Source organism: Pimephales promelas, chromosome 5 (genome assembly GCF_988280905.1).
Source record: "Pimephales promelas chromosome 5, fPimPro1.hap1.1, whole genome shotgun sequence".
In the NCBI taxonomy this organism is placed as follows: domain Eukaryota; kingdom Metazoa; phylum Chordata; class Actinopteri; order Cypriniformes; family Leuciscidae; genus Pimephales; species Pimephales promelas.
Window position 1 is genome coordinate 18,754,596 of NC_142773.1, and position 144,179 is coordinate 18,898,774.

Below are 144,179 nucleotides of genomic sequence, written 5' to 3' on the forward strand. Positions count from 1 at the left end.
TACATGGTGGAATTTGATAGTGGAAAGACTGAACGCTTTTCCAGAGAGGAAACGGATCTGCTCGTGTGCAAGGTTAAAGTGCGCAAGCAGACCATCTACGGGACAAGCCGGATTCCACCATGTCTTTAGATACACAATAATAATCTTTAACATTTTAATACTTTAATTTTTTAATATTTGGCCAGTTTGTGTGCCGCTGCGCAGAGTGTGGTCACGTGTTGTACCCACCTATAGGCGCACATTATTGACGTGCTCTTTAAATAACAAAAACAAATATTGCGCCATTGACTTTAGACCAGGATTTTGTTGGTCAATGGGGCAGTCTATTTTATTTGCCTCAAAGTAGCAATGCGCCAACAATGCGCCCAAACACTCCTCATTTTCAGACCAGCACACAAGGGTGCACAAATGGGTGGAAATGCATTTGCTATTTAAACAATGTGGCGCAGGATGTGGAAAATGATAACTGCGTCAGGCTGAAAATACCAAAAAAAACTCTTGCGTAACGCCTGGGGCTCCATTGTGTCATATGTATGAGAGAGCGCTAGTCTGGACTGATGAAAATATAAATAAATAAATAAATAAATAAAATAGATAAATTCAATTAAAATAAATAAGACAAAAGAGAAATAAATAAAGGAGAAATATTATAAATAAGAGAAAAATAAAAAGTCAAACAACTCAAGAAATAAAAAAAACAAAGTAATATTATACATAAAAGAAATGAGAACTAATGAAAAAAATAGGGAGCTTTATGATTTAGAAAAATTCAGCTTTGTGGTATTTATAGCACTTTTTTGGAGCTTGAAAGTGGTTAAGTTTCACTATATGGATTGAAGGAGTGGGAACTTTCTACAAAACATCTCTATTTGTTTTAAAATAGGAAAGACACGTGGTTAAAATGACAGAATTAAACATTTTGGGTGAACAATCTATGCAAGGCTGCACAGGTAATTGAACCTACAGCAGAAGTGTGGGCTGGCTTGTATTTTTTGAAGTAGGTCAACATGAACAGGACTGTGCTTTCTCAGGTCACTGCTTCACACAAACTCTGCTCATTCTGAGAGTTGGTCTGAGTGGATTCTTAGCAGTTTTCAATGCGTTACATTGTGAATTAAGTGACTGAAGCCGTTTTGTAAAACACGGGAAACTTCTAGACACTGTCTCTGGGCTGATCCACCTCAAATACATGATTAAGCCAGAGCTTAATAACTGCAGTAAATAAAGTAAAAACAAACTTACAGAGGCAAAACAGAGAGCCCACAAGACTGGGGCTAAATGTAGAGGAGTTATTAATCTACTCGACACACAGACAGATGGGTGATGCTCTCTTCAAACACGCAGCGCACACACACACACACACACACACACACACACCAAAGTCTCCAAAGATCATGAGGCTGTGCTAAGACACGTATACTAATGTGTTTCTTTCAAGTCTGAATGGATCAGAGTCTCCACGGGGTACAAATATCTTCATAATTAGCAAAAGTTAGAGGTAAAATAATTAGGGAAACAAAGTGTGGTATAAGGGTCTTAATTTTATCAATAAAAAAGGCCAAGAATTTCGCAGGAAATTACGTATACTATGTCAGTCACCCGTGTGGGGTCTCGTCATAGTCAAGCGAAAATAGAGAAAAGTTGGTCCGGCTACTTGACACGTGTATAGTGGGGGTGGCATAGGTAGGTTACAGTCAAAACGAGTGAGAAAAGGTTGAGAGAGCATGCTAAATCTCCAACCTCCAGAAAATCACCTGTATTTCCGACCCATAGGTAATTAGCCGAACATCTGCTGTCAACGCAGCAGAGCTCGTAATAAAACAAGAATCAACATTGGCTTGGCTTTTCGAACTGAGGGATTTGAAATGGTGTTAAAGTAACAGAGGCGTGTTTTTTCATTACTCTACAGGAGAGTAGGTATTTTATGGAACAGATAAATTGCCTCTCTAACAGAGCTCATTGTAAAGACTAATTTCATAATGGTTGTTGTAGCACTGTTCTGGAAATGCCATGTTAGTGGGAACAGCTGCAATAGCCAGCTTGAGATCCTTTCCATCTAAACTGGTTAAGCATATTAGGGAATGTTTTATGAGCAGTAGGATAGTCTCTTTCTCTCTTTTAGTTATGAGAAAGAACCATATTCATGCGCAGTCACGCAGAGCCGAAACCAGTGGTACCTTCATTTTTACTTGCATACTGCCACTTCTCATACATTGCCAGTCTGATTGATTGGTAATGACATTGCACTGCGTGAATTACTTCTCATCTCGACAAATCACGTGAATGCAAGCCGGATCGTTCTACCCTATCGGAAGTTCCCTTTCAGTATCTCCCTTTCCACGTCACGTCGGAACATAGCGATGAATTGGGATCCCAATTGAGACACAACACGTAACTTTGAGGGAACGAGAGTTATAACCAAGACTTTCTCTTTTTGGTGCTAATTTGACATTGATGTAAAGGCTAGTTGTGCAAGGAATACCATGTTTCTATTACTTTGTTATTCTGGCAACAGGAGACCAAAAGGACGTACGAGTCAGACACACAGCGTCAATCAGAATAAATCAAATTCTCATTGGTTTCTTTTCATGTCAGTCAAACAACCTCTGGGTAGACCTTAGTCAACAAAAGCTGCTGATAGAGTTCAGTCTGAAGATCTGGCTACATGAGACTACCAGAAAAAGTAACACTTCTATGAGTAAATTATGTAACGTGCAGTGGTGGAATGTAACGAAGTACAAATACTTCGTTACTTTACTTAAGTACATTTTTCACGTATCTTTACTTTACTTAAGTACAATAAATAGTGCCTACTTTTTACTTTTACTTCGTTACATTTTGCAGCAATTATTATACTTTCTACTCCACTACATTTCTACAGCTTCTGTTACATTTTCGTTACATTTTCTGATCAGTTTTTCCCCTGCCAAAACGTAATCTGACCGTCCGTTCGTTGCACGTTTGTCTCACCAGTGACGTTTGGTTGCCATAGATACAGTATATCAACCCGGTCACACTAAATGCGTCTCACGCGCAGTGTGTTTATCATGCAACTCATACGCGAAAATTTGTTTTTACGTGCATAGGAAACACACCGTGTGTAATATATGTTTGGTTTGGTTAGGATTATGGCAAGCCAAGAGGTTCAGAATTACACCATAAATGAATCGCGTTTACTGCCATAACATTTAACATTTATAGTTATTAACATATAGTACTAAGGATAAGCATGATATTGCCTAATTGCAAGCTTGTTTCAGAAATGGTGACATTTTTTTTCCATCATTATTGAACATCATTATAGGAGTAGGCTATTAGGTTGAATGAGTTAGAATTAAATGTTTTATTAATCATTAGAAAATAGACATTAAGATAATAAATTGTTATGCAAGTACTTTTACTTTTAATACTTAAAGTACATTTAAAATAAAGTACTTTTTACTTTTTACTTAAGTATGGTTGTCATTGTGTTACTTCTACTTTTACTAAAGTAAATATTTCTCTGGGTATTTGTACTTTTACTTAAGTACTGAGATTCAATCCTTCTTCCACCACTGGTAACGTGTTAGTGCAAGTAACGTTCCCCAACACTGATCTGCATGTGATACACAAGCCTTGAAGCTTTCATAATTAAAACTTAGCCCCTGTTTGCCATCTTAGTCTCGCAGCAGCAGTCATGGTGATCTTTGTTTATTGGATTTGTTGGATTAATAAGCGTTAACTTCATTCTGTCACCATTTGAGACTCTGAGCTGACAGTCTAACAGAAGGTGTGCAGGTGGCAGGAGGCAGTCAACCTCTGACCTTCATTCATAGGCATAACATCCTCCAGGCAAAGAGTGGGTGATCAGCGAGATCTCTTACAGTTAATGTGACAGCACGTGCAGCTCAATCTCCGGATCCTGCTGGGAGGTTTATTTCATGATTAAAGAAAGTGGACACATTTTTGTCTTAGAGAGACACACAAACTACAGTCAAAACAACTCAAAAAAGTGTTTAAAATGTTGAAATAAAGCACACAAAAACACGTACACTTTCTTTTTTTTTATACCTAAAATACTTATTTAAATATAAATAAATAAATAAATATAATAAGCAAATGAAAACAAATAACTCAATATATTGACTTAAACACGTAAACAAGTGACACATGGAAATCAAATATACAGAAATTATGGGTCTATCTCTCTGTGTTGGCTAATCATACAATTAACTCAGAGCAAAAGCAGAGCCATTTATCAGAGCCACAATGAATAATGAATTTTCTAAAATTAAACACATAAAACATTCATAATTAAGGTCATTAACCATTTTCAGGGTTAATTGGTGTTTCGTTCACCTCAAATGTGTGTCAAATAACCTTTTTTTTTTTGGAGAAGGTTACCCATTTGGATGGTTTCTTTAATTAGCTAGTGACGCTCCTGACCGTCAGTATCATGACAACCACTCTTCTTTCTCATTAAAAATAAGAGTTGTACTATATAGACATGAATCTACCACAAAGCTCTAACTCATTTAAAGGGTTAGTTCACCCAAAACTGAAAGTTCTGTCAGTAATTACTCACCCTCCTGTTGTTCCAACCCTGCAAGACTTTCGAACACAAATTAAGATATTTTTGATTAAATCTGAGAGCTGGATCACTCCTCCATAGGCTTCTCTGTAAAGTAAACTTGCCGGCCCAGAAAGTAAAGACAATGTTTAAAATAGTCTACTGAGTGACTACAGAGGCTCAACCATGTTGTTAAAACTTAAATCAAGTTTATCAAGTGACAAGAATACTTTTTGTGCACAAAAAACAAAACAAAAAAAAAAACGAAACAAATATGACGACTATTCAACCATTCATTTTCTTCTCTGTGGGCCTCTGAGTGAGTTCACGTAGTGTAACTGGTTTGTACATCAGAATGTAAGCTCACTATTGTCCAGTACTTATGGCCCTTTTCCACTGCTGGTATGGCTCGGTACGGCTCAGTATGGTTCAGCTAGCTTCGCTTTTCCACTGCTGGTACGGCTCAGTACAGTTCGGCTCGCTTCGCTTTTCCACTGCTGGTACGGCTCAGTACGGTTCGGCTTGGCTCGCCATGATTCGGCTCGCTTGGCTTTTCCACTGCTTGTACGGCTCAGTACGGTTCAGCTCGGCGCGGCACGGTTCGGCTCGCTTCGCTTTTCCACTGCGTGTTACGACTCGGCTCGGTTTACTTTAGATCGGTTTGCTTTTCCAGTGCAGTTGGTACCGTTTCAAAGTGGGTGGGAATGGGATTATAGTCTCACCGTTATAGTTTATCCACTCCTCGGCAACCAAGAGAGGAACGCCTGCACTTTGTCCACTGACCACGATTCAGCCATTTATTTTTTGGAAGTATTCTTTCTTTCGTTTTTCTTCTTCAAGCAAGTCAAGCAAGTTGTTTTAAAACAGGTGCTGCAGCGGTGGCTGTTTAAATTTAGCGGGTTTGATGTCTCGCAAATACAGTGATGCTGGTAGTAACAATTCTGTCTGACCAATCAGTGATCTGCAGTGTGTTCATGTCACATTTTATTATTGGTACGGTACGCTTGGAACCTCGACAGATGTGGTACCATTTAAAGCGAGCCGTACTGCACCATGCAGTGGAAAAGCGCCATCAGTTACACTGTTATGCCTGGTTCAGATTACACGATTTTTTTTTGTCTGTTACGATAGTCACTGTGTCAGATTACACGATTCTGACTCCTAATATCTTGTCGTGTCGTGGACAAGACATGTCAGACTACATGTTTCTTCCTGACCAGTCATCGCATGCCGTTTTTAAGAGAAGGCGAAACTAGTAGCGAGTGACTTCTGGAAACGAACATAAACAAACAATGGATGAAGCGGTGAGTGTTGTATTGGCCGTCCTGTGTTTAGAAAAAGGTAAAAAAAAAAGGAAAGAAAACCCGACAATGGACACGTTCCTGGATTGCTCGAAGACGACAATATGGGCTGTCAATCCTCCAAAGAGAACTTGAGGTAAAATATTGTTTCCTTGTATATTTTTACTTTTAGTTTTAACATTAGCACCATCGTCTCTCTTTCATTTCGCCATTTTTGAAAGTTGTGTACAGAAAAGCTTCTGTGCTCCTATTGGTCAACCTCATACATGTGACGGAACCGTCATGGATGACCGTTAAAAAAATTAAACATGCTAGTCTTTTTGTCGGGATGTCGTAATGCATCGCAGATGCGACGTAGGTTGTTGCCCACTATGACACACTATACGAGATGATACGATCAAATCTTGCGTCCCGACGCACATTGGCGTTGACGAATCCTCACGACACCCAGTGGTGGAAAGAGTACTGAAAAAACATACTCAAGTAAAAGTACCATTACATTCCAAAAAATGTAGTGTGAGTAGAGTAAAAAGTACTTGTCCAAAAAACTACTTGAGTAAGAGTAAAAAAGTAGCTTATTTAAAAGTACTCATGAGTAGTGAGTAGTGAGTACTGAGGTGCGGTTTCTAACCCTTATAATAAACACTGTGCACTACAATTTATAAATTTAAAAAAATGCACATACTGGAATTCACATTATATTTTGTTCTTTGTAAGAAAGATTGAAGAATATCTATCATCCATCTTTTTAAAATGCATCAAATCAGTACACTCATCACCATTTAAATCATATTATTTGGGGGGAAAAGCATTTAAAATTAGGCGAAAAGCCACTGGGCCTGAGCATGTTATTGTTGCACATAAAATATCAATATTCATAACTGTGCAAAGAATTCAAAGACCTTTAGAAACTCATATGATAGTTCAGCATCACACACCAAGAGATATGGGTAAAATAAAATAAAAAAATACCCAATTTCTCTCCAAAATGGTACCAATGTTAGTGTTTTGATAAATGAGAATCACTAATATTATCATATTACCTCAACTAATGCACTGAAAAAGGCTAAGATAGTGAGCTAACACTAATTACACACTTTTATTCCATGCTATTAAATATGTTACAATTTAAACGTAAATGCATTGTTCTAGAAGGATGGCATCATCCCTTACATTTTACACAGCTACATTTACTCACATTGTAATGCTATTATCAGCATTAAATGCTGATAATATAATTTGTAAGGAAAATTGTGCATTAAATAGGGAAGTTATATCCAGGAAACTTTTACAAAAGAAACAAACACACTTTGTCTCTGAAGTCTCCGCTAAGCTGTTTTATCAGCAGCATCCACAAAAAAAAAAAAAGTTCAGCATGAAAAATGTTTTTGCGCAAGTGCACTTGCCAAATGAAGACGGATCATATAATGGATCAATCAAAAAACGCTGTTTATTAACGAGCTGTGCTAATTTCTTATTAAGAAATGCAGTTCAAGTTAACGACATGGTGCACTGATTCTGAATCTGGCGGCATGGCGAGCGCGAGACGCGGCAGTGCACAGATCGTGACGCGCGTCTCTCCTGTGATTGTGAAATGGGAGCGGGAATTCACCGCATTATGAACTCGTCTCGCAATTCCCCCAACCTCAGACCAAATGTTAGGCAATGTAGACAGGCCAGCCTATATAAATATCATATTAAGCAGAAATGTGAAATGTACCGTAGCATATTAGAGCAAGACGCTGATATCTGGAATTGATGCGTGATGAATGCACTTCACCGCAGTCACGAGTAACAGCATGATTAGGCGGTAAGTTTTCTATGCTTAATTTGAATTGATGACCGTCACGAGACCGATTACTCGATCCAATCACGTTGATGGATAAAAATAAAATTAAAACAAGCATTTAACGAGTAACGGCCACAAACAGAAGGAAAATAACGGAGAAAAAGTACCGATACATCACTTAAAATGTACTCAAGTAAAATTACACAATTTTAAACTTACTCAAAAAAGTACAATTTCTGAAAAAAACTACTTAATTACAGTAACGTGAGTATTTGTAATTCGTTACTTCACACCCCTGATGACACCCTACGTCAAACCGATCAAAATCATGCTCAAATCGTGTAATCTGAACCAGGCGTGTTACTTAAACTCACTATAAGGCCCACACAGAAGAAAACGAATACTTGAATACATGTTTGGGTGTTTTTGCGCACAAAAAGTATTCTCGTCACTTGATAAACTTATGTTTGAGCCACTGTAGTAATTTGGACTATTTTAAACATTGTCTTTACTAACTTTCTGGGCTGGCAAGTTTCAATTACAGATAATCCAAATGGAGGAGTGAGACAGCTCTTAGATTTAATCAAAAATATCTTAATTTGTGTTCTGAAGATGAACAGGGTTGGAACAACATGAAGGTGAGTAATTACTCACAGAATTTTCAATTTTGGGGGAACTAACCCTTTAACGACAACAAAAATAAATAAAAATCAGATTATGCTGATCAGGCACACTTATTATTATGATTACTAATGTTTAAATACAAGCCTGGTGGATTTACTTTAAAACACCATCAGGTACAGGTATGAAATTTCCAAACATGGATTTTGTCTAAATCATAAAGCCCGTTGGATTCGTAGGAAAGGCGGTCCCAGGGCGGCAAGGTGAAGCTGACTGCTCAACAGGCCAATGTAGAGTTACAGGCCTGGAGGGTCTGTGAAGAGCAGCCTGTTCTCATGGAAATGTGTCTCTATAACACGCATTGTGTAATTTATATGCGTTTTTACTTGCATTTTTCGCGTGCATTTGATGCGCAGTTCATTTGCGTGTAATACACACGCACCCCACACCACTAATTCTACCCAAACGTATAATACACACGCACCCCACACCACACCTAAACCTACCCTAACCAACCAATGCATATCATATGCACATAAAAACAAATTACAGACAATTAGACATGTGCCGGTATTCGGTAATGCGATAAATCGCGGTAATGAATATGCACGATATTGTTATAAATATCGTGATAATACCGTATACCGCAATAAAAGCTCAATCAATTAACCGCAGCATGAAAATTTGATACCGGCACATGCCTACAGACAATACACGTGCATGCTATAAGACGCATTTTGTGTGATCGGGTTGATATGTGGTCAACAATCCAAGGCTGGGCTTGCAAATGCAGATCGCAGGCGAATAACTGCTGACCAGGCAGTGCAGGCAAGAGTGAACACAGGCAGGCTTAACAGGCTTTTACACATAAAATTCATGAATGGCTCTCTTGACCAACGGCAGACTTGGAACAGGCAGGTATAGAAACACTTTTAAAACTTCACAAAACCATTTCTGACTACTTTCTAGTGAAACTTTCCAAAGTTTTTCCCTTTAAGAGTGACTGATGTTCTGGAGATAACCGTTGCATTGATACAACATTCTTTATTTTCTTCTAAAAGTTTTGAAGACACACAAAGCTCCTTAGATTAATACTTTTCCCAATGAAAATTCGGAGAAAAGCTTGATTCACTTATTTTTCAGATCCCCATTAAATCCCTATAGACTCACCCACTCCGCCATCACAGGAGTCTACCTACAGCCGCTGAAGAGCGAAGCAAGAACTCGCCCTGCCAGAAAGCTTTATCACATCTTCATGACACATAAAGACGCTTGCCCTAATCTCTTCCTGAAAAGCGTTTGAACTTTACCTCTCTGAGCTGGCGGTCTTCTGAGAGCAGCTGAGCTCTGACTGATAAAGCACAGCATATGTCTGAGGTGAAGGGTCAAGCCATTAAATCACACTCTTATCTGCCGACACAATGAAAACATACCTCCGTTTCTCTTATTTAAAAAAATCTGAGATCTGAACCATCCGAAACCCAACAAATACCTTTGACTGTGTCATCTATATTTCAATATCTTAAAGTCAGTTTTTTGTTTTACAATATAATTTTAAAGTCAACATGAAATGGTATTTGTTTTTAAATTAATTAACCAAAAAGGACAAGCGTAAACTTGACTTTATCCATTGAGAATTGAAGATCGGATTGGGAAAAGTGGCAGAGCATGATGATTGATTTTGATTTCCAGGGAACACACATGTGGGCAAAATGTATGGCTTGAATTTATAAATAAAGCTTTAATAACTATACAAACATGTGCAAAGCTTAGCTATTCATGTCTGACAAATACATAAATTATGAAGAGTTTATTTTCGTCTTTGGAATAATATGCACCAATTATTAATCACGGACAAGTCCGGGAAAGTACATTTAATTTCATGTTGATTTTAACTCAACTCAAAATGTCTCCCTTGGTCAGTTTACTGCGAGTATGTCTGGTATATGCATGGCATTATCCATATCAATGGTTAGGACTTATAATGAACCTCTGTGATACGGATCAGTCGGCTTCTAGGTGGTACAAAGACAAACCTTTTCTGTGACATTTCTGAAGTCTGACAGAGTAATCTAGACAAACTTCAAGTCCCTTGAAATATGAAGCAGATTTTTTGAAGAATGTCGACATTCTTAAAACATTAACATTAACATTAACATTCTTAAAATATCTTTTGTGTTCAGCAGAAGAAAAAAAATTCATACAGGTTTGGAACAACTTGAGGCGGAGTAAATGATGACAGAATTGCGTGAACTATCCCTATGAGGCAGGTATCTCTCTATCTCTCTCAATGACAGATCAGATTGAAAGCCCATCTTGGACCAGGATGGGAACATAAATGACCACCTAAATCAAGTTAAACCAGAATTTTCCAGTAGAGTTCTCAAAAAACATGTCTAAGATATAATCCATTATCTCTTTGCCTATGTAGTACAGTAGGTGTGTGATCTAGAGAGAAGAGGCCTAGCACTGACGTGCCACAAGAGCAGACAGTCTCATTCACACGGCCCAAGAAGAGAGATGAGCATTTAGACAAACAAATCATTTCAGCTCAAGATTGCTCCGGCAGCACAGAGCTGTTCCATTATCACGCCTCGGCTATCTGGGTAACGCTCAATTACAGTGTCATTAGGCTGAAGAGTGGAGCTGCCAGGACTGGGAAATGGGGGGCTGACGAGAGAGAGATTGAGGGATACACTGAACAAAGAAGATGCTAGAATAGATTTAAAGAATCAGGTTTTGATCAGTAAGGCCAGGCTTTGCTAAACCATTTCATTTTAAATCCAAGCAAGCAAATGTTCAAAAACCTGTATTCCCAGGCTATGTATATATACTGCACAGCTGAAACTAAACTTTCTGTACTGATGATTTTAAATCAAGAACTAGAGGTGAATTTTGAATGTATAAGATAAGCTAAAGCTATAGACCATTTCACAAGATGTAAACAACGCCCAGAAGCACTTCCTGTTTCAGTTTTTTAACACTACATAAAAGCTGGGATGAAATACAACCAACAGAAAATTTAAAACTAAATCAAAAAGTTAAACAAACATCTTTAAGATGTTTTCTTTACATGTGAAATAAAGAAAACAGTTACAAACTGAAACAGGAAGTGCTTCTGGACCAGTGTTGTGTGAAATGGTCTGTAGGCGAAATAAAAACTTAATGTTGATTAACCCAGGGTGGTTTGAACTAGTTTTTTGGAAACCAGTATTCACTGGCTATTTAAGCAGTAGTACAAGGTAGTGCACTATTCCACTTTTGTTTCCATATCCATGAACATAAAACCAACCCATAACAGCGCAAATACAATTTCAACACAAAAATCTGCCACTTAAAATCCATTTTTTTTAAATCCAAGCAATACAATGGCACTTATAAACACTCTGCGCATTAATCATGTCATATAAACATATGCAAACATATTAAACAGTATGAAAATCAAGCCTGAAATTAATCAAACAAACTAATTTGTACCATATGTAATCAAATCCTTTTAGCAACACATTCACCAAATGAAACTGCATTAAAAACAATATAAAATGACACCAACCCCAGGTTTTGTCGGGTAAATCCACATACATTCTCGAGGAGAGTAAACATCCAGAAAGTTTTTTCCAATCATGTCCAACTTCTCTGGCATCTATTTATAAACCACACCCACTTATCTGTTGCTGTTTAGCTTTGATTGCCTTATAAAGTAGTCAATATAATTTTCAAAATAGTAGCACACTTGTTGTCTGAAGTAATTACAGCATTCTGATGAAAATGAATCTTTCTACATAGACAGCAATTCAAATTCAACAGCGTATTCTTACAAAATGGCACCCTTTTCCACAATTCTGACTATTGCTTAGATAGAAAGTCAGAATTGCAAGATAATTATTCACAATTACCCTTATTTTTTATATAGCTTCCATAATATTCAGCTATCAGTCTTTGTCTCATCCATACTGATTGATTAATAATTATAATAATTTGTTACATTTATATAGAGCTTTTCTAGGTACACAAAGTGCTTTACATATACACACATACCCAACATACATCAGCTTATTGGTGGAAAGGAGACAGTGATTTAGTAAGCCAATTTAATATTAGAATTGATAGATTGATTGGTCAATCGTGCATGGCACAATGCCGAAATGTTCGCTCATCACACATTTTGCACTGGGACTAGACCTGGTTTCATAACACATGCATGTCATCTTGAGTCTAATTGTTATGAAAATTATTTTTTTTCAAACAACAATTTTTGTTAATGTTTTAGCCCCATTTTGTACGATATATTACAGCTGTATATTTAAATATTAAATGTTTATATTCAGAGGGAACTCTAAAGTCTTTCCAACAGATTGTGGAGCAATATAAACTATCAAAGTCAAATTTTTACAAATATCTTCAGTTGCGACATTTTCTTAATTTAAAGACAGACAAAGGAGAGTTAAGAATGGACATAACAGAGATTGAATACATTTTATTAAATCTCATCTGTCTAAAGGGTTCGATATCAAGGACATATGACATCTTGTCTAGTAATTGCACCTCTACCTTACTGGGACTGAAGGAAGTCTGGGAGAAGGACATTGGTCAAAACATTGAAGATAATGACTGGACTATTGTATGTGAGAATGTGTACCCTAAATGCACCTCCCTTGGAATCCATGAGCTCAATTTCAATTTCAATTCTTTAATAGAATATATCTTACGCCGATGCGTATTAAGAAGATGTTTACCAATGCTACAGGCTTGTGTTTCAAGTGCAATAAGGATAAAGGTACATTCATGCATTGTTTTTGGCACTGTGACATAATTTTGTCATACTGGAAGAAAGTACATAGTGTAATGGAAGACCTTCTTGGACTACATTTCGATATGACCCCAGCTTTGTATCTATTAAATCTCAATGTGAACATTCTGTTTAAAAAAGATGCAGTAACACTATTTGTGATACTGGTATAATTTGCTAAAAAATGCATTTTGTTACTTTGGTCTGCATCGCAGGCTCCATCCTTCAAAATGTGGATATTACAAATCGCTGCATGGTTACCACTTGAAAAACTCACTTACGATAAACATAAACAATCTGACAGATTTTGGTCCATATGGTCCTCCCTTTGGGATTATATAAAGGAACTCCCTTAAAGGGTTAGTTCACCCAAAAATGAAAATTAAGTCATTAATTACTCACCCCCATGCTGTACCAACCCCGTAAGACCTTCGTTCATCTTCGGAACACAAATAAAGATATTTTTGATTGAATCTGAGAGCTGGATCAGTCCTAGATAGACTGCCTAAGGGACTGGCTCTTGACGGCCCTTAAAGTCATTAAAGAAAATGTTTAAATATTCCATGTGCCTACAGCGGCTCAATTATAAGTTTATCAAGCGACGAGACTACTTTTTGTGCGAAAAAAACATAAATAACGACTTTATTCCACTATTCCATTACTTCCTTATGGGCGCATGCGCGAGAACTGAGACGAGGACGTTCACATTCGTCTACTTCTTGTTACCGGCTGCTCACCGCTTAGGAGTTTTACCGCCACCTACCGTATAAAATGATGATCCATATATAAGGCGCTCCGGATTATAAGGAACACTGTCGTTTTTTGAGAAGATTAAAGGCTTTTAAGTGCACCTTGTAGTGCGGAAAATACGCTAATTGAAAAGCGTATGTACAGCGCGCATCTTCCTCTGCTTGTAAACAGAAAGTTTTGCGCTTCCAGCTATATCAGCACATCATCTTATACGGTAGGGGGCGGTAAAACTCCTAAGCGGTGAGCAGCCGGTAACAAGAAGTAGTCGAATGTGAACGTCCTCGTCTCAGTTCTCGCGCATGTGCCCTTAAGGAAGTAATGGAATAGTGGAATAAAGTCGTTATTTATGTTTTTTTCGCACAAAAAGTAGTCTCGTCGCTTGATAAACTTATAATTGAGCCGCTGTAGGCACATGGAATATTTAAACCTTTTATTTAATGACTTTATGGGCCGTCAAGAGCCAGTCCCTTAGGCAGGCTATGTAGGACTGATCCAGCTCTCAGATTCAATCAAAAATATCTTTATTTGTGTTCCGAAGATGAATGAAGGTCTTACGGGGTTGGAACAGCATGGGGGTGAGTAATTAATGACTTAATTTTCATTTTTTGGGTGAACTAACCCTTTAACTTCCAATCTAAAGGATGCTAAGTCAATGTGACCTTGTTTATGTGTGGTAGTTATTTTAATTTTTTTTCAATTATTACTGTCTTTTATGTTGTGTACACCTTGTAATACAAATAGAACTTTGTTGTGATTCTGTAAATGTAAATTATTTTCTATTGTGGGCAAACAATAAAAAAAATAAATAAATAAAAAAAATTAAATGTTGTCAGTGTGTTCTGTGGAGAACACAAATGCGGACGGTACTACAGCCAGTGACACGTAAACAGAATAGACAGGCAGGATGATAGCCAACGCATTGACCTTCTGATTTGAGCTGAGACCTTTACCAGTGACTAGCTCCTCGAGTCCTCGCTCACACAGAAACACAGCACTAGCTTCACATCACTACGCTCACCACTCGGCCATCCCATAATCTTCCTGTTATCTCCATGACAGCATGCAAAAGGGCTCGAGGACAGGAGAACGCCACTAAATGTCAGAGCTTGACACCAGACGTCATTTTGCAAACAGCAGACTTGATACTGTTGTGGTGAAATGAAATATTAATCTATGAAGACACCAGAGACCGATTCTGACAGTGGTTTTAAAAAGTTTAGCTTTTTAAGAAATGCTTAAAAATGAAATACTCTGACTCCTAAAGAAATGTTGCTTTTATCTTTTGCTACTGTAAGCCTGAAACTATGCCTGCGGGGCACACCTCAGGCAGGTGTGATCATATACTGCGTTTAACGAACTCTGCACAGTTGTATACTGGGTAATTCACTGAATTGGAAAAAGCTGAACTACACACTTTTCTCTTGAACAAACTTAGTGGTGCTTACTGTAGAGCCAAATGACCAGGGTTGCCAGGTTTGCGTAAAAAAACAGGCCAATTGCTAATCTAAAACCCAGCCAAAACTTGACCTAGTTCAGCCCCACCTCTGGATCTAATGGGTGGAGTTTAATCTAATTAGGTTTAGGGTGTCTGGATGTCAAGCTCCACCCATTGGCTCTGCAGCGAACAGCCTTTCCAACAAACTAAATCACTCTAATATTACTTTGCTGATGGTGATGCCACATTAGGTTGTAAACCACATAGTGGATGATACATACACTGTAAAAATTATATGATCATAAGTTATAACAATTTTTTTTTTACATTGCTTTAACTCATCAAAATAAGTCATTTTTTAAAGTCAGTTCAACACAATTTAGGTCGAGATGACTTAAACAGTCAAGTTGATTGTACTTAAAACTTTTAATGTACAGTGCACACTCTAAAAATGATGTGTTGGATTTACTTAAAATATATATTGACAATTTTTGCATCATACTTTTCAAGTAATTCCATCTTGGAATAATTTTACTTAAAATTAACAAGGAAACCTTAGTTATATGTACTTAAATATTTGAGTTCACGCAACATTCTTTACATACACTAATGTGATGCATATATTTTTAAGTAAAGAATTTTGCGTTTCAACTGAAATGGTGCAAAAATGGTGCATATACATTTTAAGTAAATCCAACACAGTGCAGGCCATGCGAGATGGTTAACGAACGCTCGTTTTAAAGCGGGAATGCAATTCATTTGCTCATGGTGACACCGATTTAACCGCCTATAATAATAGCTATTCTTTTTTTCCCGACCATATGTAACCGATCCGGTTATGCCATTTGGAGTTTGCTACACTCACCGGGTATAAATTATTAACGGTCTGAAGTACACAAATAACGAAATATGCAATCATCGTCAATTATGCTGTGTTAAAAGGATAATATTCGTAAATTAAAATTTTGTCTCTTTGACCTAGACATTTCAAGCTTCACCATTGAAATACTTTTAGTTTCTTGGTTACATGTCATTTTGCAGACACCTTTTCCAAAGTGACTTTTTGACACCTGAAACTAATTGCATTGAAGGTCACTCTGGAGCAGCCTGATATTAAACGCTTTGCTCATAAAATTTTTTTCCTATTTCTCAGAGATACAGAATATGTCGCTCGCTGCACATGACCCTAAGGGTCCACCAATCAGAGGAGAACAAAGAACTGGGACACTGCCAGTTTCTGATTAGCAATTCAAAGAAAGTTCTGTCAAGTTAGAGTCGTGTCTCTTAAAGTCCCCCTGTAGTCAATATTGTATCCCTTAAAACTCATCTTTGATCACCAAAATGACATATTTAAAGTTTTTTCTCTCATGCCTTAAAATAAATTGAATGTAACCCTACACCCTTGCCTCATTTGATATAAGCAGTTCTATAAATATGCAAATCAGCCCCGCCTCCACTCACGCACACCAGCTCAGAGATCCACTCACTCACGCGATTGGTTACAAAGTAGTTTGTGGCCCCAGAAACACCAGCGATTGTCTTTGTCACTGCATTCTTAAAGAGAAAATATTCAGCAATGGTGTTGACATGAATTTACACATGGTTTGTCTGAAAGCATATTAAAAACTCCCCATAGACATATAAACAACATTAAAAGCTCGATTTTCCCCACAGGGGGACTTTAGGAGTTTGCACTGCTGGGTCTAGAGAGATAGAGTAATTGGCCATTCACAATACCATGCCAAAAGATTCTGACTTCATAAAATGTCCGTAATGAGTTTTCCAAATTCTTTTATTCTTGCACTCTAAAAAACGCTGGGTTGTTTTCACCCAATTTTGGGTAAAATACGGACAAACCCAAACGTTGGGTTAAAAAATGTAATTAAAAAATTTTACCCAATGGCTGGGTTTGTCAATATTTCACCCAAAATTGGGTGAAAACAACCCAGCGTTTTTTCAGAGTGTGGTCATTATTGCTCATACCTGGGGATAGAGATTTCAACAAACCTCTTCACTCTTTTTAATTGTCACTGGTCAGCATGTGACTATTGTGCGATTGAAAAGCAATCAGGCTCATGAATTTCACATGAAGACAATAAAAGGAGCTGGAAATGATCTAAATCCAAAATGTTAGGGGTATCCAGTATGCTATCACTTAGAACCTTCCAGAATAGAAAGTTTTGCACAAGAAAGTACCACATCTTTCCCCAAAAAATGTCAAATCTAGTTATATTATATATGCACTATTATTTTCCCAATAACAGGAACTATTTTCTTGTTTTGATGCTTTTCAAGCATACGACAAATGTTGAAGAAATGACATGCATTGATAAAAAGCGCCGTACTATTTGCATCTTTTAATGAACGCACCACAGAGCCAGCTCTTGATCAGTCATCGCTCTCTTTGTTTTTCTCTTCTAAACATTTCAAAGACAGCTGCTCATTTTCATACTTAATCTGATATTCAAAACAGGGCCACAGAGGGCAGACTCGATTAAACTCTCTCTCTCTCTTCCCCCCATATTTCCATTTTCCGTCCCATAGACTCTGACTCGCTATCAAATTGTGTTGAGATCCTGTTAAACTGCAGTGAGGTCCTGTTACTTGCCAATTTCTCAGTCAATGATTTTTCATTTTCCCCTAAGTCCCTGGATTCAGAGCTTGTTGGAGAGCTGATGGATGGGCCAATCAGAGTGTATGTATGTGTGTGGTGGGGACAGGCGGGGTCAGTCTAGGAGAGGGAGTGATCCGTGACCTGTCGGCTGACAATGGCGGGAGGGGGGTGGCTGGGCGCTCCAGGCATCTGGAAAGCAAACAACAGCATTAGGGAATGCAAATTGAAACTGCAGACAAGCTGGAAAGGCTCTATCACAGACGGAAATGTAGCACATCCTTGTCTCCTTATTGAAATATATCAGCGAACACTTTGCCCTAAGGGATGTTTAGCATTACGAATAACCTGCGTGGCATAATCCGTATCTGTGCCAGTGAATATTCAGCGAAAACATAATTCCCTCCCGTGAGTGACTGCTGATATATTACCTGTTGCCGAGCTCATAGCCTTCGGAGCGCAATTTGTTTATGTCAATCAAATGTAAATACAGCATTTGCCTCTCATTTTCACATCTTGCCTGCAGTTAGCCTCGAATATTTTCGGGAGCAATGAAGTCAGCAAATCTGATTCTGAAAGAAAAATCAGATTCGAAAAATTAGATCTCATTAACGTCTCAAATTTTTCTCCTAAAAATTAGGTTATACTTTTGCTTTTGCTTGACTTTTGCATGAGTCTCCTGCTTCTACACTTGTCTCCTGATTTAAAAACACACACACACACACACAAAAAACTCTAACACTCTCACAATCGATCTCCTTTAAAGTTTAGAAGAGATCTCAGTGACATGACACACTGTGCTCGGATTTTTCTTCTTACCTAAACTCTGGATCGCTCACATATGTCTCCTTTAAGGATTCAGAAGAGATTAGGAAAAGCAACTACTGAGCAATATTTTTTTCCCCCCTCTGGGCCAGACCATTTCTGACTCAAGAGATTCACCAAAAAGTTTTCTTTTTACTTGACAAAAGAGCAAGTCTGGATAGTTTTGAATTAGAATATGGAAAATTGACTTCATACTGTTGGGCTCCACCAGGTTGATTTAACAAATAATTTGGAGAGAAAAAGGAAACCATGAGCATGTGACATGAGCATCCGCACACCCCTCTAAATCCTTAATTTTACAAATAATACGAAAGCTGATGCACTCCTGAAATAAAGAATGCAATTTTTTTAATGTAATTTTTAAATTAAATATAAGCTTTGTAATGGAACCAAGCTCATTTCAGATTAGACCATTAAATGTTTGTGTGTGTGTGTGTGTTTGTGTGTGTGTAACAGTATGAAAGTGTGTTTGTACTTTAATATTCTTTAGAGAGTTTGTGTGCCAGCAAGTTTAATAGATTTTTAAGACTTTTCTGAGACTGATTAAATTTAGAATGACACACTACTATTCATACTACAGTATTTCTGTATAATAGCCTAATATCAGCCCATTCTCACCCCCAAGGCGTCACCTAACTGACGCCTTGGGAAGCATTTCACCATGCTTCAACATCTGACGCTTTAGGCGCCCTTTAGCATCAGTTATATGACACCCTAGGATCACGTGTAACCCTACCCCCACCCCAGACCTAAACCTACCCACATCATCTGACTGACGCTTTCCTTTAGCGTCAGTTAGATGACGCCATAGGATCGCGTCATGTAGCTGACGCTAAAGGGCGCCTAAAGCGAATATTGAAGCATGGTCAAAAGGTGACGCCTTGGGGTGAGAATGTGTTGCTAATATACATTTTTCTGTGTGAATAGATAACCAACTACATTAGAATACATATGGCTAGACCGAATAGCACATTCGTAATATGCTAAATCATAAATCAGATGTATAACTATGTAAAATAACATACCGATGTCCAGCTATCGTTTTAAATAGTACATTGTTTAATTTGTCGTTTAATGTGATCTAATGGCGAGAATTTTCACGTGAAGAAATACATAGATACAGTCAGGAAGAGTTTCAACTACCTGGACGTTTCTGAATGGTTAGTGGATACACGGATGGAGTTGTGGAGTTCGATTCGACTTTGCATGCACATGTCATGTTTAACTTTTACACAAGTTGACAGTTCTGAGGTCTTTATAAGATATCTGTGACATTTTTTGGTCAAATAGTGTTCTGTGTTCGTCTGTGCAGCCGACGACAGATCAGTTTGAATGGTTTGCTCCAACTTTGAGTTTGAACTGGACACTGTTGTAGCTTGCCAAAACCAAATGGTGGTGCCACAGGTGGAAATGCAAACGGGATGGTTATAGTATAATAATATCCCCTTCCTACGTCAGAAGAAGGGGAGCAAAATCAGATATTTTCACGTTTTCAGGGTTGGTAGATGCACAGGGGACCCAATTATAGCACTTAAACACAGAAAAAGTCATATTGATATGTCCTGGAATGTCCCCTTTAAAAGAAGCCGCTCCTTAAAAACAGATCATTAAAGATGGTCAGAATGAGGGTTGAAAGTAATCATTTTTACACACACACAGAGATATATTTATTTGAGAAACATCCTGTTTATATATATATATATATATATATATGTTGAAGTGTTTGTGTGTGCAAAAAAACAATCCCTTTAACATATCTTAATTAACTGATTTATCACACCCTCAAGACTTAAAAGATTAAACAAAAAATTTGACTAACAATTTCTGCCCAGTTTAGACTATTTTTTTTTCTTTCTAGCAGTTTATTCTCAACAAATCCCTGTGCTTTGTTTTTCAGTGAAGATTTAAGCGTCATCAAAAGTTAAGTAATGCTTAATTTCAAAACAATTTCTGCAGGTTTCTAATGAAATAAAACGTTATGAGCGTTTTTAACAATGTTCCTCTGAAATGACTTCATTAACATAAGGCACAGATTATCGTCCATAATGATTAGCAGTCATATTTTCAAACTGCAGTGGAAATAGGCTCTACACGGTAGATTGCTAAAGCTGTCTCCGCTGTTGATAACTTAAAGTCATATATTTTGGAGCCCTCTTCTATGCAAGAAAATGTTGTCCTTGATGCTTTTTAGTAGCTCTTCCTCGAGAACTTCGACTGGAGTCAAAGCATGAGAAAGTTTTTAGTTGAAATGTAGTTTTAGGGAGTCATAACCCCTTGAAAAAAAACAGATCCTGTATCAGCAGTATGCTAATGAATCTGTCAGTTTGTTTACACCTGGGCAGTATTTTGGGATGTTTAATATTAAATGTGGCTTAAGGGAAGCCACCAGGGCTTGTTTTTTATTTCTTTATTTATTTCAGATTAAGTTTCAACTTTGCTCAACTGGCCTCAGCACTGTTTATTACCTGCACACACACACACTTCAGCTTCAGCCTGGCTAAAACGGTTTGGAAGCTCAGGAAGTTCTCCTGATTGCTGAGAATTACATCAGGATTCTTATTCACTTCTATTCTTCTATGGAAATTGTAATTGTGTCCCCCTGGTACGTTGCCCTCAAACAGCCTCACATATAATTGGATTTGGAATTTTTATCTAATAATATGACATTTCCTCGTCTGAATTAGCTGAACTCTGGTTGAGCGAGCCTCTCAGGATTTATGCACTCTTTGGCCCTGTCCCAAATGGCGCACTTCATGCGGACTTTCGGTCTCATGGACTTATTGCGCGTGCTTGCCGAGTCTACGAGTCCGTATAGGCCTTCCCCCATTAGCATTTTAACACTCTGAAGTGTGCTCAGCAGTGCCCCCTTTGTACCCCTGAAGCGGTCTTCCGCGAAGCCCGCATAAATGCAGGCTCCATGCACTTTAACTACCCAGGAATCCTTGCGAAATGAAGAATCAGAAAACGGATAGGCTTTCGCTAACAAACTGTAAACATGGCTGAGAAGAGAATATTTAAGTGTATGATTATGGTTTTTATGACATAGGCTACATTTTACCAGTTGTTACTTACAGTTTATACAAACATTATCGACCAGTGGTTGATATCTCAAACATAATAATATTGCGTTAAATAATACGATCGCATTATGATTCCTTACATAAATAGAACCGAATGCCATTGCTTTACTGAGTCATATGACGCTTTTCCATTACCAGTACCAGCTTGACTCGACTCGACTCGACTCGGCTCGGCTCGACTCAGCTCGCTTTTCGTTCCGTTTTCCATTGCAGACAGTACCGCCACAAATAGTACCTGGTCGTCATAGCGACGCTTTCGTTCCTCGTTGCTCTATCAATCTCTCGCAGTATCCTCTCTTCGGCAACCAAACAAAGAAAAGACTGCACCTCCTCATTTGACCACGGCGTATTCTTCCAAGTTGCCATAATAATAGTAGTAAGTTTAGTAACTATCTCTGGCCAAACTATTTAAAAATAGCGGGATTATTCTGGATACTCCATCTGGCGCATTTGATGATGACGCAGTGAATTGTGGCGATTCTTTCTGACCAATCAGCAGTCGGCATTGTTTTCACATGACATTTTAGTATCGCCTTAGCTCGCACAGAATCTCGCCTGGAGGTGGTACAAATAAAAGTACCCAAAAGCAGGAACAGGTACAACTTTTACACAGTGGAAAAACAAACAAAGGCGACCCAAGCCAAAGCGAGCCTAGCCGAGCCGAGTCGAGCTGGTACTGTGTAGTGGAAAAGTGCCTATATAAACGTAGTATGAATATTGAAACCTATAAATTTTTATTAAACTCATTTTCAATTTGAAAATGAGTTTAAAATTGAATATAATATATTATTATACAACTGTATTTATCATTTACATAACCATGACATCTATTCTAATGCCCTGGTGGTGGCGGCATACAATTATTGGACTGTAAAAGCAGGCTGTGTAGTTCACATTGACATAAGATTTGGGAAAATAAAATAAATCCTGTTTTCGATGCTAAAGACTTTTAATGATATTTGTGATATTTTTCTAATAAAGGGACTGATGAGATGACCTTTAAGTTTATTCAGCTCCGTATGGAGAGTGAAAAGGCTTTCACAGGCATGAGGAACATGTCTGAGCACAAAAATATGATTTCTCCACATGAAAAGACATCTTGCAAAAACAATAGTTAAAACAACAACAACAACCGGCAGCAAATCGACCCGTAGCTCCTGTCCTACAACAACAACCAGACCTTCTTCCTGTTTCCAGCGTGACGATCGAGTCTGTCCCAAAAATACCTCTCATGCGCCCTCGTGGACTCGCGCTAAGAGCCTTATAGGTCTGTACTACAACTGTGGACATACCGCTAATACTTTGATATAAAACATAAATATAAAATAAAACGTAATTCAGCAATGATAAAAAGTGACAGTAAAGACATTTGTAATGTTACAAAGGTTTTCTACTTCAAACAAAATCCTGTTCTTTTGGAGTTTCTGTTCATCAAAATTCCAAATGTATCATGGTTTCTAAAAAAATAAATAAATAAAAAATAAAAAAAAATCAACATATTAGAATGATTTCTGATGGATCACACTGAAGACTGAAGTAATAATTCAGAAAATTCAGCTTTGTCATCACTGTAATGAATTACAATTTAAAATATATTAAAAATAGGAAAAATTTAATATTTTGATAATATTTAACAATACTTTTGTTTTGACTATTTTTAATCAAACAATTGTAGCCTTGGTGAGCATTATAGAATTAACATTTAAAACACCTTGGGGACCCCAAACTTTTGAACGGCAGTGTACCTTATTTACATATACCCAAAAACATGCCATGATATTCCTAAATAAAGTAGTAGAGTCCATGTCCATGTCCATGTTTTTTGCATGCGTCCTGCAAAACTTTGACAGTCATAACTTTGTCATAAGTCATGTGCTGTACTGCCTACCAATGGACAGGAGGTGAATTGCAGGCTCTGATAATGCACTTGCATTCTAGTTCTACCAGAAAGTCTCTGACGTATGACGTAACAAAGCATAACATTATTAATGGCCCAGCAAGCAAATATTCTGTTATAAAGTTATTTAGTGTAGGCCCCATCCGTAACTCTCAATCCGAGTGTAACAGATTCGGCATTCATTTCCTGTCTGAAGACGAAGGCAGGGGCGCAGCCGACCCCCTACCCAGCAAACACATAACGTTCCCCTAATGTTCCCGAATTGTCTCATGAGGTTATTTTTTTGGGAACCAAACAAGAACGTTACAGGAATGTTCCATGTTGGTTATTTTTAGGTTCCATTTTTATAACGTAAGGAGAATGTTCCGGAAACGTTCCCTTAACCTTAAGGGAAAGTTCTAGGAACGTTCTGGGAACCAAAAACTTATGTTCCCAGAACCTAAATTTGTTTGCTGGTCTGCTGGTGGAGCCATGGAGGGGAGGATGAAGGGGAAGGAACCATCTTGTGGTGGTGGTGGGTAGGATGGAGGTGAATATTGGCGTCAGCATCTACAAACTCAGACATGTGTAAAAACCGATCTTTTATACTACGAGTATTAGAACACGATTGGTTAGATGACGTAACAATTGAGTCTTCCTTGCTGAACTTATGCTATTAATTTCTTTAATGTTTGAATTCCAAAATTCACTTTCATTCTGCTTAAGAACACAAACGGATCAATCTTTCAAGCTTCAAAAAGCATACAAGCAACATAAAAGTAGTCCTTATAACTCGTGCACTATATTCAAATTCTTCTGAGATTTCTTTAAGAAACAGATTCAACATTACTGAAAATATTAACATCCGTGGCATGTCTCCATGGCTTGTTCACGGGAGTAAAGATGAGTACCCTACATTTTTCTGAGCTTGATCTTTTGAATGAATCAGTTAATTGATCTGGATTGAAATGATGTAAGGACATAATACAAAGACAAACCATACTCCGTATGATAGAGATTAATTTGCATGTGATGTTTAACTCAGTCTTTTTGAATCTATTAAAAAGTTGGTCACTGTAACATTGAGACCGTTTCTCTGTGTAGCCTATATGGGCCACAGGAAAAAAAAAAAAAAAACTACACAAAAAACAGGCTTCAGGCTTTTCTGTCTAGTGTTAAAATACATACTAGACTATAACCTGCCCCACTCCTTCAGACAGAGCCAGTGGAATTGATTATCTTTGTGTGAACTGACCCAGTACCAGACCAACCAAGCAAGTGAGCAGGTACAGTATATAGGCCAACCTGGCAATTACCTGAGAAGTTCAGACTCTCTCTCCTTGTCCGGCTTTCTCTCTATTATGTTGGGTACATTCTCCTCCAGATGTCTTTAAGAGTGGGATTTTAAAGCCAGGAGAGGCTCGGTTCTGAGAAAACTGTGGTAAAAATCTCAAAACAACAAAAGCCATTCTATCAACTTGTTTTATAGCAGGCACTTTATTAGGCTACTATTGATCGTTCTCAAGTTATATGTAAACCAGAATACTCCTTGAAAGGACTGCACTAAAGAACCACAGTAAATAATTTAGATTAGAGGTCTATCATTGTTATTGTTATTAATTTTGTGGCAATAAACAGAACGCCGTAAATACTGAACTGTCAGCAGTCCTTAGATCCAACTTCCTTATAAACAACCATGAGATGGCAGCAAAGTCTTGGCTTAAAATGAAAAATTTCCATCAGACTATCTGACGGGTTCAAATCTGCATTTGTTTCTAGAAAATCAACCACATATAGCCTAATTAGAAGCAGCATTTAGTTTATTAACACGAAAAACAGATCTTTGACCTTTTTATTCTCACAGTTAGTATGGCAAGTTAGATGCTTGAAATTCATCAGATGTTTCTGTGATCAAAACCAGTTGTACTACTTCTAGATAGAATTAGCCTAATAACTATTATTGCTCACTTTGGTTTCATCCCATTGGCGCAAGTTAAACTCTTCATCCAAAAGAATAATTTACATATTCGTTTAGTGAAGATTTCAAATTACATATTTCGCCAATAGGTGGCGGCAAATGATCGACTTGAATTTGCCTGTCTGCAAATCTGAAGTTTTTACATAATTCCATTGATTAACTTCTAAATTTATAAAGACAAATGACAAACAAATGAGAAAGACTCGAAAAACAACCCCCTCAAAAATCCCATCAATTTACATTGAAGAAGGCATATATTCACTAGAATAGAATAGATAACTGACTCTTTAGACTTGGGTGACTACTAGGCCACCCAAAACACCATAGCAACCAGAAACATGCTAAAAACACTTACCTTAGCAACAGCAAAGACCTGGCAAATATACAAAACACTAGCATTGTGGGAAACACAAGCACTCACTTTGTCTTTGTGATATATTAGTGGAAGGTGGAACAGTAAGCAAGAAACCTGTATTTCACAGTGAAGACACTCCACAAAATATTTTGAGGGATTTTCAATCGGTCTGCAGGGTCAAGGCACTCTTAATGTGGAACGCTATGAATCAGTGAAGACCTCGCTGATGCGGATAAATAACGGCAATGGTCAATTTAGTCTAGCGAGAAAGGAATGTTTAACGGAGACAGAAGAATGTCTGAAAGACATGAACCACAAATTCAATAAAATAACATTTGGACCCGCTCTTAAGAACCCAAATAAGAACTGTAGGATTTTTTTTTTTTCTGGCCGGTGGCTCAACAAACACGAGAGGAATCTCAGATGTGGAATATAGTGCTGTGTTGATTTTGGATGATCACATTGTCACACTATTAACCACCATCCATCTGGAGGTGGGAAGAGATACGCTTCAGATCTTCCTACAGCCATCATCGCTCTGAAAAATAAATACACAGGCTGACACATTGTCGCATTGAAGCTTTTTGTTTTATAGCGAATCTGCCTGGTATCAATCTGTTGGGGGAAGACAGCGGAAGCGGATGCGGTGTGTTCTGAGCACAGGACAAAGAGGATGCGCGTCGCATTGCCTGCTGACCAGATTTCATCAAAGTGAGAGACGTGCTGCAGGGCCTTTATGTCACATAAAAGAGATAAGCTTCAAACAGACCAATCTAAAGCTGGGCTGCAGGCCTCCACGTGGGGTGTGGAACGGCAGGTTTAAAGCATGAAGCAGGCATATAGTTCTCTGGAGAAAGTTTGAGCATCGCTGTGATAGAATCAGACAGGTAATATTTTATTTTGACATAAAGCTTAATACTGTGCGATTATCATTCATATGCTATGGTATTGATTGAAAGAATGTTATGGTAGTGTCCAAATCCATTGCAATGGTATGTGATGCAAGAGGACAATAAAAGTGGACAATGATAGTTGGTATAATAACAGTAATAACAGTGAAGTACACTCACCTAAAGAGAACGCCATACTAATACTGTGTTTGACCCCCTTTTGCCTTCAGAACTGCCTTAATTCTACGTGGCATTGATTCAACAAGGTGCTGAAAGCATTCTTTACAAATGTTGGCCCATATTGATAGGATAACATCTTGCAGTTAATGGAGATTTGTGGGATGCACATCCAGGGAACGAAGCTCTCGTTCCACCACATCCCAAAGATGCTCTATTGGGTTGAGATCTGGTGAGTGTGGGGGCCATTTTAGTACAGAGAACTCATTGTCATGTTCAAGAAACCAATTTGAAATGATTCGAGCTTTATAACATGGTTCATTATCCTGCTGGAAGTAGCCATCAGAGGATGGGTACATGGTGGCCATAAAGGGATGAACATGGTCAGAAACAATGCTCAGGTAGGCCGTGACATTTAAATGATGCCCAATTGGCACTGAGGGGCCTAGAAAGTGCCAAGAAAACATCCCCCACACCATTACACCATCACCACTACCAGCCAGCACAGTGGTAACAAGGCATGATGGATCCATGTTCTTATTCTGTTTACGCCAAATTCTGACTCTACCATCTGAATGTCTCAACAGAAATCAAGACTCATCAGACCAGGCAACATTTTTCCAGTCTTCAACTGTCCAATTTTCGTGAGCTCTTGCAAATTGTAGACTCTTTTTCCTATTTGTAATGGAGATGAGTGGTACCAGGTTGAGATGGTCATCACTGCAGTACACAAGATCCAGGGTGTACTGTATCCAACCTTACATATACCTAAACCTACCCATCTCCACCCCTGATCCCTAACGCCACCCCTAATCCTACCCATCCATCTCCACCCCTTAGATCTGGATCCAACTCCGCCCCCTGGATCTCGTGTATTGAAATGAGGTGCTACTGACCAGGTTGGGTCTTCTGCTGTTGTAGCCAGATTGTGAAATACTGAGCAGATTGTGAAATACTCAGACCGGCCCGTCTGGCACCAACAACCATGCCACCCTCAAAATCGCTTAATAATGGTGTTAATGTTGAGGTGAAAAGGACTTAATAAGCAATCAAACATATAAATTATAAGAGAAATAAAACTTAGAAAACGAAATTTATAAAAATAGGAAGTTATTAAAAGTTATATAGTTATATAATAATAATAAATGTAATTTTCTATATTCAGCCCCTGTTTGAGTATTTGCCAGTTTAATTTGGGCTCAGGCTGCATTTCATGGAAGCACAATGAATGAATATAAAACCCTGTTTCTTAATGTAGAAAATGTCCATCTGCTGTACCGAGCGTGGGGTGTGTGCATGTGTTTTTGGATGGGATAAGATGCTATTTTAGCTCCAGAATGAGAGATTTGATTTTCTCTCTCTCTCTCCGGAGAGACACACAGAAAAGCTCACAATATAAATGATGTCTGTTTCTGTAATCAACCTCCACAATTGGGTGAAATTAACACAGACCCACCTGATCAGCAGGGAAAGCGAGAAAAACGGCATGAGCCAAACATGGCGAGAGAAACAGAGAGAGAGAGAGAGAGAGAGAGAGAGAGCGAGAAAGAGATGTAGAACAAATGAGATTAGGCAGAATAATCAATGAGACGCTGATACTGATCCCAGAGCAGATTCACTGGCATAGACAGATTGGCACAATTAGACAGGAAAGGGCTGTTGATATCAGAAGTTGTGTAGAGGGCACAGATGGACTCTACCCAGGTGAGAGGAAAGAAAACATTGGAACAGACCCTCATGAAAGCATCTGAAAAAAGGTTGATGTATGTTAATTTATGGCTTTCAACATTAAAAAAGGGAAAACAGTGCCATAACAATGAAATATAAGTCTAATTGTTTCTCACATCTCTTAGTGTACAAATATTCAAATTCAATGTTCAGAATGGGGTAGTTTAGTCTCAAATTTCAGTCACGACTGTTCATAGTATATATTATTCATAATATGACATCCACTGGATGCATACAATACATTTATAGACAGCTTCATAACATCACAACATATTGGAAGCTTTTTTTTTTCTCACCAGAAAGAGGTGAGCGTGAAATTCCAGAGCAGATCCACAGCAGAGTGATTACTGCAAATTTACAATGCACTATCTGTTTTTAGTATATGTCTGCTGCTAGTGTCATGCTAATCTTTGGACTTTGGCTGTGTCCGAAAGTATGTAGTTCACTTGAGTGAGTGAATGAAACGTGAGTGAGTGATTTTTGGACTCTTACTATACTTACTATATAGTAGTAAGAGCCCGTTCTCATCCCAAAGCGCCATATAGGACGCTTTTGCAAAAGCGTAAATATCCAACGCACATGGCACCCTTTAACGTGAAATGAGACGCAGATATATTTGGGCAGATGGCGCCCCCTAGTGGTCTAACCCTTACCCCACACCTTACCTAAACTTAACCATTAACCGAAGCGTCTCATTAGGCGTTAAAGGGTGCCATGTGCGTTGGATATTTACGCTTTTGCAAAAGCGTCCTATATGGCGCTTTGGGATGAGAACGCGTTGGTAGTAATTAGCAAACTGTGCGTGTAACACGAGAATGAACCTCATTGGTTCTTCCTAAAGCTCAAACGTGCTGAAATAACATGAGAATTAATCTCATTGGTTATTGCTGAAGCTCAAACGTGCTGAATAACATGAGAATGAACCTCATTGGTTCTTGCTAAAGCTCAAACATGCTGAATAACATGAGAATGAACCTCATTGGTTCCTGCTGAAGCTCAAACGTTCTGAGTAAAATGAGAATGAACCTCATTGGTTCTTGCTAAAGCTCAAATGTGCTGCGTAACATGAGAATGAACCTCATTGGTTCTTGCAAAAGCTCAAACGTGCTGCGTAACACGAGAATGAACCTCATTGGTTCTTGCTAAAGCTCAAATGTGCTGCGTAACACGAGAATGAACCTCATTGGTTCTCGCACATTAAAGGGATAGTTCACTTTGAATGTAATTTTTGATATGTTTTAGCTTACCTCAATGGCATCCAAGATGTAGGTATCTTTGTTTCCACAGTATTTTCAATTTTGACATTTTTCGGTCAAATCGTTGTTGTCTATCAGTCATATAATGCAGGAATAGGGGGTCCACGCCAAAGAGCATGCACAGAGAAGTCCAAAATAAACATGATGACTGGTAAATGTAAGTACACATTGATGGCCAAAGAAACGAAACGAGCGGTTTGTGTGAGAAAACAAACAGTATTTATATCGTTTTTACTTCGTGTAACCACAGCTATGTCCAACTGATCTGAATCAGTTGTCCAATGTCCAACTGAATCATGTCCAACGTTCCGCCGGATGTGATCGCTTGTGTGTTTACGTCACTCATTGTTTACACAGAGATTTCGGAAGTTTTACCTTTCACTAAACATATTTAGATATATCGAAATCGTCTTCCATTGCGATTTCCTGTATATCTAAACATGTTTAGATCTTCACATTGAAAGGTAAAAGTTCCGAAATCTCTGTGTAAACAATGAATTTTTTTTTTGTTGAAAATTTCTACCTACCCCACCTTTAACTATCCCTTTAAATTCGATAATAATATAGCCTTCATAAACATTATAAAAATGTAAAACAGACACATCTTCACTTGTGGTCTCAAGATGTTTGGACCCAAATGTTTATGAATGTACCATGGTATTTATTTACTCAGTTGAACAGTAAACTGATCAAAGCTTTTTTGATTATATAATTCTTTGCACTTATATTTAATGGTTTGATTTATTTTCTAAAATCAGGCCAATTTAACAAAAATATTTTTAGAGAAAGATTCAAAGCACTTGTGTATCATCTCATGTCTGTCTAAGTGTGTGAGTGTGTGAACAAAATAAACACGACAGTTGTTTTCAAAATCTTTTGATCTATATAATTGACACAAGGGTTTTTCTCTTTCTTTTTAAAGAACATACAACAACAATGGACAAATCATTTCTTCAGTCTCTTCAAAATGTTCTACTTTCAACCTTAAACACAAACTCCCCATTATTGTTCATTTAAAAACAAACTAACAAAAAATAATACACTATATACCAGAATGCATTTTTTTTTTTCAATCTCAGCACAATATTAGCAACATTCATCAGTAAGGAGAAAGTGGCAGTGCCACCATTACGCCATTGCACCTACAGGTGGGACTGTTTTCCTGACCTGGAGTCAGATCACTAACTGTCAAAGATTTGACACATGTGCTAAAGACAGTTGAGCATATCACTCTACAGATAGTTAGTGAATTGTGCCATGGCACGGGTCCTTTTCTTCAACCACATCTGATCCAATCGATCAAGAAAACAATCCATAACACTGCCTGTGGGATATTTCTCTGTTATCGACCCCTGGTCATGATGTAGTCATGCGGACGTGGCCGTGTGCGTCATGCATTGTGCAGCATTTCTAACTGTAAGAGTAGGGGCGTTGTTCTCCATCTTAATGACCCGGTCAGATCTGTCCACCACTGTATATAGTGGCTGAAACTGCAGCATTTTTCTCTGCAGTGCTAATGGCAACCTCAATCATCATTCAGGACAGTTACATCACTTCCTGTATCCTCTAGAAACGCAAAGTTCATTAATAGAGCGGAACAAATATGCTCTTCTCAGGTTTGGTCAAAATGCGTCATTCTCTCTTAGGCCTGAAACTCTATGCAAGTACGAGAACGCAAATGTTTCTTTCAAGATTTAATGCGTAGTTCAGACACTGATTGGTTCTTCCAACGCCATTGGCCAATCAGAAGTACTTCCCAATCCACGTAACCATTTATATCATGCCGTAGCCTGTGAACGGCATTCTGCGCGATTATAAAAGCTTCTCCCCAGCACCACCTGTAGAGATCTACCATTTCTTGCAGCAGCCAGTCCTTTTGTTTGGTATTTTGACTAAGCTGAACAAATTATTGTATTAGCTCAGCAGCAGCGTAGCAGATCTACGTCAAAATTAGGCATGTGTATATTCCATGCCCCATGCCACTAAATGCTGGTTGAAATAATCCACTCCGAGAGTTGTCAGGACTAAAATGTAGTAAATAATAAAAGAGAAGCAAACCGTTGATTTACTGTCATGGCGGAGCAACAGTTTGAAGTGAATTCTAGCTGAGCAAGCTACTTAAGGCAAGTAAAACTCTCAACATGTTTAGCTATCGCTATCACTCAAATATCCAAAGGTAACTCTATCGCCCCCTTGAGAACTAAGGTGTGATATCACTACATCGCACGCAAAAACGCACATTAGTATGCATGATGGCATGTTATTCGCATTTACATACTTGCATAGAGTATGGTTCTTGCCTACAACTGACATACTTTCATTGGTAATAGTTAAGCAAACGTTTGCTCAATGTTGCGCAACACAGTTTTTTACATCAACATTGTGTGTGCCATAAACAAATCCAACTTGTCTGCTAAATAATGAAGGGCAGGGAAATATTTGAGACACATACAAAATGTGACTCACTGAACTAATCTGACCTGACATGGATGTACACGAGTAGTTTCGTATTGTGAGTTCTTGCAATGCTTTCTCTGAAGTACACTCACACATAACACACACATCTTTATGATGAGGTTTGAATCAATATCAAATTATCAAATGTCCAGAAACCCCTCCACGTCCCTCTGGTTTCGAGTCTTTCATTCTCCATCTTGTCTTTTTTCCCGCGTGTAAAATCCCTTTCTGAGACGACGGTCATTATTTATCTGTCCCACGGATTAGAGCACATCTTTTCGTAAAATGTGCCCATCTCTTTCTCATTGCTGGTGCATTAACGTTTCATTCCATATATTGCTCTAGTGCCGTTGAGGGTCTTCAAGGATATACTGAAAATGTGACTGTGGTTAGTAGACGTTTATTTACATCCAGAGTAAAATACATGTAGGGTTCTCTTTAGGATGGCCTCCAGAACCCATTTGTGAAGCGGAGTGCGGAAACTGTTACAATAAACGAGAGAGACAGAGAGAGAGAGAGGGAGAGAGAGACAGCTGGTCTTCACAAAACAAGACTCAGTAAAGCTTGTTTTCATGATTAGAAAGCTTTAAAACAAAGGAGAACACGCGGTTCTTTCATTTGCTTTGATCGAGTGTTGAAGGACATTCTCAAGCTTTGAGACGTCTTATCTTTATGGGTCTTCATTAATAAATAAATATAACCTAAAATCATTTTTGAATAAGGAGAAACCTGCATGTTTTGTTTGCTGGGGTGGATTTTCATAGCTATTGTTTTAGATATCACGGAAGCATTCTCAGAGACCTTTTCATCACAGACATAAAGACAAGCAAAAGACCAGCTCTAGGGGTGTCATATATCAAATAAGAGACAGAAAAGTACACAGATCTAAGAATATTATTCCATGGTGTTCTTATTCAAGACAAAAGAAAAGTGATGCATTCGCCGGTTTGCGTTGATGTTTGCATGTTTGTTTTGGCAATGTGACTAACCCCGCCCCTCCATAATCCAACCCAGTCCTGTACTCAGTCCCAGTTGGTGGAAATGCCTGTCAATTATCGCCTAAGCAGGACTGTGACCAATGAGAGAAGGTAGAGGCTGAGGCAAGGAAGGTTCTGGCTGCTTCTTCCATTCACCTCCTTCTTGATCCCTGGCTGATAGGCGTACACTTTGGGTTTGTCCGTGTTTGGGGCATTTAAACGCGGACCACGGGAACATTGATCATCGACACACATTCCACTTCCTGAACCGCTGATATCATCACCTAAAGATGAGAAAACAATGAGCTAAAGTGAGACAGGAATGTTCCACAGGAATGACCAAGCTACATTCCAGGGTTGCAGAGCAACTAACTAAAAGTAGCAACGCTGTTTAAGTTAACTGCATTTTTGGATCCGGAATGTAGACTGTTTTTAAATTAGGACATCATCTTGCGTCCCTCGCCCTCGATCCAACTAACTAGAAATTTTGTGTGAAATGAATTTCAAACTCTGGTGACAGCTAACGTTAGCCTTGTAGACGAAAGAGTGATTTCTCTGTTTGCGCTGTTCCGGATTAGTGGGTGTTACATACAAATGCGCTCTTCGGTTATTTTATGTCTTTTCTCGGTCAAGGGGGCACCAAATTCAAAAATGATTTCACATTTTGACTACATATATGATCCACTTTCAATAAAGATTAATGTTGAAATGGGTGAAATGCTCCTTTAACTAATATTAACCAATTATTGTAAAGTGTTACCAAAAAAAAAAAAAATGACTCAAATCACATTAATGACCAGTTGTCAATCAATTAATATCCCTTATTTTGTAATAAACAAAATAAGTAGTTTTCAGTTCTGTTAAATTAGGATTTTTTTGGAGGTGTATTAACCCTTAAAGACCTAGACCATTTTTGGAGCACCTGCACCGCTTGTTCTTTTCTTTGTTTTTCTAACCCATTATAGCAGTCAGCATCAAGTGCCATATATCATTTTTAACAGGAGAACTTGAAGTTTCAATCTATCTCATTTAAATAATCCAATTTTACATTTAATTTGTCTTAGAATGGATGAATTTACCAGATTTAAGAAAAACGGCAGCATATTTGTAGTGATTTTTTTTTACTCAACTCAAACAAATTCTCCTGAAGTTTGGATTTTTTTTCCTTTAGAAAGCTGTACTTGGATATTTTACATTTCCAGATGTAATTTTGACTACATGCAACAATCCCTAAGCGAGTTATAGGTATTTATTACAACATTATTATAGGCGATTTTCAGTGAAAAGCATTGTTTCAGTGAAAACATTTGTAATAAATACAGTACTTACTAGTGTCCTGGAAGTTCACGTCATTTCCATTGACGGCATATTTCAGTCGGTTGATCATTATCTTGAGCTGCATGATCTGTTTGCGTACAGTCATGTCTGGTTTAGTGATGTCGATCTCCACCTCAGGATTATTGATCTGACTGGCCAACCCGTCTCCCATCACTTCAGGCAAATACCTGACAGAACACGACACATTAAGAAAGCAGCATGAAATCATCAACAGGCAACATCACACACCGACTAAAATCTGAGTGCACATGTTTCCATTGCTGACAATATCTGTGCTCCTCAGCTGCAGATTTTCTACTATAAAACGCTATTAAATAATCGGTAACGCTTCATTTTACAGTACAGTACTTACAGTGTACTTACCTAGAAAGTACTGGCTAATATAAGGTAAGTACATGGAACAGGGGTAGGTTCAGGGTTAGTACTAGTTATTACCCAGTAATTGTAGTTACTAAAATAACCACATAGTATGTACATGGGTAACTGAACTGTAAAAGGAAGCGTTACCAAATAATCTACAGAGAGCCATCTTGTAGTCACTGTATAAGGCAGTACAGCTGTGCAACACAGTGTGTGTTTCTATTAAAACTGAGGTTGATTGAGCTGTCCATGTGCATTTACCTGTCCACATTCATTCCATTCCAACATCTGTCTACATCACTCGGTCCAGACTCACGATCCACACACAGTTTTCTGGGCAAATGGACCCAGTATTGCATCATATCCCTCAGCATTCTGGACACATCGGATAACTGAAAGAAAATGTGATCTCACAAATATGGCATACGGCATCGAAAAAACAATTGTAATTACAAATAATAAAATAATTAACACTTCTGCTATATGCATTTACAAAAAAGCATATTTTTTTGTTTTAGATTATGCTAACATATATATTTTAGCATATTATGGAGCCTGCAGTTCACTGTAATATTAACCCTATAAAACCTGCTGCATCCTCTTTGATACACACATTTTTAAACCCTCTAAATTATCACTATGATCAGACCATTGCAGAAAAACCTGTTGTACGCAATATACTACATGTCTTCTGATTTATAGTTCATACTTTTAGTCAATTTAAATGATTCTTAAAAGGTCCACCTTCAGGTTGTGGTAAACGTCTTTTTACTGTGAAATATTTACTGATTTTTGTAAACGTAAAAAATTACCTTTATATGTTAGTAATATTTCAAGATTAACACTTACTGGATTGAAGCAACTTTGCTTGATTATCCATACATATATTTATAGGCATTTTATGTACGCGCTATTCTGTTAAAGAGTTACATTACAAGCCACTGTATCAGAGTTTTCTCTAATTTTTCAGCTAGAGTTATATCACCATCATTATCATTCTTCTTATTATTTTATCAGGCTTTACAGATAAAAAATAATCATTTTTGAATGAAATGTTTGTGACATTTTGTAAAATCAACAATTTTGTTACTGTGGTGGGCTGCCACTTTATGCACTTTAATCTGGGTTCTGGAGCAAAAACGGCTACAGTACACCATCTAAACACACTCACTAGTTTCTCCAACTGGGCTCCTGGGGTGCTGCTGACTTCTTCTGCAGTGTTTCTCCCTCGCTTGATCTGCTCATCAATGACGGAGCCCTGAGCAGGAGAACCACATGCCTGAAGCACCTGAAAAACAACAAATTATGGCATTGGTTTTGGCACAGGATTCTGGTTAACTTAGGTTCAATATATATGTATGAATTCATGATATATAAAAGTCTGTTAAGTCCAGCACTGACCTTATTGTTGAATGTGTTGCGGTTGTCTTGCATGTAGAGAATAGCTTCAGCAATGCGTTTTGGTAGAGACAGAACCACCGAATCCACACTGTAAGGCCGACTCAGTTTGTCAACCACCTCCAGCATGGCATCTACACACAAACACAGTCTTTATATCATGTTGACATGTAGACAACCAACCAACTACAAGGAAAATCACAATATTATAACATTTGATTTGAAGCAAAAAAAAGTATTTGAAAATCATACAAAAAAACAAAGGTTACAGACTGTGTACTTAATGACTTTAATAAGGGGAATAACTACAATCCCATGAAACATTGCAAATGTCAATCAAATAAAAAAGATTAAATGATTAATTTAAAGGCAGGGTAGGCAATTTGTGATTCGAATTTATGCATTTCAATAGCAACACTATCAACGCCGAAATGATCTGCAGCAGTCAGGTGGTCATAATTATTGCAATGTTATGTGCTTTGAGACATGAGTTAATTTAATGCCATCACTTGTGACTTGCTATTGCTAGCCGTTTCAAAAATTGCCTACCCTACCTTTAAATTTGCTGTATTGAGACCGACTCATTTGCAGTGCTTCATGGGAGAGAGCGTTCCATGCCATTTGGCACATTTTGCTACGATATAATGAGAACTGATGGCTTCAGCAAAAGAATACCATCAACTAACAGTCGTGGAGCTCAACAAAGGTCTGCCTTCAAAAGTTTAAAAGTTAAAATCAATCCCCTTGAAGAAAAACAAAGATGTTGATCCAGGAACATGTTCTACTTGGTGAATCAGGTTCTGTAGCGAGCTACAGACAGTCAATGTGGCGTTACATTACAAAATGAGTGTTTAGGTTGTCATTTGATCTATCTTGGCCCCGCCCACCTGCCAGGTTCCTCCACTCAGTGTCCAGATCCGCTTGATTAGCAAGGCAGCCCTTCATGACATTCTTACAGTAGTTTGAGCATGGCTTGGCAATGGTAACGCCGCTACAGTGAGGACAGTACGTCAGCTTCATGACGGCACGCACACATTCAGTGCTCAGAGACACCTGCATGAGAGAGACAAAGAAATGAAAGAACAGCGGAAGCTTATTTATACTGGCTCGCGTCACTGAAGAAAATGCCCTGAATTGTTTTGTGTCACATATAATAAATAAAATTGATAATTACAATCAACAAATAAGTCTTTGTCAGTTCTTATAGTTTCCCATGAGGTCCAAGGATGTGGGATGATACATTTTTCTATTGCATAATATCATGCTTCACTACAGACGAGGTCAAAGACATCTTTCACAATATTCCCACTTTTTAGCAGAAACCTCCACCCTTCTGATGTCAAAGCACAGGATTTATCCAGGGCCCCTTAGGGAAAAGTAGCGCAACTCAGAAAGGAAAGAAAAACTTGACATTTGCTTGTATAGATATTTAAAAGAATCTAATTTCATGGATATTAAAAGGCAAAACTAGTTTTTGTTCAGGTGTAAATCAGTATGACATTTTGTTTCTGTACATGTAACTGTATTAGTTCTTGCATAAACAGCTCTGCAATGCAACTTTGACACATTTTTACAAAGCTGAATGTCAGCAACTGTATATTGCAATGACTTTGTTCTGAACAATCTTTAATCAAAACCTTCCAAGCGACCAGACGAAACACTTACAATCACATGCGTTCCTTTTATTATCAACTCTGAGTCGTTCAGAAAGTGATGCGAATAAATTTGTATTTCATTGAAATTTATACTTTTAAATTCAAATCGAAACGGACAAGTAACCCCAGATGAGTTAATGCTGAGCTGCAGTTCTGTCATGCAGTATGAGTTCAGCCTGATAAAAGTAGACTCCATGGCCCATTATATTAAACCTGGATGAAAAGTAGATGCTAGGAGACGAGCAACAGTCAATTCTGCTGTGGCTTTGTCGGCGGATGCAAAAATAGACAGTGTAAATGGCAATAGTGTCTAAAATGTAAGTTACTCAAGATTAACTTTTTGTTTGTTGAACTGCAGTAACTGGGAAAGGCGCCACATGGGTAGCAGATTCGCTTCGCTCTAGATATTAATATGCACATACTTCACTTTAAAGTGAAATCCGGCAGCATCAAGGGAGGAAGACATTTTTATCACATGTTGAGATATAAATAACTGGACATAATTCAGACTCCTACACACCTTACACACACATACACACCAACTGAAGATGACTCAAGCACACTCTTTAAAGCTGCAGTCAATAGATTTTCCTCTTTGTCGCCATCTCTGTTTGAAATCTGCAATTTAACGTTGTTCGCGGAATTATCAACTTTACGTGGGTTGTGCCTCGGCATGGCACAGCACGGTTTATTCTAATGTTTTGAGGATATTGTGCAGCTGTCAATCACCGCGCTGTTGTAGATACTTTCATTCCGAATCACAAGCCATGTTTCCATCCACTTGTCAATCGAATTATCTGAAATTCGGTTAAAAAACTCATGCGGATAAAGCTGGTGAAAGTGTGTTTCCATTCAACGGCTTTAAAGCGAATAAAAACCTGTACGTAATGACGTCACATGCTGTTTTGCGATCAAATTGGTATATCGAATTGATTTGAGACATTTTAAGGTGTTTCCATTTATTTTCGCACTGAATCGAACAACATTCAAGCAAACTTTTGCGAACAAAGTTTTGTTAGACAAAACGGATCGCGCCATCTACCAAAAATGATCAATATTTCACAAGTTGAAGGCTAATAATATGTGCCAGCTGATAGCGACATATGAATGGGATAATGTATGCGAGGCGGTTGTTGGTTGTATTCGCTATAGACCATTTCACAAGATGTAAACAACACTGGTCCAGAAGCACTTCCTGTTTCAGTTTTTTAACACTACAAAAAAGCTGGGATAAAATACAACCAACAGAACATTTAAAACTGAATCAAAAAGTTAAACAAACATCTTTAAGGTGTTTTCTTTACATGTGAAATAAAGAAAACAGTTACAAACTGAAACAGGAAGTGTTTCTGGACCAGTGTTGTTTACATCTTGTGAAATGGTCTATAACAACCACCTCGCTATTATCCTGCTTATTACATATAAATCAACCAAATAAATAAATAAATCAATAATTTGACACAAAATATTGACTTAAAAACGAGTTTATTGATTTAAAAACGAGTATTGCTTCTGCTAAAGAAAATAGTCTGTTCCGTCTCTGAACTGCGTCCATGGCAACGGTGTGTTATACTAGCAGCGCCGCAGTCTGTTAACTAGAAATAACAGACCACATTCTACATTAGAACTCAACCAAGCCAAGTAAAAACAAGCAAAACTAACCTAAGAAAACAACGACGCTAAACATTGCTATGATGATGACGATGCACGTATGCCCGACGACAGCGGAGGTGACTGTGGTGTGGAAACGAGCGCTCCATCAGTTCTGGGAGATCGTGGTTCACGGAAACCCTTTGGTTGAAGCATCTTTTTGCTTTGTCCACTTACATCTGTCTTTGTTGACATCCGCCATGTGTGCGCAAATAGACTGGCCGGAAATGAACTCGTCTTCTGACGTGTTGCAAACCATAAAAGGGCATAAAACTTAATCGCAATTCATTATTTATTCGGAAAATAACGTTTCCATCAGCTTTCATCGCATTAACCTTATATCGATCAAGAGAAAATTCGATGAGACCGAACGTATTTCATTTGAGTCGATTTTCATGAAATTTCATCGAATTTTAGGGTTTCCATAAGGCATTTTTCATTCGATATCACTTAATTCGGATAAAAACGTGTCGATGGAAACATGGCTACATATTCTCCTTTTTAGATGTATGACCAACATAAGAATATTCACCAGAAAATGTCACCTGAACAAGTAAGTAATATCCACTTTTTTCTGACCAACTTAGGGGGGGAAAGCATTGCAGTAAATGATATCTAACGATCGCTTATCATATCACGGCAAATCTTGCAAATTATACTTTGTTCTCAAATAGTTAATGTTAACAATGTAGGAAGATAGGAATATAGAGAATAGACAAATTGAGTGAATGCAAGAAGGATGTGTGAAGATGCACAGGAAGCTCCGGGGAGGAGGGAAAGTGAGGACAGGAGAAGAGAGTGTGAGAGAGGGAAAAGATAGAACCAGTTGAGGGAGGATAATATGGCACATTAAATCCTCTGAGCACTTGTGATTCATCAGATCAGAGCAGGATAGAGAGAGTTTGCGGCCCAGTATACGGCTCAGATTCAGTTCAGACACTGGACCCACATTTGGGCTTCAGTCTCGTGGACTTCAGTGGAATACCAGGCTGGACAATCAGCAATCTCAAGATAGTGATTAAAACAAATGTTTCAATTAGCAAATGTGTAATTTGCAAATGTGTTATTTGCTTATTGAATTGGTCTGGGCATCTCATAGCCTCCCAGGAAAAAAAGGTACAAAAGCTGTCACCTTAAAGAAATTATCTCATACTTTACTCACCCTCAAACCAGTGAAATCCTAGGTGTATATGGCTTATGTCTTTCAGCCGAACACATTTGGAGTTATATTAAATGATATCATGGCTCTTCCCAGCGTTGTAATAGCATTAAATATCGTCAGAGTTTTGAAGCTCCAAAATGCACATTCATGCATCATAAAAGTAATCCATGCATATGACGTATGATGTAGGTGTAACGTAAGATAGATAGAGCAAAACAAAACACCGGTCACGATTTAGAAGGCTAAAATAAGATTTTTTTTTTAATATAAATTGAGGATTTCGATATAAGAGAAGAGGAGCTACGCCATACGTCGGGTCAAAGGTTACCATTCCGCCGGAACTCGACTCTCTCGTGAGCGCACGTACGGCCGTTGCTGGAAGCCAGTGATTACGGTTTATAAAGTTTTAATTATGATATAATATTTTATTTATAATATAATTATTTAAATATAATATTTTGCTATATAATAATATCCCTTCGCTTCAGAATGCATTTATTAACCCACTGGAGCCACATGGATTATTTATGATGGATTATGATGGATGGATGTGCTTTTTGGAGCGTCAAAAACTCGGACACTATTCAATGCCATTACAAATTTGGGAAGAGCCAGGATATAATTTGATATAATTTAGATTGTGTTCGACTGAAAGAAGAAAGTCATACACATAGGATGGCTTGAGGGTAAAATATGAGATAAATTTCCTTTTTGGGTGAACGTCTCCTTTAAGGGTGCATATTAGTATCTTTTGAAAGGGTACAGCCCCAGTACATTTTGTCTTTCTGTCAGGATATGACCTTTAGTATTGTTTATGCAAATAATTATTAATGAGCAAAATCATGGCAAAATAAAAAAACAAGGATGAGTTGCTTAAGGCACACACATTAAATACTGCAACACTGTTATGTAACTCCACATCTGCTGTAATTCAGGCAATGAGTGCGATTTGATCAATATGTCATGATGCATAACTGTCAATATAATGAGAATGTACATTTTCGATGAGCTCGTTCATATAATCATATTTCAAGGATATATAAGCTTACCTCACTTTTGTGACAATACTTCCAGCATTCCTCCTTCACCTTTATTTATTTTTTTTTTACCTTCTATATTTACTATTACTAAATTCTTTATCTATTATGTTTTTGGGTTTAGTTCAAGTGGAGATCTAAGTCCTTGAGCAGAGTCTCATATTTAATAAGCTTATTTAATGTGTAAGTAAAGTATTGTAGCGTGACCGTATATGAAATGTTAGTCTCAATTAGACTGAACTGGAACACATGAGAATAACTGAATCATTTATGTGGAACTGTCTGGAGGAACCAAATTCGCAGAAATGAGTCATACTTTCCAAACACTACTAATTTGTGCCCAGAGATTCTGAACATTGAACGAGTTTAAGATTTTAAACCACTGAAACTTGCAGAATGATTTAAAAAATGACCGCAGATGGAGGAAAGAATGGTGCGAGACAAGCTCATCCCTCATGTATAGATCAGTGCGAGTTAAATATGCATGTCTCTCAAAACTAAGCACTGACAGAATCTCGAGGCCTGTAATTTACTTGCCATCTAGTAGGGGTGTAATGATACCCTCATGTCATGATTCGATACATATCACGAAACTGAACTCACGATACGATGTTATTGCGATACTCCAAGACATAAAAGGTTAACAAAATGTACTGTTGATTAAAATGCTAAATTTGATATTACATTGTAGGTGTAAATAAAAAGGCTTGGACTTAATGCTAGAAACCCAATGCACATGACGATGGTGACACCAGAATAAAAAAAAATTCATGATTCTGAAGCTGAAAATACAGAATTATTTTAGACGAATATGCTTGCACTCTGTGAACATATATTTAAGATAATGTATAGGCCACTTTTTACTGGCAACATAAGACATTTGGCATTAACAGGACCCACACATATTTCCCCATTGCATTATTATACATAATATTTAACGTTATATATAGTAGTTTAATGTAGACTGAAACTAAAACTCTGAAAACTTTTTTCTCACACAATCATTTTTATTTTGGGTGAACTATGCACAATATACAGTAGGGTGACCATATTTTGATTACCAAAAACCAGGAAAACTCGGCCCAGCAAACACATGGGCCAACTCAAATGATACTCGAAGTTTACTCAAATATACCTTATTAATTTCAATACATTTAAAGTAGGTTATGCCTCCTCTGTATGGATAGAAAATTGTTATATTGTTATATGAAAACAGGACAGGTCCTGGGAAAACAGGACAGTTGGTCACCCTAATATACAGTATATAGTCACTACCCACAATACATAGGCTATTGAGGCATTTTTGTATTGCGATATATTGTTACACCCCTACCATCTAGCTTCTGCATCCTAATGAGAACTCCATGGCACATATACCAGAATGTTTGGCACCAAAATCCCAAAATAAAGGGCTTAAAATAATTAGCGGTTTAGCTAATGCTACGATTGCTAGAGGTTAATGTCGGCAACAGTATCTAATGTAATCCTTTTATCTGTTCCCATCTTATCGCCTCACGTTATTAATTTCAGCTTTGAATCAGACACCCCAGTGAGCAGATTACACACGTATCACTGATTCCTGATAATTAGAAGGAACTGCTGGAATAATGTGTCAGGGAATACATACCAAACAGACCACAGTGAATCTGATCAAGAGCTTTGGAGTAACAAAACACAAACCAACTGAAATATGCTTGGAACATTTTTTTTTGGACAGAAATTAAACATTGTTGGACCAAACCAAAAGTAGTTCAGAGTAGAACAGACTAAATTAGACTTAATTAAGCTTAAATGGGCTACTGTCATATCTGTTTATCTAAAGTGGTTGAGGAAGTATGCTGTTTGCATGGAAAAAAACCCAGACATCGCACGACATTGTATGTGCTTTAAACAGGTTTAAACAGGGTTGTTGGTCTGGACAAATGTAGTATTGTTAATATTAGTATTTTACTTCAGTTTTTTTTTTAAAGAAGTCTATTATGCTTATCAAGGCTGCGCTTATTTGATAAAAAAAATACAATAAAACAATAATATTGTAAAAATATATGACAATATAAAAAATACTATTTTTGTACATTTTAAAATACAGTTTATTCCTGTGATGGCAAAACTAAACTTCAGCTACTTGATCCTTCAAGAAATCAGAGAGAGAAAGAGAGAGAAAGAGAGACAATTATCCCTTAACAATGTGCCTTTTTACAGTCAAGATATTAAGAAAAGGCTGTGTGAAATCTGTCACATTAAACATTAATATGAGTTGTGAATGGAGTTTCACATTTAATTTATACTTGAGATCATCACCTTGTCTGTTTCAAAAAATGTGATCTTTATCGGTATCTACAAGGACAAAAATCCAGTCAGATAAAGTTAGAGTGCCACTGAGCTATTTCACAACACTGGGTGACAATTTCACAGAAGATAACTTGTTCTCTTGAGAGATCAGGCTATGGTTAAAAATATCGCTGGAGCTTATTGCTCTCATTGCCCTTTTTGTGAACAATCCATAGATATATTTTGCTTTGGGGAAATTAGTCAAATCCACATGAAGCAGAAGAACAGATTCAGAGATACACATATTAGTTATGGTAATAAAAAGTGTACAAGGTAATAATACTTGTTTTCAGAGAATATATTGTGTGGGGTGCAAAAGTCTGAGATCACATTGAAAATCGGGTTGTTATTTTTAAACTGGAACATACATGAAAACTGTAACATGCAATAAAGAAATATTTATTATTCTGCAGTTTTTACACTACTCTAATCAAATACCCAAATTAGTGACATTAATGATGTGAAATAGCTAATGTTTTACAAAAGATAAACTCAATTTAAGATACACTATACTGTTTGGGGTCTGTAAGATTTTTAATACATGAAATCTCTAATGCTCACCATGGCTGCCTTACAGTATTTGATGAAAAATATAGTAAAAACTGTAATATTGTGACAAATTATTAAAATGTATAATTGTTTTTCATTTGAATATATTTTAAAATGTAACTTATTCCATTGATAGCAAATCTTTTCAGCATCATTACTCCAGTCTTCAGTGTCACATGATCCTTCAGAAATCATTCTAATATGCCGATTTGATGCTCAAGAAACATTCCTTATTGTTATCAATGTTGGTTTCCATTATTCTACTTAATATTTTCTGAAAGTTAATAGATGAATAGATAAATAGAAAGCAGTTTTTTGTAAAAGAAAATAAAAATAAAAATATTTTGTAACATTATAAATGTCTTTACTGTAACTTTTGATCGTTTTAATGAGCATTTGCTGAATAAAAATATACTGTACATTTGAATGTGTTGACCCCAAACTTTTGACTAGTGCTGTATTATCTGAAAATAATGCAATTATCTACTGCAATTTCTCAAATACAGTTGATCTTATTTAATGATATTTAATGAATGCGTATGTTTTTTTGTTTTGTTTTTTCAATTAGTAATGTTAACACATATCTGACATCGAGACATTCTCTCAAATAACGTTCTGCATTCAATGGACCCTAAAAGCCAAAACAATTGAACCATGATGCCTTGTTTCCACATTCCCAGCTGTGATGGATCTGCGTTGGAAAGCAGAAGGCCTTATCCTGTGAGGTCCACTGTGTTTGTCTGCTCTAGATTTTTTGCCTGGGCTCATCCTATTCCACAAAGCCCTGTTTTTCCAGAGGATTCATGCTATTTATTCAACTACAGCTGTATAATCAATTCCACAGATATCTTATTTGCAAAATATTGCTGTTTGATTACCATATTCAAAAGCTACAGTTAGGCCTATTCACATCAACATAAAATGGCATTCGCAACCCTTTTTACTTGTGCAATGTTATACACTTACATGGAGTACTACAATAATACAATGGAATATATTAGGGTTAGTATCATTGTCTATTTCAGAATACCATAACATTACTGTACCGTGATACAGTACTACCAGAGCATGTTTTCCGCAAGGTTTAATATTATACTGTAATGTACTTCAAAGAATACCATGCATGGTATCACCACCAAAACACATTTATATTGGATTTTTATGTACCACTGTTTTTTTAAAGAAGGCCTATTGTCTTGATTTTGTTTTTAGGGTCTACTAGAAGGATTTCTTGCTTGAATGTTCAAAAAACACATTATTTTTCACGTTTTTCATAATTGCAGCACCTCTCATCCCAGTCTGCCAGTAACTTTCTGTTTAGTTTCAGTCTCTATGAAGCTCCTCCTTCCATAAAAAGCGCAATGCGCTCTGATTGGTCGGCTGGATCAGTGTGTTTGGGATTGTTTAACTGCTTCACAGAAATTTCAACACACTACTAACACAACTCAACCAGGCCTCGGCAGTTTTTTTGCGTATACATTATTGAACAAATTATTTAAATGAGGGATATTGTGTTGTACATTCACTGATGAAAATGAAAGAGTACAGTGGAGGCGTTTCAGAGAGTTCAGAAACAGTGCTTACTGATATAGAGAATAAATCCCTTCGGAGTGACTTTGCAGATCTTTTTCGTGCTTAAAATGTAAAATTTTGAGCATTGAAAAAAAAAAAACATAATTGGTCTTCTTTCAAGAGTTTTCACCTCTGTTTGATTTATTAATTCATTAACATATGCTAAAGGTTCTTGCCGATGATTCCCCATCATTGTCTGTTTTAAAAGGCTCTACTAGTGCTTGTGTTCTTAAATGGCAAGTCTAAGTGGTCTGGGTCTAGATGTGCTCTTTTTTATAGATGACCTTCTCTTAAGTAATTAGAAAGAAATATTGCTGCGCTCCTCCCAGTGTTCGGCGACTGGACTACTTCTGAAGACACGGGGAGCACATGCCGTCCTTAATAAAAATGAATAAACCACAGGAATGACTAAGGAGGAAAGAAGGGAAGACCAGCTGTGCTCATCGCTCTTTTATTCTTTCATTTCCTTCCTTCATTTCAGGCTAATACTCCCCTAATACTTCTTCTTTCCTCTAAAACTCTTTCTTGTTCTCGTATATTCAAACTGAATGACCCCAAACAATGTATAAGTTTGTGTATTGGAAGAATGAAAAAAATATTTGAAATCATTCATAATGAGAATAATAATCCAGAACCCAGCCTAAGCTGTCGTATTATACATGGAGTGGGTATAGATGGAGTTAGCATGGAAATGCTAATAGAGCATTTCTATGATGGCTTTGTTGACCAAAAACTATTGCTTTTGCATGATACATTTTAATATATCACTAAGAATCAATATTAGCAACTATATGGATTCTATGGAAGCTTATTTCTGCCACTGAACAACAAAGTAAAAAAGGTAAATACAATATTTTATTTCACAATTGTGACTTTTTTTTCATTTTGAAATTCTGACAATATTTTTTTTATATTTTTACAAGGCCGTTCCATTTGTGATCTCCTGTGTGAACGTGAACGTGAAATGACCCAGAAGTGACCCGCATGCGCAGAAGAGTACTCAACGGTCAACAACGTCACATGTTGTTTACGGAAGTAGCTAAATGGATGTCAACAGTGGAGCTTGTTTAGCAATATTAAAATTATTTTCACAACAGAGCCAGCACACTTACAATCTTCTCGTTATAAGAAGAAAATTAAACAGAGAAACGTGTGGGTGCGGAGTCGCAGCCGGGAGTGGTGGGATACTGATGTGAGTGGCCAACGCATTCTCATCCTTTAGCGTCATATAGAACGCTATATGACAAAACGGCGCTATACTGCGCACATGGCACCCGTTATCGTTAATATAACACACGCTGTGATGGTTAGGTAGGTTTAGGTGTGGGTTAGGGTAGGGTAGTCTCATATTACGCTAAAGGATTTATGACGCCTTGGGTTCGCGTGAATATTAACGATAAAGGGTGCCATGTACGTAGTATAGCGCCGTTTTGTCAAATAGCGTTCTATGTGACGCTAAAGGATGAGAATGGGCTGGCGTGGCTTCACTGGTACAGAATTCATCAGTAACTTCCGAATGACCAGATCCACCTTCGATTATGTTTGTGAGTGCTTTCGATCAACTCTGTCACGGGAAGAGACACGTCTGCGGCGGCCCATAACAGTGCAGAAACGCGTTGGAGTTGGAGTGTATTGGCTAGCTACAGGTGCGTGCAATGACGTGCGGGTCGGATATGTGTGACATGGCCGTTCAGATTGAAGTCGCATTTCAAACGATCGGATACATATCGGATTTGGACCACATACCCAAGTGGCCTGGGTCGCATTTGAAAAGATCGGATCTGTGTCATTCAGACTGTCATGAAAAGATCAGATACAGGTCGCATAAGGGCAAAAAAATCGGAATTAGGTTATTTCAGCCTGCAGCGTAAACGTAGCCTAAGAGACCAGAAAGGTTTGACCTAAAAATATCAAAATTCAAACTACTGAGGTAACAAAGACACCTACATCTTGGATGCCCTTGAGGTAAGCTAAAACATATCAAACATTTATTTCAAAGTGAACCATCCCTTTAAAACACTTGTGTCTTTCCCTGTCTGGGGCTTGAAAGTGTCAGTTGCGTAGCTGTCTATGATGGTACAGAAAGATCTCAGATTTAATCAAAAAGATCTTCATTTGTTACATGAAGATTAAAGTCTTACGGGTTTGGAACGACATGTGGGTGAGTGATTAATGACAGAGTTTTCATTTTTGGGTGATCTCTTCAACTAAACCTTAAACTATTAGAACATTTTTGTTGGTGGAAATAGCATTCGAGATGAAAAACTTAAAATACAAACATAAATATTACCTTGGCAAATAACTAAAATAAGTGTAAGCACCAAAATTACTAACTGGAATTAAAAACTACAAAAATTAAACTAAAATAATAAAAAATATATATGAAGAGTTCAGATGCAAAAGCCTCTAAATGCCATTTGAAATTTTCTTCTAAAATGACCATTTTTATCAAGCTTGTATATTTAAGTTCAGTAATTTCACTTAAATGGCAATGAAGATTACCTATTAATTGTCATTTAAGTGAAATTACTGAACTTAAATATACAAGCTTGATAAAAATGGTCATTTTAGAAGAAAATTTCAAATGGCATTTAGAGGCTTTTGCATCTGAACTCTTCATATATATATATATATATATATATATATATATATATATATAAATCAAACCTAAATAGTAATATTTAATAAATACAAAAAAATAAAAATAAATACACACACACACAAAGAAATCGAACACAAAAAAGAAATCAAGTTTCCAGTCCTATCAAAGTTCATGTATATCTTTGAAGCAAACTCCAACTAGAAATAATGTCAATAACCAAACATTAATCAACCTAATATAAGTAGTCCAAAGTAGATGACTTTACAAATGAATTAATAAGGGTTTTACTGAATAATTTATGGGCTTCACAGTTCTTCGTTTAAACCCTTTGGAATGTTGGCCTGGTTTACTTTCATTGTAAGTATGTCATTATAACAGATTATTGTTTAAAAGAAAAACTGAGGGATGAGTCTAAATTCATTTCTGTGGTAATAGACATTATGCCACAAATGCTGTTGATCAAGCTTAACTTTTACTGAAGCCAGAACAATCCATTAAGAGAATTGCCGCACATAATGAACGATATTATAAATGAGTATAACAGAATAGAATGACGCACTATTTAACAGAAATGGCATGGAGGCGTAAGGGAAAGGGGGCACTAATTGAAATAAACTTTCTAATATAAAAGAAACAGGGACGCTAGTTTTATTGCAAAACCATCACTTCCAGATTGAGTTGTATAAGATACACTGAGAGCAAAAGATAAGACAGTTTGTTTAACAAAACTCTCAGAAGAAAAGAACACAGCAAAAGTAGGACGCTCAACTCCCTTTGGCGCATACACACAAAATAGTTTTATTCCAAAACCTTTCGTTTGTTTATGCTGTATGCTCCCTGCATAGGCAACTGCCTAGATTTTGGGAATACACAGGCAGCAACACTGCATCTCACAGAAATAGTCAGCCCATTCTCACCCCCAAGGCGTCACTTAACTGACGCCTTGGGAAGCATTTGGACATGCTTCAACATCTGACGCTTTAGGCGCCCTTTAGCGTCAGTTAGATTACGCCCTAGGATCGCGTGTACCCTACCCCCACCCCACACCTAAACCTAACCGCGTCCTCTAACTGACGCTTTCCTTTAGCGTCAGTTAGATGACGCCGTAGGATCGCGTCATGTAAGTGACGCTAAAGGGCACCTAAAACGTCAAATATTGAAGCATGGTCAAAGGTGACGCCTTGGGGTGAGAATGCGTTGAAATAGTGGAAGCCCAAGTTTGACATTTGCATGTTGTTAAGCTAACTAGATAAGAAACTAAAATAATTGGCGCATACAAATATTAGGTACTTTTTTTAAATAATTCCCATCCCAATCAGCCTCTCTTCACACAGTTTTATTTTTTTTTTACTAACATATGTGATATAATTTGAAAGAACTCAACTTTTAATGAAACATCAGCCAGTTAAACATTATTATTACTATTAAAGAGCCCCTATCATAGCATTTGAAATGTTCCTATTTTTGTTTTAGGAGTTCCCAAAAACAGTTTAACGTGCATGCAAGGATAAAAAACACTTTATTTGTCTTATAATATGCATTTATTTTTAACTGATTTGCTCAACAACTCTCAAATGATTCGTTCGACAATTCATTTTCCCAAACACCTCCTTTGAGTGACGCGAATCTGCGGCGATTGGTCAAATGACCCAGTCAGTTGTTATTGGTAAACCGTAGGCAGAGATTATCGGAAACGGAACGCCCATAACCAGGATTATAGCTTGTCAAGTGTTGAAAATTGTATATAGTGTTTGAACAAACGTGTCAGAAAAAGTGCACTTTCCACACGGTCCCTTACTCGCGTCTCCGTCAAGAGCGAGCTTTCCCGGCGATACTCACATTGTGGCGGCTTTTGAGGGACAGTGCTTATTATATACAGCGAAGTCATATTTGGCTAAGTCGTTTAGGAGGTAATTGCCATTTTTCAATGAATGTCTGGTGAATATCAAAAACAAAACTAACTTTACCCCGCTTAGAAGCTGCGCGGAGTGTACACAACACACACAACACAAAACTATATTGTGCATGCTACAGAAAACATAACAGCAAACATTATTAATATTACTCACAGATTGTGATTCGGAGGAGGACGAACCTGATCCATAAACACTGGATACTGAGCCCTCCTTCAGGAACAACCGGCTTGCGAATACACATTTGAATTCATTCATGTTTTTGAATGATTCGTCATTAAAATTATGTGAACACAAGGTTCGGGCTATACTGTTGTGGTATCGTTGCTAATATGAACTCTGACCACTGATTCTTCACATGCTCGTCCCTGGACAATGGAAACAAGTGGCTGAACTGTCTTTGCAATGTAGAACACAGCGTATTCTCGACATGACGCTATTCAGCTGAAGTATTTTAATGTGTTCTAGACGTCACTTCAAGTCTGCGTGCGCAGTTGTTGGGAGCGGCCAATGACCTCTCTACGTTACGATGTAACAGCTAATGACTCGTTTCAAAAACAATTCATTTCATAGACTCAGAGTCGACTCTCACTTTTGAAAGACAATAACTTACGGTGCACTTTTAGATATAAATCTTTGCAGGATGTTTTCATTCCCTTAGAGCTATATTCCACACTACATGAACAGTCATTTTCAAAAATCCATGATAGGTGCTCTTTAACTTTAGTAATTAGAACAAAATAAAGCATGCTAATGTCTGACAGGCTGCTGGGCTCATGAATATTGATCAAGTTGTTGGAACTGATTTGCTGCAGTCAAAACGTGAAGTGTGACTTTGTAAGCGCCAGCCAATGGGATTGACACTAGTGCATTATGGCTAATATATATTATTTAGTCACCGTGCAAAATGCAATTGAATATGTGTGTTATGTGCAGTGCATTCTGGGAGTTTCTTCTCTGTGTAGTTTCCCTCTTACATACTGGGGTTAAAAACATCTCTTGGTCAGACAAAACAGACTGGAACTGAACTGCCACACCAATCATTTCCCCACCTTACACACACACACACACACACACACACACGCACACATACTGCCCTTTTCAATATGCAGTGCTGGCAGTTTCTCTGTGTTGTCAACCTTGACTTACTTTGAAGAGGTCAGACACAGAGTTAGGTTCCCTTCACTACTCATTTAGATTTCAGGAGAGAAGAGAATTGAGAAGAGGAGAAGAAAGGCAGAGGAAAAGAATGAGAAGTAAACAACAGATAAACCAAAGTGGACAACAGCAATAAAAAGAAATCAAAGATCTTTCTATCCTTTATCAGTGATAATGTAACATGTTTTTAACCCTATATGTGAAACTGAATCTCTTCCTAGTGTGGAAACCATGCATGGTTCAGCACGGTTTGGAACGCCTCGGGTTCGGAACCACACGAGAGTGAGTAAATAATGATTTGTTTTATTTTTGGGTGAAGTATTTCTTACTAATAGAAGTTTCAAGGCTTGACAGAATAAGAAGGCTTTATATAGCTGATATAGTTTTAAAAAATGAAATCAACACCAACTGTTGTTGAACTACTTTATAAATAAAAGTAGCTTGCCGTTTCCTCTTCACTTGGTGAGAAGAATCAATGAATGAGAATGAGAATCACTACACTGTCTCCCTGCAATGAAATATATTGCAATAGTATGGCCATATGCTATGTCTGCGGTACATTTTAGGTTTAATTTACATTTTTGACTTTAACATGTCAGAATATACAGACACTTTTATTGGGTAAAGAAATGGGGTTTTGCCTCCAAGGATTTCAAACAACAATAAATGGTCTTTACACGAAACAAAGTACAGTTTGGATGAACCTGCAAAGGCTGAATATCAGCATTAATTGGTCAGATGCAATACTTTTGTTGTGGTGTGTCTGTGTGTGTGGGTGTGTTTATATGTACACTCATTGCCACGGCCTCAGGGATATTCATTTTGCCTTGTTTTCCTGATGCATTGATCCTACGTGGTTTCCCACAATGCCTCAACGTGTGTTTGTGTCTGTGTGTCTCGGTTCTAGGTGGTATTGGGTTTGTTCATTGCCACAGGTATAAAATATGAATACAATAAATACTGAGAAGGAAATCTTTCTGAAATCTATAACCAGGTGCAAAACAACAAATTTGTGTCCTTTGTGAAATCTGAAATACAGCATAAAGTGAAGAAATCAGAGCAAGCCCCAACATATTTGATGTTTTAAAGAATAGTTCACAGCAAAATGTTACATTTTTTACTCAACCACTGTTTCAAACCTGCATGCTGTTAATATAGTGCACAAGTGGATCCCTTTTATGATACTTTTATGGTACGTTTAGTGTCGACATTCACTATAAGCTTGTTTTATTGCAAGAGATGGGTGGTGATTCTTCTGTAATTTTTAATTTTGTGTTCCAGAGAAGAATAACCGCATTTATGTGAGGCTAAATAAATAAAATAAAACGTGTAATCATTTCAATTTTGAAAGGGAGTGTAGCTAAAGGGATCACATTAGCATATTAAAATGATTTCTGAAGGATCATGTGACACTGAAGACTGGAGTAATGATGCTAAAAATTCAGAATTTCATCACAGGAATAAATTACATTTAAAAATTAAAGCTGCAAGCAGCATTCATCGGGGTTCAAGCACTTAAGGCCTTTAAGCACAAAAGCAGCCAAAGACATTCATTTTATTTAGTAAGACCATTACTGGCAATTTACCATAGGGAATATATATATATATTTAAGATTTTTAACAGTTATAGCGCCACCTATTGTCCGATCTCCATATAACTTTGCAGGCCTGTTAATGATGTTATGGCACATATGCTCACCAATTATCGTGAAGTTCTGAGTTTTTGTTTATGATTTATAGGCTTTTGAATTTATTTTGCCACGCCCATTATTTAAATGACACGTTTATTGCCAACCAAATGCAAAAGTTTAACTTTTTCTGATAATTATTGATCACGAGAGTTCAGAGAAAGTTACCTGTGAAACTTTCCGGACGGCTTCGCCGCTGATCACCAGACCCTGCGCGAATGTTCTGGCTGCAATAACCGTGCGTGTGACTTTGGTCTTCATCTCTCTGGGAGTGTCTCCAAAGGGCTTCAGCGTTTCTGACTGCTTGGCTACACACTCCAGATACTCCTCTCCAATACTGTACTGAGGGTTTAAGGCTTTAAAGAGTCTTTCCAGCAGACGGGCCCAGAATTCATTCAGAGCCTCCTCGAGATTGAGGTTGCTCCCTCGATAGTAGCGCCGGAGGTCTGAGTACAGATCCTGAAACACCTTTGTGATTTGAGAGAAGAGAGGTCCAAATCCACTCTGGAAAGAAGTCTGGAGTGATGCTTCAGAACGATTCAACAGCTCCAAGAAATAATCTGGAAGCACACACACAAAAATATTGGAGCAGCGATTCAACTTTGGAAAGCTCAAGGGCCACACTCTAAATAAAAATGAAAAAAACAACAACATTGGTCTGGTTTCACAGACAGGGTTTAGACTAAGCCAGGATCTGGCCTTAGTTCAGTTAGGACAGACAGTATAATATGAGCAATATTTTACATAAAAAATATATATATATATATATATATATATATATATATATATATATATATTACAGTATCTATCAAATTAATCTATGTTAAATTATATTTATGTGTGTTGTCCATTAATGGATACATTTAGATTTAATTGCAATAAATCACATAACCATGTACTCATTATAATAAGTCAAGTAAATGACATAATCAAGCTATTTATTTTATGGCACTTCATCTCATTTGATTATTTCCGTATTTGGGGGGATTTTATGGATGCACCCAAAATATAATGTTATTTACAACAAATGAACCAAATTAAATGAAACTGTAGGACTAATTGAGTATGTTTTACAAGAAAACATCATTTCTTCTTTTACGAAAATGTAAATGTTTAATTCAATGTTACTTAGTAATTATTTGTGAAATTTACAAGCAATTTCAGACCATTTTTTTCTCTCAAGTTCTTCAGTTAAAAAAAACTATTTCAACTAGTTGCCAAGACAACACCTCTCATTTTGATTCAGTTTAACCTAATGCACTAAAATAACAAATGATACAGTATTAAAAATGAAAAAACAAACAAACATGAAAAATGACTAAAACTTGAACTAAAATGCAATCAGAAAAATAGAAGCTAATATTAATAAAAACTATAATATCTCAATTATACTAAAATTAAAAGAACTAATAGAATTAAAAGCCAAAACATCTCAAAACAGTAATGCATTATAAATCTGATTAGATGAGGCACTATTAAGAATTCAGTGTCACAAATCAATTATAGCAGTAGCATAGAGGTACATACACTTTTTCTCTATATATAATATTGGGGTGCAAGCTCGGATATAGTCTTTTTGCAATAAATAAATAAATAAATAAAATAAAAAATTAAATAATTGATTAATAAAAAAAAAACAATGAAATAAATGAGAACTCATTTACCAGAATCCTTCATTATTTAGCTAAAGTTATTTATTCCCCACACAAATTCACCAGACACTTTGAAACACATCTATATACACATATCTATCTCTCTCTCTCTCTATCTCTCTCTCTATCTCTCTCTCTCACACTCTCACACACACACACACACACACACTTACTCGCATGCAAAAATGTTCTTAGAGAAAGTCAATTGTTATGTAACCCAGTGATATCATCAGCTCACAATAACCCAGTCACACATCAATAAATCACACATTTATGAATGACAGTAAACCGACACAACTGACATGTGACGTGACAGTAACAACATGGCGAACGTATACTGTACGTCTGAATTTCATTCACACTACCCATATTTATACTATAGAGCGTACTTTTTAACGGCCGTGAAGTAAATTCAAATGTAGAGGTGATCTCAGATTTTACTATCCTTTTTTTTTTTTACAAAGATTTTACAAAGTATATTAAACCTGTACACACACACACGCACACACAATTAATAACGATGAGCCCTAACAAGGTCAAAATTAATCTTCCTAAATCCTATACAATTTCTATTCCTACATCTTATGTGTGTGTGTTCAGAGATCTTCCCTACATTGCACCAATGGGATTATCTCTACAAATACTTTCATGATGAAATACAGAGCAGTGTGCTAAATAAGACCTCTTTGTGCCCTACATCTGATTAAGTTCACATTAATCATAATTTTGAAATGGCCCAACAAATGTTATATAAAGGATAGTGCACACAGACTTGATGAAGAATTTCAAAACCTCCATATTAAGCAGATCATTGACCATTAAGTTTTTCCAGCTGTCTTTTCTTGTTGAAATGAATGTTCCTGGATTCTAAATCCCATCACATTCACATTCCCCTGCACTGTGAGGATCCCACATTCATTATCTCTCTTCACGCTTCAATGGACACTTTTCTCACCTTTCATATTTTTATTTAATAGCCTTTCCAAAGTATGTTACCACTGATCCAGGTGAGCCTTCACTCCCTGTCGCTCCGAATGCAGGTTTTTAAAGTCTGATTCATAACATGACAGTCCGCAGCAGAAATCGTACTGTCCTTGCATATTTGTTCATTCTTTACTATAAAGGCATAACAATAGTTTTGATTAAAAAAATGAATTAATATGAAAATGTACAAGTGAGACACATATACTGTATGTAATCAAAACTATTGTTATGCCTTTATTTATACATACACACTCACCTAAAGGATTATTATGAACGCCATACTAATACTGTATTTGACCTCCTTTAGCCTTCAGAACTGCCTTAATTCTATGTGGAATTGATTCAACAAGGTGCTGAAAGCATTCTTTAGAAATGTTGGCCCATATTGATAGGATAACATCTTGCAGTTAATGGAGATTTGTGGGATGTAGATCCAGGGCACGAAGCTCCCGTTCCACCACATCCCAAAGATGCTCTATTGGGTTGAGATCTGGTGAGTGTGGGGGCCATTTTAGTACAGTGAACTCATTGGCATGTTCAAGAAACCAGTTTGAAATGATTCGAGCTTTGTGACATGGTGCATTATCCTGCTGGAAGTAGCCATCAGAGGATGGGTACATGGTGGCCATAAAGGGATGGACATGGTCAGAAACAATGCTCAGGTAGGTCATGGCATTTAAACAATGCCCAGTTGGCACTAAGGGGCCTAAAGTGTGCCAAGAGAACATCCACCTCACCATTACACCACCACCACCAGCCTTCACAGTGGTAACAAGGCATGATGGATCCATGTTCTCATTCTATTTACGCCAAATTCTGACTCTATCATCTGAATGTCTCAACAGAAATTAAGACTCATCAGACCACGCAACATTTTTCCAGTCTTCAACTGTCAAATTTTGGTGAGCTCTTGCAAATTGTAGCCTCTTTTTCCTATTTAGAGAGGAGATGAGTGGTACTCGGTGGGGTCTTCAACTGTTGTAGCCCATCCGCCTCAAGGTTGTGTGTGTTGTGGCTTCACAAATGCTTTGCTGCATACCTCGGTTGTAACGAGTGGTTATTTTAGTCAAAGTTGCTCTTCTATCAGCTTGAAACAGTCGGCCCATTCTCCTCTGACCTCTAGCATCAACAAGGCATTTTCACCCACAGGACTGCCGCATACTGGATGTTTTTCCCTTTTCACACCATTATTTGTAAACCCTAGAAATGGTTGTGTGTGAAAATCCCAGTGACTGAGCAGATTGTGAAATACTCAGACCGGCCCGTCTGGCACCAACAACCATGCCACGCTCAAAATTGCTTAAATCACTTTTCTTTCCCATTCTGACTTTCAGTTTGGAGTTCAGGAGATTGTCTTGACCAGGACCACACCCCTAAATGCATTGAAGAAACTGCTATGTGATTAGTTATTTAGATAATTGCATTAATGAGAAATTGAACAGGTGTTCCTAATAATCCTTTAGGTGAGTGTATATATATACTGTATATATATATATATATATATATATATATATATATACACTCGACGCGTCCATCCGCATGAACCCAAAGGTGTCTCTGCATTGCCTAGACACAGGTTACTACACACAATAGGCTTTTTTTCTCTGATTTTGAAAACTCTTCACGATCGAAGGGTTGGTGATTCCTGTAACATTCTGGTTTCCGGTCAATGACAAGAGTACTAATCAGCTGTCTCACGAACATAACCAGCACATTTATCCCCACATAGCAAAGCAATAACACAGCGAGGGAGAAGCACTAAGTTACATGAAGAAATCCAACTACATATTTTACACCACTGGGAAAAGTCACTACTCACTGTGTGTATGGCTAGCTACTAGGTTTCTGTGGCTTCTCTTTAAATGTAGTGACGAAACACGCTCTGTAGCGCCGTTTGTTCACGTTTGGCTATAATAGAAACATGACGTCACAATATGTCGACCTGAAAGGGGTGTCCACAGTTCTGTAGATATAAATGTCTCATTCTAAGGTAATAAATACATTAAGGTTCATTGAGTAAGGTCTTTATACACCACTGAACACAGTTATGGATCTCATATTGCATTTCTATCATTAGATCTTCAGAAATATTACACATTGAACTTTTAAGTGTTTGATTTTTATTTATTTTTTCTTGGGTCAATGTATCAGTGGAACATCCTGACTTTAAATAAAGAGAAACTGATATCAGAAAAAAAAGGAAGGCCGTGAAAGGTATATCCTCGGTTCTTTATATTCCTGTCACACTGGTCTGACCCTCCATCCCCTCACTACACCCCTCTCTCCCTCTCCCTCTCCTCCATCTATCTCTCTGACAGGCGTGCAGGCGTAATTATATCAGCGGCGTCGTAACAGAACACGCGGGCTGTTAATTTGCGGCCGAGTCCGTGATGGAGAGACAAGCAGCTGGGGACCACAGAGTGATGGAATGAGAGGAGAGAGAGGGGGAAGCGATGAAAGGAAGAGAGGGATTTGGATGTGATTACATGTAATTGTATTTGTGCATTCTGACAAAGTGCTGAATGGCTGATTTAAGGTGTACCAGCCCTCCCTCATTTTATTCAATATTTTAAATTAATGCTCACAGAGACATTTGAAGCTGTATTGGAAAGGACCTTTCATAGAAGCAATATGTACTTTAGCAAACCCACTACTACTAAAGGCCAGTTCACAGCAAAAACATTAACTATAACAATAACTGGGCGATAATCTATAGTAAGTGCACTCTGCAGTTTTGTCATCCGCTACTTTAAATGCTAAAGCTCTTTAATGACACTATTATTCATCATCTGGACAAAATCAATCAGAACATAACCCTCAGTATCATTCCTCTGTGTCGTTATTTCAATAATGGTGTATGGACTTCACTATTCTCCTAGAATTAGAATAATTATCAAAACTTGGTTACTTGACAGTGGTTGTATACATTATTCAGTTTAAAGGTGCAGTATGTAATATTGGCAACTAGTGGTTGAAATTGGTACTGCAGTCCAGATTCAAAATATTGTAGAGGGTTGTTTCTCTCGTCATCGGACTCGGCGCTTACATGGGTTGCCAGACTGAAAACATGCAACAGGAATGAGCGCAATTGACAAAAGAAAGTGACATTTATGGAAACTAAAAATGTTTAGATGAGCATTAATATGTCAGAGGCCCACACAGAAGAAAATGAATTGTTGAATAAAGTAGTTATTTTTGTTTTGTTTTTTTTGTGCACACAAAGTATTCTCATCGCTTGATAAACTTAAGGTTGAGCCACTGTAGTCACTTGGACTATTTTAAACATTGTCTATACTAACTTTCTGGGCCGACAAGTTTCAATTACAATAGAAGCCTATTGGAGGAGTGAGACAGCTCTCAGATTTAATCAAAAATATCTTAAAGGGATACTTTAGGATTTAGCATTAAGCTTTGTATTAGTAGAAAATCAGTAGTATTTTCAAATTATCGTGCTTTCCACCCTTATATCCACCTTTTTTTTTTTTTGTCTGGAAAAAAACCCTCAGATGATGCAAAAATCGTCATTTTGCGTCTTTGGAGGATTTTTAGCCAGAGGCTAAAGACTACAGCCAGTAGAAGGAGCTGTTCTGCATGTTTTCAACATGGGATCTCACTCACAGAATGAACACATAGTGTCAGCCATTTTATTTGGGAGCTAAGCTATCAGGCTAGCTAGCTGTGGAGAAAGCTGAGAAGTAAGGGTTACCATTCATCCTTTTTTCCCATTGAGAACGTACAAAATATCCGGGATTCAGCTTTTGCTTACTGCAGTTGCCATTCTTTGTTTACATGCACACCTTTTGTTTCAATCTAACTGAATTCATTCTGATTGGTGAATCTGAATGTAGTGTTTACATAAACACTAAACAACTGATCGGATGATGTGCGTTTTAATATTGGTAAGAAAATTCCCGCTCCTCTGAGAGATATGAGATCGGTGTGTCTCACAGGTGTCGCTCATCGGTAATCATCCAAAATACATTTTCTGGATTTTCTCAGTCTAGAAAGCTCCAAATTCAAAAATACTTTCACATTTCTTCTACATAATCTACATGATCCATTTCAAACACACATTAATTTTTCCAGGGATGAAGTATCCCTTTAATTTGTGTTCCGAAGATGAACGAAAGTCTTACAGGGTTGAAACAACATGTGGATGAGTAATGGGCTATATGCACGCATAAGTTCCGCATTTGACGTAAGGATGCTCGTCCATTTCCGGTTGTGGAGATTAAAGCGGAGGAAAACCGAGGAAAACGGGATTATGGCAGAGTCTTCAAAATGTACTGTCCTTCCGTCTTTGAAACGAAACGTACATACGTTTAGATGTAATTTTATATATAGTTATGTTTATTTAATATAATTTTAAAAAGAAGCATAAACACAACGAGGGGTGTCTGTTTAATCTGTTTTTGTGACTAACGTTTCTTTAGTATAACCATGGAGTATAAATTTCAATATATATTCTCGGTATTGCATTGGACTCTACGATCGGCGGAAGTTATCGAGCATCCTTAGACCTTCACCGGAAATACCGCCGTGCATAGAGCCCATTACTGACAGATTTTTCATAACCCTTTAATGTAAAATTAATTGAAATTTTAAGAAACTTGACCCTTACACAACAACACAAGCACACACACACACACACACTTTTTCCACTTGTCCTGTGAAAGGCCGCAGGGTCCATCACATAAACTCAAGAATTCTGATTGGGTGTTAAACCCAGCGGCCAAGCAGAGCCACAGCTGAAAGGTCATGTTCTTCACCTACAGGTCTGTCTACACCTACTGTAGTATCAGAGATCATTTGGAATGTACATGAACTTCAGTAGCTTAATGGTCACAGACGAGCTCTTTAAAGCCTCCTACAGTGGAGCTTGTAAACTCTAGCTCTGTCTGAAGGGTCTTAAATCAGTCAGTACACCAGCTGTGGCCTGAATCTCCTCCTGATAACATGGATGTCAACCGAATCTCCACAGGTGCACACACACAGGTGGACATACTGTATCAATGGAGCCTATGGTACTATACACTAATGTTCAAAACTTTGAGGTCAGTAAGATTAATCCTTTTATTCAGCACGGATGCATTAAATTGATCAAATGTGACAAGACAAAATGTTGTTCTTTTGAACTCTCTGTTCATTAAAGGGTTAGTTCACCCAAAAATGAAAATTAAGTCATTAATTACTCACCCCCATGCTGTACCAACCCCGTAAGACCTTCGTTCATCTTCGGAACACAAATAAAGATATTTTTGATTGAATCTGAGAGCTGGATCAGTCCTACATAGACAGCCTGAGGGACTGCCTCTTGACGGCCCAGAAAGTCATTAAAAGAAAAGGTTTAAATATTCCATGTGCCTACAGTGGCTCAACTATAACTTTATCAAGCGACGAGACTACTTTTTGTGTGAAAAAAAACGTAAATAACGACTTTATTCGACTTTCCATTACTTCCTTATGGGCGCATGCGCGAGAACTGAGACGAGACCGTTCTTCTTCGACTACTTTTTGTTACCGGCTGCTCACCGCTTAGGAGTTTTACCGCCCCCTACCGTATAAGATGACGTACTGATATAGCCGGAGGCGCAAAACGTTCTGTTTACAAGCAGTACGTCATCTTATACGGTAGGGGGCAGTAAAACTCCTAAGCGGTGAGCAGCCGGTAACAAAAAGTAGTCGAAGAAGAACGGTCTCGTCTCAGTTCTCGCGCATGCGCCCATAAGGAAGTAATGTAAAGTCGAATAAAGTCGTTATTTACGTTTTTTTTTCGCACAAAAAGTAGTCTCGTCGCTTGATAAAGTTATAGTTGAGCCACTGTAGGCACATGGAATATTTAAACCTTTTCTTTTAATGACTTTCTGGGCCGTCAAGAGGCAGTCCCTCAGGCTGTCTATGGAAAAGTGATCCAGCCCTCAGATTCAATCAAAAATATCTTTATTTGTGTTCTGAAGATGAACGAAGGTCTTACGGGGTTGGTACAGCATGGGGGTGAGTAATTAATGACTTAATTTTCATTTTTGGGTGAACTAACCCTTTAAAGACTTGTAAAAAACAATATGACGATTTCCACAAAATTATGTTTTTACCGTATTTATTATCAAAAAAATGCAGCCTTGGTGAGCAAACTTCTTTCAAAAAACATTTTAAAATCCCAAGATTTTGAATGCTAGTGTTCAGAGCGAAGCAAAAGGCAATAAGCAATAAGGGTGGAGGGTTGTGATCCATAAAAAAGGTAATTCATCGCCATGGATTTGTTTTAGTATTTATACAGTATATCTCCAATTAACAAGAAAACTATTCATGTTTAAGGTTTTCACCCAAACATATATGTACAGCACTTTAGCCAGAAACCAATTTGGTGTTTGGAGAATGAAGGAGTATAATAGTCTTGATAGTCTTTTGAAAGTCTTTATCTATTACTTCCATTTAGCTTTATATCAACATGTGGCCAAATGTATGTGTTCGAGTCTGATACGTTCAGAAACCCTCCCCTACAGCGAGAAGCCACTCAAATGCCTAAAAACTACTGAGAATCTCCTCACCCTTACAGAGAATCCAGCAACCAGCATTCACACACACACACACACACACACACACATATCGAGACCCATACTTAACCTCCTAAAACAGACTCATAACAGCTCATTATGCTCTAACTTTTAGCTGTGATCCTAAGAAGACAAAACAAACTCTCTAGGAGACAAACCTTTCAACACATAAAGAAACAAACCCAATCGTTCACATACCTGACGACAGATACAACTAAACAGACAGTAAAAGAGGAGGAGTGCTGTATGAAAGGATTATTTACATGTCCTAAGGATAGAAAGATGATGGGTGGATGAAAGACAGACAGAAAGATAGAACTGACAGATAGATAGAAAGATAGAATTGATGGATGGATGGATGGATGGATGGATGGATGGATGGATGGATGGATGGATAGAAGCTATTAAACTAAACCAGAAAAATGTGAGAGAAAATTAAATCGATGTAGAAATGACAACAGCCCTTGAGATTTACAATTTAAAGACTTGGCCCTAGGTTGCTGTAAATTGATCTCTTTTGCAGTTAGTAAGGGGTGAAAACTGGAAACAAATGTTAGCGTCTTTGACAGCATGCAGGATTCAGAGAGGCTGTTTTATAATGTCTATAATAAATATTGTCACATTTTACACTGTTACTGATTTAAGTCTTTCAAATCTTGCATAAATAGCTACACATAAACACGCATGCACGCACGCACACACACCCTGGGTATAATCCACCATCACTGCTTACTGTCCTGCCAAGCATAATGCATGCTGGGAAACACACACTGACCAGATCTCCTCCCTGTGCAACAGCACTTGGGAAATAATCACAGTTTAAGCATTCTCACCACAAACACACTATATTATGTGTGTGTGAGAGAGTGTGTTTATACACACACAGATTCCTGGATGGTGAGCTGGCAGAGACATGCTTTAAACCCCAAAATTGGCACTTATGAACTCCAGAACAACAGAGACACTGACTTTTTTCAGTACCTAAGTCACCAACTGTACAAAAAAAAAAAAAAAAAACAGTAGAAGAGAGAGATTTTATAAATATTTTTTCAGCTTTTAACATTCACATTCAACTAAACATTCTAGAGATTATTAAATCTTTGAAAAGCGTTATATATTATGTCTGTTCTCTACTCTACTTTTTTTGTTTTGCTTGCCAATAAAATTAATCAAATGCGACATTTGGCAAGGATCATGATTAGGATGCCAGAACTGCACAAACCCATCTGTTGACCTTTATTATTATTAATATACCTCTCAATGTCAAGAAATGCACTGGTCATGTTTTACATTTAAAATTCAAAATGTTTTACATTTATTTTAACTTCTGTATCACAATAACAAGAAATGCATTTTTATTTCTTTAAATGAGAATTTGAGAGGAAAATGCCCTTGAATGAAAATAATGTCACTAAGCAACAAAAGAAAAAAAAATGTTTTTGAATTGTTGAATTGTTTTTTAAAAAAGGCTTTGATTTCTTAATGCACAATATAATGTCTATTTTATTATTTTGTGAAAATTGCCCCCTTCAAAACTGCAAAACACACACATTTAACGCATGTACTGTAATTGTGTGAAGGACGATGTTATGATTGAGAAGTTGTTTATCTCTTACAGAAAGAGCTAATCAAAACAAATCTAACACCCACACACACCAATCTACACAAAAAGTATCTAAGCAAAAACAATGATTAAGATGCCTACACACACACACACAGAGAAAGAGAGAGAGAGAGAGAGAAAGAAATGATTATAAAGCAAGAGAAAGTAAGGAAAATATATATATATATGTGTGTGTGTGTGTGTGTGTGTGTGTTTGTGTGTGTGTGTAGGAAGGATGTAAAATGTTTCTCGCAGCCTTAAGGAGGAGCTGTGTTCTATGAGTGTTTCACTGTGTGAGTGAGCCCTTCCAAAGACTCCATTTGTCCATTATTTATTTCTAAAGAAACACAACAATGATTAAAAAGCTCCATTACCTTGTATCTTACGTTATCGCCCCGTAGAAGCAGTTTTTGCCATATTTTTTTTTTTTTACCGTATAGACAAAAATTACTGTATGGATGAATCCGGTGAAACTAACGAAAGTAAGCAAGCGCCATAACTGAGCTGTTGCTGGGTAGCGTTGTGCCATTGGCCCGCGATTTACGACTGTCACTAACGTTACAACATTACAACTTTTATAATGTCGAGTGGAAAAACATGTTCCGTTATAAATTGTTTCAATGGCGGCAGTAAAATTTCAATTTGGAAGAGAAAACATTGTGAGCTACATAAAATACCCCGAGTCGACTGCCCCTGTCTGGTGGTACAAGACGCGGACATTTGCGTATAATAACAATTATCTAATGACATAAGTAAAAAATATAATAAATATGTAATATAGTATTCAGCAAAATCTCCTCTCTAGCTATTTTTTATATTTAATTAACATGCTATGGTCATAAAATGGCTTTCCTGAGCTTAATAACGTTATGTGACATAATTGTTCTCCTGCTGTTATTTTGACCTCTTTCCATGGTTTAAAAACACTAATTGGTCAATATTATGTATACTTTCTAGCTGTACCTTACCCTTGCCTTTTGCAATGTGAAAATTAGATAAATAATGGACACAAATGAAAAACATGAATTCGTTAATTTGATGTCATTCATTTATTTATTGTTGCCAAATGGACAGATCTTTTTATAATTTCCTCGTTAGCTAACGTTAGCTTAGCAAGCTTGCCAAGCTATTTTTATAAATAATATTTATATAAAGTTTTTTGGGCTTGATCTCCATCTCTCCAAACACAATCACTGGTAAACAGCATGAATAATATCCACACTCACAGTATTCAGCAGGCTTGAGGGTAAGTGTACACACACACACACACACACACACACACACACACACACGCACACACACACACACACACACACACACACCATCTGTCTAATGCCATGGAGGTTGTAACTGTGTTACTCTGAGATATCAAGCACAGGTTTGTTGGGCACGCAAGCCACCCTCTTAGTAAAAAAGGTTCTATATAGAACCCCACGGTTCTTGACTCAATTTGTAAGAAGCCTTTATGCCAGTTCTAAAGAAGAAATCTCTTAAATGATTGCATAAAACTTGATTAAGTATGTTTACAAGCTATGTAATAATAGCTCTGTCAAAATAAAAGAAATTGCATTAAAACTACTTTTATCAATCAACTAATTCCATAACATGATGGGAACTCCCAAAGGGTTCTGTATTATGAAGTACCTGACAGAACCCTTTAAGGTTAAAACTGGCATAAGTGGCATCATTTTTTTCATAATTTTTCAACCTCATGATGGGAAGTGTAATGTAAAGAGACCCTTTTGTGTGATGTGACATGAGTGAGTTTCCTGACAGTAACTCACCGTCAAAGCTCTTGAAGTGGCCGCTGAGAGAAACCTGTAAGGAGCGTCCAGACTCCTTCACCTGTGTCTCAAACTCTATTCTGCTCAGGTTTAGGAGGTTCTCCTCCATTCCGGACGTGCAGCAGGTGTAACCCTGAGGACAGACCCGCAGGTGCTCACCTGAGAGGGACACAAGTATAACATCATCAGAAGTGCATTTAACTTTCTCCATCCATCCATCCATCCATCCATTCATTCATTCATTCATCATATAACCCATAATATCTCAGTAGCATTCTCTTATGGTGACCAAGGCCTCAAAAATACAGTAGAAACAGTAATATTGGAGAAAATATAATTACAATTTAAAATAACTGTGTTCTGTTTAAATCCATTTTAAAATGCAATGTATTCCCATGATGATCATTTTAATATGCTGATTTGCGGGTCAAGAAACATTACACATATATTATTGCTGTCAATCAATTAAAATAATAACTAATCACACATTTTTCTGTAATGAATGCACCTAACAAAGTTTCTAATATTTTTTTTTTATGTTGTGATACCGGTTATTTCACATTTAATATCCAAATGAATGTAGAAATAACATACAATTATTTTGTGTGTTAGTATATTTAAAATATTTGATCTAACAGGAAATATCCAGAAATTGAATGAACCTGACGTACATTAAACTTTATCTAACCTCATTTAAGACTGCTTACAAGGATACGCACTTTGGTGTTTTTTGTCCATTCAAATGCAAAAGAGAACTCAATATGATCTGAATGCGTCTGTGTGACAACTGAACAACACAGCACGGTTATATAATGGAGTACAAATGATTTTTTGAAGCGGCTGAACAGTAATTGAAAGTTTCCACTCAATCGACTGGTGAATTCACCCCTGTGTTATTGTTTTATAGAAGTGATGACCTGCTCAGTCGATATAAAAAATCTTTCTCTCTCTGTCCTTTCCAGTTTTCAGTGTTCAATGTTCTCTATTAACAGTTTGCAGCACAGTTGCATACAAAAAAGTGCAAAATAAATGTAATAATAAAATTATTATTCATGTATTATTATTTTAATCAGCTGTACAATTATTATTATGCATATTATTTTATTAACAATAATAAAACAAATAATAACAATGCACTTTATTGTTATATTGGTATTTTCTGTTATTAAATGATAAACATTATAAAACGGTTAGTTCCAATCCTTGATTCTGATTGGTCAAGAGCTGTGCTTTATTCACGATAAAACACGGCAATGACCGCTTCACCCAACGGTTCTAGTTATCACTGCGCCCTTAGCAACACCCTTAGCAACCACACATATACCAATGTGCAGTGAAATGCTTCGGTGACTGGTGTAGTGAAAAAGGTTGCAGCATATTTTAAACAAATCACCAAGACGGAACTCAACGCACCATCCGTGACTTCTACGGAACTGTCACGCCGAAAAAAATACGCGCTGCTGACGCTCTGCTAACGCGTGCGGTGTGAAACCGGCGTCAGAAGCTCCACAGGAGAAAAATATGGGATCATTAGCTATGTAGCGTTACGCGCGGGTCTGAACAGATTCCTGAATGATCCACCTTTGAGTTTGTCCTGGTGTCTGAAGAGACGCAGCGAATTCACCTCATCCAATAATGTTTTCGGTGGAGTCGTAAAGACAATAAGAAGAGAGGGTCGTGATGAAACACACACCGATTTCTACTAAAGATTTCAGCACCATAAACTGTCCGATGCGCTTAATCCCAACCTGTCACTATACCAGTCACCGAAGCATTTCACTGCCCATTGGGTTTGCTGCACGGTATTTTTTTCATTACGAGTCTTCTCGAATGTATTACATTTCAGCACTTCAGCATGACAGTTCGTATTTGTAGAAGTCTCTCCAAATTGTTCCTCAAACCACTTATCCATCGTCATGCCACCTATATAAATCGAAATTTACTTTAAACATTTTAGCCTTTTTAAATTATGTCTGTGAGTGGACATAAGTGTAAAAGTAAAGTGGAGGCCAAACTTAAAACAAAGAAAGCACTGGAGTGACATTCAACAGAAAACACCGCTGACAGCGCTGAGCCCCAACTAAAGAGGAGGTTATATCACCAAATTAGTCAAATATTTAATGCGTGCACAATAAACGGAGATGTTCAAATAAATTTAAATAAACAACAATAAATAAAGTATCTCTTGTTAGGCAGCATTTAAGCAACTAAATTAATAACTAGATTAAAGACCTAACTGTTATCTATCAAAATATGTGCCCTTGTGTTTTTTATTATTATTTTATTTGTTAGTTTGCTGAGAGATAAGCTATGCCTATTTGTGTGAGGAAATTTCACAAATTTTGTGTTGTAAAAAAATAAAAAGAATGAGACAAAGTTTGAGAATGGTTTTGTTGTTTTTATTTGAGCTTTCCTGCATATTACACATTGGAACGTTGTTGTTCACAGCCAGGGACTATATTTTTCTAGCGGAAGGAATGTTTTTATTGATTAAACTACATTAAAAAGTTGCACTAATACATTGTTTTTTATTGTAATATTGTGTGGCAACCGTTTTATAAAAGCAATAAGGTACTCGAGGCAAGTGCTGTATCGTGAATAAGTAACGGCTGAAGGGGTTGCAGTAGGGGTGGGCGATATGGAAAAAATATCATATCACGATTTTTTTAGGAAAATCACGATCACGATTTTTTATCACGATTCTTTTTCAAGTTGGTTTTAATATTTTGCAAGTGGCTGTTCATTACAGCCAAACTAATGTCCCAATGTTAAAAACAAAGCTTAGGTAACAAAAGAAAAAAAGAAAGCCACACATTTAGGCCAGTGGCGAAGATACAAAATCTTTGTCATTATTTACTTTGTTATTAAAAAAATAAGACAAGATAAACATTACACAAATTAATATTCATATTAAATAAATAGTGCTTTATTTTTTCAGATGCAGTAGGTGTATTTAGCAGTAGCATTGAAGTAATTAAACGAACAAATATGAAATTAAAACACTACATAGACTTCACTGAATAAATTGATTCTTATTAAAGATATATTAAAGTTCTCAGTCAGTGAGTGATTTTCTCCTTGTGTTTTTTTGTTTTATTAACACTAAAGGGATAGTTCCCTCAAAAATGAAAATTGTCTTAATTTACTCTCTCAAGATGTTTTAAACCCGAATAAGTTTCTTTCTTCTGTTGAAAATAAAAGTTATTTTGAATAATGTGGGTAACCGAACAGTTGCTGGTCTCCTTATAGTTTTTTTATAGGTTCTCTCCTGGAAGTTAATGGGGACCAGCAACTGTTTGGTTACCCACATTAAAAAAAAAATGTCTTTTGTGTTAAGCACAAGAAAGAAATTAATACAGGTTTGGAACAACATTAGAGTGAGTAAATAATGACGGATTTTTTTTTTTTTTTTTTTTTGTGAACTATCCCTTTAAGGACAAGCGGCAGTAGGCTACTATTTATTCCTGTTGCTTTTAGACCAGCACGCGACGCGTTTAATATAGACGCCTATTACACCAGATATTCTCTCAAATGTTTGCTTTCACTTTAGACATAGCCTGTTTATGTAAACATTGTGCGTATTTAACAGTATTAGCTTAATAAGACTCGAGAGATAACTTAGTCCAGTATTCAGGCGCTGTTTGACAGGCTTCTAGTGGATGTGAGCGTCGGGGGTTATGCGGTCAGGAAAGCGCACGTTAGAACAGCGCATCAGCGCGTGAATTAAATGTTTAACCGGCAAGGCTTATGCAAATAATGAACTTTTGTGAATTGCAGTGTCCCGGACCTATTCATTAACGTGTGATCATGTGTAGGCTACGTCGCGTTGTACAGTTGAGAGACGGAGGCGCCAGAACTGAACTGATAGAATGCAATGTAACACGATACTACGATATTTCTTCAAAAGCAGATCGTGGAGACATTTTAATCGTCCACGATTAAAAATCGTCATATCGCACACCCCTAGGTTGCAGGCACTCCGCTTCGCGTCGTGCCTAACAACGCCCTTCAGCCGTTACTTATTCACGATACAGCACAGCCTCTCGTACCTTATTGCTTACATAAATTCTTGGAAAACCAATAATTATTATTCCCTCTGATTAAGCTCTCGTGGATCAGTCAAAGGCTTGTGCCTGCAGTCCTTTCATTAGTATTCTGAACATTTCTATCAATTAGAAAGCCAGACCATTCTTATTTATTGCCATCTTGGGTCATAAAGATGAGTGTATTTCTGTGTTAGTGTGTCTAACTTGTGTGGTATGTTAGTGTCAGATAAATCAAGTGTCTACCTGTGACTTGTGTTACTGAGCATGTGTGTGTTTGTCAGCGGTGAGAGTACACACTGGCAGAGACAGGATTCTTTTTCTAAAGAGCTGGGCTGTCAGCCATTTCTATCCTGAGCCTATTCTCAATCCAAGGACAGAGGAAGAGAGAGGTTTATTTCCCACTCTCACATATAAAAGCACAGTGCAAACAGAACTTAATGGGCTCTTATCTGAGCTTAATTTTACTGCCCAAGGAGATTTACAGGGCCTAAATAATAAAATAAAAATAAAAATACGATACGAAAGAAGGAATTCTGTCACAGAAAATGGCAGAAAATAGCTAATTAAATTCCAGTTTCAATGGATAATTTATATTAATGCACTATAAACTCAAACTGAGAGAGTTATTATATATTTTTTTTTTTAACAGACTAGTTACACAGAGGTGTCAAGCAATTTGTTGTGATCTTTTGGTGGCTGTTCAGTGTTTTTGGTCGAAAACAACCCCTGTTCGATTCTGACTCATGGTGTGCTGGCTAAATTACCCCTTAGAGATCAATAAATCACATCTCTCTGTAAAGTGAGCAGAGCTGGAGTTCCGTTCCGCCTCGATAAATTAGAGTTAATATAAAATAGATTACTCTGTAGGTAAAACTGGAAACATATAAACATCTTGTAAACATCTTCTGGTTTCTGCCTAGAGAGATACCTTATATGACCACTAATAAAAGCATTATAGTGAGTAAAGCCAATGCTATTTCCCTCTAAGGTCTCTCATGGCCCACAAACACACACAGAGTAAGATTGGAGATTGAAGAAGGACCAATTCATAGACCATTAACTTATCTGAGAACTCCAAGGAGGAAAACTCCTATTAGGATCCAATTAGACCACATAATGAGAATCCAAAAAAAGTGTGTGTGTGTGTGTGTGTGTGTGTGTGAGAGAGAGAGAGAGAGAGAGAGAGAGAGAGAGAGAGAGAGAGAGAGAGAGAGAGAGAGAGAGAGAGAGAGAGAGAGAGAGAGAGAGAGAGAGAGAGAGAGAGAGAGAGAGAGAGAGAGAGAGAGAGAGAGAGAGAGAGAGAGAGTTAATGTTATTTTACAGGGAAAGGAAGGAAATGTAAACTTTAATCCGTTCAGCTCAAACCGGTTACACCGACAAAGCATCAAATTAACACACACAGTCAGCCTGTATAGCAGTAACTATATCATCACCACATTCAGAAGGAAGTAATTACGGATATCTATCTTAAAGAAACCTCTAGAAAGAGGACATTTAAAACACGAGAATCCCAGAATACATTTCCTCCATGCCTTTTAGGCGTGTGAATGTACACTACCATTCAGAAGTTTGAGCCTGCAAAGGTCTGCAAATAGACCGCAAAAGTAAACAATAAGTTGCTTTAAGTCAACTCTCTTCAAAATAAACCTTTAGCAACCTTAACCAGGCCCTGGTGGAATTTACATAACGCTTTACTCACAAAACATGCACATACATTAACATGCAGTCGTATAACTTTTTTTTTGTTTGTTTGTTTAAACATCTGAGATAGTTTGAGCAATTTGGCCAGAGAAGATATGACGCTCTGATACTTTACATGATCGCTACACCACTAGTACAATCTTTAGATAGCCACACAAGCCTTCCTATGTTACTGTAATCCTTACACCATCGCCAGCCATCCAAACAGTTTCTATTTTATAGTAAACACAGTCTTTTATTTCCAGTTTCCTTCACGGTATTGCTATAAGTGCAAGCATAGACAATTAGCCTAGCACAATTAGCCTAGCAATTAGCATGAACACATTCTGAGGAAGCTGCTTAATGATGTTACAAAGCAGACAAACAAGCAGACGTTGTCCACTTTACTGTTTCTAAATATAAAGTGGGTTGTTTTCAATCTATAAGGAAGACATGTCAGCAATTATTTTAATTTCAGCACATTTAGCGGAGATTGCAGGGTTTAAGGTTAATGCATGCTAGAGAAAAAGTGTGTGAAAAAGCAAATGACATTCATTAGCTTGTCAAACTTTGAAAACTTCCCATTTATTCCTCACATACAAAAGAGTGCAAGTTAGCAGCAGGGACACTTTATCTGAGTAATTTGATATGAAACATTTAACACACTAGCTCTTCACCACCCAATCAATACAACACAAGATCTCTCATCCTAAAACACTTTCAGAGGTATTTGATAAATGAGTTTGCCAGTGGCGTGCATTTCTCCTAACGATCCACTGCAAATGACGATGATTGTGAAGCCCCGTGTCTTGCATTAATGAGAGCATTTGAACTCTGGGATAGATAGGAAGCATCCTATGATAGCATCAATCATTCACATTCACAAGCATCCTAGCTATCGGCACTGTAACAAACCCTTACACGGAAGAACTCTGGCTGTACCATACACGACGACACCCTTTAAAAGTTTGGGGTCAGTAGGATCTTTAAAATAGGTCTATTATGCTCAGCAAGACTGTATTTTTTTAATCAAAATACAGTAAATGTTATGAAATATAACCATTTAAAATAACTGCAATTTATTCCGGTGATGCAAAGCTGAATTTTCAGCATCATTTCTCGTCTTCACTGTCACACAATCCTTCTGAAATCATTCATGATGATTTGCTGTTCAAGAAACATTATTATTATTAATAATATAATAAATGAAGAAAACAGTTGTGCTGCTTAATATTTTTGTGGAAACTGATATTTTTCATAAATTATTTGATAAATAGAAAGTTTTAAAAATATTTATTTGTTAACCAAATCTTTTGTAACATTATAAAGGTCTTTTGATCAATGTATTGCATCCTATAGCTGAATATATATATATATATATATATATATATATATATATACATTAATTGCGATTAATTGCATCCAAAATAAAAGTCTGTGTTTACATAATATATTTGTGTGTGCTGTATATAATTATTTTGTATATATGAAGAGTTCAGATGCAAAAGCCTCTAAGTGCCATTTGAAATTTTCTTCTAGAATGATCATTTTTATCAAGCTTGTATATTTAAGTTCAGTGATTTCACTTAAATGGCAATTATAATTACCTATTAATTGTTATTTAAGTGAAATTACTGAACTTAAATATACAAGTTTGATAAAAATCATCATTAAAGAAGAAAATTTTAAATGGCATTTAGAGGCTTTTGCATCTGAACTCTTCAAATGTACAAAAAAGCACTTGTTCTCGAATCAGCTAATCTCAGACTTGAATATGCATCTCAGAAATGAAGAAATCTTATCAGAGCTCAGTAATACATCATAGTGTTCTGGTTTATTAATGTCACTTGCATCAGAGGAGAAGAAGCAGAGATATCATAGGAAGTTGAAAGACCCATTCTAGTGATTTGCCTCATTAAATAAATCCCAGACAGAAATCTCACCCACACACCATTCCTGTCACACACACACACACACACACACACACACAGAGAGAAAGAGAGTTATCAGGAACATGATGGATTACAGCACGTTTTAGAAATGAAGCCCGAACAGAGACACACACAGTGGCGTTCAGTATAACTGAGCTGTATAGCGTTGTGGGCAGAGAGACAGGACAGATGATCTGGTGTGTAAACACAGGATTATCACTCTAACATCGTCCTGTCTGCCGCTGGATCCATTTATTTCACTGTGATTATTTCCTACAAATTCAACCAACGCAGTCATAGGGTTTTTGAATGTCATTTTTAATGGCAGTGTTTTAGCAATTCACAAAAATATACTATACAGTATTATGCAAATAGAACATTAAACAAATTCCTGCTTGACCATGCGATTACAACAGTCTTTTACTGTACATCATTCGATGAATTGCTGCTAACCAGTTAACACCCCGCTGACAATAGATGTTTCAGTCTCTTTTTTCTTGACAAGAATTTATTTAGACGTACGTAGAACGACCTCTTTACAACACACAGGAGACCTTTCAGACGTGCACTCCAATAAGCACAATAGGTAGAGGGAGATTGAGTGAACGGCGAACAGATAAACGAGAGAGTGGAACAGTTCATACAACAGGCGATTAAAGCGGCGTCAAAGACTCAAAACTTTGCATTCGTGTAGCCTATGTACTTGTTATGCATCACATTTTAGGCTCTCAAATGTATGGACTAAAATAAATTGATATGACATTTTTCGTCTATAATTTGAATGCACAAAAAAAAAGTGTGAGAACTGTGCATTTGTACTAGAAAATCGCCACCAATTTTGCTCTAGTATGAATTTAAATGTAAATAAGATTAGCCTGGTTAAAACCAGACCATTCTCAGTAGTAACTGAGTTATGGTCTGGCAAAGCGTCAGACAAATCATTTCCAGAAGGGCGTCACCAACGGACGTCGCGGATAGACCTAAAACCAATCAGAGCGATGAAGGAGATGACGTGTGCAGAGCGGCGGAGTGAGTGTTGTTCTTAGCTTGGTTTTTAACAAAAAGGAAACGTTCAAATCGTTTAAAACAGACGCGATAGCTGATTCGAACGAGTGATGTTCGAGGGCGGCATCCATCTTTGTAATGTAGGCTACAAAATCTGCTTCAAAATCCCAGCGCTGTCATCATCGTGTAAGCCCCGCCCCAACGTTTCTGATTAATGCCGCGATTTCGACGGATTGGAAATGGGCTTGAATGAGCTCTTTGTCAGACTAACTTTCAGAGCAAATCTAAATTTGCCGGAAGTTGTCTGGGTTTTCCCAGGCTAGAATAAGATGACTAATTTTACATTCTGGCATTTATATGCAGCCGGTGTGCTTCATACCAGCAGCCATATCACCCTGTAGCCCAAGACTGGTTGCCCACTGAAGCTAAGCAGGGCTGAGCCTGGTTAGTACCTGGATGGGAGACCTTCTGAGAAAGCCAGGTCGCTGCTGGAAGAGGTGTTAGTGAGGCCAGCAGGGGGTGCTCACCCTGTGGTCTGTGTGGGTCCTAACGCCCCAGTATAGTAATGGGGATACTGTACTGTCAAAAGAGCACCGTCCTTCAGATGAGACGTTAAACCGAGGTCCTGACTCTCTGTGGTCATTAAAAATCCCAGGATGTCTTTCGAAAGAGTAGGGGTGTAACCCCGGCATCCTGGCCAAATATGCCCAGTAGCCTCTGTCCATCATGGCCTCCTAATCATCCCCATATACACCAATTGGCTTCATCACTGTCTCCTCTCCACCAGTAAGCTGGTGTGTGGTGAGCGTTCTGGCGCACTATGGCAGCCGTCGCATCATCCAGGTGGATGCTGCACACTGGTGGTGGTTGAGGAGATTCCCCCCTCTATGTGAAGCGCTTTGAGTGTCCAGAAAGGCGCTATATAAATGTGATGAATTATTATTATTATTATTATTATGACAAATCAGGTCCTCCCTCGAATTTGGTTCTCTGTTAGGACTCCAAGCGATCCCATTGGCTCCAATATTTGTTTGTTTAAAAGCTACTCTTAAGTGCCTGATTACATTTACACCAAAATCATGTTATGATAAAAGCTATTTGAACTGCATTATAATGACAGCTTATGTCTATAGTTAGCTTATGTACTAGCATAGCATACAGATACCCGATTAGCATAACCTAGCCATCCTTAATCACTGAAAATATTCCCCTGTGGTGTTGCTCTCAAATCAAATATGTGCTGTTCGGTGTGTAAGTGATGGTTATGATATAGGAGTTGATCAATATTTATTGTCACTGACATCCAACCTGTGCAGTAGCCACCTATTTGATTCAAGAGTAATGACAGAGGGGAACATGTTCAGTTTAGACACTGCTGAAAGAAAAAAAAAAAAAACTCTTTCCCGATTCCCGTCACTTTTTGCTGTTTCAGCTCAATAAAAAAACAGGACCACATGGCACTGACAGGAGGCCTTGTTAAACATACAGGTAATGCTGAGATGACATTTAGATGATCAAGTTTTGCCGAGAGGAATCTGGATTTCTGATCCGCCAGTCTGCATCTGTCTCCCCCGTCGAGAATCACAAGCAAAAATCACTGTAGCAGAGCTGACTGGACAGTTTTTTCACACGCAGCCTCATCAGCAGGCATTTATTGGTGTAAATGAGGGATTTGAGAAATGAATGCGAAAAATGTGAAAGTTGAGAAAGCGGGGGGACGGGGGAGGTTGGGTAACTGTCAGATGTGGCGTAATTCAACACTGCATGATGATATGAAAGTCATTCATTTACAAATTTTCCTGTAAAGAAACAAACTGAAGGATTTTCACACAAAAAAAATGCATCACTTCACACTCACAGTATCTTGGAAATCAATATTATAGTCAAAGATATTATGGTTTCAGCATAAGTAGCCTAATAACAGTAAACCCAGCTTGCAGTTAGTCATAACGGATTTCCATCAGCTAAACGAATACTCTTACACCTATAAACTCATAACAGAATTTGTTCAGATTTCCCTGTTTTGTTAGAACTTGTTAGTTCAATAAAAGCTTTTATTGACACCAGCCTCAGCAAACGACTCGTTTTTCAAAGTGGGGAACTATGACGTCAAAGAGGATAAAACACCACCCCCGCAGAAGAAGATCAACAACTACTTCAACACGACCGGTTTAGCCCCGCCCACCGATTCACGCATTACACGCATAGCTAAATAACATAGATGCCTACCTCGTGATGACAAACCGGATTGAGAGTGAAACTCATTATAATATGCAAATCTGTTATCCACTCACAGCAGTGGGCGTTTACTTCAAAGTCTTCAATGCGAGACGCCCATAAAAACCAAGCGTTTTTGAGCTGGGCTCAAAACTAGGATAAAAAATAGCCTATTACTTATTCATTTAGATGTTTTTTAATGTAAAAACCAAGCAAACGTCATAAGTTGACCTCAGAAAACAATATAAAAAAAAATTAAAAAGCCAGTTCATGACCCCTTTAAACTAATTATTATTGCCTAATTATTATCATTATTAGTCATTTTCTAAGGCTATTGTTCACTTAGGTCGGTTTTATTACCACAAAAAAATATTATCCGATTGTAAAATCATCAAAATAACCCACCGATTACCCAAAATAACCGTTACAGTTGACAGCCCTATTAGTTCAAACATTTCAAAATGCACTTGCATTGTTTTGCGTTTTGTGACTTTCAGTTGGATAAAGTATTACAAATGCACATTTCGTCAATTAATATTTCTTAAAAGTAGTGTTAAAAATATCATTTTGTATCGTGTATCGTCATTTTGTAAGTGTATCCTCACACCCCTAATAACAACGTAATATCCCAACAAAAAAAATTGTGGCCGCCAGTAACCTGTCTAGTGACTACATTATGGAGAAGTGCATATAAATTATATAGTTTAAAAAAAATGTTTAACAAACTTAATTAAACTTAAAAGTAGAGCCCGACCGATAAAGGATTTTGAAGGCCGATACCGATACAAATATTTGTTAGTTAATCCGATATTCCGATATATCGGCTGATATTTTTTTGGTATTTTTTTTCCAGAAAAGCGCAACAAAAAATTAGCAGATTTCCCTAACATTAGTTATTTGTAGTTATTTATGAGTTTTAACTAAAATAATACGATAATTTTAAAAAGAAATGTCGCAACAGAACAGAGGAACATCAAAATATATAAAAATTCTGATAAATAAAATAATAATTAGTCCATACATTAGTCCATACCTGGATCAGCAGGTTGCAGGATGTGTGGCGCGTTACGTTATACACAGGATGCCAACAGGGACGGTGTAGAGTGCCCTCTGGTGGACAAACTATACAACTCCAACACTCATGACATGGTTGAAGCGTGTTTCGTCCGTTTTTATTTTATTTTTAAAATATTCATTTATCGGCCATTATAACTGCCGATACCGATAGTTTAGAAAATGCCTAATATCGGCCGATAATATCGGCCTGCCGATAAATCGGTTTGGCTCTACTTAAAAGTAATGTGTATTACTTTTATTTTTTTATTATTTTTAAGAAGACCTAACTCAAAAATTAATGTTTACATTTATGTAGTAACACTTTATTCATTACATTAAAAAAGTAATAATGAATATTACTTGTTATGTGTTACCCGCAATGTTGTAGTAGAGCACTCTTTGCTTATATCAGTCCTGAACGCTAACTATGAGCTATCTTTACTGCGACAAGATGCTAGTAGTGAACCGAGCCGAGGATCAGCTGGGCTCTGTGGCCCGTGGTGCAGCACGTTCTGTTCCCTGTGGGAGAGTTCCTCAGGGACACTGACATGGATCTAAATCAGTGTCTAATCCGCTCACTTGTCAGGCCGACAGCGCTATGCAGGTGAGCGTCAGCGCCCTACATCTGCATGCTAACCTGTTTTCGAGTCTGCATGTCGATTCGCTTCTCCTTCCTGTGGTTCCATTTCCTGAATGAATCATTGAGTCATAAATGCATTGAGACTAGGAGAATAACAGCGCAACTGGTGCGTCTTAGATGGCCTAAAAGGTTTACACAGCACGATTTTAGTAGCGTTTTATTGGACTGTTTTTACTGAATAGTCAAGGTTGCTTGCACAAATAAATAAAACAGATTTTCAATATTTTCAGCTCTCTTGTTGATTTAACAGGCGTTTTTTGTCACAAAGAGTTGAAAGGGCTGTTTAGTGGCTGAAAAAATGTGTAAGAAAAGACTCAGTCCTTGACCTGATCTACAGATGGGCTTTGGTTAATCCGTTCCGTCTGCTTTTGTTTTAACATTCATTATGGACACAGTCTACTGGAAAACTCAATCCCCTCTGTGCCTTGGTGTTTTGACAGCATGAGATATTTTTTACTTTTGTAATTTTGTGTGTGTGTGTGTGTGTGTGTGTGTGTATAAACATTTATTGAACCTTTTTGCTGAGATACAAAGGAAGTATTTATCAAGGACAAATATATATTTGGTAATGGCACAAACACACAGACCCACAAAATAACTGTTCAGCTTGTATATAAATGTACACACACGCACACATTTTATAAAAATATGGAATCCTATCAAGGGATAATATAATGCTATATGCAACTTATAATAGATGTTTAATGTTTGACTTTGTTTATAAATGATTATATTTTAATTATTTAGATAAAAATAGATATGCATTTAATATATATATATATATATATATATATATATATATATATATATATAAATGCATATTATGAAATGTATTTATAATAAGTGATATAATTAAAATTATATATAGATGGATTTATAATATAATTTTCCAATATTTATACATCAATTATTTATATATTAATAATTAGATGGCTATCTATGGAGAACTAATCTGGTATATTCTATAATAAAACTAATTTGTATAGAATGTGACAATAACTTGATTGAAATATAAATATTATACACATATATATGTACTATGCAAGCACATTGCGCAATTGAATAAACAGTGGGTTGTAAGAACAAAACAAAGGGTTTATGTTTAACTAAAGCACGTTGAAGTGGGAATTCGCCATTAAGTGTATTTGAAATGAGACCGCACTAGTCAAAAAACTTTCTGCACACTCTGTAAAGCCTAGAGCAGCTGTCCATGAATCAGCAGACACTGTGGTCCCTTCATGAAATAAGGGCACAAAAACACAATTCAGCTGTTTTTTCTGTTCTTCACTCTTTCAACACAACACCCACATCAGTCACCAGCAACTGATGAATCACACGCATTCACAGATTTGTGTTTGTCTGGAATATCTCAGCACCTCGGGCTGGATCAGAGCAAGTGCAAAACTCCGCATCAGTCTGTCTGTCTGTTTCCTTCTCTTGTTTGCTCTCTCCCTCTCTCTCTCTCTCTCTTTCTCTCTTGTTGCTGAAATCTATCATCTACTCAAGAGAGCAAATTCAGAGTCGCCCCAAATGTCGACAGCTCGCTTCACTGTGAGTGTGTTTGTACTAAGAAATAGACTGAGACTTTAGTGGAAGAAAAGCAATGCAATGAGCGAAGGGTCGACGGAGTCAAATCTGACACCCACAAAGATAACTCCAAATGAAAATGTTATATTATTAAAGAGAATATATCTCAGCTATTTCCCTTAAACAGTGATGAGAATGAATAGATGCGTTTAATTAAATGTCATGCGTGAAACAGGATTTTTACTGATAAGAAGCTTAAGCTATAGTATAACTACATCTTTAATTAACATTCTTTTCTCAGCAAGTAGTCAAGCGGTATCGGGTGACCAGACACTACATCACTGTTTTATTGCACAAGCCAAGCCAAGTGAGCAGAGACATGTTCCCTTAACACATTCACATGAACTCTTTCACTCGGAGGTAGTGTCAATGTTTTAGGTTAAGTTATGACACTTCCTACTCCAGCTATGTCCAGTCATGGGACAGCTCCTAAATCAGGGAAATCAGATGACATCAATGTTAATAAATACCATTTAATAATTTGGGGTCGGAAACATTTTCTTATTTTTTTTTTTGAAAGAAGTCTCTTATACTCACCAATGCATTCATTTGATCAAAAATACAGTAATATTGTGAAATTTTATTACTAATTAAAAACAACACTTTTCTATTTCTAATGGAAGCTGAATTACTGTATCTTCAGTACCATAATAACATTCTTATTTGGTGCTCAAGAAATATTTTTTTATTATCGCAGTTGAAAATGGTATATCATCCTTGGTGAATGAAAAATAATTGATTATATACATATATTTATGTTACAAAAGAGTTCTATTTTAAACGTTCTTCAAATTATTTCTTAATGATCATGTAACACTGAAAACTGGGCTAATAGATAAATAAAATAAATGTTATTTTAAACTGTGAAAATATTTCATATATTACTGTTTTCAACTGTATTTTTGATCTACTAACCTCTGCTTTGGAATGTAAAAACCCTATTTTAAAAACAAAAAAATGCACTGATCCCAAACTTTTGGACAGTACCATATATACACTCACCTAAAGGACTATTACAGTAGGAACACCAATACTGTGTTTGACCCCTATTTCACCTTCAGAACTGCCTTAATTCTATGTGGAACTGATTCAACAAGGTGCTGAAAGCATTCTTTAGAAATGTTGGCCCATATTGATAGGATAACATCTTGCAGTTGATGGAGATTTGTGGGATGCACATCCAGGGAACGAAGCTCTCGTTCCACCACATCCCAAAGATGCTCTATTGGGTTGAGATCTGGTGACTGTGAGGCCATTTTAGTACAGAGAGCTCATTGTCATGTTCAAGACACCAATTTGAAATGATTCAAGCTTTATAACATGGTTCATTATCCTGCTGGAAGTAGCCATCAGAGGATGGGTACATGGTGGCCATAAAGGGATGAACATAGTCAGAAACAATGCTCAGGTAGGCTATGGCATTTAAACAATGCCCAATTGGCACTAAGGGGCCTAAAGTGTGCCAAGAAAACATCCACCTCACCATTACACCACCACCACCAGCCTGCACAGTGGTAACACGGCATGATGGATCCATGATCTCATTCTGTTTACGCCAAATTCTGACTCCACCATCTGAATGTCTCAACAGAAATCGAGACTCATCAGACCAGGCAACATTTTTCCAGTCTTCAACTGTCCAATTTTGATGAGCTCTTGCAAATTGTAGCCTATTTTTCCTATTTGTAGTGGAAATTGCATTAATGAGAAATTAAACAGGTGTTCCTAATAATCCTTTAGGTGAGTGTATGTATATTTTCACAGAGATAACTATATATACTGTATTATTCCAGATGAGGAATAAAAAAAAATAAAATAAAAGGCACAATAAAATGTATCAACAGTTGTATCATAAATTGGGTTTATTTGAAAGCATTTTTTTCTATTTTAAGTTGTATTCATTTATTAATTTTAAATTTCGGAAAAGAGAAACCAATGTGAACATATACGTTGATCTATAAAGAAATATTAATCCTCCTGGGCTTTCGAAAAATCAACCTCTGCAATAAAATCATCCTCTGGCTAGCAGTCTCAAGAACACAGATGCAGATTCGCCTCAAACCAAGTAGAACTAGACTCAACTTTAGAGGAAGAGGTTCAGAGCAGAAAGCACAGGTCAAATGAGACGATCCTGACATTCACATACAAACGAAATCTCAAAATACACATATGTATTATCCCCTCTGTCTCTCTCTCTCTCTCTCTCTCACACACACACACACACACACACACACACCTTTGTGCCCATGTGGGTGGGATACACTCACTCACATCTCACAGCCTAAGGTGAGGTCCTGTTAAGTGTGTGTGTGTGTGTGTTTGTGTTTGTGTGTCTGTGTCAATCTCTATGTCCTGAGGGTTACATGTCTTTTCCTATGCAGAAAGAAAAGTAACATTGACTAGCCTTTGTTTCCCCAATACAGAAACAACTCCATTCCAACATTTAACACCCAGCGGGGAAGAATCAAGTTCAACCAGGAAGACACACTGGAAAAATGAAATATTCATCGTATCACCTCAAGAGATATGAATGAGAGGTGAAGGCAAATATAATTTAGCAGTCGTCCTGGGGTTCTGCTAGTCTACGGCACAATCACTGTGGTGTCCAACAGCGTGGGAGCACTAAATGGACAGACTAAAGCCTAACACATCATAACACAAACCATTATAGCTTTTCTTTCAGCTACAACATCTAAATTAGACATTTACATTTGATAATAAATAAGAAATCTTTCAGTACAAAACTCGATGCTATCATTTAGAAGTGGGTGGTTGCGAAGGCATTGCTATAGATGTAACCGGTCCTACTCAACACTCTCCGAGCGGGATTCAAACCGTGGTCTCTGGCGTGGGAGGCGGGTGCTCTAACAAGGAGTTTGAAGACAGCAGACTTAAGTATCAGTCAATAGAGAACCTCTTGAGATCAGGGGAGTGAGGTTTGCATGTACAGCTCTTACTGGCCTACGACAGTTATTGCTAAGGTATTTTACCATATTGTTTTGTATTTAGCATATAAACTATGTACGGCACATAAATAGCATAACAGAGTGTGTCATTAGCATGCTGCTATACTGCAATATCCTAAAAACAAAAACAACTTGCACAAATACTGGGTAGTTCATTTTCTAATTATATCAAATGATTATGTATCAATCATTTTTGGTGTTGAATATAATATAAGTATACTACTGTTCAAAAGTTTGGGATGAGTACGTTTTTTAATGTTTATGAAAGAACGTTTACATTTACATTTAGTCATTTAGCAGACTTACAACTGAGGACTAAACCAAGAGAGTCATAAGCCAGATAAGCAGGGATTTAAAAGAAAATTATTTTTATTTATTTTTTATTTTTTTTATTATGATGTTAAGTGCTCACGGGAGAGAAGAGAAAGAAGTCTCTTATACTGTTGAGCAAAAAAACTATATAAAAACTGTAATATTGTGAAATATAAAAAAAAAATTTGAATATTGTTTGAATATTTTTACATGTAATAGGCTTTATGCACAACTTACTTCCGCATTCTCTGTAAAACAGGTCGCATTGCTTCCGGTCCAGGTCTTTTGTATGTGCTTCATGAAATTATTTGCGGTTTTACTCAAGATAACTTAAAGGGAGCGAGCAAAGATTAGCATAACCAATATCCCTCACATGTGCAGATTGATAATTAAACGTTTTATATGTTTTATTCTTCACAGTAATGTTTAGATATTTAAATGCAATAAAACGCCAATAACAAAGTGAACTAGGTAGGTAAGCTGATTACCTTAAATATCCATAGATATCGTAGTCAGTTCTTACAGCCTTTAACACTTTCTCTGACAAGCGGATGCGATGAGACCCGTTTTCTGGTTTGGTCACGTGACGCACAGCATAAAGCCTATTTATTCATGTGATGCCAGTCTTCAGTGTCAAATGATCCTTCAGAAATCATTATAATATGCTGATTTGCTGCCCAAGAAACATTTCTTATTATTACCAATGCTGAAAACAGCCGTGCTGCTTCACATTTTTGAGGAAACCTTAATACTAGTTTGTGATATTTAATATCGTCATGAGAAAGTTACTTTTATTTTTCAAGAATTCCAAAGGAAGCATTCATTTAAAATATAAATCTTTTGAAACATCATATATTCATTTAGTGTCAATTTTGTTTTAATTTAAAGCATGCTTGCTGACGTTTTATCCCTAAACATTTGAGCAGTATAATCATAACTTTTGAGCATGTAATCAATAATCATAAAATGTTAAAAAAATTTTAAAGACTTAATGTCAAAGTCAAGCCAATTAGGAAAAAATAATTCCTCAAAACGAGGAATAAATTCAAAAAGACAATTTAATTAAATATAGAAATATCTAATGAGGCAAATAATAATGATAATTTCAAAGCATAAACATTTTTTGTATTCTTTTCAAATGTTATAATTCACAGGAAACCAAAAGTGTGTGGAAGGCAAGATGTATTCACTGAGGTATCAGTGAATACATTCAGTAAGGAAGCTGAACTTCAAGGATAATGATCCTAAGCATACCTCAAATACCACCAAGGCTTGGTTACAGAAGAAGTCCTGGAAGATTCTACAGTAGCCATCAGTCACCTGACTTGAACCCCATAGAAAATCTCTGATGGGATATGAAGAAGGCGGTTGCAGCACGCAAACCCAAAAGTGATGCACACAAAAGTGATGTCACACTCCTTGTGTTTTCCAAGGTCATGCATTGTAGCCAATGCCCACATTGATCCATAACAGTGTGTCTCACCATCACATGGGTATCTGACACAAAGGAGTCTGAGACACAGTCATTGGACCCATGTGGCTGACTCATGTGAGGCCATAATGTGATATATCAGCACAATGTGCGTCTTTGAGTGATATCGTACTAGTGCTGGCATGCTCGCTGGCACAAAGGATTAGCTCCAGAAATCTGACAAACTCCTGGCAGAATCATCCTTGAGCATCCAGGAATTCATTCAACAAGTTCTTTAAATTCCATTCGCCTGATGTTTGATTTGATTTGATTTGAGAACAACAAATGTCAATGAAATACAATTTTAAGTGAATAAACAACAGCACCTTTTACACAGTGAGAAATCAAATCTAATATTTTGATTGATTAGTCAGGTGGCATATTAAGATGTGAAAGAGAGCAGAAGTCAAGAGGGAAACTAGGCCGCATCCAGCCTGAAACGCTGCTTGACTGGGAAACCCACAGCGTGGCATCATGCCATACCAGCCGGTCCTATCAGACAGACACACGCGACAACACACATTCATACAAGCACACACACAGTAAGCAAGAGTCCACAGAGTTCATCTGTCCCTGTCTCTGCCTGAGTACAATCCAATTTAAAGTTTTCAAATTCCACTAACATGCATCATTCACACTCTCTTATACCCCTTTCAGACAGAGCGTTGATCCCAGAAAATTGCCATTTAATTGCTAGAGTGACTTTTGTGTGAACGCAAACACGTCCCGGGATGGGGACTTAGTAACATTGCCAGGATCAGTCCCGGAACACAACAAAAGGCCGTAAGGGATGTGTCTTAGAGATGACGCTGAAGCTAAAATTGTTCGCCAGCTTAGTGTAACGGTACACAATGTGCTTGTTTATAATCCAATCAGGAAAAAAAAAATGCACAAGCATGGTTTTTCAAGAGAGAAAGATCATCATAACAAACCTTAGATGCTGCACACCCTGAATGATGTCACGTGTCTTTACGGGATGTGTGTGAACACACGCACAGATTCTAGAAACTCACTGGCACTGTGAATTAACCAAAACCAAACAATCCTAAACAAATCCAGGAACACATTATCAGTGTATTTTCCACATCTATCTCTGCGCGAAAGGGGCCAGCCTGAACCCTTTACCTCTTGTCCTCATTGCTCAGGTCAAATCCGGCCAGTAAGAGACCTGCTTTAAGCTCAGATAGGTATTATGTTTTAAATACAATACTGACATATGCAGACACAAATTGACAGACAGTGGGTTTCCAGATAGAAAACACGAAATGCCTCCTTCAGACTCCACACACGCTCCTGGCGGCAGCACACAATTCACTCTTTAATCTCGGGTGGCGGACAGGGACAGGGTGGCATTGATAGAGTAAGGTATATACTGTATAAACAGTTGTAATTGAAATTATTTAACCCCCATTGCAAATCTAGTTTATCTGCAAAATGCACAGACTTTGTTCGCAATGAACAAATCAAACAAAAGTAATTGAAATAGCTCAACACAACAATTGTTTCAAGTGGTTTCCCCAAATTCAACTGAAAATGCAACTTTAATGACTTCTGCAGCATCAAAATTATTCAACCCCTTAAACAGAATCCCCCACAAAAGCACAAATCTGCAAAACAGGTGGTGTCTCAAGCACACCTGAAAATATTTGAACTCTAGGTTTGTTGAGTTTCTGTTTGTCTGCATGTTCGAAATATGGCTAATTCAAGAGAATGATCCAAAATCGAAGATTTAATCGCCCTTCACAAACAAGGAACAGGATACAAAAATATGGCAAAGGCACTAAATATTCCTAAAGACATTGTTGGTAGCATAGTTTGCAAGTTCAAGGTTAAAGGAACAGTGGTTACACTACCTGGACCAGCAGAAAACGGAAACTATCAACGGCTGCAACCAGATTTAAACTAGATGCATGCCAAAACTCTAAGATGTACACCACTGCTGACCCAAAAGCACAAGAAAAGTTGAAAATCGTATAAATAAGCCACAGAAGTTTGGGGATTATGTTCTGGGAACTTTTAGTCCCTATGGATCAAATGTTGGTATGTCTGGAGGAAGAAGAATGAAGCATATGCTGAAAAGAACACTATCTACAGTTCAGCATGGTGGGGCTCGGTGATGCTCTGGGGCTGCTTTGCATCCTCTGGCACTGGAAACCTAAAGCGTGTGGAAGGCTAGATGTATTCACTGAGGTATCAGTGAATACATTCAGTAAGGAAGCTGAACTTTAAGGATAATGATCCCAAGCATACCTCAAATACCACCAAGACTTGGTTACAGAAGAAGTCCTGGAAGATTCTACAGTAGCCATCAGTCACCTGACTTGAACCCCATAGAAAATCTCTGATGGGATATGAAGAAAACGGTTGCAGCACACAAACCCAAGAATAATACTGAACTGGAGGAATCGTAGCCCATTCCACATGAGCAATGGCACTCATGAGGAACAGGCAAAGATTCCTGAGAAACACTGCCAGAAGCTGGTGTCTGGTTATACATCTCGTTTACAGCAGGCCATAACAGCAAAAGGGTGTTCTACTAAGTACTAAAGATGCTTGCCATGAAGTTTAGGTATGTCAAAGGTCATTGAAGCAGACAGTCAGGTCATGGTGGTGTTAGAGCTTGGCTGAGATTCCAACTTTTCGACTGTTGTAGATTCACATTTGTTTATGTGCTTAAACTGATTAATGGGGAGCCACAACACATTATCTGGAAGACAGGATGAGTTCATTAAAAGGAAATTAGGTTGATATTGATAAACGAAGCCATTCTCAAGAAAATCCTCAGGAGAGTGGTATTATATAGCTGAAGCAATAAAATGTCTGCGGTCTGTAACTGGTGGTGCTGGCTAAGGCAATCATCACTATTAGGAGTAGTTCTCTTTTAAAAAAACTTTTGCTGATAATTTACTCACCCCCATGTCATCCAAGATGTCCATGTCTTTCTTTCTTCAGTCGAAAAGAAATTAAGGTTTTTGATGAAAACATTCCAGGATTTTTCTCCATATAATGGACTTCATACCAAACTGTTCAAGGTCCAAATGACAGTTTTATTGCAGCTTCAAAGGGCTTTAAACGACACCAGAGGATGAATAAGGGTCTTATCAAGCGAAACGATTGGTCATTTAATAAAATAAATAACAAAGTTTAAGTTTTATAAGCACAAATACTCACATTGCTCTGTTCTGTGTTGCGCGTTCGTGACTCTGCTGTTCGAACTCGTTCATCAAAATGAACAAATCTTTTTTCGAGTCATTTTTGAAATGACTGATTGTTTCGCCAAATAAGACCCTTATTCAACGTATGGTGTCGTTTAAAGCCCTTTGAAGCTGCACAGAAACTCTCATTTGGACCTTTAACCATTTGGTACCCACTGAAGTCCATTACATGGAGAAAATCCTGGAATGTTTTCCTCAAAAACCTTAATTTAATTCGACTGAAGAAAGAAAGACAAGGACATCTTAGATGACATGGGGGTGAGTAAATTATCAGCAAAAGTTTTTTTTTTTTTTTTAAAGTGAACTACTCCTTTAAGGATCTGAACAAACCCCGATCACAAGTATTACACATTTTTTAACCATTAATGCTATGGACATAAACAATACATTAAATCATGTGCATGGCCGTCAGTTTAGTTTGAAATGTGCTGGGGACAGAGACGTAAATAAATAAAAATGTATACAAAAATGTGATGATGTCCAACTCGCTTTATGAAGAAGAAAGCCTTAAGTTTTCAAAAAGCATTAACATATGACCCACTATTCTGCTTCATAACTACAACTATGTTGACAAAATGACATGACACAGTTTAATGTACCTGAAGAATGATTAACAAATTTCTCTCTCAATTTGCTCCTCATAACCACTGAAAACTGTCAATAAGTCAAACCCAAAGTCCAAAAATTATAGACGTTATCTGGCATTAAATGGTTACTTCACCCAAAAATGAAAATTCTGTCAGTAATTACTCTCCCTCATGTTGTTCAACTCCGTAAGACCTTCGTTCATCTTCGGAACACAAATTATTGATGAAAGAAGGTCTTACGGAGTTGAACAGATATTTTTTGATAAACTTAAGATTGAGCCACTGAAGTCACTTAGACTATTTTAACGATGTCTTTAATAACTTTTCAAAGCCAGCAAGGTTCAATTCCTCAAGAAGCCTGTGGACTATAGTATGGAGGAGTGATCCAGCTCTCAGATTTCATCAAAAATATCTTAATTTGTGTTCCGAAGATGATTGAAGGTCTTACGGAGTTGGATCAACATGAGGGTGAGTAAATACTGACAGAATTTCCCCTTAAGCATTTCTGCTTCACATTTTCAGCCGGGCGGCAGAGCGGCTGTGGGTTGACTCCCCACAGTTCTCATGGGCTTTATATATTAGTCCTTACATGAAAAAGCTTTACGTGGTTTAATGTACCTAAACAATGTTCACCAAACGATTACAGTTGTTGCAGTCTTATGAACAGAGAAGTGTGTAGCCGGCGCAGCAGTAGAACGGCTAAATTGAGCTCCAGGTTTTCCAAAAAGAAAAAAAAAAGTGGTGGGTACAAAATGACTCATTATGACATCTGGTAGGGACACGTAACCACCGTCCCCACCGAAATCAACGCCTATGATCATGTGACTTAGTTTAGTTTTTGTACTCTGAGTACAAAACACCCCCAGAAAATATGATTCTTACAGACCTTAACATATGAAGAGTTCAGATGCAAAAGCCTCTAAATGCCATTTGAAATTTTCTTCAAGAATGTTAATTTTTATCAAGCTTGTATATTTAAGTTCAGTAATTTCACTTAAATGGCAATGAAGATTACCTATTAATTGCCATTTAAGTGAAATTACTGAACTTAAATATACAAGCTTGATAAAAATGATTATTCTAGAAGAGAATTTCAAATGGCATTTAGAGGCTTTTGCATCTGAACTCTTCATATACAGTCTATATATAAACATTATGTGCTATTATGTATATTTATTTATCCGGCTTCAAAGTGCGGTCAGAGCCACTGCTCTACCTGCAGATTCACAATTTCGTTCACGGCTACATAGATCTCAAAGCACAAAACACATTAGCAGAGCTACACAAAGACAAAAACAGAGAGAAAGAGTAATAGAGGAATAGGCAAGGAATGGCTACAAGTCCAATATAAGCTTTCTCAATATTTCTTTTACATGAGCGCACAGAGAGTGGTGAGAGACGGAGAGTGAATTAAGGTGTTTTGAAGGATGAATGGGAGCACCGTTTAGAGGAATGCACTGTTCTTTCTCACCATCCACTTCTCCCTAATCCCTCTTTCACAGTCACACTGAAAGGAAGCTTTTCATCAAAAGAAGGTTGAAAGGCATGAATGCCCATCTCTCTCGCCGTCTCTCTCTGTGTATCTCTTTTTATCCCACTTTCATTTTAAAAACCACATTCCTGCTTCAGTGTTCAGGTACTGATCTTTTGTTCCAACCCCTTTTTCCATCTCTCGCTCTCCCTATGGCCATGAATTTTAGAGAGATTGTGTCTTGCCCTTTTTGGAAACAAAAATTCCAGTTCTAAGCTATTCCCAGCCACATTTCTATATTGCCAACAGGACTGTAGGCCTAATACTTTAATTTCACTATGGTAAAGTGTCTAGATCACAAGTATTATTGCAAATGTACTTTCCACAGTATCTCTACAGAGAAGCATATCATATCAAATAGATTTGAGTTGCACAATGCTGAGGTTGCTACCAGGACATTGTTAAAATATCATTTGTCACTAAAGGCATTATCAAACTAGCCAAAACAGCTACAGTAACAAACAGAAAACTGCAAATTTGAATTCTGAACACTTATAAGTGACAAAAAAAGGAAAAAAAAACTTGTATGTTCTGAGAATATGACTTCTGTTTACAGACAGAAGAACAGTGAACAACAAAAACAGTGAACTGCTAATAATTACTTTATTTCCGCAATGATTAAAAGTTAAATTACTCAAGTACTTTATGTATTTAATCTCACTTTATTAAAAAGTGTCTCAGTGTCTTTGCAACTGACCTTCGATGATCAAATTCAACCATATTCATTGCCAAAAATGACTCTCTTTTTTTTTAAGTAAGAGTGCTGGACGTTCTTTTCCTGCGTCCTATTCTTCTACAATCCAGAATGACAGAACAGCTGCAAGGTTTCTTTGAGCTGTGCCCTCTACTGTACAGACATGAATTTGCATTTCCTTCAGCCTAAGGCTTATTTCTTAGTTTTTGGTGTGAAAGGGCCTTTAAATGTTTGCCAAAAATGTAACTTGTTTTTTTTTTTTTTTTAATGGGGTCATGAACTGGCTTTTTAAATGTTATTATATTGTTGTCTGAGGTCAACTTATGACTTTCGCTTGGTTTTTGCATTCAAAAACATCAAAATGAATAAATAATAGGCTATTTTGTACCCAATTTTTGAGTCTAGCTGAAAAACGCTAGGTTTTTATGGGCGTCTCGCACTGAAGACTTGAAAGTAAATGCCCACTGCTGTGAGTGGATAAAAGATTTCCATATTATAATGAGTTTCAAATAACCTGTTGATGCACTTGGGGGAAATTGTTTTGAAATCGTCCAATGTTGTAAAATGGCAACCAGAATGATTCGCCCATGCATGTTCGACCCAGAGTCCGTGTGTTGCACAATTCCTGTCAGATCCAATATAGACGGCACAGCACTGTCCTTTACTAATAATCGGTCTGCAAATCCAGTCTTGTTTACAAAATAATCCTCAGTGAAACGAACAGACGGACGGACGATGTTTTACCTTCATCAGCTGGAACGTCATTAAAATAAAGTTTATCTATGCAGTCCTATTGGAATCCAGTGCAGCAACTGTCTTCTTCCACAACCAGGCACTGCACAATATTGTGTATTGCTCGCTCAGTAGCTCGATCCGGTTTGTCATCATGTCATCTATGTTATTTAGCTATGCGTGTAATGCTCGAATCGGTGGGCGGGGCTAAACCGGTCGTGTTGAAGTAGGTGTTGATCTTCTTATGCGGGGCGGGTGTTTTATCCTCTTTGAAGTCATAGTTCCCCACTTTGAAAAACGAGTCGTTTGCTGAGGCTGGTGTCAATAAAAGCTTTTATTGGACTAACAAGGACGTTTTCAGTTCTGAAACTTACAGGATATACTTATAATATGATGACCTCTTAGATGTCAAAAGCTCAAGGCAATTTTGATTTCTCAGTTCATCACCCCTTTAAACAAACAAGCAAGCCCAGCCAAGGTCAAAAAAGTAATGCATTACTTTTCATAAAAAGTAACTAGGTAATGCAATTAGTTACTTTTTGAGGGAGTAACACAATTGTAATGGATTACTTTTAAAAGTAGCTTTCCCTGACACTGGCAACTATAATTTTTAAAAAACTTTAGTCAGTACAAAAAAAGTCTCAGCTAGGTAGCCTGTCAATCATACTAACCATAACCATAGCTCCTTATGCGTAAGTATTGACATCCAGACCATGTGATCATCAACAGACTTACAGTTCTGCAACCCCGATTGGCTAAGGATTTGAAAGCCTGCCAGGACTCATTTCTCAGTCTGGATAACAGTTGTCTGTTATTAAATTATTAGCTTAAAAACTATCAGTACTACACATGTGTGTGTGTGTTTGTATAAAGGTTGCTGGTTGGAATATTTTAGAGGTGACCACACTTACATCATTTTACCCTTTACCCTCCATCACAGAGGCGTACAAAGCATGCATTGTCCAACTCTTTCTTTTTATCCCTCTGTCTTTCTGTCATCATAAAGGGCTGGCTGAGTGAATGGATGAAAAGTTCACTTTTAATTCAGTTGAAATCTGTCTAACGTGTGTTGTGCCAAAAACACAAAGTGCATGTCAGATCATGTGCCACGGGAACTTTGAGACGATCTCTTCCATATTCCTTCTCTTTTACATATTATATTTCCAAAGCAGCCAATCAATACAAGACCAGTATTGGATGGAAAACAACAGTGCTCACAGGCGTTGGGGAACATAGTGAGCAATGGAAGAGTTCACAGAGTTTATGCCCATTACTAAATTATACAAAACATATACACACAAAAAGATGATGCAAATAGACATTACAGTACAGGTGTTCATTCGCGAGGGCTGATGGAAAGGTTGAGATTTTTTTCGTTGTTCTCGCAATTATACATTTTGCAGTAATTTGGAAAGATTCTGTGGTTGCCAGTTTACCTTCTGACTTCATCTTAAACATACAGTGTGTCATTTCTATGCCACAGAATTGCATAAATAATTATTGCTTTCAAACAGGTTTCAATGACTACCTCGTCTAGCCTTATCCCGAATCTCGGCATTGGATGAGTCCAAATTGCTATGTCAGGCTGCTTAAAATACAAACTTGACCCCTAAATAAAGAGAAAGGGTGTTTTTCAGGTTTAAAGCCAGATGCTAAAGAAGAACCTTTTAAAGCTCCATAAGGAACATTTTATCCTGGAATACTTTAGATAACCATTTATGTATGGTGCTTTAAAGAAATAAAGTTCAGAGTATGCAGAAGACGTGGGTCATGATTTCAAATCAGACACGGGAACACACTGACTTCCTTCCAGAAACCCAACCGCTCATTAAAAACGAATGACCTCACAAATGAGTCAGACTCTTTAAGTCATCTGTCAGAAGAAAGGCAAAGGTTACATAAAGAACACGTCTTGAAGAGGAAACTATTCAAAAAGGAGCTGAGATTTTCTGGAGGGCTCTTAAACTGCGAAAGCAAATTAAGTAAAAAAAAAAAATAAAAATAGGAAAATCCGAGAATGTTGCTATGTGGTTGCTAGGTGGTTTGTAGGATGGTTCCTTATTGGCCCAATTTAAAATAGCAAACTCAGAGCTTTAATAAAGTGTTCATTCATTTCCCAACCATAAAGGTGTTGTCACATTAGTGAAATTCTGGAGGCAAAAATATAATATTTCCATTATCACTTGTGTAAACCTTGTATGAAGCACAGCTTACAAGTGATTTTCAAATGAAAAAGCATTCTGTTGTTCAACACGTCAAATGTGTGTTAGCAACTTAAACTAGATGCAAAGTCTGCATGTGGAAATCTTTTGCCCTTTACTTAAAATTCCAGATCATATGGATTCCTATTGCAATTTTGCTCGTGAAAAATGAACATTCTGTCATCAGTTACTGACCCACCTGTTGTTCCAAATCCATAAGTTCATAATTAGCTTCGGATTCACATACAAACATTTATTAGTGAACAAACTTAACCGTACTTGCTTGACGTGCAAGAACAAACCTCAGCATTGGTTCTTGTAAAAAAGAACATGGTATATAGCATTCAAATTTGGTAACCCAGACAGTAACATAGTGTCGGCCCAGATCCGGCCTGCATCTGGAACAGATGGATTCAATGCGTACCGAATGTGGGCCAGACTATGTTGCTGTCTAGGAAGCATGGTTGATTGATGAAGTTCACTCTCGAGTTGAGTTTTCGCACGTCAAGCAAGTTGAGCATCCAGCCCATTCTCATCCCAAGACATCCTAATGACGCTTTTGCCAATGCGTAGACATCTAATGCACATGGCACCCATAAATGGGCTAGAAGGCGCCTCCTAGTGGTCTAACCCTAACCCTACCCCAGAACTAAACCCACCCATACTCTGTGCGTTTTATATTGACTCTAAAGCGTGCCATGTGCGTCGGATGTATTACACATTGGCAAAAGCTTCAGTTTATGACGCCTTGGGATGAGAATGCGTTGGAGCATCAGAGTTTTGGATGAATAGGCTTTTTAGTGAACAGGCAGAAATCTCTCAGATTTAATTCTCTTCCTTATTGTTGGAAGATGAACAAATTAGTGATTGATGAGAGAATTTACATTTTTGGATGAACTATCCCTTTAAGTGTGAGCACTACTGGCTCATACTGAGACTTAGCAAGTGGCACTTGCTCATATTTTTGAACAAAGTCCACACACACACTTGCCTGTCTGGACAGGCTCACTTCAAAATTACAGGCTGTCAGAGGAGCTGATGTTTGCTGGCAGTTTAATCTGAACGTACATGACACATAAACACACTTTACCGGCTGCCAGACTGAATCTGCTCTTGGTAAACAACAACAACGTGCTTTCTGTCTGTTTCTGTGTGCGGGTCTGCTTTTGTCTACATTGTGTGGACTAAATGTTTTTACTAGGTTAGAATTTTGTTCTACTTTTGCATGAACACAAGCACCCCTCACATTTTCTTTTGAAACATCAAATATAGATTTAGTTTAGTCCATTCTCCAGAGGATTGTGAAGTACAGATCGCTGATGCCCTCATTATAGGATCCCAAAGACTATGATTAGAGGAATATTGATAAACACTGCATGAATTATTTCCTTGCTTTTGTGCTGGACATAAATAAAGTCCACTCACGTCAGCTCTGCTTTTGAAAACACACAAATACATACATACATATATATATATATATATATATATATATATATATATATGAAGAGTTCAGATGCAAAAGCCTCTAAATGCCATTTGAAATTTTCTTCTAAAATTACCATTTTTATCAAGCTTGTATATTTAAGTTCAGTAATTTCACTTAAATGACAATTAATAGGTAATCTTCATTGCCATTTAAGTGAAATTACTGATAAGCTTGATAAAAAATGATCATTTTAGAAGAAAATTTCAAATGACACTTAGAGGCTTTTGCATCTGAACTCTTCATATATATATATATATATATATATATATCATCTTATCACAAAATTACACATGCATCATTTTAAAGACGCTAATTGTGAAAATTAAAATACTTAGCCTACTAAATGTATTAGTTATTTATTTATTTATTTTTTTACTCTCTTAGAATACACTTTTTTTTCTTATTGTTATCAATATCAATAACAAAATTAAATTAAAATAGATTTTATAATTAATGTATTATATTATTTTATTAAGAATATCAATTTCATTTAATTAATAATACTTAAAATAATTTAATTATTATTTATTAAATTATCAAGATTAAATTACATTTCCATTATTGTTAGATAAGAATGATTCATCAAAATCAAGAGGGGGCAGCGATGAAAGTGATATGACAAGTGAAAAGCAGGAAGAGGAGGATGAGAGGGACAGATGGAGAAAAAAAAACAGAAGAGTGAGACAAGGATAAGGAGAGAGAATGATGGATACAGGGTGGATGCAGAGAGAGATGAGCAAAGGAAAAACAGAGGGCGGGAAGAAGCTTCTGTAAGAACAGGATTACCGCCTTGATGTTCCTCAGATTTTCAATTTATCTGAGGCATTTTAATCCCACGGGAAAACAAACCCTGCAATATCTTTCTCTCCCTCTCTGTTTGTGTTTTGTGTCTCTTCGCATGTGCGTCTGTCTTTAGTTAGACTGAAGAACAAACACTGAATTCATCAAGCTGTACAGAACATCACGTCAGTGCCAAAACCCAACAGAGGCCAAACACTTCGCTCACACAACCGTCACACTGGGTTTGGCTTCTGCATGAACTGTCCTCACTTTCGCATAAAACCATGACAAGATCAACACAGGTGCCAAGTAGAAGAAGAGGTCAAGTTATAATAGTTAATAGTTTACTTTTCTTTTTTTTTTCTTCTTTTTTTTTTTTTTTAAGTTGCCGCTACCACCAGCATTTTTGATAATTTTCACAAAAGTTTCAAGGCCAACAGAATATCTGAAAATACAATATATCAGAAGAAAGAACAGAGTCTCTGCTCTAGACTACTGCATTTTTTTTTATGTGAGCAAGTTTAATTAAAAAGCAACATTTTGAGCAAAAAGTGGAAAAAAAGTTTTTGGATTCAGAATGATGATCATAACATAGATGGAGTAGACCATCAACACCCCCCAAGCTTGCACAGTACCTTGTCCTGGGTCAACATTTAATTCGATAACATTAGGCAGTTTTGATTTATATACTGTTTAATGTGGATGATTGAGTTATTTTATGCATCAGCTTACAAATCACTTGTTTCTGCTTTTTCTTCAGATTCCGTGTTTTGATTAGGAGATTCAGTAGTCTTTCAGAAGATGTGTAATAGCGCCATAAAACATGGAAAGGAAGCTTTGAGTCAATTCCATCAAATGGCGGGGTTAGAGTTTAAAAAGCCATTTACATTTGAAAAATTTTTCCACTTCAAGAGACATTTAAAATCTGTAATTTATTCACTCTAAATGTCATTTCAAGCCTGTATGACTTATACTTTCTTCTGTGAAACACAACCAATGCTATTTTTTTTTAAATGTCTCTCTGGGGGTTTTTTTCTTTTTCTTTTTTTGTGTGTATACAGTGAAAGTCAGTGAGGTCCAAAACAACAGTGACTTTCCTCGACTTTCATTGTATGAATGAAAAAAAAAAAAAAAACACTCAAAACATTCTACTTTGCATTTAAATTTCAGGCCATTGTCGAATTCTTCAAGACTTCTGTTCACTAATAAAGCATACTTTTTAGGACGTAGAACATGACAAACAACTGTAAAATTTAAACAGCAATCCATTTAAAAAAAAAAAAAAAAAAAAAGGATAAATCATGGAAATTCATTGATAAAAATTGGTGGAACCCCAGTAATTTTTTATTATTAACATTTAAACATGCAAATAAAATAATAATAAAAAAACTATTATTACAAGTGGGAACTATGTATTCAATTTTACCAAAATAAATAAATAAATACTAAAACACATTACAATGTCATGCAATTCAATATGTGTGTTATCAACTGCTCAAAGACAAGAATGTTGAGGATCCAAATGCAGTTTATTAAAGTTCATCCAAATCGTAATCAGAATCCAGGCAAAGGTCATAAACAGGCCAGCAATCCAAACAAACAAACAAATCCAGAGGGCGAGGCAGGAACGGGAAAACCAGGACACGGGCAGAAATCAAGAACCAGGAAGAAAGAAAACAAAGGAAACGCTCAGAAATGCAGTAGAATAACATACAAGACTTTGCAGGGAATGATGAGGTGAACCAGGCTTAAATGAGGTGAACTAAACAATATAATGAGACACAGGTGAATGTGATAATCAGGGATGATGAGTCCGGGCGGTGAATTATGGGAAATGTAGTTGTGAGTGAACAATGATAGTCTGATGTGGAGTACCCTCAGGTGACTCTCAAGGGCACTCCAGCTGAGAACGGTTACAATGTGACACTGGATCACAAAACCAGTCACATGTCGCACGGGTATATTTGTGGCAATAGCCAACAATACATAGTGTGGGTCAAAATTATCAAAAATCACAATCGCAAACATAAATGGACAACTTCAAAGACTTTCGATTTTTTTGCACCCTCAGATTCCAGATTTTTAAATAGTTGTATCTCAAGCAGTATTGTCCTATCCTAACAAACCATACATCAATGGAAAGCTTATTTATTCAGCTTTCAGATTGTGTATAATCTCGATTTCAAAAAAGTTGTTTTCCTTCTTCAGAGTTCATATTTAAAACTTTGAAAAACCTTACAGAAACTATCACACACACTAAAGTAACCAAGACAGGGATCATAAAATAAACATCTGCCGTTTCCTTTGACTCCAGACTGTGATTGTCAAGAGTTTTGTGTGGTTGTCTTTGTGTAGTTTAATCTTTTTCAAACACGCGGCACATTGAGTTTCTGTCTACACGTTCATTGTCATCTGATCACTGGTGAAAGACTTTAATCTGAGACCGCAGTAAAGCGCACTGTATCATGGCCCATCTCTGCTCAATCTCAACATGATGCCATTAGACTCCCAGCATGCATCAGAACGACAAGGCTTCCCACTGTGATAATCTAACCCATGATGGCCAGCAGAGAAGGATTACAATAAAAGTGAAACACTACAGCACAGCGTTTGGGCCTCTGAATGTGATGGGAACCTGATGACATGCTGAAAAGAACATTCAAGAAGTTTCACAGACCAAACATTAGAAATTAATTTAAGCATGCGTGAGCAGTAACTGCAGTTAACTGTCATTCCAAAAATGTGACAATTCACTTCCAAGTAAGGATCACCATCAATCTTAAAGAATTTAGTAAGGAATTTCTGCTTCCACTGTGACTTCATACAATTTCTTTCAGTATTTCTGAGGATCGCAATGGACCTTTTGCTAAGCTCCTCTACTTTTAGATGATATTCGCATAACATTATTCTATGAATCATATGATGGTAAAATGTATCAAAAATTGACAGTATGTTGAAACTGGTTATTGCTTATTACTCTTATTTGGTCTGAAATAAAGTGTGACATCTACTTAAATATACTGTGTGTATATTATACTGTAGGTACCTTGAGTCACATACATTTTAATTGCGTAAGCAACGATTTAATATATATTTTTAAGATAAATTCTACAGTTATTACAAAAGTTCTCGTTTTCAGTTCTCGTTCCCCATGTTTTGAATCTCAGAGTGTCAGTCAACAGTGGCTCTTTTCATATAAATATATTACATAATCATAATATTTACCCTCCAAAAAGAGTCTGTATGAAAATGTCATTGTAATTGATAGTCTACAAATGATGAATTAGTGGTTTATGCTCCTTTATCAAGAACAAAGCGCTGGCATTTAAATCTAATCAGCGGTCATGGAAATATAAAATGTGCTCAGATGAATCAACAATGCAAAAACTACAAAACCTTAAATCTAACAGCCGTGATTTTTTCCAGTGCAGATGTGGCGGATCTGTTCAGTTGGCTGGAAATTAGAAAATTACAAATTAATGCAATAAACAGCTTATTGGAAACGAGTCAGCTTTCAAACAGAGCTGATGTTTCTGGAGTGTATCAATAACCATAAAACACTCATTATTTATGAAAGAAATTACACTAAGCCATCCAAAACACATGGATCACAGAACACCCAATAATCACACACAATCTTTCCCAAACTTTTCACAATGATCGAGCCCGAATCTCAGCCTCAGACAGCACAACCACTGTATACTGACTATCTGATGCAGTTGCAGGTAATCCAGCCTCTAAATGGTGCATAAAAACAAAATGAACTGTGGATGGTCTCTATACATGTCAATCAGACAGTCTCCCTTTTTTACGCAGTATCGTAAAAGGTCTGACAATGCTGGACAAACCTAGCCTTTAACACACACAAACATAGGTGTAATGTCCCGAGCTCCTGCTCCCAAGTAATCCCAGAAATCATACATGACAGCACAAATGTAACATTAGCGCAAGCTTCAAAGAGCCAGGTACAGATTAGCTGATCCCTGAAGAGGATCAATAACTGTCACGTCTGCTGCTTCAGCTAAAGCCTAGAAAAGCCAGACAGTGTCCACCTCCGGCACACACACACATCCACTGACAGACATGGGCTGTGTGTGAGCTATATCTACTATATATATATATATATATATGAGGGAATTTTGGGCACATTTTTGTGGCCAAAACCATCCTGTTTGCAGTAAGGTCCATTTGGTCAAACTGGAAAGATCAAGTATACGATATCACTACTCTGTGACTCATTTAACCTCATCTGGTCTTTTCCTCTCATTTCTTCATCTACAAATGCAACACCCTTCTACTCAGCCAACACATAAACAAAATAGGTCATGCCTGACGTCAGATAAAATCAACAACAGTCAGAAATCACTTTGCTTATGTAACAATGCTAATCACTGTGATTCCCAACAGCTGGAATGACTCACTTACACAAGAGAGAGATCAGGACAGGACGCCTTCGCCTGTCACCGCACAAAGGGCAGTCCGGAATCAGCTCTGCCTTTGGCCCATGATCGCCACATCTAATATTTCTCTTTAATTGTATTTGGTCTGATTAATGAACATTAAGGACAATTCACACGACACTGACAGACGTCGACCAACGTGGACGACCGCCAGATTATAGTAGGCTCTGTCACTTACATGATGATGTCAACAGGGTTAACACTGATCTGACAAAACCAAATACTGAAAATTCCTTCATAACACAGTAACAGTATATTGTGTCCTATTTTTTTTCCTATTACAGACTTTTCTTAGAATGTAAGTGGTTTGCAGGTCTTATCTGTGAAATAATTAGTTTTCACTGGCCCAGTTGGTCTAGTCTGATGGATTTAGAGGTGTTAATATTTATTTTTAAAAAATTAAAATAGGATTTCCACGATTAAACTCCTGACAACTTAATTGTCATTAAAACCATCCAAGACCTTTGGAAATCGAAGATATGCACTCTTGCATGCTTAAAAACACTGACGTTTGCAGCTCCATTCAGATTTTTTACATTATGCATCCATCTTAATAGTGTTTTCTTACTTATAATGGATTGAAAATCAAAAATCAATATGCTGGAAACATTTTTACAGATAAGTTTGAAGTTCTCAAACACAATTGAGAGTAGGTACAGGAATGATAGAAAAGTAAAAAGGGGTAAAGGCTGAAAGAACAGGGATAGGTTTTCTAGTAAACTATAAATCAGCTCTGAAATTCTATACAAAGCAACAAAGAGATGGACTTGTGTCGTGGTGAGATGTAATGTACTGTAATGACTTTAAGGAGAACCATTGATAAAACTGATGTGTCAGCATTGCTCTTTCTCCCCCCGTTCCATCCATCTCCCTCATCTATTTTCTCCTGTGTGGATTTGTGATTCAATTTTGTTGAGTGATGCCATGTGGTTGGGTCACTGAGGAGAACAGAAAGAAAGAAAGAAAGAAAGGAAGGAAGGAAGGAAGGAAGGCAGGAAGGAAGGAAGGAAGGAAGGAAGGAAGGAAGGAAGGAAGGGAGGGAGGGAGGGAAGGAAGGAAGGAAGGAAGGAAGGAAGGAAGGAAGGAAGGAAGGAAGGAAGGAAGGAAGGAAGGAAGGAAGGAAGGAAGGAAGGAAGGAAGGACAGACTGGAAATCGGAAATCACTTAATTCTGACATCAGACTGGAAAACATGCATATAATATAAATCAGCTTGAGAGAGTTTAGAGCCAGTAGGCCATCACCCTCAGCAGTGTCATTTCACTGAACATGGGATTTAAACAGACAGTGCTGCATGAAGCACATGGTTTATCACATTAACTACAGTATGGACGTTATAAGTTTAACACATTATCTACTAGTTTAACTTATTTGTGAGAAATGTTTTGCTTGAAAAATTATGTGTGCTATCTTTGTTTAATATGAATGCCACTTGGTTCGATACTTAGTTTTATATTGCAAAGACATTCATGCAATTTTAAGTGTGACTTAAGTGTTCAAATACATTCTGTGGACTGTGTACACACACACACACAAACTCAACTGAGCATGAACTATCTACATCAAAACAAAGCTGGATTATCTGTATTATTTATGAACAACTTTGGCTCAGAGAAAGAGAGAATTAAAAATAGAAAACGAGAGAATTTGCACTCCAGCTTTGTCTGTAATTACACACAGACTGCTGCACAACTAAGATGACAGTTTGTACTTCTTTTTGTGCAATTATCTCAATAGCTGTTTCTTCAGAGAATGAGGGAGATAACTGGATCGCCCAGAGCTTTAGAACATCTAAAAATACATCAATCTCATCAAACTCACAGAGAACAAAATACATCACACTCCACTGTCTCAAGGGCCTGTATCTAAAAGACGATGCATAGAAACTGATAGCATTTGAACAATTGTGATGAAATTTCCTGCTCAGTAGAGAAATTACAAATGAACATGACAGCATCTGTCCTGCTTTATTGTACCTGTACTGATAATATGTGCACAGAATTGTTCTAGTCTTATTGGTACTTATTGGCAGTTAAGTAAACAAACCCTAGTAAAAAATATTATACTTAAGTATTATTGATTGAGTATAACTAAGTGTATACATGCCACACTATAAATTTGTTTGCTTAAAGTCTGAAGGCTTCTTGTCCTCAGCTCTGGGCTTCTTGTCCTCAGCTCTGGCCTTCTCGTCTTCAGCTCTGGGCTTCTTGTCTTCAGCTTCTTGTCCTCAGCTTTGGCCTTCTCGTCTTCAGCTCTGGGCTTCTTGTCCTCAGCTCTGGCCTTCTCGTCTTCAGCTCTGGGCTTCTTGTCCTCAGCTTTGGCCTTCTCGTCTTCAGCTCTGGGCTTCTTGTCCTCAGCTCTGGCCTTCTCGTCTTCAGCTCTGGCCTTCTTGTCTTCAGCTTCTTGTCCTCAGTTCTGGCCTTCTTGTCTTCAGCTCTGGCCTTCTTGTCTTCAGCTTCTTGTCCTCAGTTCTGGCCTTCTTGTCTTCAGCTCTAGCCTTCTTGTCCTCAGTTCTGGCCTTCTTGTCTTCAGCTCTGTGCTTCTTGTCTTCAGCTTCTTGTCCTCAGTTCTGGCCTTCTTGTCTTCAGCTCTGGCCTTCTTGTCCTCAGCTCTGGCCTTCTCGTCTTCAGCTCTGGCCTTCTTGTCTTCAGCTCTGGCCTTCTTGTCCTCAGCTCTGGCCTTCTCGTCTTCAGCTCTGGGTTTCTTGTCTTCAGCTTCTTGTCTTCAGCTCTGGGCTTCTTGTCCTCAGTTCTGGCCTTCTTGTCTTCAGCTCTAGCCTTCTTGTCCTCAGTTCTGGCCTTCTTGTCTTCAGCTCTGTGCTTCTTGTCTTCAGCTTCTTGTCCTCAGTTCTGGCCTTCTTGTCTTCAGCTCTAGCCTTCTTGTCCTCAGTTCTGGCCTTCTCGTCTTCAGCTCTGTGCTTCTTGTCTTCAGCTTCTTGTCCTCAGTTCTGGCCTTCTTGTCTTCAGCTCTGGCCTTCTTGTCCTCAGCTCTGGCCTTCTCGTCTTCAGCTCTGGCCTTCTTGTCTTCAGCTCTGGCCTTCTTGTCCTCAGCTCTGGCCTTCTCGTCTTCAGCTCTGGGTTTCTTGTCTTCAGCTTCTTGTCTTCAGCTCTGGGCTTCTTGTCCTCAGTTCTGGCCTTCTTGTCTTCAGCTCTGGGCTTCTTGTCCTCAGCTCTGGCCTTCTCGTCTTCAGCTCTGGCCTTCTTGTCTTCAGCTTCTTGTCCTCAGTTCTGGCCTTCTTGTCTTCAGCTCTGGGATTCTTGTCTTCAGCTCTGGCCTTCTCGTCTTCAGCTCTGGGCTTCTCGTCTTCAGCTCTGTGCTTCTTGTCTTCAGCTTCTTGTCCTCAGTTCTGGCCTTCTTGTCTTCAGCTCTGGCCTTCTTGTCCTCAGCTCTGGCCTTCTTGTCCTCAGCTCTGGCCTTCTCGTCTTCAGCTCTGGCCTTCTTGTCTTCAGCTCTGGCCTTCTTGTCCTCAGCTCTGGCATTCTCGTCTTCAGCTTCTTGTCCTCAGTTCTGGCCTTCTTGTCTTCAGCTCTGGGATTCTTGTCTTCAGCTCTGGCCTTCTCGTCTTCAGCTCTGGGCTTCTTGTCTTCAGCTTCTTGTCCTCAGTTCTGGCCTTCTTGTCTTCAGCTTCTTGTCTTCAGCTCTGGGCTTCTTGTCCTCAGTTCTGGCCTTCTTGTCTTCAGTTCTGGCCTTCTTGTCTTCAGCTCTGGGCTTCTTGTCCTCAGCTCTGGCCTTCTCGTCTTCAGCTCTGGCCTTCTTGTCTTCAGCTTCTTGTCCTCAGTTCTGGCCTTCTTGTCTTCAGCTCTGGGATTCTTGTCTTCAGCTCTGGCCTTCTCGTCTTCAGCTCTGGGCTTCTCGTCTTCAGCTCTGTGCTTCTTGTCTTCAGCTTCTTGTCCTCAGTTCTGGCCTTCTTGTCTTCAGCTCTGGCCTTCTTGTCCTCAGCTCTGGCCTTCTTGTCCTCAGCTCTGGCCTTCTCGTCTTCAGCTCTGGCCTTCTTGTCTTCAGCTCTGGCCTTCTTGTCCTCAGCTCTGGCATTCTCGTCTTCAGCTTCTTGTCCTCAGTTCTGGCCTTCTTGTCTTCAGCTCTGGCCTTCTTGTCCTCAGCTCTGGCCTTCTTGTCCTCAGCTCTGGCCTTCTCGTCTTCAGCTCTGGCCTTCTTGTCTTCAGCTCTGGCCTTCTTGTCCTCAGCTCTGGCATTCTCGTCTTCAGCTTCTTGTCCTCAGTTCTGGCCTTCTCGTCTTCAGCTCTAGCCTTCTTGTCTTCAGCTCTGGGATTCTCGTCTTCAGCTCTGGGCTTCTTGTCTTCAGCTTCTTGTCCTTAGTTCTGGCCTTCTTGTCTTCAGCTTCTTGTCTTCAGCTCTGGGCTTCTTGTCCTCAGTTCTGGCCTTCTCGTCTTCAGCTCTGGGCTTCTTGTCTTCAGCTTCTTGTCTTCAGCTCTGGGCTTCTTGTCCTCAGCTCTGGCCTTCTCTTCTTCAGCTCTGGCCTTCTCGTCTTCAGCTCTGGGCTTCTTGTCTTCAGCTTCTTGTCCTCAGTTCTGGCCTTCTTGTCTTCAGCTCTGGGCTTCTTGTCCTCAGCTCTGGCCTTCTTATCCTAAGCTCCGGCCTTCTTGTCCTCAGCTCTGGCCTTCTCGTCTTCAGCTCTGTGCTTCTTGTCCTCAGCTCTGGCCTTCTCGTCTTCAGCTCTGGGCTTCTTGTCTACAGCTTCTTGTCCTCAGCTCTGGCCTTCCTGTCTTCAGCATTGGGCTTCTTGTCCTCAGCTCTGGACTTCTTGTCCTCAACTCTGGGTTTCTTGACCTCAGCTTCTGGGTTTCTTGTCCTCAGCTCTGGCCTTCTTGTCCTCAGCTCTGACTAGTGTTGTCACGATACCAAAATTATTGTTTCGATACCGATACCAAGTCAAGTATTGAGATTTCGATACTTTTTCGACACTTTTTCGATACTTTTCCTGAAAAGGAAAGTATTTCTTACAAGGCGTTTCATATGCACCTCCTTTGCATAGGTCTGTGCTCTTTAATGCTGTAATAACCTAATATAAATAAATCACTAACATGCACATGCTCTGATTATAATCATATAGCCGATAGATCATTTTGCTGATGTTTTGTATCGAACACGGACACGCGCTTCAAACTATCGCCGTTGCAGAGACCTCTGGATTGTGTTGCTAATAACTTGCAATGTATAACTATCAGACCGGCCCTCGCGGCCTCGAAACACCACCGGCCCGACGGGAATAGATCTGACTCTCCTGATTGCCACTCCGTTACTGACAGGCGACCACTGTATCACGTGTGCTCGCGCATGCAGCCGTCTCGCGGTAGTGTTTGTCTCATGACATCTGCAGCTTCTTTGCTGCATGCGTGACTTCTTGTCTTCAGCTCTGGGCTTCTTGTCCTCAGCTCTGGCCTTCTTGTCTTCAGCTCTGGGCCTCATGTCGTCAGCTCTGGCCTTCTTGTCTTCAGCTTTAGCCTTCTTGTCTTCAGCTCTGGCCTTCTTGTCTTCAGCTCTGGCCTTCTTGTCCTCAGCTCTGGCCTTCTTGTCTTCAGCTCTGGCCTTCTTGTCCTCAGCTCTGGCCTTCTTGTCTTCAGCTCTGGCCTTCTTGTCCTCAGCTCTGGCCTTCTTGTCTTCAGCTCTGGGCCTCATGTCGTCAGCTCTGGCCTTCTTGTCTTCAGCTCTGGCCTTCTTGTCTTCAGCTCTGGCCTTCTTGTCTTCAGCTCTGGCCTTCTCGTCTTCAGCTCTGGCCTTCTCGTCTTCAGCTCTGGGCTTCTGGTCCTCAGCTTTGGGCTTCTTGTCTTCAGCTTCTTGTCTTCAGCTCTGGCCTTCTTGTCTTCAGCTCTAGCCTTCTTGTCTTCAGCTCTGGCCTTCTTGTCTTCAGCTCTGGTCTTCTCGTCTTCAGCTCTGGGCTTCTGGTCCTCAGCTTTGGGCTTCTTGTCTTCAGCTTCTTGTCTTCAGCTCTGGCCTTCTCGTCTTCAGCTCTGGGCTTCTGGTCCTCAGCTTTGGGCTTCTTGTCTTCAGCTTCTTGTCTTCAGCTCTGGCCTTCTTGTCTTCAGCTCTGGGCTTCTTGTCCTCAGCTTTGGGCTTCTTGTCTTCAGCTTCTTGTCTTCAGCTCTGGCCTTCTCGTCTTCAGCTCTGGGCTTCTTGTCCTCAGCTTTGGGCTTCTTGTCTTCAGCTCTGGCCTTCTTGTCTTCAGCTCTGGCCTTCTTGTCCTCAGCTCTGGCCTTCTTGACCTCAGCTCTGGGTTTCTAGGCATTGGTGGTTTAATGACGTATCGGTATCCAAAAAGTCATTCAGCTCATCAGTCTCTCTCAGGCCTCTTAGGTGCAAGCTGTCCGGTTTTTCATTTGAACTCCAGAAAACTCAACCAAGATGGCTGATTTCCTTTTAAGGTTCTAGGAGTAGAAATGCAGGAGTAGAACCTTGAGCACACACACACATACACATACACTTGTGCTTCTCAATAACTAACAATACTATAAATCTCTGCCAATTCAGTATAAGGCATTTATTAGAAACAAAATAACAACATTGTACACAATGCATTATATTCAGTACATTGGCTAAATATGTGTAACAAAAATGTGTCTACAATAGACAAGCAGGGAAATTGCATTTCCTTGATATAAAACTGTACAGCAGTAAACTACAAACCATTAACATATTTACTGGCATTTCACTTGAGACTTACTGATATAAATGTTATATTTAAACATTATTGAACATTGCAAATTTCTGCATCCTTTATCGAAGTATCCTTACAAAAAAATGGCCTTGGTAATTATAGTTTTAGATTTCTGCCAAATATCACTATTCTAGTACTTTAAAGCCTAAAAAAACTACACTTAACTTAAACTAAACTTAAAGGTCAAAAGTGAATGTCACAAAGACAGATGTTTAACTGGATGTCCCTACAGACAGATAGACAGATTACAGTTACAGTAGATCACCCTCAGTGTAATCTCTCAAAATGCTGGCCGGCCTTCAGAGTTTTCCATCACTGCTAAAAACATTCAGTTAATGATGGAAAATATTCAGTTAACATGACCTTTAGTTCATTCCTAAGTAACTCTGACCCATGAACTGGAGTTATGAAAATCCCTCTCCATCTCTACCGTAGCTGTCAACACCACACTTAACCTGCGTTTGCCTCAGGGAGGACAGAGCCTGCAATTAGAGCACTGTTTGTTCAAAGACACTTCATCTTCTGAAGCACAAAGGAAATTCTCATTAGAGGCATAATAAATTAATATCTGAGCCAAAGGAGAAGGAAAGTACACAACTACAGCATTACAAAATTATGAATTGCATAACATTTTGTTTTCTGGGATAAGGAACTAATTTGTCATAGCTGATTTCAACAGATACACACAATCGTCTCACTGGTTCCTTCTGCTGAGTGCTGACTGATAATAAAAATCAACCCACACAATGCTCTGTAACAAGACTTTTTAAACAAAGTCTGGTCCATTTTGCAGCTGTTTCTGTTCAATTTGTTGTATTACATTTAAATGCATCCTGATTTTATTGCAAAAGTAAATAAATAAATGTCATACAGGTTTGGAACGATTTGAGGGAGAATAAAGGATGACAGAGCTATCGTTTTTCTGTGAAGGCTTCCACCTGCAGCTTTTCCACAGCACTGGCACTTGTACGATTTTCATGAGGTCGCTGTACAAGCTAAATGTTTCTCATAAGCAGCATTAGTGATCATTATTACGTCAGAGTCTCCCATAATGAATTGGGTGAAATCTCTCTCCTTTTCCCACACCTCCCTACAGCTGCTGAGAGTCCAGCCAAACCAAACACGTTCTCTCCTCTGCAAGCTCGCTGTTGTGAATATCCAAAGCGGAGTTCGGCCCAGCTTTAACAGGAAGCCCCATTGAGTTTCACATTTGAGAGTACACTGCCCTTCCAAATCCCCCAGAATGCTCTCGCTGTACTTCCTTTTGATTGTAGCGCATGTAATGACTCTTTCAAGTCTTCCCTCTGCTCTCATCTGGAGAAGCTTTGCGCTTAGTCTCCAGGGGTTAAAGTTAGGCTGCTGTTAGGAGTGTCAGGCCAGAGACTAAGACACATGCTAAAATTAAAACAAGAATTCACAAGCTCTGGCGCACTTACTGTTCTGTCAGAAAGTCATTACTTGAACTCCATGTGCTGCTTGTGCTTTGTTATTCTAAATCATGACTCAATAATAATGTACAGCAATCAGGAGTTATAGATTGAATTTAGGTTCTCAGCCAACTGGAATCCAGATCAGTTTCATAACATAACTGCTGCAACCATCTTCCTGCATATACAATATAAAACAATATACCCTGTTTCATCTCAATAAATATATAAATACCAACATATTTATTCTTATTTATTTTTCTTTGAGGTGTAAACAAGCTTCCATAAGGGGGTAATGGACCACTCATTGAAAAATGAATGAGCAAATATGTGATGCTCAATATGGCGGCTGTGGAAATGGAAGTCCTTTTCAATTAAATGAACCAAGTAGGTGTATTTACAGTATCTACCAGCAGGGGCTAACTAACCTCTTAGTTGTATCACAAATGACACACTACACACTTATACACTATGTACTTATGAATGAACTCAACTGTCTAGTGTATGAATTTTATATTGTTATTTTGTCATTCAACATTGTAGTCTGAAGTTAAAGTCAACCAAATTGACTAAAGTATGTTATATTAAGAAAAAAGACAAGATTTGCAGTATATTGATGACACATATTGATGGAAATAAATGTTGTGATGTTATTTCCTTTCAGAGGTGCATACATTTTTGGTCAAGATCTTGTATTGACAATGCAAGAGTCCATCACTCTGTAAAGTCTCCTCCAGAACATCCCAAAGACTTTCAATGAATTTGAGGTCTGGACTCAGAGGTGCTAATTCATGTGTAAAAATGATTCTCCATGCTCCCTCTCATCCATTCTTTCATACTGTACTTATAATTTTTCCAAAACCAGGATTTTCACTCACAACCATTTCTAGAGTTTACAGATATTGGTCTCATGAAAATATCTTCTTGATGCCAGAGGTCAGAGTAGAATGTCCAGACTGGTTTGAGCTTATAGAAAGATGACAGTAACTCAAATAACGCAAACAAATCTAATTTTGAACCCTGTATATCAGTATGTGCCATATCGTTCAGGCTTTGTCATGTATGTACACAGGTAGCAGCTATGGGGGGGATGTGACCCTTCGTCGCTCTCTCTCTCTCTTCCTTAAAAGGATGTCACACAATAGCAAATCCATCAAAATGTCTTCGTCCAAATGTCACCTTGGTCTGTCACTTCTCTCTCTCTCTCTCTCCTCTGGGAGGGCAGTCCTTCACTCACAGGAAGACTGAGAACTACATTACACTGCATGTATTACAATCTGAGTCAGTTTGTCACATTTAGTGGCTAGATAATTCAATAAGCCTCGCTCTGGACTGCAGATTTACATCATGGCACTGTCCTGGTGTTATCTGATTTCAGAAGTATCATATTCAGCAGTGGACTGCATCCTGGGAGAGAGGCCAAGGTCTTGTATTGACACACAGTTTTATGTTTTACCCAATTACCAAAAAACTCAGGGTCTGCCTAAAACGGTACAATTGCATTCAAGACAAATTCCTGGTAAGTGATCCGCTCGGCTGAAAAGACAAGTGGACCATGCTAATTCACACTGGCCTGGTTAGAGATGGCTGGTTAAAATATAGCTTATCCTAAAAGATTTTTTTTTGAAACCACCCTTGTTCCACCTCACCATTCCATTCCATTCCTGTGACATTCTTCAATTAAAAACATCTGAATCTCTTTTCAGTTGCAGCTTTTCAATGAATCGTTTCACAAAACCCGTCTGATTGATTCGTTCACAAATCAAACTCCTGTTTGTACTGTTTTTTTCCATTTAGCTCAGTGACTCGCTGAGTCATTTGGTGGTTAACAGCTCAATGGAGGTAAAAGGTTCACAAAATAACGACTCAAATTTCAGTCTGATTTACACACAAAGAAGACTTCTGAAGACTTGAAAAATAATGCAAGAATCATATGGACCCTTTTTTTTACTTTTATGGTACTTTTGCAACCTTTTTTAAACTTGAAAGCTTTTCGGTCCCCATTAATTGTAATTGCATGGAAAAGAGAAACTAATGATGAGTCAGTAATGCAGGTTAACAGCATGAGAATGTGTAAATTACCATTTTAAATTTTTGGGTTAAATTATCCAGGACAGCAACATCCAAAACACAACATTGCTAGTCATAAGAATCTTTTTTTTTTTTTTTTTTTTTTAGCAGAGCAACAGGGATGGAACAAGACATCAAGGGAGAAATTAATAAAATACTAGTACTTCTAAAGTCCAACAATCTGTTTTTAGGGACAGAAAGGACAGAGGAAGGAGTAGATTGCACCAGGGTCTCAATATCAGTTTTTGTCTTCCCCCTTTCACTGCTGCAGTGTGTCGAGTGGTTTCTCGGCTCTGCGTGACATCAAACACTATGTGGTGAGTTTCAGGCTCCAGAGGGCAGATTACAGCGTAATGCCTTCAACATCTACTGCATCAGCACTATAAACACTTCACTCTGTGTCTGTGTGCATGTGTGAGAGTCTAGGAATACCCCATTCTTAATTCATCTATGGATTGGAGGATAAATGCACAAATTCTGTGAAAGCATGTTGGGTGACCCCAAAACTAAATGCATGCAAATCAATACACATTTACAACAAATCAATACAAAATACAATGCATTTTCTATGCACACACACACACACAACATTAATAAAAAGGGGAATTCTATACTATGCCCTAGAGCAATTTTGCTCATGCAACTTAAATATTGAAATATTCCTGCACAAAGAACTTCTGCTATGATGTTACCATGGGCCATTTTGCTTTTGAGCAAGCATGGTTCGCCTCCAGCAGTTAAACTTGCGGCCATCATCCAGCGGGCCGGCACTGCTCAGGGACCTCATTAGTGCTTTCATGCTCGCCTGTGTCCATGACTTAAACATGACTAATGACAGCTGCTTTATGACCACTGCCGACTCTAGAGTCACAGCTAGGGGGCGCTAAACCTCATCATCATGGTGGATGGGGTTTGAGAGATTTCAGGTGAGTCAATAAATAATATTTGATTTTTGATAATATTTAATAGTTCAGATGCAAAAGCCTCTAAATGCCATTTGAAATTTTCTTCTTAAATGACCATTTTTATCAAGATTGTATATTTAAGTTCAGTAATTTCACTTAAATGACAATTAATAGGTAATCTTCATTGCCATTTAAGTGAAATTACTGAACTTAAATATACAAGCTTGATAAAAAATTATCATTTTAGAAGAAAATTTCAAATGGCACTTAGAGGCTTTTGCATCTGAACTCTTCATTTGCTTCATACAACCATAAAACTTATAAATAATAATAGTAATAAATAACTGAGTGAAATTGAGTACATCAATAAACTTTCATACAACAAAAAAAAAATCATCAATTAGATCAACAATTCTATATGATATATTATTTTAATAAATAATAATGATAAAGGCCAGGAACAGAGGAAATATACATTAGTTTATATACAATGTACAAATTCATGATTAGTATAATTAATTTATTATATATGATACATTATGATAAATGATAAGCATTTCCAACATGGTATGCAGGCTGGGCTCAAACCTTGGTAGCCCACATGAGCACCATGGCTCCCCCTATACCCTCATTTACAGTTCCCTACATTAGTCCACCAATATAGTTCACTTGAGGGACTTTCAGACACTGAGTGTGCTGGAATGGCTGCTTTTGTACAGTTTATGCTTTTGAAACTTAGCAAACTGGCAGCTCCAGTAGTAAGATGGAAATATTTATATTGAACTCTGTCATGGAAACTATGTATAGACCTTAGTAAAAAAATGTAATGATTAATTAAAAAGGAATTTATACCTCTATGATATTACGCTGTACCCACATTGGACCAGCGGTTTGAAAAACGGACGGATGTGTGAGTCCTTCTTCTGGTCAAACACAGTAATTCATTCGGACTCTCACAGTTATTTATGAGTGTTCTCTAGCCATTGAGCTTGCATCGGTCGTACACTCGTTATTATGGTGCATTGCAGGATTGAATAAGTGCATTTTATAACGTCTACTATAGTTTCGGACACCACTACAAATGGCTGTTCCCTCAAACAGTGTCCACCCATTTGCATTAAGCTTTCCATTGTTAGAAACCCAGTTATACTATTGAATGGTCGTGCAACACTCTCTCTTTTTCCCCAGAGACGAGAGAAATCCGCTATTTACCTTTTTCACTTCCTCCTACAATGACGCAAAAATCATCACTTTTTGTCATTGTAGGAGGAAGTGTAAGAGGGAGGGTTTCAGTAAAGACTACAAGCACTAGATCTCACCCTTTCAAACCCGCCCATAGGGGGTTGGACCTAATGCGCGAACAGACCTATCACAGATCAGTGCCAGTGCGTTTGATTTCACCGGCAGAAACTTTTTGAAAATATGGACAAAGATACTGAATACGCAGACGGATGCATTATGGAGGATTGGGATTACACATAGTGTCAGCCATCTTTTTTGGAAGCTAAACTAGCAGGCTCTTGTTCTGTGGAGAAAGGCAAGAAGCTAGTAACTTTAGGGGTTACCGTCCTATTTTTCAAGGACATGTCCGGCCGTCGATGTCCGGGATTCAGCTTTTGCTTTCTGCAGTCGCCATTCATTGTTTACATGTAAGTTACAGCTTTTGTTTCAATCTAACTGAATGCATTCTGATTGGTGAATCTGAATGTTTACATGAGTGCTAAAAAAGTGATCGGTTGATGTGCGTTTAAACATTCCTAAGAAAATTCCCGCTCCTCAGTGAGAGATACGAGACCGGTAACTTACGTCTCACAGGTGTCGCTCATCGGTAATCACGCCACCGGCCCTAGCCTCGTCCTGCTCGCCACAGTAAACATGATGAACGGCGACTGTAGAACGCAATAGCCGAATCCTGGACATTTTGGGCGATCTCGAAACACATTTTCGGGCAGACTCATCATGGAGACTCACTAGTAGCCTAGACTTGTTGTTTACCTACTGCACGGTTACCGGTAGGCATGGCCTCCTAGGACAGCGAAGCAAGTGCATTCTGGGAGTTGTTGTTTGCCATCCACATAAGCCAAAAATACATTTTCTGGCTTTTCTTAGTCTAAAAAGCTCCAAATTCAAAAATAATTCCACATTTCTTCTACATAAATTACCCATTTTAAATACACATTCATCTTTCCAGAGGTGGAGTGACCCTTTAAGGGTATAGGGGGCAATTTAGGATACAGCCTCGCACTGACAACAATGTCATGCCTCCAACCAATTTGACAGTTTTTTTTTAAGTCATCCAGATATCAGATCGCCAAAATGTCCCGTTCTTGAAAAACTTAGACAGACCGTTAATCTGATAAGGTGCGTTTGCAGGTACAATTCCAGAAATGCGATCTATGATTGGAGCATATTCGACAATTATATGCTCTCTAACTGTTTTCAAATGCATCAAAACAATTTGCATGATTTTACAAGATGATAGCCTTTACATTGGGTGTAACTCAATCTACTATACAAGGAGGGTGAGTACAAAGGTGAGCTGAACTTGGCTTGGTTTCCTAAAATGATTCCTGATATGAGCCTAACAAGAACTGACAGGAGCCATCTTGACCTGATCTGTCACTGAATCACTCTTGAAATGAGGTCAGGTACAGATTATCGTTGTGTATTGTCATAACTTCAGGCTCTGGTGTGGGTCGCTCGGCTTGTTTGGGCCATTAGCAGGGTGTGCCACAGTTTGCCGGGGTGGGATCCCCTCTCCGGACTGCCAGGGGAATATCATTACTCACTTCTGAGTAAAACAAGAAAGCATGGGGACTGATAGAAGACAGCTGCTTTTGCATAAGCTTTGTGGTGTTCTACTAGATAAAGCACGGTAAACATAAACACTCACAAATATGACCATGGGCCAAACGTTGCTCTCACAGGGTTGGTGTCAAGTTCATCTCAAATGAGTCAGAGAGAGAAAGATGATATACAATCCAGCTGAATGTTCAAATCCAGCCTTAAAATATTCAAACAAAGCTTTCCGATCAAAAATTAAAGACACAGAATGAAATTCATCCATCTAAGGTTAATGCCGGCAAGCAGCGGCAGAGGAAAGAATGGAAAAAGCGAGAAGAGTTGGAATAACCGGCCATTCCATTAATGTCACAGAAACCGCTAAAGAAGATCCCAGTCTGTGTCCAGATTTCCTGTCCAACCAGCTGACAACAGTCATGCAACTTTAATATTCACAAAAACCAAAATCAGATTCCCGCAGTTTTACGCATGGGAGGACAAGTATGTCAGCTCTTGAGTGGAGAGCCAGAGAAACATCACTGCTAAAGTAAAAGCTGCAGTTTAATTGGAGAACATTTCCTGGGGGAAACTCTTGACTCTGAAACAATTACTTTCAATTAAATCTCATTGTCTCAATACGGTTGAGATGTTAGGGATAGGAGTTTGATCACCATCGCTTAGACATGTAAAAGTGTGCTGTCTAAACACAGCCCACACTGGCGATGTTAACATGTCTGATTGAAGCGACTGTAGCGATGCATCACTCTGATTGAATGCGTCTGGACATGTTGTACGTGTTTATGAGGATAATATCTCCATCAAATTAATGTACAGTCACTAACGTCGGATGTTCACGTCTATTAATCTTCTAAATGGAGAACACTTACTGATCATTAGGGAATACCGGGCGAGATCAGCTCGTGCGTCATGTGCAAGTGGATGATGGGTAAAAATACATTCAGGCTGCAGTGCTGAGCACAGAATCTAAGGTGATAGAAAATTTCAATGAAGCAAAAAGAAATCAAGGTGTTCTGTGTGTGTGAAAGCACTTCAACCACACAGAACACCTGGTGAGGTTACATCTTTTCAGCTTGCTCCTTAAAAATCAAAAGTCAAAACTCTATACCCTAATGGAGCAACTTTGGATGAGAAAGACAATACTCCACCCTGACACACACACATACACACAACATAAGCAACTGCAGAAATCTCATAATCACCAGTAAATCTCTGTAACCATGCCACACACTCAAACCAAATGACAGCATAAAAAACAGAAACTGTTATGGAATCCTGGGTCATGGAAAATAATAGTCCAAAGACCTGTGGGAATGTCAAATACTGTTCATGTGCAAGTTATCATAGCATTTGACAACAGTTGACCAGCAGGAATTATTAGGCTAAACGTATACTTTGCCACCTTTTTAATATTTGTATTATTGCACATTGATTTAGTGTATCATTGCGTTGTGTGTGAATGAAACTTGTCTTGCTTGCTGATAAGAACAAGATGAAAATACATTTAAATCGCATTGTAGCTACTTGCATTAAAAGTTTGCCGTTGTATGCAATGTCTTCATTCACAACTGCCTAGAATAACAGCAGGACTAATTCACCTACCGGATATTTCCGTTTGCGGGACTCCGTTCAGATTGAACCCCTTGCTGTTGTAGAAGTGCCTGATGTCCGAGCATGCCTTGGGTTTACTGTCCCCGAACACCAGCCCGGTGAGAGCGCACAGAAGCACCAGTACGGCAAAACCCATCCTGGACAGAAGAAAGACGCGTGATGTGCGAATCAAATCCAATGGCGAAGAGCAGCGGACAAACGCATCCACAGCGAAATGTATCTGCCGTTTCCAAAAGCGCACCGGTTCGCTCCCACGCGCTTAGTCAGTGGCAACAGTTTGAATTAAAACGGAGAGCGCGATCCTGTGTGAGAGATGAGGGAGGAATGACACGCTCACGGGAGCTCACAGTTCGGAGACGCGTCTGTGCGCTCGCGTTCGGTCAAGTGCGAGGCGGAGCGGGGCGTGCGCGCGAGCGAGCGAAGGCACCAACTGCAGGGCATCGGGTTCGTCTGCCGCCGCGATCCTCCACAGGATGTTGCATCAAATCATCCCGCTGGCCAATGAAGACGGGATTCCATTTCCCCACAGGCTCTCCTGTAGGACAGAATATTATAACGATCTCTGAGATTCATTATGCAATTTAGTGAAACTCTGGGTTTGAGCTGACTTTATGTCATTATGCTGGATTTTTGTCTAGTCCAAAGGCATAAAGTAAGAACTTTATAAGGGATTCAGTTTGGAATCGTACTTTGGAACCAATCATAAATTATCCTAAAGGGAATTTTGAGGATTAGGACATAATATAGGCTATAGGCTACACTGAATATGTCCCACGTGTGCATCATGAGCATCCAAGTGAAGCAGAATGACACTAAATCGGGTCTAATTATTATTATTATTTTTTTTTAAATTCAACCACTTCAACGACATTCACAAAAAAAAAAAAAAAAAAAAAACGCACACACGTGACCTCATTGCTGCTAGCCTATATTGTAAATGTTAATCTGTTCTGATGCGCCCCAAAGAACAAGGATTTTAACCGTTTCCAGTTAGCCCTGTGCGACTTGGGAAATGGCCGAATACGGTTATCAATTAGAAAATAAAAATGTTTCATTAAAAAAAAAGGGAACATCTGAGATCTGATCATTTAAATCACAGCTAAAAATCAACTAAAATTGCTTCCTGTTTTGGTGTCCATGGAAGGTCAAGGTCAAGCATGTTGCATTATGGGATATAGTGATCTTAAAGCAATTATAGAATCTTAAATATAATCTAAAGTATTTGTAAGATGATGCTAAACATTCTCAAATAAAACTGTATAAAGTGAAATGGATAGGGGAATAATCTTCCTTTCTACTGGCCGCAAAAACGCCTCTCAATAACAGAGTTGGAAGATTATATTGAATTATTTATGAGGGAAATAACAAGGTTGAGTCCCAGCCTCTCTATTTCATGTTAAATGTAATACTCAGTCATATTTATTACGGTCCCAGACTGTCAACCCCTCTGCGGACAGGCCAGATCCTGAAATGCTTCAAAGATGCAGTAAATTTTTGAACAGGCTGGAGCTCGCCTGTGACAATACACACACCCGTAGTTATTCCTTGACAGACGTGCTGTTTTCTGAGTCATGTCTGCAGCCTGCAGTTTGACAAATCTGACAGAAAATACCGGCCCCGGGGCCACAAACAAAAGTCGACGGGAATATTACAAAGATAATCCAGGAAATGTAGATCTGAAAAGAGAATAAAGGAGAGCGAATATGAACAGGTAAAAAAAAAAAAAAAAAAACAGTGACACTTACATGGGTGAGCAATGAGACATTATACTTGCATAACAAGTGAGCGGAGCTGCCAGGGACATGTGTGTGAGTGAATAGCGGGGTGTGGCGGGTTAGAACGCTTTCACAGAGAGGCACACAGTTAGTTAAATGTAACTTCGCCCTTACTTTCCTCTAGTCTAGCAGTTAAGATAATGATTACGTTGATTCTCTGGCTTTATTTATATTTCACACAAATCTGAAGCAGACAGTGTCATCGACATCTGATGTATATCTATATCAGTCGATGTGGAAATTGTGTGTCTGCACAATGCTAAAAGACTTTCTCCTTTTTAAATTATATTTTCAAAATATATATATATATATATACTGTGCCCGAACACAGAATATATATGAAGAGTTCAGATGCAAAAGCCTCTAAATGCCATTTGAAATTTTCTTCTAAAATGATCATTTTTATCAAGCTTGTATATTTAAGTTCAGTAATTTCACTTAAATGGCAATGAAGATTACCTATTATTTGTCATTTAAGTGAAATTACTGAACTTAAATATACAAGCTTGATAAAAATGGTCATTTTAGAAGAAAATTTCAAATGGCATTTAGAGGCTTTTGCATCTGAACTCTTCATATAGGCTACAGTGTGTGTTTGGTCTGGTTTGCAATTGCAATATCCAAAATCCTTGTCTTTGTGCAGCCATTTTTTTGGTCCCAATAGCTTATGATGTTTTTTGAAAATGTGAAAATGCAGAAAGTTTTCTTTGACTGGTAGGTTTAGGGGTAGGGTTAGTTTAAGGGGATATAATTTACAGTTTGTACTGTATAAAAATAATTATGTCTATGGAAAGTCCCCATTAAACATGAAAACACAACATGTGCCTGTGTGTGTGTGTGTAAGAGCAAAATTACAGTACACAGTTTTGTTGAAATTCATGTACATCATGAAATATTTTAGTTAAAATAGACTCCACAAACTTGAAACAAACTCAATAGAAATCTAAATTAGGATGACTGCATAAAAGTGCAATTCCAATGTAATGTAAATGTACATTAAATGCAACAACACACAAACGCTAATCAAGCTAATCAAAACTCAAATAAGTCTGATTCAATCAAACTAATCAGACTTCAGATTAAACTCTGAATTCACTGTTCTTTCTTTCTTTCTTTCTTTCTTTCTTTCTTTCTTTCACTCATGGTACAATTCACATATGCTCACGCAGAATAGAAAAGACAATGCAGACAATACTATAAATAATGAATTTATAACGTTGGAAATAAACTTAAGGAGGAGGCATTCATACTGGCTCAATTCAGCATCATTATATCATTTTCTCAGAGCAAACACAACAAATGCCTTGATGCAGTTTTATGTCAGTCTGTGCATAAACATGGATTTTTTTCTGTTGTGCCTGAGAGACAGTGAGATGCCATTTCAGAGAACGAGTGGAGCAAATTCAGCTCATCTAAACAAGAATAGCAACAGTGGTGGCAGATCCTCTCCCACAGAGGCAGAACTCAACTGAGTGGAGCTGAATCTCATGGTGCAGTTATTACCAAAGGTCCATCAGATTTGCTGGTCTTGACCCATACACTGGTCTCACAAGGTTGCCTTGTGGGATTTTTGTGTGCTGTTCAGCTTGCTCACAGTGAGTCAGGCCCTCGGAGAGCCAAAAAGCCACTGAATGCAGGTCTGTCCGGTCATGTGATCAAAGTCTTTTGGAGAGGGCTGACTCATCCATGCCCACTCATCTGACCGGTCATCACAACATAACATGTCTGATGTCACAAAAAAGACGCATTTTGTCAATCAGTCTGACAACGAATGATTAAATATGAATCATCTTCACAGCTGAATCTTTAATTAGACTCTTCTGATCGGATCTGGGGATATTTAAAGATGACGTAAAAAAAAAGAAAGAAGGGAAAATACATTTATAACATTTGACAGGTTTTTTTTTTCAGCACATAATAAACACAGAAGTACATGTACATGTACAGAGGGGGGAATGAATGTTTAGAGGTCTTTCATGGGTCAGAATACTCAAAGAAGATCTCAGTTATGTGACAAAATTTCGGTACCGCTTCCTTTTACAGTATTTACAGTGTACTTACCTAGAAAGTACTGGCTAATATAAGGTAAGTACATGGAACAGGGGTAGGTTCAGGGTTAGTACTAGTTATTACCCAGTAATTGTAGTTAAAAAACTAAAATAAGTACATATAGTATTTACATGGGTAACTGGACTGTAAAAGGAAGCGTTACCAAAATTTCTTAGAAATCAAACAGGCCACAATAGATTGCATATAAAGAAGATAAAATGAACAGTGAATTATATGTTTCAAAATGATACAAATAACATATCTCAACATTAGAGAAGATTATTCTTGATAAATGTCAATTGTGAGTTCTTCTAAATGAATTACAGTTTATTTACGCACTACTCAGAAATATTTTTATACTTACAAATACGTATATACAAATGTTTCCAAATATAAAAAGATGTATCCAAAGATAGCTGAATGTGAATTACCATACAAAGTGTAAATACAAATAAATGTCATTTTGACAAGAAAAGGGACATGGTTTGGATTTTCTTCTGCTCTCCAGGGCTGCATTTATTTTGATCAAAATTTCAGTAATGATCACATGATCCTTCAGAAATCATTCTAAAATGCTGGTTTGCTGCTCAAGAAGTTGAAAACTGCTGAACAATAATCTTTTTGGAAACCATGTTCTTTTTTCTTCTTTGACAATTAGAAAGTTGATGATTTAAAAAAAACAGCAATTGAAATGTATTTTTTTTTTGTATAACAATGTAAAGTATTTACTGTCACTTTTGATCCATTGTATCCATTGTATTCTATACAGACAGACAGATGGATGGATGGATGGATGGATAGATAGAACGTTTCATCTGTCAGAAGCGCTTGAACTCCTCTTCCTGGCTTCATTGCCAATGTGACACAGAGTTCTGAATGCACAATACAAAAACAAACCACTCTGCTACAGGAAATCAATCTCCATTTTAAATTATTATATAATAGTATTTGAAGCTCCCTCTTCACAGTGACGTGGGCTTGCTGACGTGGGGTATTGTGACCGAGCCCCTGTGGGGCTGAAGTGGTTGTCGTGGCAGGTGGCGGAAGATCTGCTACGGGGTTGTGCTGCAATAATTACACAAATAAGCTTCTCTGCCCATGTTTGCTCCAGACAGACGCATTCAAGTTTTATTGGATCTGACCATGAAAGAGCCTTCTGCCTAATGAGGAACAGAAGCCGCGTGTGTGTGTGTGTGTGTGTGATTATGATGGTGTGTGTGATGATGGTATAGGCCCTCCTCTTTACCTCCTCTTCTCCTGTTGGGTATTATTTAACCGGTCTTACTCGACGAACCGAGGTCTCTGACGTGGACGGCGGGTGCTAACAAAGGCAGCCTCAAGCATCAGTCGCTAGTGAGACTCTCAAGGCCAGAGGAGTGAGGTTATGCTCTTACTTGCCTACCTCTGAGTCCGTTACACATGTTTTATGGGGACTTTCCATACAAATAATGATTTTTATGCAGTACAACTGTATATGCTGTCCCCTACACCTAAACCTATCTATCACAGAAACATTTCTGCATTTTTAAATAGTTTAAAAAGATAAGTTAATGTGATTTATAAGCTGTTTAATTCCTTATGGGGACCAAAACATTTCCCCAAAGGCTTTGGATATTGCCATCTTTGTGGGGACATCCCCCTAAACACACACACACACACATTTGGCCAGAAGAGTTTGACGTGAAAAATAAATAGAGGTGTGACAGTAAATAGAATGACGATGCTAAAACATTTAAGCAAATTTGAAAGCTGAGAAGTGTTCAGCAAAAAAATGAGATCATAAAAATATTTTTAAAAAGTGGCTATAGGAATAAAGAGAGAGAGAGAGAGAGAGAGAGAGAGAGAGAGAGAGAGAGAGAGAGAGAGAGAGAGAGAGAGAGAGAGAGAGAGAGAGAGAGAGAGAGAGAGAGAGAGAGAGATGGTAGGAATGTGTTGGTGTGTCTCCAGGCATGCTGGCATGGAAAAGCCAAGTAATTACTAAGACAGAAACCACACTTCTGTCCCACACTCCTGAAAGTGTGGCATACGCACGCACACACACACACACACACACACACCGAACAACTATCAAACTGACTAACTGACTCACAAAACTACTGAAAGCTCTGTAACTTTAAAGCCCTTTTAAAGAATTATTCACAGCATGTGCATGTGACAGAATTTACAGTGGCCTATACACTCTCATACACTGGAGCTTCTATAGAGTCCTGTGAAACACCTCTTTTGAAGCCTTTTTGTTTTTAAGAGTGTATTTAGACACGTAGCCACATATTCAAAATTATGATTGACTCCTGCAACAATATATCAAACCAAGTGGCATCTGCAAACAAATGATACCAGAGTTCTCAAAACAAACTTCACTGTCCTGAGCCATTTACTTTTAACCAACTGGTCCCAAAATTATTTTTACTGCATGAAAGCAGTCCCCCTCAAATTCACAGGTATTCTGTAGAAGAGTAACCACAGAGGTGGTTCATCACATAAAATATGGACATGACACGTTTGACAACCAGAAAGGGTACATCTAAAAATGTATCTTATTTGTCATGTATGTAATGCATTGACGTTCATACATGTTAAAGTGTGGCTTACATGTCCAGATACAAAGCAGCGGTGGGAAGAGTCCTGCCAAAGAAACTGAGTTCAAGGAAAACGTCACTGTAGTTGACTCTGCATCTCAACTCAGAGTCCTGGGGCATAAACCAACAGCCTGGAATACGCAACATACACGTTTTTTTTGAGGAAACGTGTAAACACAGAAGCATAAGGCTTCAACAGTCTGTTTGTGTTTGATCTGTTTGAGCATTATGGTTGTAAATCGTGACTTGACTCCCTTGTTCGCTTTGCATCCGCCAACAAAACTTTCTGAATGGTTGAGATTAATGAGAAAAGTTAACTTCTCTTTGATGCCCAGTGACATTTGGATGGAAATGAATACAGCTCTTTTTATGAAAACAGATCATGTTGGTTTCATGCACTACCATTCAAGTCTCGGTAACACTTTAGAATACGGTTCCTTCGTTAATGAATAACTACACAAGAACTAATGAGTAACACAATATTAACAATCTAGTAACTATTATTAACTAACAAGAAACTCTGATTAACGAACTAGTAAGTAATAGCGCACAGATGAAAGTGGTAGTTCACTATTAAGTAATCAATAACTACTATTTTTTTAATACTTCCCAGAGAACTACTGAAAAAGTTTATTAACAATCTAGTAACTACTATTAACTAAAATAAACTCTTATTAACGAATTAGTAAGTAATAGCTCACAGATGAAAGTGTTACTAGATACTTCTGTGGAAATTACTAATTATTTGGATTCGTATTATAAAGTGAAGATCATTGGAACTAACTAGTAATGACTCAAGTGTTACTTTTAGACATTTTCTAAAAGTTACTAAAGTTCACCAAAAATCTCAAACATTTGCACAAATCATGACTAGATCATGTAGTAACACTTGAGTAATTACTAGTTAGTTCCAATGATCTTCACTTTATAATACGAATCCAAATAATTAGTAATTCCCACAGAAGTATCTAGAAACACTTTCATCTGTGAGCTATTACTTACTAATTCGTTAAGAGTTTATTTTAGTTAATAGTAGTTACTAGATTATTAATAAACTTTTTCAGTAGTTCTCTGGGAAGTATTAAAAAAATAGTAGTTATTGATTACTTAATAGTGAACTACAACTTTCGTCTGTGCGCTATTACTTACTAGTTCGTTAATCAGAGTTTCTTGTTAGTTAATAATAGTTACTAGATTGTTACTCATTAGTTCTTGTGTAGTTATTCATTAACGAAGGAACCGTATTCTAAAGTGTTACCCAAGTCTCTTATGCTCAGCTCCGTTCAGACAATACCGCGACTGTAGCGTACTTCAACCGTCAAGGTGGTCTGCGCTCCCGCCGTATGTCGCAAATCGCTCTCACGGCTTCAATCCCTCCCTGGAGATTGGTGACTCTATCCCCAGTCGGTTCAGCTGATTTGGGGCCAGTTCGGGGACACACAGATAGATCTGTTTTCCTCTCACGACTCGACCCACTGCGCCCTGTTTTATTCCCTGACTGAGGACACACTCAGAACTGATGCTCTGGCGCACAGCTGGCCGCGGGGCCGCAAATATGCATTTCCCACAGTGAACCTTCTTGCGCAGACCCTGCGCAAGGTCAGGGAGGATGAGGAGCAGGTCATTCTGGTCGCGCCGTATTAGGCCACCCGGACCTGGTTCTCTGAACTCATTCTCCTCGCGACAGCACCTCCTTGGCCCATTCCTCTGAGGAAGGACCTCCTTTCTCAGGGACTGGGCAACCTGTGGCACCCTTGTTCCGATCTTTGAAACCTCAACGAGGCAGGTTTGAGTACCCTACCACCTGCGGTGGTGGCTACCATCACTTCCGCTAGAGCGTCGTCCACGAGACACGTCTACACATTGAAGTGGAACCTCTTCGTCAACTGGTGCTCTTCTCACCGAGAAGACCCCCGGAGATGTTCGATCACTGTCGTGCTTTCCTTCCTTCAAAATGGGTTGGAGCGAAGGTTGTCTCCATCCACCCTCAAGGTTTGTGTTGCCGCTATTGCCGCACACCTCAACCTTATCTAGGAACCTTTACTAGGAAAAGTCAATACTGTACAAAAAAAAAAGAAAATTTGGTCACACTTTATATCAGGTGTCCTACTAGGTCCTCACATCAAAAAATAAGCACAGTGTACATATTGTGATCATGTTGTATTACAAAACACTTTAGCTACTATTGAGGTGGGATGTGGGTAAGGTTAGGACAGTTTGGTGGTAGGGGATGGTTTAAGGCTGATTTAAGGGGTAAGGGATAGGGCAAAAGATTTAACTGCAGCTGTAATTACATGCAATCAGTGATGCGCGGGTCAATGTATAAACAACCCGCAACCGACCGACGTTTTCAATTACCCGCCCGCAACTCGGACCGCAAAAAAAAAGTAAAAAAATATTGTACCCGACCCGCTTCCTGACCGCATTTTTTAAAAGTAGTAAATGCTCATCGGAGCGTTATTGGGCCATAGACGTGTAACAACACAGCATCGCAAGAAGACGTAGGCCTACACATAACGAAGGCAAAGCCAGTCATCATCTTTCATTATTTCAGCAAATGTCTCCCACACTTTTACTCTTTCTATTTGTGTATTTGCGGAGCTTCCACTCCCCAGTCTTCACCTTTTCTCTTGCCGCCTCCATCTCTCTGCAGACTGTAGTGATCATAGACATGGCCGGTTCGTGAACGAATCGTTCTTTTGAAACGGTTCTTTTTAGTGAACCGGTCGAACCAGTACACTAAATCGAACTGAATCGTTCGAAACAGTTCGCGTCTTGCGTCAGCGCTAAACCACAAGTTACTAAAGTTACTCACTTTCGGACATGCCTGACAGTCCCTCCGAATCGAAATAAATCAAATCCTGAATTATACTTTTACTCCAGTAACTCCAACAGTTCACTGAACCGAGACATGTTGGTGCCACTGTTGAGAGAAGTGATGAGCACGAGCAGCTGATACTGCGCATAGATACTGCGTAGGCTACTACCGAACGCACAGGGACAGCGGTTCTCGAATCACCAGTATAGAACCGAGAACTGTTTAGACTGAGCTTGTGTGTTATCTTCGTGCCAGTTATTCAGCCAATAATGTGTAGGGCTGTATATTTCATCAAAAATTGTGTCTAGTACTATATTAATACAAATGTTTAATTGGCATCTTTTTTCAAACGACCCGACCGACCGCGACCCGAATATCATTAAAAACATTTTTGGATGACCCGTAACTGCGGGTAACCGCGGGTGACCGCAGGCACCCGCTTATTTCGGATCAACCCGCGCATCACTGGTATCAATACACTATAAGTATGTAAAAACATGTATGTACACAATAAGTGCATTGTATCAAATTATTAATTAAATGTTAGTACATAGTAAACAAAGACAGCTAATAGAAAGTGAGACCAAACATTTTATTTATGTAGCCCATTTATTTTTGTGCAAATACATGTAAACTGAAAATGCTCATTTTTTTGATAAATGCATATATAAATGAAATAAATGAAATAAATGATAATAAATGCATAAAATAAATTAAACAAAAAATGAACGCTCATTAAAACAGGTGTAGTCAATTCACTATATTGCATTTATAATGGATTTTTCAATAAATTAATCTCTAGGACAAAAAGATTGAGTTTATAACAAAGGCAAGCTAGTAAGGCACTGCGTCCTTGTTAGTGTGCTCTCCTTCCATACTGGAGACGCCATGTCGAGCAGGACTGGTTACATTTATACCAAACAGTTGACACACCTGTTAAAGTGTTAAGAAGGAACATACAACTGGAAAGAAAGAGGGCACGGAGACAGGGAGAACGAGATAAAGAGAAGAGGACCACGGCATCGGTTTCTCACAAGCTGACTGCTACTATAATACATTGTTAATGGCTCGCTGACATTTTGATAAATTGATTCTCTTCCACGGCCCTGCAAAACGCTTGATAAATCGAAGTGTTTGTGCCAAACAGTCTGCCAAACTCAGACAATCTTCTCAGTCCAATTAAATACACATCTAAACCATTGGGAAGGATCTAAAATAAGTGTCATATGCCTTGACAATGTTTATCTCAAGACATTTTGTAACAAGAAAGAGCTGTTGAGGCCTTTTGTTCTCAATTAAAGAAAACGGCTTCATGGGAAAATCTTTCTCGTAGCCGATGTACGCTTACGAAAAAAATCAACCACACACCACAGTCTCAGCAGAACACAACATGCTTCCTGAATGATTGAGCAAAGGTCTGCCACAAGCTAATGACCTCTGCATAACCACAGAGCCAGGCGGTCTGAATGTGAATAGCGTAATGTTCATGAGAGTTGGTTCTTAAGAGTGGAATAGCGCAACACTGAGACCTGCCATGGGACATATGTGAATATTGTTTAAGTTTTAAACTGCTCAAACAAAAAAACATTAACACTCTGTTATCAACCCTCTGTTGTTGGTCTTAAAGCCACATTGCATAATAACTAGTGCTTCTGGCAGCAGGTTGACTGGCATTCAGAATTCAATTAAATTTCATTTAAATTCCCAATTTGAATTTGAATTGAAGAAGCAAACAGAATCCAGAATGGCAAATGTAATTTGCCATTTGAATGTTGACACATATGGACATGGATGGATGGATGGATAGATTCTAATTAAGTGATAATTCCTACTTTTTTATCTATAAAATTTTTCTTACAAAAAAAAAACAACACTACTAATATCAACGCTATCTCTCAAACAGTTTTGTAAGAAATCATTTAAGGGCAGGGTCGGGTAGGTAATTTGTACAAATTCATACGAATTTGGTAACTCGTAAAAGATGTACGAATTAGCAAAAATCGTACAGATTTGTACGAGTGAGGTTGCGTGAATTCACATGAATTAGCCACCTCGTAAAATTTGAATGAATTGCTTTGAGATCAAGTTGACTAATATTATTTCAGAAGGTCTTCCGGGTTTGTTGAACCGCACACACAGACCAGCCACTAGTCATGAGCCTTTCACTGAAAACCGAGACCCACAGAAATACAGAAATAATTTCACTTCTATTGAAGTATTTTCTCAACATTGTATCAGCTCCTGACTGTCACAGGCTGGTTGCAGCAGAGATGCAACAGGATCTAAGTGCAGCAGCTTCATTCCAGAAAACACACACAAAACTGAACTGATGGAAACACAGGGCTTAAATAGATAGAAACTGAGGAGATATTTAACAACACACACACACACCTGAACAGAACTAAAAATCAATTGGAAACCATAGTAACAAGCAGGGAGAGAACTGAACCAATTGACAGACTGAAAAGCAACCTAGAAACAGACATGAGTAGGGGCCTATACCATGAAGCCGGTTTAGGTGGCTAGCCAGCTATGTTTCAGTTAAGTTTGTGCCAACCCTGGGTTTTAGGTACCATGAATGAAAGTGGTTTGGCTTTTAGCAGTGTTCATCGCCATAGTAACTTACGCTCCACGGCTAACCTGGGGTGCGTTTCCCGAAAGCATCATCAGCCAACTATGGTCGCAAGTTCCGTCGTTATCAGCATAGTTCAACGATTCGGTGTTTCCTGAAACCATCGTTCCAACGAACATTCGCAAACAGCATCGCAAAGTTGTGTGGTTTGAACGACAGCTCTCGACCTGTGGTTAGAAGCATCGTTTCTATATTGCAACACATTTGGAGGTAATAAATCCTTATCTTGAGCATAATGAGCAAGCTGACATTCAGTACAACCGGTGTCTTTTATTTAGAATACTTACAAATGGAATTTACTTCTTTTAGTTTGTCAAGAGATTTGAAGTAACGTGTTTGAAGAGTGCGCATGTGCGAACACGCTCCACTATGTACGAGTCAAATATTGAGTCTGGTAATAAAGCAAAACAACTGAGAACAATTAGAAGTAGTCCTCAGATGACATGTCTGTAATGTATATAAAACAAATCTAGCGCTAATTGGATCTCAAACAGTTTCATTAAAAGCAGTTATTACTCCACCACGTGCGAAACCAACGTGGTTGAACGATACTTTGCGACAGTGGGTTTCGGGAAACAGTCGTGACTAGCTAGTTGATTTTTCCAACGATGCATCGTACTATGGTAGTGAAGCAGTGAACTACGTCGTTGTATGGGAAACGCACCCCTGGTCAGGGACAGGTTATGTTCCAGATAAGAGGTTGCAAACTGAACTTGGACCAATCAGCTGTGAGCAAAGTGACACGTCTGACGCGATAAAGTCACTCCACCTGTTAAAGGTCACCACACAGCAAATGATTTTAAAAGACAAAATCATGGCTTTAAGGCTATGTTTACACGGAAACGATTCTGAAAAGAAAACGCAAAAGTGGCGTTGCGTCATCACTTTTTATTTTGCGTTTAGACGATCGTTTTGTGTAGGAAATTCGCGTGCAAATGGTGACGCAAAAGTCTGTGAAATTCAATGTAGTATGCACTCCAGGCGTCATACTACAGCAACACCAAGTCCACGCGCCTGCGTACAACCTTCACTGTCAAGCAGACTTTTGCGTTTTTACCCTTTACACAGGAACGCGACAGTGATTTCCACTCTGGAGGGTGGTTTCACTTTTTTGCGTTTTTAAGCCTCAAAAACGCCGTCGCCGTGTAAACGAAAGGCACATCCGATAAAATATGTTTACGTTTTTCACTCGCGAGCATTCTCGTGTAAACAGGGCCTTAGTAAATAAATTTGAATGATTTAGAAATTATTTCTGTAATTATTATACCCTTAAATGATCTCACATGTACAATTTCAGTTCATAAATTATGATTACTCAGATTTTAAATGAATGCGTATATAAAGGTAATAAAAATACGCTTTAGAATCAATAAATGAGGCTATAAAATAACATGTGAGCTTAAATGTTCAATTTTCTCTATACTTTTATCAACTGTATAAACTAACTTCACAACTTTTACTTGCACTGATATACAGTAGCGAGACTTTCTTTTAGTTGTCCTCTTTCATAGAGACAGCTATTCTTGCTGTGTAAATTTGTTTAAATTGTTAATATTTTAATACTTTTATTTAATAAGTGAATTGCGCTACTCTCGCGACAAATTAATTCTTTCATTCTTTCTCACCATGTGATTGGCTGTTTGCTACTGATGTCACACCTAAACTCCTAAACTCAGGATCAAAGCCTGAGTTGACAAAGAAAGTTGATGATCAGCATCATGGTACCAACAAAGCCTGATTGGATTGGTTTGGTTTTGTCAACTCAAAACTAATCATGCAACCCTGAGTTTGTTCAATACCATCATGGTAATGGCCCCAGAACTGATCAAAAACAAACTCTAAAGTAAACAAACAAACACAAACCATAACTCACTAATCATTAAACACACTAATTATTACTTAGTAAGTCATTTAACTATGTCTTTGGAAGGCGTTTGTCTTTCAAACACATTAAAATTCACCTTTCATTTTTACATGCAATGCTAGGATTCTGACTTCTTTGACCTAATTCATTTACTTGAAGTATATTTTGAGATTTTTTTCAGTAAATTCATCTTTTTCATTCTAATGTATTGAAATGGAGGCCTGCAACAAAATATTTTAACATAATTTGCTGTTCCTGCTACCAGTTGCAGCTTTTTTGGTCAATTAGAGGCACACACAAGTTCGATGAGTGAGTGAGTGAGTGACTGACTGAATGAGCGAGTGACTATGTGCTTCAGGCAGGAGGGCTGATCTTTCTCAGTATTGATTGGAGGGTGTCTCTGGCCCTGAGGGGGGTTTGGCTTATCTGCCCCTGCATTCTTAAACACACTGGATCAATGAGACCCCAAACCCCCATCTTGTGCACTCACATATGCATGTATACACAAGGGGATGTACAGTTATTAGCTCATACACATATAAAGAGGTGGATGAATAAAGATACTACATACAGATAGATGTGTCAGACTTGCATTTCCATTTCAGAGCGAAATGTCCAAGCCTCTGCTCGTGAGCTGCAAAGAGAGAAAGACAAGGAAAACGAATCAAAGAGAAAGAGAAGCTGTGTATCTCCTATGAAAGATCTCTTTCTTTTAACTCCGCACAACTCTGTGTACACACTAACCATTCATGTGTGTTTAATAGGCTCTTTTGTACTGGGAGAACTAGGAAAATTTACAAAACTCCAGTGGCTGGATCCACAGAGTCGAGAATCACTGATATCTGATCCGCTTTGAGCTGAAACGATGCGGGGAATGCAGACTTTCAAAGACATATTGAAGAAGAAAGACATATGAAAGACGTTCAAACATTGATTCATGTTTAGTGAGTAATGCTTAAAAATAGATGCTTACAAGCTCTGAGAAAGGAGAACTCCTTAATGACCATTGAGTCACGAATCGGTTAATATGTAAAACAAGCTCTTAAGTTGTTTTAAGCTCCACGAGGATTTTTTCATTTGCAAAATATGTGAGACATTTCTCACGTGGATTTCTCGAGAGAGGTTGTGAGAGGGGAAAACTTGGGAGATGCTGGAGGGCTTGTGGGAAGAGTTTAGAAAATAGTTCAGAGATGCTTAGAGTCATCAGTGGAAATAAATTTCCATATATTAGATGCATTTCACAAGAGAAAAATATTCAGTTGTCTTTGCATATTAAACACTACATGACTCCTGAGGAGTTTGTTCTTTCTTTCTTCCATATTTTCAGGACTCCACTTTTAGACATACACTCGCGAACTTCACTAAGCACTTCCCCTCGGGTGAATTTCGAAGCGCGTTCAACTTCGTCAAGAGGACGTGGGAAGTTTATTAGGACAGACCCAGCCTTGACCTCTCAAATTTTGACAGAGGGAGCGAGTCTATTTAAAATACAAATTTCATTACTTTTGACAACATAATATTTGTAGCTTCTTTAAGCTGTTATAGTTTATTGCAATGTTATCATTTTCATCGTGTGTAATTTCTTATATTTTCTCCAACAGCCCAAGCATACATACAGGTCTATAAAATGGTGCGTAAAAAAAACTGTAATAAATCAGCTCTATTTGAGATTGTAAGTGTTCAAGGGCTTAGGGTTCCGCCAGTAGTGTGTACTCAAGCACCGTAAGCAATGACTTTACATCCGAGTCAACGAGGCGGAGGGAAGTTAGTGAGGAAAGGTCATAAAAAATTGGACTTAAACGCAGCCCAGTACTGCATGCATCCTCCATTAAAAGGATACTCCACTTTTTTTTTGGAAATTGGCTCATTAGTAGGATACTATGGAAGTTAATGAGACCAGTAACTGTCTGGTAACTGATATTCTTCTAAATATCAGAAAATCGTCTGAATGAATTCGAAAATGGTAAAACTCAACTGTTTAACTCTGAGGGAGTTGTAAAATGAGCCTATTTCCAAAAAAAGTGGAGTATCCCTTTAAGACAATCACAGAATGCATTGCAACAATCTCTGTGGGAAAAAAAAAAAAAAAAAAGATGGTGTACCAGTCAAGCAATTATGAATATAAATACTTTTTCAAGTAATACACAAATGCTTTGTGAAATTTTTATAATATATAATATGTAGTATTATAATACTACAACAAATTTTTAATAGTTTGTATAAATGTAATAATTTACACTAATATACACTACTAATGGGGTCAGAAAGATGTTTTTTGTTTCTGAAAGAAATTAATAGAGTAAATACTTATTCAAAATAGACTGAACAAAATTCTAAACACAACACTTTTGTTTTTGCCCCCATTTTTCATGAGCTGAACTCAAAAACTTTTTCTATGTATGAAGAGTAGGGTTGGGTATCGAGAATCGAGTATCGATTGGAACCGGGACTAACTTTTTGTTTTTCCCGGAGTCGTTCAAAAGTTAAAATTTCAATTCCTAGTTTCGATATTCACAGTCCGCCGAGCGAAAGAAGAAACCGCTGGACAACACCAACGAAGAAGCATCTACCGGAAGTGTTGACATAACCGCGCGAGTCGAACATGAGTAGCTTACGTCGGCGGTCCAAAGTGTGGCTTCACTTTTCTAAAAATTAACGAAATCTCGGCAAAATGCAAAATTTGTGACAAGTATTTGTGACAGAAGGAGTATTTCCTTCATAAAGACCGTTGGTTAGTAAGGTTAGCTAAACTTTTTTTGACCCTGCCTCTTAAAAGAATCGAAATCGAGAATCGTTAGGAACCGGAATCGAAACAAGGAATCGGAATCGGAATCAGAATCGTTCAAATTCAAACGATACCCAACCCTAATGAAGAGTTCAGATGCAAAAGCCTCTAAGTGCTATTTGAAATTTTCTTCTAGAATAATCATTTTTATCAAGCTTGTATATATAAGTTCAGTAATTTCACTTAAATGACAATTCATAGGTAATCTTCATTGCTATTTAAGTGAAATTACTGAACTTAAATATACAAGCTTGATAAAAAATTATCATTCTAGAAGAGAATTTCAAATGGCATTTAGAGGCTTTTGCATCTGAACTCTTCGTATACAAAGGGCCTATTTCTCTCAAACATTGTTCACAAATCTGTCCAAATCTGTGTTAGTGAGCACTTCTCCTTTGCCGAGATAATCCATCCACCAGTTACAGGTGTGGCATATCAAGAAGCTGATTAGACAGCATGATTATTGCACTGGTGTGCCTTAGGCTGGCCACAATAAAAGGCCACTCTAAAATGTGCAGTTTTACTGTATTGGTACATTGGGGAAACATGAGGTGATGTGGATGAATGGCACAACAATGGGCCTTAGAATCTCATCACGTATCTCTGTGCATTCAAAATGGCATCAATAAAATGCACCTGTGTTTGTTGTCAGACGCCATCCACACTGTCTGCCATCTGCCCTGTACAGTGAAAACCAGGTGTGCCAAAGTGCCAGACACTATCGAAAGTGAGCATCAGGCAGGAGCAAGCAGGCTTCAGGGAGGGAAGAGGATGTATGGACCAGATATTTGCTCTGCATAACATTATAGAGCAGTGCTTGGAATGGAATACACCCCTCCACATCAACTTTGTGGACTTCAGGAAGGCATTTGACAGTGTCCACAGAAACACCCTCTGGAAGATACTGCACTCGGAATACCATCAAAGATCATCTCAATCATAAAAACATTCTAAACATTTTAAGTGTAGTGTCATAATGGGAAATTACCTCTCTGAGTGGTTTTCCGTGCAGTCCGGAGTGAGACAAGGGTGCTATCCTGTTCCTGGTCGCCATATGGATCACAACCAACACCATAGCAAACAGACCCAGAGGTATCCAGTGGATTCTGTTCTCCCAGCTGGAAGATCTTGACTTTACTGATGATTTTGCTCCCCTACCAACCAATCAGTACAACATGCAGACTAAAACTGATAGACTGAACAACTCTGCCAGACAAGTTGGGCTCAGAATCAACATCTCTAAAACACAAGTGATGTGTGTCAACTCCATCCACACAGCACCCATCCTAGTTAATGAGGAACCACTTGAGTTTGTGGAAGATTTCAGCTACCTGTAACTGGGCAGTCTCATCAGTAAGGACAGCGGGGCATCTAACGATATAATGATAACTGCAATGTAAAGTCTGTTCTGCTGCATGGTTCAGAGAGCTGGCGAGTTATCAACTGACAAGAGGAGAATGGAAGTATTCCATAATGGAGGCCTCAAATGAATTTTGGCCTAATAAGATGTCCAACAATGTACTGAACAAGAAAATGGGAAGCCGGAGCAACACCGAGGAGATTACACACAGACGCTTGAGATGGCTGGGACATGTGTTAAGGACGGAGCAGGACAGCATCACAAAAGTCACTCTAAGATGAACACCACCTGGCAAAAGAAAACCACCTAGCACAGACATGTGACAAAAGCTGGAACAGATGAACCTGTCATGGGGAGAGGCCCAACATGCTGCCAGGGACCGAATGAAATGGAGAGTGCTCATTGAAGCCTTATGTTCCATAGGGGATGAAGAGAAGTAGTAGTAGTATTGTTAAATAAAATTGCATTTGGGCCCTATCTTGCACCCGGCGCAAATGACTTTGTACACCGGTGCTTTTATCATTCCTATTTTACACCAGTGCAAAGCGGGCTTTTCCCTCCACAGATGTACGCCAGTAAACTAGGGGATGAACTTGCGCTCCCTGGGCGGGTCGGCGCAAAAAAGGAGGCGTGTTTGGGCGCAAACATTCCCTGGTGCTATTTTGCAGTTCCAGAAATCTGCACCACTGACCAGAAAAACCGTATTCTAAAGTCAAAGGCGTGTTGCGCATACATTCAGATGCTATTTTACATGCTTGGCCATAATACAGAGTGTGAACAACCGCATACACTGTAGATCAGGGTTTCTCAAGGGCCGCTGTCCTGCAGATTTTAGCTCCAACCTTGATCAAACACACCTCAGCAAGCTAATCACGATCTTCAGGATCACTAGAAAGTCACAGGTAAGTGTTTGATCAGGGTTGGAGCTAAACTCTGCAGGCCCTCCAGCTCTCATCTAAACAGATACATTTTACTTTTTGCAAATGATACACATTATTAAAAGGGAAAATTATTAAAACACGAGGGAAATCATTGTTGTGTTCATGATGATAGTAAAAATAGGCATAAACCTTACACATTTACCTAAATTATTATATGCATGTTTAACCAAAGATAATTTGGGTGGGTTTGTCCCATCCGCAATGTCATTTCTCTTTCTTTTACTGCCCTGACGAGAACATCAATCTCCTAGGCTGTGAACCGGGTGTTTTTATTGTGTAGAGACTAAATAAAACTAATATTCAAAAAATGTATGGAGTTTGATTTGCCCACATCTTTCTGGTCCCATTGGTAAACCAGCATCTTCACCAGTTCACCAAAAGTTATCTTATTTAAATTGTTGATCAGGATGGTATTTTTGGTAAAGCAGGATGACTACTTTTGACTTGCTATGCTGGTCCGGTAATATCAGGTCAACTCAAAAAAGGCATTTTTGATCCTGCAGAATGATTTTATTTTTATCCCTCTTCAAAAATAAATCAAAAACACAATAAATCATTGTAGTTTATAACTTTTGTTCATATTATAAAAGAACAGGGAAGTTCTATTTTGCTGTCTGACTACCTTTGTCAAGATAATATATCATCCATGTCTCGTCTGCTCTCTCTCTCTCTCTCTCTTGTTTATCATCTCAGTCGCTCCACAGAGCCTTCATCCGGTCGTAATGAGCCCGTATCGAGCCGAATTGTTCTGGGCTGCTCCTGTATTTCTGAGCGTCTGCATTCCACGGAGTGATAGACGAATACAGAGATCATCTCACACACACACACACACACTCTCACTTCTTCCTATTTCTTTGCTTCAAAAGCTCCTCCAATCCCTCTGTCTTTTCATTTAATAAACTTCAGACTATGTCCACATTCCTATGGGATAGACCTTTATTATCTTGCTTTGGACGCGGCGCTTAACAGTCCATGTTTATTTCCGTTTGCCCCTCAAATACTCATATTAATAGTTCAACCCTCCAGCTGCTGCAGAGACTGAGACCGAGACACGTAAAGGAAAAAAATAGATAATAAAATTGAAGTGCATCATCTCTAGACCAGTCTACAGTCCTCAAGTTCTGGTCAATTTCACTCATGAGCTCATTACTCTCTGAATAGACCCAAAGGAAAGCTCAGGAGACAAAAAGGATATTTCGTCCAAAAAAAATTAACATTTTTCTTATCATATTCTCATGCCTTTTTGGATGTTCTTTCTTTTGCAGAGTACAGAAAGAGGTTGTCCAGCATGCACTTTTCCATAATGGAAATAAATGGTAACACTTTATTTTTATGATCCACTTTAGACATTCTACTAAGTAACTTTGCAACTACGCCAACTAACTCTCTAACTCAGAGTATTAGTAGACTGCTTGATATCTGCTAGCACTTTATTGTGATGCTCCACCACATTGCATGTACTGTAATTGCAAACATACAACATGTAGTTGCAAAGTAACTTATAGTTAATAGAATGTCTAAAGTGCACAAAATAATGTGTAATCATAAAGTGATACTGTCCATACAAAAGTCTTGAGAGCTATGATGGAAATTTCCATCCGTTTCACAAATGTCATTCATGCTTCAAACCAGTGGCCACAAGACTTTGAGGCCCAAATAAGCCTGAATGTGATTTAAGAGCCACACTGGAGTTATGATTCATATTAAAATGAAGTGCAGAAATTATGTACTTACTTAGTTAAATATCAACTTTGTCACCAATGTTTCTTCTAAAAGTCTGAAGAAACATTCACCTATTCCCACCGTTCTCCGGATCACGCCTCCTTCTTCCCAAAACAAGGAACAGTACAGTAACTAATTGTGTAACTGAAATACTTTTGCGTTACTTTTTCTCACCTGGGCTGGCTCGCTTGTTTAATTTAAAAAAACTACTAAAGTTCTATTTTTGGCAAATATAAAGAGAAGTGAAATGAATAAGCTTCAGGCTGAAGGAAATGCAAATTCATATCTGTACAGTAGTGGGCGCAGCTCAAACAATCCCTATTTAGTATGCGTAAAAAAATATATATATATATATATATATATATATATATATATAGGCAAAAAGTCACTGGATAACCTACTAATTCTGCCGAAGTTCGCATATGATGGACACTTTACTATCCCATGAGGTCATGGGAGGGATTTTATAAATGGAAGTGAAGCAATGAAGCTGATGCTTGTAGGTCATGTGACAGCTACAACATGGTGGATGCAGTATGTTCTAATTTCATTCACACTATCCTATTTTGTTGTGCATTTAAAAGTAATGCATTTCACTTTTAGTTACTTGAAAAAAGTAATCTGATTACATAACTAGCGTTACTTGTAATGCATTACTCCCAACAATGACTAATGTGTCAGGCAGAGACATCTGGGAATATAATTTTTTCTTCCAAATACATATAATGTGATGACTTTACTGTAGTATTGTTTGTATTTTACAGTGAAACCATGGCAAACTTAAACAAAGTTTGAGACATTGATATCTTCTGAAAAGTGATTACTGGGGTCTTTTTCTCACAAAGAAATTGTAAAAAAGTGCTCTCCACTGCTTTTCAATCTATTCACAAATAAACAGTTGCACAATATGCACACTGGACAGTGGGCATCTAAATTATAAATCAAAGAGCATGTGATTTTCCTCTGAGTAATTCCTACCACAGTCTCTCCCTCCATTCCTTTCTCCATCGAGGAGGACCCAAAGCCCCGGATGGATTCATAAAGTCATAAATACTCATTAGTTAGTTGGGTCCAAACAAGTTTAGCTCTTGATCATGTCATGATCTCCAGCCCAGCTGTCTCAATGCGGTTCTGGGCTCAGGAGAGTTCAGCTTACTGGATCTGACTGGAATTAAGTCGATGTTGACCAAACAGAGTAGAGACAGAGAAAGTGAGACAACGTTTTGGTGAATCTCCAGGGGAGTTTAAGTTCATGATTATATTCACTGAAATTGTCTTACTCATCTTTTTGTGTGGATATAGAAGCAATCTGAAAAGTGGAGCACTATTATAAATCTCTCATCACAACCTGTTGCCAAATACACTAATATGAGATACTGTATCATTTGAAAGCTTTAATGCAAATGCAGCAGTCAAACAAAATATAAAGTTAATGAGTTAAGTGTCGAGAGCACAACTAAACAAACACTGATCCCCACAATGGTGACTTAATAATTATTCTCCTTCAGTGATTCTGCTTGTTATCATCAAGCGTCTTCAATAATGGTCAATCATCAATCAGTTGATCACTTAATTATATCATAAACTTTAACACTGCTTCAGTGATACAGTCTACATAAGCACCAAGTTAAGTACTTTTGAGTTTATTCAAATCAATTGAGTTCAATCATCTTATTGGGGTTTTTAGTGTACTTATATGATTTATCTGTGCCCTCATAAATCTTTATTATCAAAATAACTTCCCCTCCCTTTTGCAGCGACATCGGTTCTCTTCTCTGATGATGTGTTTTCTGGAACGGGGGCGGGACAACCTGTCACTCACATGAGATTGACCAATTGCAAACCACAACCACACAATCTATTCCCGATGGACAAAATCAAGGGTAACACTTTATTTTGATGGTCCCTTTGTTGACAATAAGTAACTTTGCAACTACATGCCAACTTCTACTCTACAAATACTTCAATGAGAGTAAGTAGACATACAGGTGCAATGTTACTTATAGTCAACAGAATTTTACGGAAAACGGGGTAGTAGAAAAATTTTGTTTCCATCTATCTTCATGTTGAACTGTTTTATGTGCTTACTATATCCACTTATGATTGTATTATTATGGAAACACGTTCATGAAAAATATAAGATATTATTTTGTATAGGAAACCCGTTTGAGCCCTAGAGCAGACCCGAGATCTTTCCATTTGTTGAAAGCCTTCCCGACAAAACTTTTTTTTTTTTCTTTGTCTTACGTGGGGTTTGGAATGAACTACAAGCCAGTCTCTTTGAATCCATCTTCAACTTTTGTTGAAAGTTGACTGAAGTTTTGTTGCTCGAGTTGTTTTCTTTGATATGGAGAATGGCGGCGAATACACAAACCTGCCAGACATAGCCAGCTGAGCGTGAATGTGCATGACGTCACGCCCAGTCTCAAATTCCGTCCCGAATCCCTCTTATTTATTTTACTGTACATGATTATAAAGGCAATCGCAGTGATCAGAGAAGGGCTCATTCAGCCCATCAGGCAATTGTTTAAGCATGTATGGGTTTGAAAAACAGGTATTTTTAACATGAAATGTTGCACAATGCACCTTTAAAATCATGAATAGAAGAGAGCGTGAACAATCAGAAAAACAAAACATGATAGACAGAACAGTAAAATAAAAAACGAGGCAGATATGAATGGAGTTAACATTTATTTGAAGTTAACAAGTTGACATTGTCAGTGTTGAAAATCAAATTCATGATCACCTCCATACATAATTTGGGGTCATTTTTTTTAAAGATAATTGATCAAAAATGACAGTAAAGCCTATTATAGTGTTATAAAAAGGTTATATTTCAAATAAATGCTGTTTTTTAAACTTTCTATTCATTGAAGAATCCTAAAAATGTATTATGATTTCTACAAAAAACATTAAGCAGCATTTCTTCTTATTATCAATTAGATAATAAGAAGAAATGTTATGATTTCTGAAGAATCATGTGACACTGAAGACTGGAGTAATGATGATGAAAATTCAGTTTTGCATTACAGTAATAAGTTACATTTTAAAATATATTTTGATAGAAAATGTATTTTAAATTGCAATAATATTTCACATAGCTTCTTTTAAAAACATAACATAATCTTACCCACCCCAAACCTTTTAAATGTACTATCACAGTGAAAACTGCATTCAATGAATAACTTGGAAGCACATTCTGGGGATTGGTATGAAAATTTCCAAACATATCACATCCACTATATGGGTATTATCCTTGTGATACTATTGTCAATAACAAAAATGATTAAAAAACAAGTATCATTTATTACTTTATAAATTATTTATAAATTATTAACACATCTTTATGATGAACAACTTTCTTGTTTCTTACTTGTAATTGCCACCCACTTTTACATTTCCTATACGGCTTTTAGGGTTAGTGAGCTTTTTTTTTTTTTTACCACACTTTTACATTTGGCATCTCATCTCATTCATAGTATGCTAACACTTATTGCGCTAAATGTAGCACCTGTAGAAGAGAAAGAAACGAGTGCAGGGACAGTTACTGGTATCCAGGGAGGGCCATATAGAAAGAGTAAGATCCTCCAACACATTCGATTACATTACTGTCTCTCATTTGGTTCTATTTAAAGGCTGAATGCTGGCTATGCAGTTGTGTTGGCTCCAGTAGCTGCTATATTAGCGTTAGCCGCGTGTGTGTGCGCCAGACTGACCCGTCAGCGCTACCGACTCAAGAGAGAACACGAGACACAAATAACTGCATTCCTCCACAGCCCGAAAGAGACAGAGAGACGGAGAAAGACCCCAGAAGTGAGATTCAAATGAGGTGAGTTAAAAAAAAAAAAAATAAGACACATAAGGCAAACCACTTTGTTGCCCTTGTGGGGATTACATTTCTCATAATGTTTCTCATAATGATTATTCTTGACATTTCTACTATTAATGCAATACTTAGAAATGTTCATGGTAGGCAGCTCACTAGATTTTGGAACTAATCCTAAATTCTAGAATTCTAAAAACATCTAAAGGCGTCATTTAGGGAATGTTTCATTTAAATAAACATTTACCCTAAAAGCATAAATGTCAAATTAAGATGAAATGGAGTACAAGGAAAGTTCCTTTAATGACATAGAGCAAAAGTGTACACATTAGCTATGTCCAAATTCAGAGGAGGCATCCTTCGAAGGACGCAGACCATAGGCCATGCTTTCAAAAACCACAAAGATTGAACAGAACATTGTTAAATGGGATGGTCTAGTCTACGGAGGTTTGTTTTTGCGACAGCTGCCGTAGACGAGTGTCAGTTGTACTTTTTTGAAAGTTACAGTGCATTCAATTGACTGAAAACAAAACAGGGTTCAACCTAAATATTTTAACCTTGGTCCATTTATGTATATAATAAAGAGTAGGCTATAAACCATCTATAAAATCACATCTTAGTAAGATATGACAACATTTGAACCGTTTTATTTTCATTTATTTTTTTACATTTCCTCCTTCGAATGCGGCCAACAAATGCAACCTTCTTTTCCCAGAACGGATGGATCCTTTGCATCCCGGGAAATGAAGGATGCATTTGTTGGCCGCATTCGAAGGAGCCCTCGAATTATGACAGCCAAAGGCCCTGATTGCGACTGGCATTAAAGGGATAGTTCACTTTGAAATACATTTTTGATATGTTTTAGCTTACCTCAAGGGCATCCAAGATGTAGGTGTCTTTATTTCTACAGTATTTTCAATTTTGACATTTTTCGGTCAAACCGTTCTTGTCTGTCAGTCATATAATGCAGGTTTAGGGGGTCCACTTCAAAGAGCATGCACAGAGAAGACAAAATTAAACATCATGTAATGACTCATGAATACAAGTACACATTGATGGCCTAAGACACGAAACGAGCGGTTTGTGTGAGAAAACAAACAGTATTTATATAGTTTTTACCTCTTGTTAACACCCATGTCGAACTGATCTGAATCAGATGTCCAACTGAACCGAACTGTCCAACGTTACGCCGGGAGTGATCTCTCGCATTGTTTACACGGAGATTTCGTAAGTTTTACCTTTCACTAAACATATTTAGATATATGGGAAATCGCAATGGAAGAAGATTTCAATATATCTAAATATGTTTAGTTTTTATATTTTTGACCGAAAAATGTCAAAATTTAAAATACTGTGGAAACAAAGACACCTACATCTTGGATGCCCTTGAGGTAAGCTAAAACATATCAAAAATTAATTTCAAAGTGAACTATCCCTTTAAGATGTATTTTGGTCGATCTAATCACAAGGAGACGAGGGTGACACATTCACGTTTACACCTGCTGTTTTAATCTATCGTTAGTATTTTCGAACCCTTCTGTCCTGATTTATTCGAGGGCAGGGTCAATGGGCAGGTAAATGAATGGACTTTTTCTGATCTTTCCATCTAATGGACAAAAATAAGCTCACACAATTTACACATTTTCTTGACCAACACTGTGAGTGACCAACACTGTGAGTGTGTGTTAAGCCCGGAACACACCAAGCCGACGCCAACGAACTAGCGCTGATGAAAGCAGACTGTGTTGTCGCCTCTCGTCGAGATAAAAAGCTACACTTGAACACACCGAGAGAACTGCAGCCGACTGTCAGCTAGAATGTGCGTTCTGCGCCTGCGTGCAATGAGCAAACTGTCTATTTCTGCAGATATTAGTCTTTATTCATCATTCAAAAAGGAAAACCAATACACACCATAAACAAAGCAGTGCGTGCTTACCGTTTTGAATATCAATCCTGCTAAACACTTTCTTTATTCCACTCCGCTCATGTTAATATTGAAATATTCGCCAAGGAAAACTCAGGTAAGATAACGTAACATAAGAACAGCCTTCTATCTTTACCATTTTGACTTCTTTGCTTGCTCTTTTGCCTTTTATTCTTGTGCACTGACTCTTTCACTAAGCTGAACAGCCAATCAGAGTTCTCTCCTTCCCCAACGGCCCGACACCTATTCAACATGTCGAAAAAAAGCCAACTATTTTCAGCCAACGGCACGGAACCGTGCGTATCACACCGAGGAAACTTAGGCCGATGCACAAAATCTGCCAGACGGCCGACCGTCGGCTTGGTGTGTTCCGGGCTTTAGAAATTAGGAATGATGAAAGAACATTGTGCTTGGTGTGTTTTTCTTCTTTAAACCAAACATTCTTCAGTTTAAATACCGTAATTCCTCAAATAAAAGCCGTGGCCTTTATTTACCTAAACTGCAGAAGGTAACAGGCTTTTATTTGGCTTTTATTAGAGACAGGCCTTCAAAAATCAAAATCAAATTTCCGTCTGGGTTCCTTGCTCCTCAAAACAGTTTCAATTAACTTGAAAAGACCGTTATACTAGCAGCACTAAATGATACATGTGCTTTGTGCTACATCTATTGTCTACTAACTATTGGCTGTATGTTACGATGAACTTGAATGCACATTAGGGGCTGTTTACACCTGGCCACTTCATGCGTTTTCTCAGATCGGAACGCTATCTGATTTATCAAAACAATTCGACTTAAATCTGCTCACAAATGCGTTTTCGCAAAATATAAATCTTCAATTCCCGCGCTATATGCAGATTTAATGGAGTTCACGTCATCGAAAGCAACAGATCTGAGCTGCATTTGATAGATCAGCTAATTTCAAAATCAAAAGACCGCTATAAGAGAGAGCGCCCACAGCCCTGGTAAGATCATTTCATTTCTTTACTTTTAATGATGAGAAGTATAATTGTCTGCGACTTACTTTCACTTTAATTTGCAATAAATTGCACGTTAGCTTTATGAATATATGCTCAGCTGCCGTGATGCGTGTTGCAGTAGCGTTGTCACATCTTGCTATAACATTACATAGCCTAACACGCTCTCACACTTATTTTTTTGCGTTTTTGGGAGGAGTAAAATTTAGATACGTGGTTTCAACAATACATGGATGCATTTACACTTGTGCAGATTCGTCTTGAATCTCGTCTAAGATCTCTTCCTGAAGAAGTGGTTTGTTTGAGCGATCGGATTTAAATCGTCTCGAATGCGCTTCGGATGGCATTTAGGTACAGTATACCTGGTGTTTTCACGATCAGATCACTATCAGATCACAGAACATTTATGAAGTGGAAAG

The 144,179-nt window shown here is 38.0% G+C and overlaps 2 protein-coding genes across 2 annotated transcripts in view; both read right to left on the minus strand.

Annotated features, from left to right (window-relative positions):
* Positions 1-11,926, minus strand: part of ephb1 (EPH receptor B1) — a 306,795-nt gene extending 294,869 nt beyond the window's left edge. Inside the window, exon 1 of the mRNA XM_089131064.1 lies at positions 11,814-11,926. Coding sequence (XP_088987190.1) covers positions 11,814-11,844 — 31 coding nt within the window. The 5' untranslated portion in view covers positions 11,845-11,926. The remainder of the gene's footprint in view (positions 1-11,813) is intronic.
* Positions 11,927-30,870: 18,944 nt separating this feature from the next.
* On the minus strand, positions 30,871-116,992 carry gpc1b (glypican 1b). Its single transcript, XM_039657588.2, has 9 exons — positions 116,506-116,992; positions 66,435-66,593; positions 54,026-54,417; positions 37,428-37,593; positions 36,544-36,674; positions 36,314-36,430; positions 35,404-35,534; positions 34,774-34,949; positions 30,871-33,728 (listed from the first exon to the last, which is right to left on the minus strand). The coding sequence occupies exons 1-9, from the start codon at positions 116,648-116,650 to the stop codon at positions 33,520-33,522; spliced, it is 1,626 nt and encodes a 541-aa protein (XP_039513522.2). The 5' UTR covers positions 116,651-116,992; the 3' UTR covers positions 30,871-33,519.
* Positions 116,993-144,179: the final 27,187 nt, after the last annotated feature.

What these genes read in the sequence shown, in the direction of transcription:
- gpc1b (XM_039657588.2), bottom strand. Translation starts at nt 116,650, where the DNA reads ATGGGTTTTGCCGTACTGGTGCTTCTGTGCGCTCTCACCGGGCTGGTG. An exon ending in CCCGCAAACGGAAATATCCG is followed by an intron (nt 66,594 to 116,505) that starts GTAGGTGAATTA and finishes TGTCCCTCTCAG; the next exon opens with GTGAGCACCTGCGGGTCTGT. An exon ending in AATGGAATGAATGTGGACAG is followed by an intron (nt 34,950 to 35,403) that starts GTAAATGCACAT and finishes GTGTTCTGTCAG; the next exon opens with GTATTTGCCTGAAGTGATGG.